This window comes from Choloepus didactylus, chromosome 26, assembly GCF_015220235.1.
Source record: "Choloepus didactylus isolate mChoDid1 chromosome 26, mChoDid1.pri, whole genome shotgun sequence".
NCBI lineage: Eukaryota > Metazoa > Chordata > Mammalia > Pilosa > Megalonychidae > Choloepus > Choloepus didactylus.
This window is the reverse complement of record NC_051332.1, coordinates 2837700-2981878: the sequence shown is the minus strand read 5'-3', so window position 1 is coordinate 2981878 and position 144179 is coordinate 2837700. Positions and strand designations below refer to the sequence as shown.

Here is a 144179-nt window from a genome sequence, read left to right as displayed (position 1 = left end):
TGGTCCCCTACTAACTAACAAACATCCCTACTACTAGTTAACAAACACTAGTATGTATAGGAGCCAAATGTACTCTGGTTTATGGAAATGTAGCCTGATTCAACAGATCTGTGCTGTCCATGGATGGCTATGGGAAGAAAAACAGTCAGAGCTAAATGGCATAATTTGATTTTTGCCTAAAGAACTTAATTTGATGTATGTAAACTGATTTATAGATTCAACACAGTGCCAATTGAAATTGAAGATGGGTCACTTTCCAAATATGTGTTTGTTGCTTGGTGCAACTAATAGAAGTCACACTGAACCAAGCTGAAGAGGAAAAGATGGTTTAGTTTATGCCAGTGAGAAGACATGGGGAATTTTCCCAAATATACCTCCCTTAAGTGTTTCTCCAACTGAGTTTTATACCCAGGTTCAGAGATAAAGAGAGATAATCATTCAGTCAACATGCAACAAAAGTGATATACAAAAGGCCCATTTCTCTGGGAGGTTTGAGGCAGTCTCCCAGTGATTCTTTAATTGGCTAAACCCATTAGGGACAAAGGGAGTCAATTATTTTAGTTAACATGTAACAGGTTTGGAGAACTTCAGTAATATATTATTTCCTCTTTTCTAGGTGACACCCAGGGAAGGTGCAAACTTTACAATTATATATGTTTGCACACTTTACATTTACAAATTGCTCCTTTGTGAGAACAGGTGCTTCCATTATATGCTGTCTTCAGCTTTGAAGGTTATATTTTACAATTTCTTGCTTGCTTACAGTTTAAGATTATCTTTTAAAAGTAACCATTATAACTTCCCCCTTAAAATAATATTCATTTCCAGTCTTGGGTATTGGCCATTGGTTGGTCTGGCTGCTTTGTGCTGACAATTGGAGTGAAGTAATTAAAGTGTTATCTGGTGAAATCTTTGACTTATAACTTATAGATTTCAATTTCCTTTGGGGTAGAATGGATTATTCTTAGCCAGAGCTCTGGAAGATGAAAAGTATTACATTATGTGAATTATTAGGCACATACATACTACAGCATTGAACATTAATTAGGGCACAAGTACCACCTTTTGTGGCAGCCAGAATATTTATTGACATTTTGTTTTGAAAAACCAACTCTTTTAAGTTGTGAGGTTTTAGCATTAAGTAGTGATATGACTAGTCATTATCATTTTCCTACCTTGACCACAGAAATAATCTCCCCTTTCTGTGAACTTTCTTCCTCCATTCAGGTTTTTGTCCCACATTCTGAAACAACCAGACATTTAGGACAAAACTACTTTCTTTTCCCCTCTAATAAAAACATTCCTTATATCCCCTATATTCAATTCATCATGGATCATTCTTAGCCAGAATTTTGGATGATGAAGTGTTTCATACATACTTGAGTTATTATTTGAGTACATAGAGATAAGAGGTATTTGACTAGGACAACAGTAGACATAACAATTAGGAAGATTGTAAGCATGCTTTGAAAAGAGTCCATAACCATGACTCTATTGCTGGAGGATTTACTGTTACCACAGTTTTGTTTAACAGGAGGTGTGTCTTCACCCATGAACAGTTGCAACTTGACTATGGTATGGTGAATTCCAGGGCATTATTTCCTGCAACTTAAGAAAAAAATGAATAACAAGTAACACTAAATAAGGCCTAGCCCATGTAGGATTTAGTTGAACCTGGAGATACTGGTTGTTTTAGATACAGACACAGATTTAATTTTTAGGCTGGTAATGGTGTAAGGGGGTACACCTGTGGGAAATTTAAAAGCATTAGAGTCATAATTATTAATTTCAGTACTTAAGAACTTTGCATATTGAATTGTAATTAATTCTGAACTGGGATGCAGGTTACCTACTTATTTAACCTTTAGAAATGGCCTTCTAAATGTTAATTTAAAGGGTTCAAACCCAGCCCACTTCAGGGTGCTACTCTTATTCTCAAGACGGTAGTAGGTAGAGCTTTGTCCCATTTCTCAAGCAGATTTTGGTGAGGCTGTCTTTTAAAATTTAATTCATACATTCTATTTTTTCCTGTAGATTGTGGCTGGTAATTAGAATGCAGGCACCAGTTGATGCTGAAGAGTCTTGAAACACTTTTAACAATTTTGCTATGAAAGCTGGTCTATTGCTTTGAACAGAAATCAGAACTCCAAATTAAGGAATTTTTTTGAAGTAACCATTTTACAACTTGAGCTTTTTACTTTAACAAGGAAAAGGCTTTTAACTATTTATTAAAAGTATACACAAATACTAGCAAATACTTGAAGATTCCAAGGAGTTTTGGCAGGACTGTAAATGTATTTGCTAGTTTTCTTCATCTCAACCTTTTATTATTCATGGATAGATGTCCTTTGCAGGGGATGACAAATTTATTGGGATGCATTACTGCATTTAATAATTTTAAAAATTAGATTTATAAGCTTTATGTTTTTGCTGGCTACAGTTATTTGACTATGCTCATTTCAAATTGTTTTGTGAGCATGCAAATCAGCAAAGATATATGCTAGTTTGTGCAGGTGGGTGACTCTGCCTTGTTTTTAGCTGGAGGGCCCTTATGAGGGCAATTAATCCCACCTTTGTGCTGATGTTCCTGGCAGAAGAGGCAGTATTTGCTACTGAATATCTTGCTTTTTGTGGAATGATTCACACTCAAGATTGTCCAGCAGCACTGCCTGATAGTGACCTAGCTTCTCCATTGTGAGACACTGTCCCCCTTTTGCTCCAATACAGTAAGGACAAGTTGGGAGCTCAAAGTAAACTTTTATTCCTCATAAGTGTTCACAGGTGGTTGCTACTGTCATAAGCCAGTGAGCCATCCTTGGGCCACAGCATCAAATTCTTTTGACAAATAAGCCATGTTTACATACTTTTCCAAAGACTTATGCAAGTACTTTGAATGTCATGCCCTGTTTTTCATGGACAGATAAGTTCATTTTTGATGGCATTAGGGAGCCCAAGGCTGGTGCTGATATTAATTTGCCTTTAAAATTTGAAAGGCAATTGTATATTCTGGTATCCATTTTAATGTTTCTTTTTTCTTTATGGCCAGATATAGAGGGTTGGCTATCAATTCAAAATTTGGTATTGGCAGTTAACAATAGCTCACTATACAAAAGAATCCTGAGTTCCTTTTTGTTCTTTGGCATGGCTACTTGCCAAAGGGTCTAGTCTGCAAAAAGTCTCTTGTGGAGCTTTACTGCCTGAAGATTTCTGGATAAAACTTGCACTTTTTGACACAATCCAATTACACTGCTGTTTTATACCTAACTCAAGTCCTTTTCATTTGCATGCAAGGAGTTTTTTGCAAGTCTTTATTTATTGGGATGTAATAAATGGCATTTTTAAAAGTTAAACCAAGTATATGCATCAGGAATATTGATGAGGGAGTATATAGATTAGGTACTATAGGATGTATACCTTTTACCATTGGATTAATAACTCAAATTCTGAACAAATCTGTAACCTTGAGATCCTGGTGTCTTCATTTTAAAATCTTTTAATTGGTGGGAAAAAGGCTCTCTCTTCTCTTCACGTAAGTGGACACTGTTTAAACATGTTGGAATCCTGTGAGGCCACAATCTTACCTTGACTTTTTGTATATCTCTGGCTCACATCAAGGATATTTCATGGCTTTTCTTTGTTAGGAAGTTGTGGCTTGCTTGGCTCTTTTAATGCAGTTTTTAGGCCTGCTCCTAGAACCAGAACTTCTAAATTATTTTGCCAGGTAAGAGAGAGAGGAGACTTGCAAAGAAATTTGTAAGTCAATTGACCCTTTATAATTTGGCATTGCTGATGCTGTGGGAAGTCATTAGAAACTTCAGACATGTCCCTAACAAGCACTGATTTGAGTGCAATTAAATCTCATGTTTACCAGAAAAATTACTGTTTTAACCCAATTGGAATGATACCCAAGCTTCTTTGTGGGTGATCAGGATGGTTTCTGTTAGCTCCCAGAAGAAACTAACATGTAGAAGGAGTTTCTAACCCAGAGAACCCACAGCTTATCTCACAGAAAGCAGGTGCCCCATAAACTAAAGAATGAAGGCTGTTCAAAGCTGTTCAAGGCTGTTCCAACCACAGTGGCATCTCAAATGCAGGTAAGGCAAGGTCAGATATGTCCATAAGATGAAAAACCAAAAAGGCCTGCTCTCCCTAGTTAGATAATGTAGCTACTTTCCTAAAAAGAATATTGTCTCAGAATTCTACCAAGCAATCAGCCCCAAACTAGATAAGCACTTACCCAATTGAGGCACAGAACACCACAGCAGACACCCTTCCCAATGTGGGTTCCTAAAAAAATGCTGCTCTCAGATAAAGAGCTGAGCCATTATCTTTCATTCTTTCTTTTCACTGGCTCCCACCTGCTTTCTTCATCTAATAAATCTTAAAATTTATACTTAAACTTTAACTCACTGCATTGTGTGGATTCCTGAATGACTCTGACCTAACAGTTTCTTGATGGGTGGAAAGTGCCCCTGGTCCACATTACTACAGGTCCCTGTCCTAGTCTTCTGTCAGCTGTGGATGCTGTATTGCTGGAATCCCTTGTTTCCCTTTGCATCAAGCTAGAACATTCCCATTTTCAATGTCCCTCCCCCTGCAATGTGCACATTGCTGGGAGGACAGCAGTTTCCTTGGGACCCTGGGAGTCTTAACTTTTATAGACTTCCTTTGCTGCTGAAAAATTTTGCTCAGGACTGCTCCAAAGACATTAGCATTTCAATTAGCTTTATAGGTGATAGCTTTCTTTTGTTCCCTTCCTTGAGCTGCACAGAACACTTTAAATGCAATTCCAACATTGTTGAGATTGTTAACTTAATTTCACCTTCAACTCTGTAATTTTTGATGAATGTCAGGAGCACCGACAAATATTTCAGCTGGCCCTCATTGGAGAGGTTACTATCCTTGCTTTTGCCCTCCAGAGGTAGAGACACCCTGTCTAAAATTAATATCATTCATGATATGAGGCAAAAAGGTCATTTCAGGGTAAGTTCAAAGGCACCCCATACTCATCTGCATTTCCCCAATAACATGGGGAAGAAGAGGCTGCCCAAAGTAGTGGACTCTGACAGAAAATGTTGTGGGGTGATAGACACAACCACCACAACTCTGGCTGAAAGGCCTAGAGAAATGTGGAGTTTACAGTCCCCACAAAAACCATAGACCCTGGCTGCAGAGTTGGGGAAATGCAGGAGCAGTGGGCATCTGAACTGAGGAGAAAGGGTACCACCCTCTCAACCCTGGGTGACTAAAGCATCTATAAGTTTATTAGGCTGAGAAGAATTGGGGAGGGGTTCTCACAACACTCATAGCTTTGATCAATTCCCTGTTTAGTTTCTAATTGTACCCTTTTAAACTATATCTTGCATTAAGTTAAGCTCTACAATGGTTATCCAATTATTTTACATACTGTTAGGAAGTTGCTTTCAGATTTCCACTGAAAAATCAGGCTGCCATTGTACTAACAAAGAACAGCAAACCATTTACTTTATATTAAATAAAAACATACATTTTTCTTATGAGAAGGAGATTTAATGGAATTGACAATAAACTACAAAACCACTGAAAACATTCCAAAGCTTTATGGAGGGATGGGACATTTGTATTGTGTAGCATGAGCAATTCTCTCCAGATTTAGTGATACATGAAAGGGAAACTATGAAAAAGATTAACAAATTTACAAAGATTGCTTTCTTGCAAACCTATTTGTTATTTCCAGTTAACCACTAGTTCTTAGAAAAGAGAACTAATAGATTTTAATAGGTCCTACAGATTTTCCCCAACCATAGTAGCACAAGGAGATATAAAAGTTAGAGTACAAATATATAGATGAGCTAAGCTTGCTTTACAGTTACTAAACCTTCCTTTCAAGTGGACTTTTTCAGACTAAATCCCATTTTTATAAATCACTTAAAGTAATACATGAAAAGTTTTCATGTTTAATAACTTAGAATTAAAACATAAAAGTTTAATATAAGCCATTTGTAGGGATTTATTCTTTTAGTCTTTTAAAAACAAGGATGAGGGAAATGCAACAGAATGATCATTGTTTTTCTAGGGTAAGTTGCACTAAGTGTCCCACAGCCTGGGGCACAGAGGCCTTGACTACTTCATTAGCCTGGACCCTGGAAGCTTCAGTCTGTTTATCTTTTACCTGGAAGCTAGGAATCTCTTTTATTTCTCCTGGAGCAATAACCTCTGGAGCATTTGAAGAGAGGCAAGGTAAAATGCCATGCCCAAATATCTTCTCTCTAGCTTTTTATTCTGAGATAGAGCCATAAAACACTGTACATTCAGAATTTTATTCCATTTGTTTATTCTCTTACAAAATAAATTTAGCTGTAAAATGGCATTTTATTTTATTGATCCCTGATTTGGCCATTTGTGGCCATTCTCTAATTTATACTGAGGCCAAATTACTTTGCATGCAGCTTCTCTTTGTCACAGGCTTATACCCAAATTGTTTTTCTTTTTTAATTTTGAAAATTTAATGCCTTAAAACAAAGTAATGTCCCATGCATTAGGAAATAACAGAAATAATTCTTAGAAAATAGAAGAAAATACAAATATATGTATGACACTAATGTAAATATTTGTAACAAACACAAAACTCAAAAGCCATGCAACATAGTTATATTTGAATACACAAGTTCTGCACAACCAAAAATGAAACAGTAGAATCAATTAAATGGGAAGAAAACATGATATTTCTTGTGCAATGCATGAAAATCAGAAGACTGACATTGCTCATCATAAATGAGCCCTTAGAAATCAGTACAAAGTAACTGTTATTTCAATAGAAATGAAAACATTCCAAGAAAAATGAGAACATGGAAGTGAAATACAAACGACTATTAAAGTGATGATGAACAAGCTTGACTGCCTTACATTCAGAAGGAATTTTCACTCAAAATGCATATTTCCTTTTCTTTTGCCACAGCAGTATCAATTCACAGGAATTACTCCAATAAAGTAGTGGGACAGATTCAAAATAATTTACACAGAATAGGAGAATATTTGTTGCAGAGAAAATCTGTAGTAAACATAATGATCTGTTAAAGAAGAACATGTCATCAACAAATTTACGTCTCATTCACCAAGAGATGTAAAGCTATAAAACCAAATTACAAGGGGCTCAAGAAAGGGTTAAAAGGGAAAATAAATTATGATCTCCCAAAACACTACTTGCATATTGTTTATTAACATACCCCAAAAGAATATGCAGAAAATCCCATCAATAGCAGATAAAACTGGGGAGTATAATCAGGAGGAGAAAAGATGCTTCAGAAGTAAAAATATTTTAATTAAAAAATTACTGTCTTCTAAATTTATTGGAAAATAATTTTTATGACTAAGCTTTCAAAATTTATCCAGTGATAAGTGAGAATTAGAAACATATGCACTTTGCACTTATGGGACCACTGAGATGGAGCTGTCCATTCCATCACCCTGAGCTTCTCTGGGTACTAATGTCTCTGTCATTCAGGCTCCAGGGATTTAGTCTAATGGCAACAATGAAAGCAGTCAACATGCCTGGTTAGAATTCTTTATGATGATACATGTTGGGTCACTTTATAAATATGAGTTTTTCATTTTTCAGTCCAGTTTTCCTCATCTTCATGGAGTCCCTACTGCCACACACATAAAGGAAGAGGAGTCTGCAAGCCCTGGGAAGATTGTATTTTAGTTTTGGTGAAAGTAGTGGTAGAAGCAATGTTATCATTTTCTCCTATGGTGAACACAATCATATTTCCAAAGGTTATTCCAGGAAGTGAAGAATCTTCAGTGAGGAGTATAGCAAAAGATCATTCACTGATGGTGTCATTCTTGGCATTAAAAAAGGATGGCAAAAGTATACCTTCTGGAAACTGTCATCCCCTGTGGTTTGCAATTAAGACATGAATTGAAAGTCTCCATTGAAGGGTGAATGTTTCTGATGATGTCAGCTGTACTTAGGTTATCTGCAAATATATTTCTTGCCTCATGATCCCCTCCAATCCCATCATCTAGCTTCTTCTTTCCTCAGATGAGGAAAGATGTCTTGTTTTAATGTTTTAAGACTCTGTTGCACTAGTCTCTAGATTGCATGTTCTTTGTATGATAATTCCCAAAAAACATTTGTAACAGCCACTGGGAAAACAAAGCTGAATAAAACAGTCAGAACCCCCAAGACATTGCAAGGCAAGGATTAAGGGACATACAAACAGACTGTCTCTTTAAAATTCCCTCTTTTGTTTAAGTGTTCATTTTGAAATAACATTTAAAATTCAAATGCAGAACATAGAAGTAGTTCTTGTTTTTCCACCTCTCTGCCACATATACTTCCAGGCAATTTTCTGTTCACATATAATCACATATTCACTTTGAATTTTCTCAAGTAGCAGTATGCCAACATATAAAGCATGCAATGCTTTACTTTGCAAATTTAGACATGTACAAAAATTCAAAATACAGTAAAATAATCACCATTTTAACAATGATCATGAATGACTCAATGTTCCACATGCTGTGTGGATTAATTACCATAAAGAGTTTGTTAGAGTAACTAGAGGAAACATGCACACATCTTTGCAAACATAGAAAACTAGCTGATGCTTCTTCAAAAATAACATTTTAAACTTGAACTTAAGACACTAACAACACTTTTATATTCCAGAATGTTTTTTTCAGAGTTTGTATTTATTGGTTAAACAGTCTACAATAATTTCTCCCTTTTATACTTATTGATGGGTATTTTCAGATGGCCAAGTTACTGTTTATTGTTATAATCTATAATATTCTTTCTTCTCCGTAAATTTTCTAGAATTGGAGGATAGGCCCCCAGCAGGAAATTATATCATTTCATAAATTACACATGCTAACTGATTGTCATTGCTAAAATTCTCTTTGAAAAGATATACTGATTTATATTTTAATCACTACTGAATAATACCTTTAGAAGAAATTTTCCAAAATTATTTTACATACAACAGAGGTATAAAACAACTTTTGGCACTTGTGTCTGATTATTACATAACATAACTACCTCAAGGAAAAAAAAAAAAAACAAAAAACTGTTCATAACCACAGAAGTTATCTATCTATCTATCTATCTATCTATCTATCTATATATGTATATACACACAGACACACATATACACACATACATACACGAACTAGAGAGGAGATTGGTATGACTGGTTTATTTATTTAATATAAATATCAGTGTAGACTTGGCTATAACATAAATGTTTGAAAGCTTAGAAAATACTGTTAAATTTCAAATAATAAAATCTAAATCATATGACTAAGGTAATACCCTTCTTAAAATGCAGTGTCATCTCTTATTTCTAATTTTATGTGTGTTTATGCATATACACACATAAAATTATACACAGATCTGTCAAGACCACATATATGTACTCTTTCAACATGTGTACATGCAAACATATATACTGTAACAAAATAACAATGATTTTTAACAATTTGAATGTTTTCTAAATCTGAATATAACTTGATTAAAAATGATAATTGCCTTCTCATTGTTTCTTTGTTTTTTCAAGTATACCAATGCCCAAGGGTTAAAATCTAAAGCCTTCTTCTTTATGAGAAAATATTCTGTAGACATAGCAACAATCTCTTATTCCTCTCCCCCAAACCCCACTGTACAAATACTAAAATGTTTTATAGTCTTAACAGGTCAATCATTAATTATCTATTGCACTGCCAAAACATTTACAGATGCCAGTGAATGTAACTATGATATTTTACAATGAAATATTTACAAATTTATACCCTGTGAGACTCCAAGTTATTTAGAAATACTAGATTTCTTAAAATGGCATATTTATCTGCTTTTACAAAGTTGTCTTGAATGTTTTCATGCAGTGCAAATACAAAACTGTATAGTTCAGAGTCATAGAATAAAATTTTCTTTATACAAAGACTTTTCCCATAATTGTTAAAAAAATATATTTAAAGAATGACCTATCAGAAACTCAATACAACTACAAAAGTATGATTTAGTTACAGCAGTTTTTTAAGGTACACAGGCACTAAAACTGCAATGATGAAAGCACAAAACCTTTCTCCTTCCCCTAACAATGTAATAAACACATACTGAAATATACATAGCTCAAAACCCCCACAATTTTATCAATTACACTGCTAAGACATTCACATGAAAGAATGAAACCATGAAATTTTACAATGAAGTATTTATAACATACTTTGTGATACTGTATACATCTACAAATACTAGGTGTTAATAATTAAAAACTAACTGCATATTATTTACAAAGTTGTCTTGAATATTGTCATGCAATCAAGGGAACACATACAGAAGAAGTGTGTATAGTTCCAAGAGGTAGCATAAAATCTCTTTAACAAAGTAATTTATATTTTGAATGTTAACAGCAAAAAATCAGGATGCTCAGTTTGTCCACAATAAATTTACCAAATGAATTTGTATGGTTCTTTAGGTATGGTTTAACAAATGAAATATACTTACAATGGCAGCTTTCTATATGAGAATGGCATAAAGGCCTTAAATCTTGTCTCCTCAAAAAATATATGATACACTTTTTGTAGCAACAGAGCCCTGTTTTTCAGCAACTTCACTGCCAAGTCAATTGCAAAGAATAATAGAACTACAAATTTACAGTGATATATTAGAAAATTATACTTTGTGAGACTCCATATATCTAGAAATAGATGTTTACAAATTAAATCTTAATTATCCATCACTTACAAAGTTGTCTTGAATATCACTATACAACAAATGAACCCAGAACTGTATAGTTTAGAGATTCTATAAAATGTTTTCTGTGAAAGTGAATCACATCCTGAACCTAAGTATGTTCTGGAAAATAATATGTACTTACATGTCCCTTAAATAGACAAAGGTATTTTTATATAAAGTGGAAATGAACATCTAATGATTCCAATTATACTTTTTCTTCTAAATGAAAATATGGTAAAACATATTTGAATCACTCTATCTCTCTCCCTAACATGACAACATATATAAAGATAACAAAAATAACTCCAAGAGGTCAAATCATTCTTGAAGTTAATTTGTCTATAACAGCTAGAGCAATCCAATGAAGATTACACAAAGGTGAAACAATAATTCACCATCTTTATATATTTACATAGTTGAAATGGTATAAAGTACTATAAAACACAGCTGTTTAACAATAAACCCAAAAAGCCATGTGCAGGTCTTAAACATAAATATTTGCATAAATTAAATATTTCAAACATTTTGTGTAACATAATGTTTACAGAACATATGCATATCTGCAATCTCTATAAACCAAGAAAGAATATAAAGCAAAAGCACTGGATATTAATAGACATAAAAATCACAAAATACCCAATATGTCCATATCTCTCCTGAGAACCCAGTAAAAACAGAAGGAAACCAATGAAAATACATCAGTAATGTCACTCAACAGTCTACAGTGGTCTACATTTCCACAAGAAAAAAGAAAGAAAAAAAATCTTATGACCTATAATTTTAAGTAAAACATATTTACAATATAAGGCAGCAATTTCTACAAATCTACAATGACTCATGGAATAGAAAACAGAAAATCTGACTTCTACACACAAAATTATCTAACCCTTCCCACACAGACACCAAGTAAACACACATAGGGGTTTTTTCACCACAATTTACAATTAAGATATTTACAATGTGTGTATATGTGTGGGGAGGGAGAGCAGTTATTTCTATATACTTAGAAAGCACAGATGGTGTACAAGAAACTTACCTATTATAAGTACAATGGTCAAATGCTTTCTGCTTGGTTCTACCCTCCAACAACATACTGAAGACAGGGAGAGACAAACCAACAATTACAATAAGAAACATTTTACACATTATAGTTAGTCCATATTAGTGATGCATTATGTTTGTCTTCTTGTTTCTGGAGAAGTGAACAACTGATTCCACACTTTGAATGACTGTGTGTTATGTGATCATGTCTCAATAAAAGTGCATTAAAAAAGAAACATTTTACAAATCTATATACTTATAAATATGAATGGTTGTGATTTCTTTACAATGAAAAATAATATGTAACTTAAAATCCTCAAGACACCAAAAAGAAAAATCAAAATGCCTCAAAACCTTCCAACTTACCAATATACTCCAGTAATACAATCCAGCAAATAAATCCAAATATGTGTGGTCTACCAATTTGACTGGCCACACTAAATGATACTATTTGATACATGAATATTTATGTATGCAGGTATGTACTTACACATACACACACATTCAAATCTGAAATGCTTTTAATGCTTAAGACTGCAATTTAAAAGTTAATTCTCTTTAATTTCCTTAGATTTTTCACTTATGTTGTTCCAATTTTTTAAACATCATTTAGATAACTTGAGGCAAGGCAGGACAAAAGAAAATGCAGAACAAAACTTAACCAAACGACAAACAAAAACAAGACCAAGATTTAAAGCCAAGTACTAGGCAACCAAGTCTCAATGGCTATTCCTCAATGGCTGGGGCTGCATCCTCCAAAAACAGCTTTGGCATAAATTTATCTGCCACTGAGCCCCCAAACAACCAAAACCTAGGCACCAAAAATCAGTGACTTCCCTTAATGCTAGGGGCTGCTTCCTCCCTTTCAAACCAAGTCTTAATGGCTCTTTATATGTGCCATTGAGTTCCCAACTGTAAGAAAGGGATAAGTTTAGCTTTCACATAGAGACAGCATGGAATAAGGGAAATGGAGGCAAAACCAGTTTAAACAAGCCCTGTGGCAAAGAGAAGAAAGAGAGAATCTGCCAGCTCCTTATATGGAAAAGTAACCATGGTTACTGGAATGTAAAGAGATATGAGGTAAAATCAGAGGCAGGAACTCCCAGCAAAAAAAAAAAAAAAAAATTTAAACTAAATGAACTCTCTCGGATAGGCTGATCAGTTCAAAATCTCAGTAATGAGATAGTTGGCTCTCTTGGATAGGCTGTACAAATTAAAATCTCAAAAGATGAATTAGTGTTCTCAAATAGGCTGTAACCTCTGTAGTACCCAGTCAATGGGGAAACACGGGAGGACTTGCGAATTAGGAGTAGGAGATTTAAAGATCGCCATTCTCTTCCTCTGGCACGCCACCCTACCACGTGTTTGGCTGTGTGCCCTATCTTGCAAGATAGTAAATAAATTCTTTTCTCCTCCAGAACCGAGTGAGCATTTATTCCCTTACAGGTACCATTTTATTTCCAACACCAACCAAGTGTAGTTTCCCACTTACAGCTTCAGCAGGAGTTTGTGAGTCACTGAAAAAGAAACCAAATGGAACCACTATATAAAAAGAATACAAGACCAAGAAAATAAAGCCAAGTCCTAGGTGACCAACTCCCAAAGGATATTCCTCTGTACCAGGGGCTGTACCCTCCAAAAACAGCTTTGGCATAAATTTATGTCACTGAGCACTCAAATAAACCTAGGCACAAAATTCAGTGACCTCCCTTAATGCCAGGGGCTCCTTCATTCCAAACCAAGTCTCAATGGCTATTCCTCTATGTGGGTGTCTGTGCCCTCCAGAAACAGCTTTGGCATGAACTTGTGGCCAACTAGTGCCCAACCAATTGGTTTCTCACTTACAGCTCCAGCAGGAGTTTGTTTCACTGAAGAAGAAACAAACAGGCCCACAAACAAAAGAAAACAAGGTCTGTGCATGCTCACAAGACATCCACACTCATTCACCAACCACACTCACTCACCAAACCTGTTTTCCTCCATGGCCAGCCACCATTGGGATCCTGGATGCTGAAGCGAGAAGCTCTCTCATCCAGCTTTCAGAGAAAAGTGTCTCTGTTGACAATACAACTGAGGATCATGAATGTCTTACCTCAGGGATCTAGGAGCCCACTGAGCAGCATGTCATTCAGATATTTTCTTCCCTTCATGATCACCAAACTGAAGAAGGGGCAGTTCCCAAATATGGTTCTGTTGCTTGATGCAGCTAATAGAAGTCCCACTGAACCAAGCTGAGAGGAAAGATGGTTTTTTATGATGGAAGAAAGCAGGGGAAATTTTCCCAAATCTGCTTCCCTGAAGTGTTTCTCCAATTTGGTTTTATACACAGGTGCAGAGAAAAAGAGAGATAACTATTCAGCTAACAGGCAACAAGAATGATAGACAAAAGGCCCATCTATTTGGGAGGTTTGGGGCAGTCTCCTGGTGATTCTTTAATTGGCTAAAACCATTAGGGGCAAAGGGAGCCAACTATTTTAGTTAACATGTAACAGTTTTGGAGAACTTCAGTAACTTGTTATCTCCTGTTTCCTAGGTGACACCTGGGAAATGAGCAGATTTTACATTTACATATGCTTGCACACTTTACATTTAGAAATTACTCTTTTGTGAGAACAGGTGCTTCCATTGTTTCCTGTTTGCAGCTTAGAAGTTTACATTTCACAATTTTCTGTTTGCTTACAGTTTTAAAGTTATATTTAAAAAGTTACTCTTGCACTGGGAATAATGCAAGGGTGTTTTGGGGACTGTGAATACAAGGGGCAGGATTTAAGGCAGTGGGAGAGGAAAAACAATCACCCTCACATTATAGGCAGCTCCCCTGCCAGACTTATGAGACCGCTGCTTCTCACTAAGCCATGATCTGGGAAACTGGGTGGGGTCTGCCCTGATTTGAGATGGCAGTTTGATCCTGTATGAGTCACTGTCCCTGAACCTCAATAAATTCACTAATAAACTGGGCATCTTATGCTGGACAGGGGCAGAGTGTGTGTGGCATGGAGGAAGGGAGGACCCTCAGTAGTTTGGTCTCTGCAGAGGGAGTAAGTCAACTTCTGTGTGGTGGTTGTCACCAGGATGTCACAGACATCCCAGTGATAGGCACCTGGAGCCTCAGCCAGGGATTGGCCAATGGTCAGGGCCCTGCTGTGGACAGAGGGGTCTGGAAGCAGGGATAAGTCTCCCTGGCTCCTGTTCTTTCTGCTGGTCCCTTCTTCCTGTTTTCTTTGATGTTAGCTCTGCTTAGGATTCCCCTTCTCCTGGGCTCATTCTCTTGGAATTGAATGATATGAACAAAATTACAGTGATTGTTACTCATGTCCAGGAGGGACCACAGCCACCAATACTCAGTGAACATCAAGCCTCCCACATTGAGCTCTGCCACACAGGAGGGTGTTTTCTTTATGAAGAGGCCTCTAGTAATCTGGATAAAGTCCAAACCTCAGTGCATTGGGCCACCCCTTAAGAAAATCAAAGTTCCTATTTACAATTGGTTCTACACCCACAGCAATGACTGACACATCTAAAACTGGGGTACATAATTTGATTTACCACACAAGGCAATCCCCACCTCTATTCCCACAAAGACACCAATGTCCAAATGTTTTTATCCACTCTGGATAAGTTTTGTCTGTTCTAGAATTTCATATTAATTGAAGCAAACAACATGTGCTCTGTTAAGAAAGGCTTCTTTCATTCAGAAAAAGGATGTTGTTTCTATAAGTAAAGTATATTTATTTCTTAGTAATCCTCTAATATATGAATTAGTATAAATTGCTTATCTAATTTCCTATTGATGGGATATTAGTTAATGGTGTATTAATCAGGGTTCTCCAGAGAAACAGATCCAACAAAACATATATTTCAGGATTGTAAGAAAAGGTTAAGTTTAGCTTTCACATAGAGGCAGCATGGAATAGGGAAAATCATGGCAGAATTGGCTTAAACAAGCCTGTGGTAAAGGGAAGAGAGAGAGAGAGCCATGATGTAAGCCTAGAATCTGCACCAGCTCCTTATATGGAAAAGTAACCAAGGTTATTGGAATGTAAAGGGATATGAGGTATAATCAGAGGTGGGAACCCCCAGCAGGAAATTTAAACTGAATGAACTCTGTCAGATAGGCTGTACAATTCAAAAATCTCAAAGATGGGCTAGTTAGCTCTCTTGAATAGGCTGTAACCTCTGTAGTACCCAGCCAATGGGGAAACAGGGGAGGGACTTGCACATCAGGAATAGGACATTAAAAGATCACCATGTTCTTCCTCCCACATGTCAGCCCACCACATTTCTGGCTGTGCATCAATCTTGCAAGATCCTAAATAAATTGTTTTCTCCTCTAGAATTGAGTGAGCATTTATTCCTTTACAGGTACTGCTTTATTTCTGACAACTTGGGAGCTCATCCAAGATCTGGAGCTTCTGAAGGGGACCCCAAGGTGGACAAAGGGAAGGCACACCCTGCTTATTGAGCAAACTCAGGCTCTGCTATTGGGGGCCCATCTCTGGCAGCTGAAGACCCTGAGACAAGATGCTTGGATATGCCAGTTGTGGATGAGAAAAAGAGGAAAAGGGAAAACCTGCCTCTGGTTGACCAGGCAACTCCATGCATTGACCAAGTAAGGAAAGAGGACTATTAAATATTATATTACCTTAGTGGTCAGGAATTTGTGATGAGTCTCATACTGATTGTGTGTGACTGAGACATGTGACATACTCTGTGAAGTGATTGCAGAGTCCCAATTTGCTGCTCCCTTCTCCTGTGAGGGAAAGGGCCAGAGATAGACAAAGCAAAAGGAACTGAGAGAAAGAAGCCCAGACAAGACACATAATGGGGAATAGAGGTAATTGGCTGGCCAGGGAAGAAGAAAAGGGGGCACCTATAGAGTCCCTCAGGGACATCCCTTCAGATAGTCCACTAGGTAGAATGTTAAAATTTTGGACTGATAGCAATTGGACCAAGGGAAAGGACAAAAAGAAAATGGTTAAATATTGTTGTTACATTTGGATCAAAGAAAGCATTTCACCACAGGATATATTGTGGCCAAAGTATGGGACAGAGGAGGATTGGCTCTGTGCCAACCTTGTAATTTATGTTAATGAGAAGAAACCCTTTTCTAAGGAGGAGTCTGATTATGCCACATGCTGACAAAAGAACAAAAAAAAACTTCCCTTTACACTGTGAAAGATAAAAATCCAAACTCAGAAGCTGAGTTGGTAGAATATAAACCCTGGGACCTCTTATTAAGCCTTCCTCCTCCCTACTAGTCCCCTTCTCTCCCAGGGCAGAAATTTTGAGTCTAGGACCTAATGAAGTCCACACAGGTTCCAGGGGAAACAAAAGGCACATTGGCACCAAATGCCCTGCCAGATATGACCCATCAATTGTTGAGGAAAGAATTATAGTGCAAAAAGGATACATAGAATTTTCCATTTCCAAAAACTCTTCAAGGAAAGAGAGAAAGGGAACATCACCCCATTGAATCCCTTTACCCCTTGAGGGAGGTGCCTATGGGGCCAAAAGTAGTTGGGTATGTAGATGCCCCATTAATGAGTGCAGAAGTAAGAATTTTAAGAAGGAGATGAAATCACTAATAGAAGATCCAATGGGGCTGGCTGAGCAGATAGATCAATTCCTAGGCTCTAGCCTATACATGTGGCCCAAACTTATGTCCATGCTAAACATCCTCTTTATATAAGAGGACAAAGGTATAGTGAGGTGGACAGCTATGAAAGAATGGGAAAGGCAACACCTGCCAGGGCAAGGGGTGATGGCAGCAGAGCAAACATTTCCAAGTACTGGCCCCAACTGGGATAATAACAATAAGGAGGATAGGGCACAAATGAAGGATCTCAGAGACCTCATTACAGAGGGGATAAAATTGGCCATACCCAAATCTCAAAATTTGGATAAGGCTTTTGAGGTGAATCAAGAGAAAGATGAGTCTCCCTCTGCTTATCTGCAAAGATAGAGAGATCAAGTGAGCAGATATTCAGGTATGGACCCTGATGACCCTGTGGCCCAGGGAATGTTAAAGGTCAGCTATATGAATGGGTCTTGGCCTGATATTTGGAAAAAGATCCAGAAAATAGATGGGTGGATGAATAAGCCATTGCAGGAGTTATTAAGGGAAGCACAGAAAGTATTTGTAAGAAAGGAGGATGAAAAGCAAAAGCAACAGGCTAAAATGATGAACACTGTTAACCACTTCATCAAGAAAAGATTAGAAGCAGGGAATGGAGGAAGCAGACAGGTGAGATAAAGTGAGTGGGCCAGAATAACTTAAATAAAGGAGGAAGGGGAATGCAGAACTCTGCAGGGTGTTATCACTATGCAAAGTCTGGCCATTTCAAATGGGAGTGCCCAGACTTACAGAAGGAGAGCTGAGTTATACCGACTAGGAGAGTCAGAGGCTCCTCATCTCAGAATTCCACTGGTAGCCTTTAGTAAATTTAAAGGTGGGCTCATATCAAGAGGAAATTACATTCTTGGTAAACACTGGAGCAGCTCAATCCCCTGTAAATCATCTTCCAAAGAGGGCCAGGCTCTCTGGCAGTTCCCTCACCATATCAGGGGGAAAAGAGGAGGGATTTAAAGTTCCCATTCTTGAGCCTACTAACATTTGTTGGGAAAATAATCAAATTATAGCCCCCTTGTTGCACATCCCAGAAGCTGGGAGTAATTTATTAGGAAGAGACCTAATAATACCTATGGGAATGGATTTAGAGTTGAGGAATGAACAAATTGAGGTTTTGGCCCTGCTCACTGTAGAAGATGAAAAAGAAATTAAGGAGGAGGTATGAGTAAAAGAAGGAAACAGGGGAGGGTTGCAAATTCCCCCAATTAATATCAAGTTAAAGAAGGAAGGGGAGGTCATGTGCCAGGAACAATATCCTATTTCCCTTAAAGGAAGACAGGGACTCCAACCCATCATTGAGTGTCTCCTTCAAGATGAGCTCTTAGAGAACTGTATGTTCCCTTTTAATACTCCCATTCTCCCCATCCAGAAACCAGAAGGTAGATGGAGAATAGTGCAGGACCTTAGGACCATTAATCAAATTGTCCAGGTTCAAAAACCTGTAGTTCCTAATCCTTACACTCTCCTGAGTAAAATCCCCTACCATCATAAGTGGTTTAGTGTAGTAGATTTAAAGGATGCCTTCTGGGCCTGTCCCCTTGATCCAGAAAGTAGAGACCAGTTTGCCTTTGAATGGGAAGATCCTTCAATGGCAAAAGCAGCAATACAGATGGATGATCTTACCTCAGAGTTTTACAGAGTCCCCCAGTCTCTTTGGGCAAGAGTTAGAAAGGGTACTGGAAAATTTTCCAATCCCACCTGAGATCACCCTTCTGCAATAAGAAGATGATCTATTAATATTGGGTAAAGAAAGGCAAGTTGTGGCTCAAGCTGCAAAGAATCTACTGAACTTTTTAGGGGATCAAGGATTAAGGGTATCTAAAAGTAAACTGCAATTTGTAGCAATGGAAGTTAAGTACCTAGGCCACCTCATAAGTGAAAGAAAAAGAAAAATCCATCCAGAAAGGATCCAGGCCATAGTCGAGTTGCCTCTTCCTCAAACAAAAAGGGAACTAAGGAAATTCCTGGGATTGGTAGGGTATGGTAGATTGTGGATAGATTCTTTTGCATCTTGAACTAAGGGGCTACACCAAAAATTACTAGAGGGAAAGCCTGACAACATAGAATGGGAGAAAGTGGAAATAGAGGCTTTAAATGAGCTCAAGCAGGCACTGGTGCAAGCTCCTGTTCAAGCTCTTCCTTCCCTTGAGAAACGATTTCAACTCTTTGTTACAGTAGATAAGGGAATGGCCTTCAGGGTCCTAACCCAAATCTGGGGAGATGAAAGAAGGCCCCTAGCTTTCCTTTCAAAGGTTTTAGATCCAGTCTCTAGGGGGTGGCCTGGGTGTGTTCAAGCCATTGCAGCAACTACCTTTTTAGTAGAAGAAAGCAGGAAGTTGACCTTTAGAAGGGCATTAGTAGTTAGTACCCCTCATCAAGTGAGGACTACTCTGTCTCAAAGGGCAGGGAGATTGTTGACTGATTCCCAAATCCTGAAACATGAGGCAATCCTAATGGAAATAGATGATTTGTTCTTGATAACAGATCATAGCCTAAATCTGGCCTCCTTCCTCTGGAAGGAACCTGAACAAGCAGAGAACACTGAGCATGACTGTTGAGACCTAACTGAATACCAAACCTGAGTCTGACCTGACCTAAGGGATCTTCCCCTGCACACAGGGGATAGATTGTTCATAGATGGATCCTCTAAAGTCCTAGAAGGAGAAAGTCACAATGACTGTGCAGTTGTAGATAGGGTAACTTGTGAAGTGAAAGAAGCTAGCCAATTGCCCAATAAGTGGTCAGCTTAAACTTGTGAGTTGTATGCACTAAATCAAGCCCTCAAATTATCAGAGAGAAAGGATGGTACAATCTACACTAACTAAGTATGCCTTTGGGGTAGTCCACACATTTGGAAAGATCTGGGAAGAAAGAGGATTAATTGAGAGCAAAGGAAAAGAACTGATTCATGGGGAATTGGTGAAATAAGTATTAACCAATCTTCTCTTACCTAGAGAAATATCAGTGGTGCATATAACTGGACATCAGAAGGGCCCTACTTTTGAGGCAAAAGACAATAGGTTAGCTGATGAGAAGGATAAGGAGGACTCTCTCTGTCCCCCTTTAAAACTATTGGCCCTGATACCCTCTATCCCTGAAGAGTTTCGGCCCCCTACCTTCTCTGCCAAAGAAGTAAAAGAGCTGGAACAGTTAGGAGAAACCTTAAATGATCAGGGGAAATGGTTTCTCCTAGATGGCAGACAAATGTTGAATAAACAAATAATGAGGGAGGTATTAGCAGTCTTAAACCAGGGGAGTCATTGGGGGGTACAAGCAATGTGTGATTTAGTACTTAGACAATTTGGATGTGTAGGCCTTTATACAGTTGCTAAACAAATAAGTGAATGGTGCATAATTTGTCAGAAGATTAATAAAAACATCTTGAGAAAACAGGTACAAGGGGGAAGAGAGCTGGACCTCAGACCATTCCAGAGCATTCAGGATGGTTGCACTGAAATGCTAATATGTCATTGAATGTATATTTTGGTAATTGTAGAACACCTCACCAGATGGGTGGAAGCCTACCCTCTATCCTCAGCTACAGCATTGGGAAATTCTGAAGTTATCCTTGAACAAATCGTTCTCCATTATGGGTTAGTGGAAAATATACACTCTGACAATGACAGTCACTTTACCTCCTGTGTGTTGCGGAATGTCATGGGAAGCCTGGGTGTCACTTGGGACTTCTGCACTCCCTGGCATCTGCCATCCATTTTAGGAGAGTGGAAATAATGAATCAAACCATAAAGAAACATCTTTCTAAATTGGTTTTGGAAACAAAGTTACCCTGGATCAAGTGCTTACCTATAGCTCTACTAAGAATCAGGACTGCCCCTAGAAAAGAACTGGGAATTTCTCCTTATGAAATGCTTTTTGGTTTGCCTTTCCCCAGGAGAACTGGAGAGCTCCCCTCCCTAGACACAAAGAATCATTTCCTTAAGTTATATACTGTCCTTGTCTTCTACTCTATCATCTCTCAGGCACTGTGGATTGCTGGCTCACACCCTGCCTCTCAAATTTGCTGCCCATCAACATCAGCCTGGCAGCTGGGTTCTGATCCTGTCATGAGAGAATCCAAACTTCAACCAATTTGGGAGGGACTTTATCAAGTCTTGCTGATGACTCGGGTGGCAGTCCAAACAGCAGAAAGGGGCTGGACTCATTACACATGAGTAAAGGGACCAGTGCCTGAACCAGATGATGTGTCCAGCAACTCAACCCAAATCCTGGAGAGTGACTCCCACCTCAGATCCCCTAAGGATCACTCTAAAAAGACAACAGTTGAAAGAACATACTAGGAGGGAGGAAAGACTGGATTAAATCCTGTGTTTGCATTGTGCTCTGTGTAGAGTTTAATCATGAAATTGCTTGTACTGAACATAATGTTCCATATTCAAGGAATAACAGGTTCTGCTAAACTGATTATAAGTATAGTCAAAGGCATAGAGTCCCAAACTGTACAATTTGATATTTGTCAAGTAATTAGCTGTAGAAATCTAAAACATCAGTGACAACTGAGGGAGGGATATAAGTATTTATGTAAGCAGACTGTTCAAATAGAGAGCAAGATTGTTGGGAGAGCAAACATTTGAGAGTACAACTTATGAGTCACCTGACCCCTGTTATTCTTGGAACACTGTTTGGTGGACAACACAGTATAAGGGATAGGTCTCATCCAGGTTGGAGGGAAAACCATTAAGGGAAATTTTGCTGGAGTTGAACTCTCCAGTTTAAATTGACCCCAAGTTCATTAGAATACTTAAGGCCAGAGACTTAAAGGAGAACATAAAAATAGAGACAGTTTATGGAAATACAAATGCCTGGGTAGAATGGGTCAAATATACTAACCAGAGTCTAAACAGAAGTGACTGTTATGCTTGTGCAACCAAAGAACCCACTGTTCAGATTGTGCCCTTCTTGGGGATGAAAATGTATGAAAAGGAGTTTAAATGTATAACACTCCTCTTTCAAAACACTACTCCTGGTGAAATTTGTAGTATGTTGTCCTCCCTTTTACCTCCAGTCCAGAAAGGAAGTGTCAAGGCCATACCAGCTTCTCACCTTGGTCCCAGAAGTCACTCTACCTGTCTCTCCAGATGTGAAGAAGGGCTCCAGGATCTTGATACCATGGTTTTGTGTACTCAAGTGTGGAATGTGAAAAAGGATAGTACTGGCAACTTCTCCAGCCTAACTATACCCTGAGCAAACCTCTGGTGGTACTGCAGGAATGGTGTCCTCCAGCCAATGCTACTTGAGAAGTGGGAAGGAAACTGTGCTCTGGTTCAATTGGCTATCTTATTCACCCTGGCATATGAAAGTAAAGAAAAAGTGCCAAATCAAGGCAAAGGAGAAAAGAGAAATGTACAAAATTTTCCTGGTTCCTTCAATGGAAGAATTTATGTAGATAGCATAGAGGTTCCCTGGGAATTTCCTAATGAGTTTAAAGCTAGAAATCAAGTAACTACAGGATTTGAATCATTCTTATTCTGGTGGGTCACCATCGATAAAAATGTGGATCATCAGCTAAGATTTATCAACTTTACCAGGGATGTCATTAAGGAAATAGAACAGTTAGATGCCACTAGCCAAATGGCATGGGAACATAGAATGGCCCTAGACATGATGCTAGCTGAAAAAAGGAGATGTCTGTGCTATAGTTGGGGGAAGTTGTTGCACATTCATCCCCAATAACATGGCACCCAATGGAACTATCACCAAAGCTCTACAAGGCTTAAAAGCCTTATTTCAGGAACTAGCAAAAAAAATTCTTGCATTAACAATCCACTCACAGAATGGTTGAAAAATTGGTTTGGTAAATGGAAAGGAATTGCAATGTCTATTTTAACTTTCCTTATCATTTCTGCTGGAATATTTGCAGCAGCTGGGTGCTACATCATTATGTGTGCCCAGAGGCTGGTTCAGAGACCCATCAAAAACACTGTAATCAAGGACATCAGCAAAACAATCCATACCCCCATTAAGAAGAAAGATTCCTATGATGAGGAATGTGAAAAAGCTCTTAAGCAAATTTGAGAAACTAAAATGTGAAAACTAAAAAGGTTTTTAAAAAAAGAGGACGGAATCTGCAAGAAAGGGTTAAGTTTAGTTTTTCACATAAAGGCAGCATGGAATAGGGGAAATGGCAACAGAACTGGCTTAAAAAGTCCTTGTGGTAAAGGGAAGAGAGAGAGAGCCATGATGTAAGCCTAGAATCTGTGCTAGCTCCTTATATGGAAAAATAACCAGGGTTACAGGAATGTAAAGGGATATGGGGTATAATCAGAGGTGGGAACTCCCAGCACAAAACTTAAACTGAATGAACTCTCTCAGATAGGCTGTACAATTCAAAATCTCATAGATGGGCTAGTTAGCTCTCTTGGATAAGCTGTAACATCTATATTACCCAGCCAATGGGGAAACAGGGGAGGGACTCACACAGCAGGAATAGGAGATTAAAAATTTGCCAAGTTCTTTTTCCCATGCACCAGCCCACCACGTTTCTGGCTGTGCACCCATTCTTTCAAGATCATGAACAAATTCTCTTCTCCTCCAGAACTGAGTGAGCATTTATTCCCTTACAGGTACCACTTTATTTCTGACACTTCCTAAACACCACATATACTATTTATTCCTTATGGGAAGGAGATTGTGGATATTTTCAAAAGAATGTAAGCAGCATATTACCTAAATGTGTTAACTTTATTAAAACTAAGAATATTCATCCTTATACATGTCAATTTTGGAGACAATTCCCTGTCCCATACAATATATAAGAAGAAGAAGTTAAATGTCAATATGAATCACAGTCTTCTCCTGGTGAATTCTGCCTTTATTATGCAAAATAGACTGTCTCTGGAATTAAAAGGGATTGGAGACAATTAGCATACTCTAAAAAGTTCCCTGAATAAATATGTAAATAGGAAAGGAAAATCGTAGTGCCTAAATATAAGGTAAAATCACTATATCAGAAATGCATAGCAAAAGCTAAAAAACATCATGTAGAGTGTGTAGCTAATTAAATGAACTTTTGATAACTCAATAGAGTAACACTATTAATATTAAAGAACTTCCAACTGAAGATAAGTTAATGAAGTCAATATGTCTAATATATAAATTAAGAGTAAACAAAAGGAAGTAAATCCTTGTCCCTTAAAATGAGGATGAAAAAGCCCAACACTCAAAGACTTGAGAAAGTAAGCCTTATGGCTAATTCAACAGCAACAATATCTAAACTTTCTGACTTAAATGAGTATCTGTTTTATGATCTGTTTTAACATATATTAAAAGGCCATGTGGTGACTCTCTTGGAAGCCAACATGAAGGACACTCTGAATATAGATGAATTAACTATAGCCATGTTGATACTATCTTATATACAAAATTTCAGAATACCCTCCACAGAAGGGAGAATTGACTGAAGAATATTAAATAGAAAATGGATTAATGGAGGTCTTAATATTCCTTATCACGGCATGCAAATAGCTAAGTTAATGTCATGAAGCAATATATATGATATAAAGGAAACTTACACATCTCCAATTAAAAGTATCTGGGAAATAGGGATTTTATTGTCAAATAATTCTACCTAACAAAGTGTTGTATACTAACTGGCAAATATTAAACATTGGACATTTAGTAAAAACAGCTTTAGTAAAAAAAAAAAGCTTACTTTAACTTACTAAAGTAAAACAGCTTTAGTAAAAAAAAGCTTACTTTAACAAAGATACATCAACCTTATACACATATTAGTCAATAATGTTCTGTTATGTTCTTTAAAGCCTAAAAGATGTGAACAAAGAGATTAGCTTATTTGTGAAGAAATTAATCTACATCAATGTTGTGGTAATAAAACTGGAAGTAAATGTCCAGTAACTGGAAAAGTAGTTTCATCTCCTTACTTAGAATTTATTCCTTTAAAGAATGGCAGTCATGTAGTTATGTCATATGCTATAGACAGTAATATACCTCCATATCAATCCTCAATTGTCACTATCAATGATACAGTAACATGCTTGGAAAGAATATTAAAGAAACATTTGCCTAAAGAGCAAACTGTTGTTTAGGGTAACTTTCATATACCAAAAATACAACTGAGGTTACCACACCTGGTTGGAATCTTAGCTAAACTGAAGAAGATTGAAGTCAAGGCCACTGATACATGGGCTAGCACTGAAGAGCAGATAGAAGATACAAAGTCTGACCTTCTCAGACTCAAATTACATAAAGGGGACACTCCAGAGTGGATCAAGAAATGAGGAGAAGCATTGGAGGATGTCTGGTCTGCTGCTGTCTCAGCTACTAAAATTGCCAGCTTTGTGAGTTCTGCTACCAAAGGCATCTTTGGTGGAATAATTTTATATTAACTTATGCTAAGCCCATAGTCATCATAATAATTATTACCATACTTATAGTATTGATTTTCAGGATTCTGAAATGGCTTCCAAATTCTGAGGAAAAGAAGGAACAGTAAGCATCAATGGAGAAAGAAAAGACAATACTGCTGTTTTACAGCATCTTCATAAAATCTTACAACAAGGCATTTGTAGTGAAGAATGTAAGTGGAAACTTCAATCTGCTCTATTAACTCTACACTCTCATACTGTTAGGAATGTAATGCATAATTTTTACATTATCTTTTTGTAGCTAAGACTAACAAACTTAGCCTGAAATATATGTGTAAAATATGTGCAGAAAAGTTCCTGGATAGAAAATATTTGTTTTATGATGCTGATCCAAATTCTGAGTGCTTCCCTCCAATAAAAACAGAATATAGCACCCATATAACAATTCAAGAGTTAATGTACACTTTGCCTTACCATCACCTATTCCTTCTAGTAAGAGCTATAGGAGATACAAGAACAGCCAACCAAGCACAGAGCTTTGCAAATGAGCATGACTGGCACCTGATATCAAGAATGTATATCCCAGCAACAACTCTGTTTCCACTGATGAGCAAGGTACCATGTCTGCTGAGCATTCTGATCTGCCAGAACACCCATGCAACCAGGAAGGAGATCCTGTATCCATCACCATGGAGAAGATCTTCCAGGATGACAGCCTCAATAACCTTCAACTCACCAGGACTTGGTGATGTGGTTATGATTTTGAGTCCACATGGAACTCTGATTTATCTTTGCTGTAAAAACACCACTTGGTGTGATGGAATGTTTAAATGTAATCCTAAACAATGTTTTGCTGTATACTATAATTACTGGTTTTGGAACTTCCCCAAAGAGGGGAACAAATGGACTTTAATCACTGAATTAAATAAACCAGTAACAGAATACTGTAAATATCCCTTAGATTTTAATCCAGGTACAAGAATTCTACTGTCAGAACATATGGATAATGCATGCAAGTCTATATTTTTAATAAATGGGCTACTGACACTAAGTGAATATATCCTAACCATGGTATGGCCAATTTCTGAAAGGGCAAGAATTTCAGAGAGCATCGTTGATTGGCCCTTATGGAATGACATTGGAGAACAAGGAGAGCCAGATATTAATGAAAATAATGATGGAATGAGTTATATAGAATTTGGAGAGAGAAATCAGTGGGAGAGGGTATCACAGGATCTAAGAAATCTGATAATGAGAATGCTGATTCCTTCTATCCATGCTGCTCTCGTATACCACCTGATATTTTCTGTCTTGATAGTAAAGAACCAGTTATTACTCATGATATAGAAACAAATTTAACAGAACTATTACCTAAAAACACTCAAGTACAATTTCCAAATGAAAAAACATGGAAAGGTCTTCCCACATTAACAGGGACAGAAGATTCATATCCTTCAATTCCCATATTAGAACTTGAAGGAGAAGATAAACAGTTAAAAAACCTGTGAATATTTTCAAGAAAGCAGAAAGGCCCTCTCAACCTTTTTACATATAGATAACATGTAATCACCTAGTCCTCTGTGAAAACAAGATGGAACTGGAGCTGTTACTTTAACCATAAATAAGTCATAAAGAATGTAGCAATGTTAAGTACAGTCCTAATCAAATATATGTTCATCAGTATGATGAAATGGCTAAATAATTTTAGAATGAAATGAAAAAACTATATTAAGTTAGAAACAAGTAACAGTAATCTTTTCCAATTTTCAGTCTTTATGCAAGTAAAAGTATATTATATTGCTCTTTCAGAAATCATAGCTTAATTAGTAAAAGTATTATCAATAGAGTTTTATAGGTATTCAAGGCTGTCTCTGATAATGTGGATACCCTCCTTTGATCTTGACACTCATGGATCAAGATGCTTCAAATGAGATATTCATGTTCATGAAGCATCATTTAATGTAAAAATAGAATATAACTTAAAGTTACTCCAAATCAAGATGCTATAAATTGTCTGTAACTCAAATAAAAAGGATTTTTCTCTAGTCTCAAAACCAGCTGTGTCTGGAGGAGTGGGGGCTCCCTCTCTTGGTAATGTATTAACTAATTTTTACATTGTAAATTTGTTTCTTTTAGCTTAAATGCTCCTTTAGTAAAAATGTGTTAAAGGTGAATTCTTTTAAGTACTCTTTACATTTTTTAAAATTCAGTTTTATTGAAATAAATTCACACACCATACAATCATCCATGGTATACAATCAACTGTCCACAGTATAATCACATATTTCTGCATTCATTGCCACAATCTATCTCTGAACATTTTCTTTACATCAGAAAGAACCAGAACAAGAATAAAAAATAAAAGTGAAAACCGAACACCCCAACCATCCCCCCATCCCACCCCATTTGTCCTTTAGTTTTTATCCCCATTTTTCTATTCATCCATACACTAGATAAAGGGGGTGTGATCCACAAGGTTTTCACAATCACACTGTCACCCCTTGTAATCTACATTGTTATATAATCATCTTCAGGAGTCCAGACTGCTGGGTTGGAGTTTGGTAGTTTCAGGTATTTACTTCTAGTTATTCCAATACATTAAAACCTAAGAGGTGTTATCTATATAGTGCATAAGAAATGTCCACCAGAGTGACCTCTCGACTCCATTTGAAATGTCTCAGCCACTGAAACTATTTCATCTCATTTTGCATCTCCCTTTTGGTGAAGAAGATACTCTCAGTCCCATGATGCCAGGTCCAGATTAATCCCTGGGAGTCGTATTCTGCATTGCCAGGGAGATTTACACCCCTGGGAGTCAGGTCTCATGTAGGGGGAGGAGTGCTCTTTACTTTTAAACTATTGCCTGTCCCTATACACTTAATTGAGTGGGACATAACTTGAAGCCCAAACCTATTAAATCAGGACCTGATTAGGCTCAGACCTTTTCTAATGGAGATCATAGGCATGAGGTGTAAAGATATGAACCCCTGACACTAGACAGAGACACAGATGACTGAGAAGGAGAATTAGAAGCCAGAGGTAGATAGAGGAGGACAGATTTCCATGTGAATGTGACATGATTCAGGGGCTGAATTATGTCTGTGAGTCACCACCAGGACTCTATAGACATCAGAGAAGGCAGGGGCTGCCAATACCTTGCTTTTGGACTGCTAGCCTCCCAAACTGCAAACAATAAATTGTTGGTGAAGCCAACCAGTCTGTGGTATTTATTATAGCACCTGCCAAACTAACACAGTATTTATTACTCTGTATGGTAGCATTTTTATATGAACTCAACTCCTTCAATGGATTAATGATTTTAGGGACCCTTGTTCAGTGAGGCACTGTCCTCAGAGTATAAGGTATAAAGAAGAGTACTGTGCAGTGAATAAAATAGGCAATGAAATACTTCTGAAGAAATGTCTGAAATCTAATCATAAGATTCTTTCTAAAACAGTGATAGATAGGGAATTAGTGAGATTTTAGATGCATTAATATCCCAGTGTCAAATTTTTACCTGAGCTTCTTCTCTGACTAGAAATCCCTTCTTTACATGTCAGAAATTCCAAAGTTGTAGACATATATTTTCTAGAGTCCCATATACTTATTATGTGGTTTGATGCACATCAGTATCATACTTATGGGAAAAACAGTCAAAGCTAGCTGAGCCTAAAACACAGAAGTGTGAGATATTACAACCTTATATTTTTTCTCCTATTTCCAGTTATTCCCCAAACATTGAAACATTGAATCCACAACCTGTGTCTATTTTCCCATCTTCAGCCAATCCAGGGTGGAATATGACTGCATTGGATTCTTCCTTCCCTTTTAGCAAATTAATGAAACTCCTTTAACATCAGTTTCCTCATCTATCTAATAAGATTACTATAAAGATTAAGTTATATTTTCTATGTAAACACAGCACAGTGACTGGAATATAAAAAGAATCCAAGAAACATAAGCTAAACCACAAAATAGGACCACTTAGCTGTGGATACACAATAATTATTTTCTCCTATTTATTCTCTAAATCATCCCCTTAAATATTTTTCTTCCTTTTTTATCTGAATCCTATCATTTTTTTCATTTGTTTTATTAGAGAAGTAGTAGGTTTACAGAAAAGCTGAAGCATAAAGTACAGTTGTTCCCACATACCACCCTATTATTTAACTGATACATTACTGAGGTAATTACAATTCATGAAAGAACATTTTATAATTATACTATTAACTATTGTCTATCATTTGTATTAAGGTTCACTGTGTTGTACTGCCCTATTTCTATTTTTAAATTTTTGTTCTAGGAACATATAAACCTAAACATCTCCCTTTTAACCATTGAACTATAACATTCATTGCTGTTGATTGTATTCACAATGTTGTGCTATCACAACCACCATCCATTACTAAATCTTTCCATCAACCCAAATAGAGACTAGTTCCAAAAAGCCACCTCCTATCTCTTCCTCCCAATCTCTCTCTCTTTCTCTCTCTGTCTCTAGTTTTCTCTCTCTACTTTTAATAAATAGACTTGCCTGATTTACTCTACAGCTAAATTTTCATAAACTCTGGGAAAATGGCTGGAGTTTGGGAGGAACCTGGGCTTTACATCTATAAAAACAAAACTGATGATGCTTTAGTACTTGGAGCTTCATAAAACTGTTAAATGCTATAAATATTCTAGTTTGCATTTATCTGTTAAATGGACAAATAAATGAAAACTAAAAATTGATATTCGTAATATTTATAATGACATGCAGAAACTACAAAATCAGTACCCTATTTCCCAAAATCTAACTTAAAGATCAAAAATTATAAAAACAAGAGGGAAAATCAGTTTATGCACACATGGAAAAATATTTAAAGATTGAATTGAAGATATAATATTGAAAGAACTGGATTAAGTGAGAGTTGCAGCACATGTGGAGGAAAAGACAGTAAAATAACAAGAAAAATCCAAGAAAACAATAGCAAGGAAATAATGAGATCATGATATTAGGATATTGTTTAGAAATGACATATAATCAATAAATCTATGTAAAATAAGATTCCTTAAATAGAACAAAGATTTAGATCCATTTAATTTCTTTAAATAACCAATGTACCCCAATGTACATCAAGAGAGAAAGAGAAGAAATAAACACATATGTAGTATATTGTGAATGATGCACAACCTCAGATTCAGAAGAGATTAAAAATGTACAATGAATGTGAGACCAATAAACTAAATGAATGTTAGATGTACAGGAAAACAGACAATTTGTAAGCAAAATGTCTGGTGAGACAAAAGGTTAATGCTGCTTCTTCTTTCTGGTTAACTGTTCTTTTTATTCTATTTTATTATTCCACAATGAGTAAATTTTGATTGAATACCAAAAAGATAAAACAAAACATTCTAATTGAGTATAAAACCTTGATATTCTCAGAGTTTTGTAAATGCACATCCTTGGAAACCTCATCCAAACATATATGAAGATACTTATCTCCTCCTTGGAGGGAGTTTATGATATTTGCATGAACTCAAAAAATTTCGTGTATTTTGGACTGGCCTATTTGTATTTAATAAAATTATACCATGAAATTGTTTGCATATTGAAGATTAAATTAGATTTTCTATGTGAGTATGAATGTGTATATATGTGTGTAATATGTTTATAAATACTGGAACTATATACTTGTATATATACATTTCTATATATATATATAAACTATATATTTTTATATATACTAAACTATCCAGATATATTTCTGAATTGATAAATCCCCAGGAAGGTGAAACTTATGCATATATGAAATGATAAAAAATAAAGGTAAGTATCTTATACTCCATAGTCATCGATGCATTGTATGATGTTTACTTCCATTATAGTGTCTATGCTAGATGATCAGATGGAATAGGATAGCTATAACAAATCCAAATGTTTGGGGCATGTTCAAGATTGCATCCCTAAAATTTGGAGTTCAAAATTTAATTATATCTTATTGTAGCCAACAAGGAATATTAGAAGAGAATGCTTTAGAACAAAGTTATTTTTTTCTTAATTTTCCAACATAGATTCAAATTCTCTATAAATATTTTGGAATGACTTGATATTATAAATCCAAGTCCTTTCTGCTTAAACAAGAAAGGTGCTTAAAACAGTTTTAATTACATGGTTAATTAACTTTTTTCATCTCAGGAATATTTTAAAAGCAGTCTTCCTTCCAACACTATGGGTTGTTGATATTTTGAGAACTAATTAAAATATGGTGCATTCTGGAAAATTGCTGAAATATGTTTTCTCAGCTCACTAAATCATAGCAACATCAGTCTTTGCATCCAATGTTTCAAAGGGTCATTTCAGAGTAGAGAGTAGGGAGACCAGGTTTAAAGCCTTCATGAGTCGTCCAGGGCCTAGGCCTTCTCAAGTTGGAGAGTAGAATTGTAAAGTGGTAATCAGCATTCTTGGGACTAATCCAAGGTGTAGGGCCCCATTCCCAGCAAAGAAATGAGAGCAAATCAGGAAATTATGGCTGTCATCCACCATGATCCTCAAGAGATATCTTTTCAAAATCCCTTTTACATACAAAGCTTGATTTGCTTCATGTTTTTAATTTCTCTTTTCTTTGATAGAAAGCATGCTATTTTTGTATGTTCTCAAGTACACTAAATTTGTGAATGTTTCTAAGCAATGTTTCTAATAAGCACTTCCAGTATGCTTTTAAAAGAGCATAATGTACTTTAAATAAATATTTTTAAATGTATAAGAATATATTTTGTGTCATCTTAATATTATTTTCCATAATAAAATTCAATATTTCACAACTAAATTATAAGTAAGGGAATGTTTCCTGGTTAAAACATTTAAAAACTTCAAAATTTTGAGAATCAACTTTCAAATAAAGATATCAAAACCTTTTACAATGCATATCTTTCTTTGTATGCCTGGTTATCATTCAGAGTATGCTGATTACTGACCTCTAAAAAATTATTTAGGGTTTAGAATGAAGGTACTCTCCTGGAAAGAGGATTTCCAATTGTTTCTACCTTTAGGAAGGTATCTGGCCCTCTTTGAAGGGCTTTTACCTGATTAACTCTGGTTAACCCAGTGCAATCTCACTTTTGAGAAAAGCAAAATTACTGATCTGGGACCTTAATTCCATCTGCAAAATTACTTCACCTTTGCCATCTTCTGTGGGCTACAAGTAAATCACAGGTCCCACCCACACTCTAGGGGAGGGAATAAAATGGTCATGAACAGCATCAGGAGGGAATCATTCCAGCCTCCTGAATTCCATCCACCATACTAGCTCACCCAGCCTCCTCATTTCCACACTGCAAATGTGCACAGAATACATATGCCTGGGTTCTCAATGGTAGACTATTTTTCTTTTTCTCCCTTCTGCTATTCTCACAGCCAAAACAGCTTTTACTTGAGTCTGCTGGTGTTGATGTGAGGGGAGATGGACTTACTAAATGACTACTGAATCATTATACAGATATTTCTTTTTAGCTTTAGAACAGCCAGAAGGAAATACATGAAATTGTGAAAATGTAACCCATACTATACTTTGAAATTTGCTCTATAACTACCTGTTAAACTATATTTTGAAATTCATCACTTTTCTTGTATATATATCTCACAATAAAATGTGTTTAAAAAAAGATTTGAGGAAGGTATACAAGGCATACACCATATGACATGCACCATCCCAGCATCACCTGGGCCAGTATCCCTTAGTCAATCCCACACTTATTTATGTCACAAATCATCAGATAAGTGGATAGAGACCATCAATAGCATCACACCAGCACAGGTCAAGTTTGCTGCCAAGTGAAGACAGGGCCTTGGGACCTGGGATGAGCTACTTAGACACATTGTGGACCCTTTGGCCTGCACTCAGGGCACTGCTGCTCTCCTCTGCCCTCCCCATCCACCCCAGGCCTACCTCTTGGAGACTGCAAGCAGCCTGGGGCTTCTTCTGCCAGGCCAGCATGCATGTGCATACTGGGAAAACATCCACACTGTCCCCCAGGTGCAGACAGTTTTGGCTCTCCAGCAGAGCCTCCACCAAGGGCTCCACCTTGACTAGATCATCCTGCAGATCCAAGCACAACCTTCCCACAAGTGCCACCAGCTCCAGGGCTGGTGGGCAGGTATCTCTGCTGTCCCACAGCAGTGCCAGGAAGCTCTGCATCATGTCTCAGGTCAGGGTCCCATGCTGCCAATATGGGGACAGTCTTGGCAGCACCAGCCATATCACCACACCATGCACATGGCACCAGCCACACCCTCCCCATCCTCAGACCATTTCCACATGTTGCCTCAGAGTCACAGGAGTCCCTCTGAGAAAAGGTAGGGTTGAGGGGTGTCAGATGTCCTGGAGAATTTCCTCCCAATCCTCTAAAGAATGCAGTCCTCTAGGAACTCTTTCTGAGAACACAGGTGACAAGGGCCACCTTCCACAGCTCACCTCTGTCTCTGAACCTCTCCTCTGCCCCTGTTGGCCATGCTGACCCTGGTGCCCTAAACACACAGCTCCACCTGGACACCCTTTGCACTTCATGTCCTCCACCCTCATCCTACAGTTTGCAATTGGGTTTCTCTCTGACTCCTTCTCTGGGCTCTCAGTTCGATGGGGGCTGCTGTCTGTCTCACCAGGATTTTCCCAGCATCTGCCACAGAAATCACATACCTTCCCATGTACATAGGTAGCACCCTGGCTAGGGTTTGCAGATGTGATTTCCATTTCAGCAAAGAAATAACTAAATCTGCAAGACTACTGTCACCATCTGCATATAAGCATTTTGATTTTGAAAAAAGAAACAACAAAATTTTACTTGACAAATACTGGAAAACACAAAGAAGTAAAGGCTGCCCTGGTCCAACCACTGAAAAAGGCCAAGAAAGGAAAGCCCCAGTTAGTTTCCATCACAGGAGCATATGAGGTCACTCCTAGAGCCTCCCCACTTGTCAGGTGAGGACATACAGCTCAGAGAGTTATGGAAATATCCAAAGGTTGCAAGATGGTGACACCAGTAGGCTGGTCTCCATGCCCAAGCACAGACCTCACCTAAGCCCAGAAGGCTACACTGCCACCTGGGGAGTCATGTGTTCTTCACCACGTGCCCTCTACTTGGCTCCTTCAGAGCTAAGCCCTAGTTGGTTGGATTCCCAGGATTTCTGAATTCTTCCTCAGTTTATACAAATCTATGTGCACACACATTTTAACCTCAGAGACAGGCCATTTCTGTGCCACCCTCAGACTGCCTAAACAATGGCACATGAGTCTGCCCATAAACACAGTGCCACCATGTTTTCCTTCAATGAAGGACTAGAGGTGTTTGAAGAGTGTCCCCCCCCCCCCCATGGACACATAAGTGGCATCTGGTGCATGCCTTTTCAAACATAACACCTCTGTTTACAACTAAACTATTTCCACAGAAGACCTGTAGAACTGGAATTAAAGTGGAGAATTAACAAAATTCATATGGACATCAAGAGTTTTCATTGATAGTGCCAAACTGCATTCCAAAAGGCAGCAAGAACCTGCATGTTCAAAGAGGGCAGGTGGCAGGCCCTGTCTGTCCTGCTGCCATGGGTGGTCTGCTCTTTCTCTTTCTCTCCAAACTGGCTGTCTCTGCACACTGCCCTTTGAATTCCTGGGCTGGTTCTTTCCAGGCCCTGCTGCTGCTCCTCCTTCCCTCTCCATCTCACCCCCACAAGGGACACTCACTAGTCTCCAGATGCCCTGCTTCCCAGACTTTACTGGCCCAACAATTCCCAGACCCTGACTAGGGTTTTTAGCAGCAACCCTTGGGCAGCCATGCAGGTCTACACATTGTAACTGAGAGGTTAAGATTTAAGGACTAATGATGATTATTGAATCATTACATAGATATTGCTTTTTGCTTTCTGGTATATTAGAGTAGACAGAGGGAAAAGTAATCCAGCTGCCTTGACCTCTGATAATGAATGTATAGCCTTTATCTTGTGCCCTTATTATTGTAAAAGACTTGTGACTAACTTTCACTTGCACCCATTTATTTTTTTAACTCCAAATTCTTATGACCACAAAAGACAGCCCCTAGTATTTATTAATGAAGGGTCTAGGGTCAGCAAGAACTAACCCATCACAAGTTTAAAGTTCTCTTGGTAATGGAAGCTGGATCTAACCAAAATGGGCCCACCTGACATGCACAGTAGCTTACACTTTAACCTACAAGTCACCTATATCTCCTAATAATACTAAAAATCACACCCATCATCATATTAAGGGTGCCATTTTCTTATACATGTTCTGTGACTAAGTATGTAATCAATTATATACAAGCTCAATAATTAAATAACCTCTAATTACACAATCTGGGGGCCACTGTACTCATTATCCTAAAACCTGCCCATCTTTTCATGCTTTAAAACTATCAGAATTACTGCAGTTTGGGGAGACAGATTTTGGACCAACAGGCCATCTGTTCTGCTTCCTGCCTAGCAATAAAAGTCTTCATCTCTTTGAAACCCCAGTGTCTCAGGAATTGGTCATTTGAGCACATAGGGTAAAAGAATCCATTGCCTTGGTCTGGTAACAGCATTCCACTGACTACGGAAGTCTCTGGACTTCAAGAAAAGTTTGGAAGACCCCAGGCCCCCTCCTCAAAGGAACAATTTCCAGGGCCTCCCACTGCAGGGAGGGCTCCTCAGGACCCTGTTTCCTTCAGCACAGACTCCTCCCCACCAGACACTTGGGAGCTGCTAGAGGGAGGGATGAGGAGACAAAGCTGGAGGCCAGACCTACACTGCAGGTGGGCAGTCTCACCAGGAACCCGGAATTTAAGACCAGAAATGGATTAATCTGGGGCCGCCCTGGTTTTGACTTGGGTATTTATGGGGGGGATAGAGTAGGGGAAACTTCCTGGGAGCATTCGCAGAGAGGACCTCCACCCGCCCGGCACCCCAATACTTGGGGCTCGCCGGTGGCTCAGCAGGCCCGTGCACTCCCTGCTGCACCCGGCCTGGGCGCTCCCATCTCTGGGTGCTAAGTCGGCCGCCCCGCCCCGGCAACACACAGACACACACACACACACAGACACACACACACACACACTGCTGCCTGTGTCCATACTCACCAGGGTCTCCCGGTCTTGGCTACTCCCCGCCGCCATTTCCGCCGCCTACGAGCCTTTGCGCCGTCGGTGGAGGCCTGGGTGCCAAAGTAGTTCCACCAGCAGGGTCGCGGGGTCGCAGGTGCTACCGTGTGGGCCACGCCTGTGCTCCAGTCAGGCGCGAGAAGAGGGCCGACCCCGCCCCTCGGCTCGGGTCCTAGGGCTTCCGGTGCTGGGAGGGGCTTTGGCGCTGGGGATGCACTTGGCAGTTTGCCGAGCTGGTGGAGTTGGGTTTCCCTCTGGAAGGGGTCGGCCGCTTCAAACCGGGGCCCCTGGACATGGCGCCCTCTCTGCGTCCCCACCCTGCGAACCCTTGGAGTCCTCCTAGTTAAGGATCCTGCAGCTGGAAGCTGCTTCCTTAGCACCCTGAGTTGAACGGAAGTGCCGACATCCTCAACCGCGGTAAGGAGGGCGGGGAGCACCAGAACCCTCATCTCAGCAGCAGGTGCCTGGAGGAAGTGATGAGCCTTGGACAATACCCACTCCCTTGGCCCCAAGTTACTCTGGGAGCCAAGGCTGGCTCTGGAGACGCTAGTTGCAGAGGGGCCTGGGGTAGGTAATCCTCTATCCTTAGCCCCTGGCACCCACTGCTCTCTACCCCAGGCCCCACCTCCAGATGGGGGAGGCGACACCTCGTAAACCCAGACCCCAAGGATGGGGCCGGATGGGTCTGAGCAGAGGCTCTTCTGGGGATACTTGTTCTTCCACCCGATATCCCTGATCAAGGAGTTGGAGGGCGCCAAGTGGCAGTGACTTCCTGATCTGGGGAACTGCAGGGAAGTCCTTAGCGCTTTTGACTTTTGCCCTGACCCCCTGCAGGCCCGACCTCACCGTGACCCTGGGCCTGCTGGCAAACTGCACAGTGGAGAGGAAGAGAGTGAGACTTGGGGATCCCGAGGGTGCATTGGCAGTTCTCCATGACCGGGGTTAAATAATTTTTGGAGAATTACCAAACTGCTCAAATCCTGGAAGGATTTGAAGCGCTGAAAACGTGAATGGTTTCTAGTGAATGGTTTCTAGTGAAAACGTGAATGGTAAGCCTTATAGTGAATTCCAGCGTCTCCTCTTGTGGAGCTTGCAGTTTTGGAGAGCAAATCAAAGGCTGTTTGTTAGCCACAGGAAGCAGGGAAGAAGTTCTAACGTTGAGAGATGGAGACTTTGCATTGGCTTCTAAAGTGTGGAAGAAAGACTTCTGACTTCATGGCTTAATTTATTCCACAGAATTAGGTAGGAAGATAAACATTTCAGCAGTAGTTCAAGGAAAATCTGAAAATACTCCATGGGGCCCATGGAAGATTTGCCAAGTAAACCAGGACTGTGGGAGGGGTGGGTCCATGCACATGTCCCCACCATGTACTGTAGGGGTCCCTCAGTGGCTGGTGACACCCTGAATCTGTGGGCCCGGGCATCCTCTGGCCCCTATCTACTTTCCTTCAAGGAGGAGAAGCCCACTCTGACTCACCCACTCTCCCATTTTCTCAGAAGTCAAATTATAAGTATGTTAAAGCAGGACAATGCTTTATAACCTTCATATCTAATGGAGCTTGGTATACCAACAAAAGGTATTGCCCACATGTGTTTAACCAGCACCCAGTGTAAGCATAGGCTCTTTCTCCTCTGCAAGCTCTCTAAGGTGAAATGCCATTGTTAGCACATCTTAAACATATTTGCACCTACTTCTGAATTTTCTATTTTCACCTGAATTCAGACTAGATCTGGGGTTGACTCTCTGCTCAATTACTTATCAGCTCTGTGTCCTTGGACAATTTACTGATCCTCTCTGTACCTTCTGTCTTCTGAAAACAGGGGATAATGATGGGATCTGTCTCACTGGTTTGAGTCATTTGAGGTGATGGTGGTCATTATCACTTTGTTAACACATTCAAATCTGGTAGGGGGAGTTCCCTTGCTTTCCTTTTTCTCTGTAGAAACTATAGGCCTATTCCTGCACTTTCCCCCACACTTAGTGGGACACAGTTTTTTAGACTCCTGATCTGTTGGAGACTCAAAGACTATCTAGACTTGCCTCCTAATGGATCCAACTCTCTACTGCATGGAATTAAGTTCATGGGGTTTCCCTTGAGGAAGCCCCTTACCCAGCTGCCCACCATGAGGCCTTCTCAATAGCCTCTGGAGTGGTGCCTCTTGGGGAGATTTTTCCAATATGTATTTGCATATTAGTTGGGCACCAGTCCTTCTGGACCATTTGCTGGAACATAGAAAGAAGAGAGAGTTTCTTATTTCTTTGGTAGTGGTCCATGAAGGACAGAGAGGACAAAAACAGGAGCTTGAGAGAGTGGTTTAGTCAGTCCTTTCTTCAGGACCAGAGAGTGTCCATAGAAGGCAGAGAGGGGTGGGAGCAGGGATTAGAAAAAATAGCCCCAACACACTGGAAGTGAGGTAGTTAGGAATGGCCCTTTTTCTTGATGTAACAGGAGCTATTCAGACTTACAAACCTGCTCAGAGTGTCAGATGAGCCTGTGCCTCCAGTTGAAGGCAGATTATTCAAGGGATACCAAGGCCCACAATGCCTGTCCCTTGGGTTAGGGTCCAGTCTCCCCTAGGAAATTCCTCCTTCAAAACCCTGGGCTCCAGCCTCACCCCTCAGAGCAATGACAGCAGGTGGGAGCCCACGCTCCCTGCAGCCTGGATCCACAGGGCTCAGATCAGGTTTGCCTGAATGCTTTTTCTCCCCAACAGGGCTGGGACTAGGGTGAGATGAGAGAGGCATTGAAAACTCAGTAATCAAGATAAGTAACATTTTGATGCAGTATTTTAAAAAACTGAACTTAATGCTAGAAAATCCGTGATGAAAAAAATATCAAAATGTTAACTATAAACAATATCGGCATTATTGATTTTTCTTTTTTGTTCAGGCTCCAAGGAGGCAGAGCAGCAGGGCTGTACCCAAAAAAGGCCTTCACTTGCTATAATCCTTTCCCTCTTATCCTAAGATGGATAGGGGGTAATCAAGCAGCTTAGAGTCCAAGTTCTGTTTATTGGGCATTTGTGGCAGATGCTATGTTCAGGGAACCCAATCTGCATAATGACTCTGTCAGTTTACCAATATTTATTTTTTTTATTTTCTAGTGGTTACCCAAGGGTTTGCAATACACATCTACTCTGTCTTCAAAGAACATTGTACCAAGCCATGTGTAGTGTAAGAGCCATACAAACAGTATGTGGCCAAGTCCTCACTCCCATCCTTTGTGCTCTTATTGTCATACTTTTGACTTTCACTTATGCCATAATGCACTATGCACTGCCATGGTTTTCTTTAGACAACTGATAATCTTTTAGAGTGGTTAAAAAGGAATAAGTGGGAGTTTTATTTTCCACCTCATTTTCCTCATTTCCTGTGCTCTTCATTTCTTTGGTGGATCCAATTTTTGGAATGGTATAATTCCTTTGCCTGTAGAACTAGTTTAACTTAACTTGTGTGAATCTGCTGGGTTTTTTCTAACCTTTCTTTATTAAAAGGTTTTGTTTTTCTGAAAAGTCTTCATTTTTCCTATATTCTTGAAAGAATTTTTCTAGATTAGAGTGGTTTTCCTTTAATCTCTTGAAAGATTATCTTCTAATTTGCATAGTTTCTCACAAGAGTCTACTGTAATCCTGATCCTTATTTATCTATATGTCATGTCAGCAGTTTGAAGGTATGTTTAGGTGTGTGTGTGTGTGTGCGCGCACATTTGATGTTTATCCTGCTTGGTGGGTCTGAGTTTCTTTAATCTGTAGTTTAATGTATTTTATTACTTTTGGAAATTTCTAAGCCATCTCCAAATATTGATTCTGTTCTGTTCTTGCTCTTCTCCTTCTGGGATCCCAATTACACATTTGCTAGGACATTTGATCTGTCTCACAGCACTTGGAAGTCCTGTTCTGTTTCATTTTACTTTTTCTCTTTGTATTTCAGTGTGGATAACTTCTATTGACCTATCTTTGCTGATTCTTTCCATGGCTGAATTGAGGTTCCAGATGGGACCATAGAAGGCATTTTTCATCTCTGTCATGTTGAAGGAGAGAGAAGGAGTTGTCTTTTCCTACATTTCTACTTTCTTGTTGCTGTTTCCACCTTTCCCACTAAAGCCTTTAACATAATTTATACTTAATTTAATTTCCTTGCTGGATAGTCCTAAAATTTGGGTTTGGTATCTGAGTTTAGTTTTGTTGACCATTTCTTTCTTGATGATGTTTTTTTTATTCTCTTGTGTGTTTTTTTTGTTTTTTTTTTTTTGGGGGGGTGGTAATATTTGGCCAAAAGCCAGACATATTCTGTAGGATGGTAAAATGTGAGAAGAATAGATTTATGTTTCACAAATGGCACTCTTCTTCTAGGCTTTTGATGTGGGAGATGGAGTCTATCTTAGTCTGTAGTTGAGTTTGGTTTGGATTTTATTATTTAGTTTCAAAATTTCTAAAATTTACAAAAACTCTACCTACCAAACAAAAACTGCAACTTCTTCCCCTCCTCATCTCTGGGTAGCCTCTAATCTACTTTTTGTCCCTAAAAACTTGCTACTTCTGGATATATAACTGGAATCATATATTATGTTTCCTTATGTGCCATGCTTATTTCACACAATAATGATTTCAAGCTTCATCCATGTTGTAGCTTACATAAGAACTTGCAGCTTCCTTGTGGCTGAATGATATTCCATGGGACGTATATACAACACCTCAATTATCTATTCACTCTTGATGGACACTTGGGTTGTTTTCATCTTTGGCTACTGTGAATAATTCAACTGTGAACACTAGTGCACAAGTATCTGTTTGAGTCCCTGTTTTCAATTCCTCTGGGTATATACCTGGGAATGGAATTGCTGGGTCATATGATCATTCTATGTTTAACTTTTTGTGGGCACACCATTTCACATTCCCATCAACAATGTATGTGGATTCTAATTTCTCCACATTCTCACCAACACACTATTTTCCATTAAAGAAATACTTATCCTAGTGAGTATGAAGTGGTATCTCATTTTTGTTTTCATTTGCATTTCCCTCATAGCTGATGGTGTTGAACATCTTTTCATGAGCATTTTGGCCATTTATGTGCCTTCTCTGGAGAAATGCCTGTTCAAGCCCTTTATGCATTTTTTTTCCCAATTCAATTTTATTGAGATATATTCACATACCCTACAATCATCCACAGTGTACAATCAGTTGTTCACAGTATCATCCTGTAGTTGTTCATGCATCACCAAAATCAATTTTTGAACATTTTCAGTACTCCAAACAAATAAAAATAAGAAAAAAATACAAGTAAAGGAGAATACCCAAAACATCCCACCCCCACCCCCTCTATTATTCATTTACTTTTTGTTCCCATTTTTCTACTCATCTTTCCATACACTGGATAAAGGTAGTGTAAACTACAAGATTTTTATAATCACACAGTCACACTGTGTAAGCTACAAAGTTATACAATAACCCTCAAGAATCAAGGTTACTGGGTTGCAGTCCAATGGTTTCAGTTATTTCCTCTTAGCTATTCCAATACACTAAAAACTAAAAAGGGGTATCTATATAATGCATAAGAATACCATCCAGAATGACCTCTTGGCTCCATTTGAAATCTCTCAGCCATTGAAAGTTTATAGTGTTTCATTACTCTTCTCCCTTTCATTTCTCTTCCCCCTTTTGCTCAAGAAGACTTTCTCAATCCCATGATGCTGGGTCCAGGCTCATCCCTGGGATTCATGTCCCATGTTGCCAGGGATATTTATAGCCCTGGGAGTCATTGGCCACATGGGGGGGAGGCTGTAAGTCTACCTGCTGAGTGTTTGTCCAGCATTTACTTAGTTTTTCTTTATGTTACTGAATTGTAGGATGTTACTGAATTGTAGGAGTTATTTATATATTCCAGATGTTAAGCCCTTATAAGATATATGATTTGTAACTATTTTCTCCCATTTTTGGGGTTGTCTTTTTGCTTTCTTGATAATGTCTGATGCACAAAAGTTTTTATTTTGATAATGGCCCATTTAACTATTTTTACTTTTATTTCTTGGGCTTTTAGTGTCATCTCTAAGAATCCATTCCAAATATAGTGTATGTAGGTTTCCACCTATGCTATCTTCTAAGAGTTTGTGGTTTCAGCTCATATTTAGGGCTTGATCCATTTTGAATTAATTTTTGTGTATGGTAAGAGATAGGGGTCCAATTTCATTCTTTTGCATGTGTATATCTAGTTATCACAGCACCATTTCTTGAAGTGATTATTCTTTCCAGATCGCATGTACATGGAATCCTTGTTGAAAATCAATTGGCCATATGTGTGTGGGACTATTTCTGGCTCTCAATTCTATTCCATTGGTCTATATGCATATCCCCATACCAGTACTACACTGTTTTGATAACTGTAGCTTTGTAGTGTGTTTTGAAATTGGGGGTGTAAAGCTTCCAATTTCATTCTTCTTTTAAAAAATATTTTGGCTATTTGGAGCCACTTGCAATACTGTATGAACCTGAAGATTGCCTATTTTTCTGCAAAATAAGACTGCTGGAATTTTGATAGGGATTGCATTTAATCTGCAGATAACTTTGGGTAGTATTGATATCTTAGTAATGTATTAAGTCTTCCAATCCACAAATAAAGGATATCTTGTCATTTATTTTGGTCTTTGATTTCTTTCTGCTATGTTTTGTAATTTTCAGTGTACAAGTTTTTTTTGTCTGGGTTAAATTCATTTTTAGATATTTTATTCTTTTAGATGCTATCATATATGGAATTATTTTCTAACTTTCCATTTTGGATTGTTCATTGCTAGAGTACAGAGACACAATAGAGTCTTATGTTGATCTTTTACCCTGAAACTTTACTAAATTCGTTTGTTACCCCTAGTAGCTTTCTTTGAATGCCTTGGGATTTCCATATATAGGATCATGTTATCTGGGAATAGAGATGGTTTTACTTCTCCCTTTTCAACTTGGATGCCTTTTCTTTTTCTTCCCTAATTGCTCTGGGTAGAATTTCTGGTACAGTGTTAAATAACAGTAAGGAAAGTAGGCACCTTTGTCTTGTTTGTGTTCTTATGGGGAAAGCTTTCAGTCTTTCACCATTGATTATGATAGCTGTGAGCATTTCATAAATGGCCTTTATCATGTTGAGGGTGTTTCCTTCTCTTCCTAGTATTAGAAGGGTTTTCCCCATGAAGGTGTTTTGAATTTTGAAAAATCCTTTTCTGTTTATTGAGATGATATGAGTTCTGGGTTTTTTTGTTATTGTGTTAATGTGATGGAGATGATCATGTATTGTTTGCATTTGTTGTTGTTATTCTATTAATGTGTATTACATTTATTTTCTTATGTTGAAACCCTGTAGCATCCCTAGGATAAATCCTACTTAGTCTTTGTATATAATCCTTTTAATATGCTTTTGGATATGGCTTGCTAATATTTTCCTGAGGAATTTTGGGTCTCTTGTCCATGAGAGAAATTGGTAGATAATTTTCTTCTATTGTGCTGTCTTTGTCTGGTTTAGTTTGAGGGAGATGCTGTCCACATAGAATGAGTTAGTGAGTGTTCCCTCCTCTTCAATTTTTTGGAAGAGTTTGAGAAGATTTTGTGTTAATTCTTCTTTAACTGCTTGGTAGAATTCAACAGTGAAATCATCTGGTGCATAAATTTTCTCTCTTGTGAGGTCTTTTGGTTACTGATTCAATCTCTATAATTGTTACAGGAGTTTAATTACTTTTTAGGTCAGTTTAGGTAATTTGTGTTTCTAGGAATTTGTCCATTTCATCTTGATTATCTACTTTCTTGGCATACAGTTGTTCATTTTATTCTTTTTTGTATTTTTGTATTTTGTATTTTTTAATTTTTTTATTGTGAGCTTTAACATATATACATAACAGTGATAACTTTCAAAGTATGATTTCACAAGTAGTTGGAGAACAAATTTGAAAGAATGTCATGTGTCATAGTTCCACAACTTCAGCCATTTCTATTATTGTAAAATATAACACACATATATGCAGAAAGGTATCAACTCTTGATGTACAGCTCAACATGCAATTATATAAGTAATTTTCAAAATTGTTATGGATTACAGTTCCACAATCTCAGTCCCATCCCTTCCCTATTATGCAATAGAACATATATGCAGAAAGGTGAAGACCTTCGAGGCAAATTTCAATGAGCAGACTAACAAAAGCCACCTTGGCAGGTGATCTCACTGCCCTCCCTCCTCCATGGGACCTGACTCCCAAGGGTGTAAATCTCCCTGGCAATGCAGTATATGACTCCCAGGGATGAATCTGGACCCAGCATCATGGGATTGAGAACATCTTCTTGACCAAAAGGAGGGTGTGAAAAGAAACAAAATAAAGCTTCAGTGGCTGAGAGGTTTCAAATAGAGTTGAGAGGTCACTCTAGTAGACATTCTTATGCACTATATAGACAACACTTTTTAGGTTTTATTGTATTGAAATAGCTAGAAGTAAATACCTGAAACTACCAAACTCCAAACCAGTAGACTTGACCCTTGAAGACAACTGTATAACAATGTAGATTACAAGGGGTCACAGTGTGATTGTGAAAACCTTGTGGATTGCACTCCCTTTATCCAGCATATGGGTGGATGAGTAGAAAAATGGGGACAAAACCTAAATTAAAAATAGGGTGGTAGGGGGTGGATTTGGGTGTTCTTTTTTCTTTTTATTTTTTTATTCTTATTCTAATTCTTTCTGGTATAAGGAAAATGTTCAAAAATAGATGATGGATGCACAACTATATGATGGTACTCTGAACCGTTGATTGTACACCATGGATGATTGTATGGTATGTAAATATAGCTCAATAAAACTGAATTTAAAATTAAAAAAGGACATTATTGGGACAAGAAAAAAATTGTAATATAGAATAAAGCTTTATATATGTTAAAATTATTGAACTTGATACCTGCACTTAAGATGATTACATAACTGAATATCCTTGTTTGTGGGAAATGTACATCAAAGTATTATGTGTTCAAGGAGTATGATGTGTGCAACTGGCTCTCTGTCAGAAAATAGATGGGGGATGGAGAGATGGAGAGGGAGAAAAGGGGGAGATAGAGTGATACAGGAGAATAGATATATAGAAAGTTAAAATTTGTGGATCTGGGGGAAGGGGGGATTTTGGGGTTCTCTGAATGGGGTTTGTATTATTTTTGCAACTGTCCTGTATGTTTGAAATTATTTCAAAATAAAAAGTTAACAAAAAAAAGGCTGGTAATTCAGTAGGATGGACTTGTGCTGTATGTTGTGAAAAATGAAATGGGAAACACTGTTACCTTGCTCTTACATTAGAATTGCACTGAGTCTCTCCTGAAGGTTTATAATTATAAATCCAAAGGATCATTCTAATGCATTAGGTTGGATAATTACTGACCTAATTTAGATCAAGGTGAATTCACTTTCTTTTCATCAAAGTGTAATTATTCTTTATCAAAGCCCTTTTGAGATCTACATTCCCTTTGATAAAAGGGGAAATAATGCATTTTTCTAAAATAGCATGTACATTTATTAAGTACCACAGATTCTTAATTGTAAACTGAATTTTCACTTTCCTGGCACCACTGGAGTTCTGCACTCTGTAATTGAACAATGCCTTAATGAATGTAATTTGGTGGCTCCACTTGCTAATGTAACTAGTTCCTACTGTTTATTTCATTTCAAAATTGGACAGCATCAGATATGGAAACATAATTACACTGTGTAGAAATAAACCCACAAGATTTCCAGACCTGACAGAAGAAAGCTTGTGGGCATGTAATTAAGAGAGAGGGGAAAAGTTGATGACCTACATTTTTTGAGTTTCAGGTATCAACCTGTATATCTGACTATGGATCAATTCATCTCCTTGTGTTCTAGTTTGCTAATGCTGCCAGAATGCAAAACACCAGAAATGGATTGGCTCCTATAAAAGGGATTTACTTGGTTATAAATTTACAGTCTTAAGGCCTTAAAGTGTCCAAGATAAGTCATCAATAATCAGGTATCCCCACTGGAGGATTGCCAATGATGTCTGGAAAACCTCCATCAGCTGGGAAGGCTGGTGTCCGCTCCAGAGCTCTGGCCCCAAAATGGCTTTCTTCCAGGACATTCCTCTCTGGGCTGCAGTTCCTCAAAAAGTCACTCTTACTTACTCTTGGGGTATGTTTCCTCTCAGCTTCTCTGGAGCAGAAGTCTGCTTTCAATGGCCATCTTCAAACTGTCTCTCATCTGCAGCTACTCTCGGCTTCTGTGCATTCTTCAAAGTGTCCCTCTTGGCTGTAGCTCCTCTTCAAAATGTCACTCTCAATTGCTCTCCAAAATGTCACTCTCAATTGCTCTCCAAAATGTCACTCACAGCTACACTGAGTTCCTTCCATTTGTCAGCTCATTTATATGCCTCCAGTGATTTAAATTAGACCCACCCTGAATGGGTGGGGCAACACCTCCATGGAAACCATCCAACCAGAATCACCACCCACAGCTGGGTGGAACACATATCCATGGAAACACCCAAAGGATTCCAATCCAATCAGCACTAAAATGTCTGCCCCACAAGACTGCATCAAATAGAGTGGCTTTTTCTGAGGGATGTAATACATTCAAATTGGCACACCTTGTCTATTCTTCTCCTAATAATCCTGACCTCATTTTCCACTGTTTACACTAATGAATTAATTTGTAGTCTAATTCTGTTGATTTACAACTCCAAATGAATGAGAGATTTGGAAGGGTCAGTTAAAAAAATACAGATTCAAGAAGTGCAGCGTACCTCAAACAGAATAGATCTGAATAGGCCTATGCCAAGACACCTAATAATCAGATTATCAAACATCAAAGACAAAGAATTCTGAAAGCAGCAAGAGAAAAGCAATCCATCACATACAAAGGAAGCTTAATAACACTGTGCAGATTTCTCAGCAGAAACCATGGAGGCAAGAAGGAAGTGGTATCATATATTTAAGATACTGAAAGAGAAAAACTGCCAACCAAGAATCCTGTATCTGGCAAAACTGTCCTTCATATATGAGGGAGAGTCCAAAATATTCTCTGACAATGAGAGAGTTTGTGAACAAGATAACTTCTCTAAGGAAATACTGAAGGGAGCACTGCAGACAGATAGGAAAATACAGGAGGGAGAGTTTTGGAACACAATTTTGGGTGATGGTAGCATAGCAATTTAAGTACACTGAACAAAGACAACTATGAATATGGTTGAATCAGGAAGGTTAGGAGCATGTGGGACATCAGATGGAAAGAAGAAACATAAAGACTGGACCATATAACTTAGTGAAACCTAGGGTGCTCAACAATTGTAATAAAATGTAGAAATATGTTTTTTCATGAGGGAGAACAAATGAATGTCAACTTTGCAAGGTGTTAAACATAGGGAGGTATTGAGGAAAAATGCAATCAATGTAAACTGGAGACTATAATTAACAGAAGCATTGTATTATACTTCCTTTAATGTAACAAAGACACTATATCAAGGTAAATGCATGTAAGAGGGAGCCTAAAGGAGGGGTATGTGACTTGGCATTGGCAATGTTATCTGACTCTTTATTCTACTTTAGTTTAATGCTATCTTTCCATTTGCTGCTTCCTAGCTGTCATGTTTTTTTTCTCTTTCTTTTTTCTGTTTCTTTTGCCTCTCTACCTTCTTTGACTCTTCTTCCTGCTTTGTGGAAGAAATGGAGATGTCCTTATATAGATAGTGGTGAGGGTGGTGAATACATAAATAAGTGACTATACAGGAAACCATCAATTGTTTAGTTAGGATAGAAGATGTGGTGTGTGAACAAAACCATCTTAAAAACATGTGTTGAGAAGAAACCTTGAGGGCAATATACTGAGTGAAATAAGTCAGACACATAAGGACAAATATTGCAGGGTCTCACTGACAGGGACTAATTATAATATGTAAACTAATAGGTATGAAATATAAGTTACCAGGATATAGAATGAGGCCAAAGAATGGGGTGCAGTTGCTTATTATGAGCAGAATTTTCTACTGGGTTGAACTTAAATGTTTGGAAATGAACAGAGGTGAGAGTAGCACATTGTAAGAATAATTAACAGTGCAGAATGGTGTGTGAATGTGGTGGAAAGGGGAAGCTCAAAGTCATGTGTGCCACCAGAAGTAAAGTTGGAGGTTAAAAGGTGGGAATGTATAAAACAGTGAACCTTGTGGTGGGCAATGTCTGTGATTAACTGTACAAATATTAGAAATCTCTTTCATGAACTAGAACAAATGTAAGACACTATAACTAGAAGTTAATAATAGAGGGTCATATAGGGAAAAATATACCTATTGCAAACCGTATACTGCAGCTCATAGTATTTTAACATTCTTTCATAAATAGTGACAAATGTACTATGCCAATACTATGAGTCACCAATCAAGAGAGGTGGTTAGGGATATGGAAGGATTTGAGTTTCCTTTCCTTTTTTTGTCTTTATTTAGTTTCACAAACTTTTGATGGTACCAGGGGCGATTTACACTTTGGATCTTTGGATAATTGTATGGTATGTGAACAACCATAATAAAAAATGTGATTAAAAAATTCAATGAGCAGGTATAGAGCAAATCCCAAAGGATGCTATAGGTTACAGTTCCACCTTGTGATTTATCTCCTTCCAGCCTGTTTTCTTTTATAATCCTTTCATTTTTGAAAGGTCATAATGTAAGTCACTGTTTTCATTTTTTATTTTAGTTGTTGGGGTCTTTTCTCATTTTTGGGGGTGGGGGCTGTGTAACTGATGTCTTCTTAATTTTAATGTTCTTTTGAAAAACTAAATTCTAATTTCACACATTGTCTTAATTGCTTTTCTATTCTGTATTTCCTTTATCTATGTTCTAATCTTGTATACTTCCTCCTGGTAACCTTGGATTTAGTCTTCTTTTCTTGATAAACCTCCTCAAATTGTGAAGCTACATTATTGTTTTGAGATCTTCGAACTTTATTAACTTATCTAGCTGTGATGTGTGCCCTTCTGTGACATGCTTGGGCCATGAGGACACACCTCCTTGGCCTGCACAAGGCTGTGCACAGTGAGGACTCAGAGGGGGACAGGAGGTTGCATGGTGCAGTGGGGAGTGGCTGCCCAGTGTGCTTTCACCTTAGAATCGGGAATCCCATGGGAATGGCCCAACCACTTCCAGTTAGAAACCCAACTCCACCAGGCCTGGCAAACTGCCAGATGCCTCCCTCCAACATCACCACCACTACCACCTGCCCACACCTCTGCACAGGAAGCTCTGGAGATCTGGACCAAAGGTCAGAGGTGGTGCTCCAGGGCAGGGTTGGAGCATGGGCATGGCCCTGACACTGGTGCCTGGGCCTCTCCAACTGTTAACTGTGAGGGTAGATGTGCCTGGAGCATGTGCTCAAGTCCAGAAATGGCAGCAGGGAGTGGCAAGTGCAGGAGCCCAGAGGGAGTCCCTGTGGAGCTGTGAGTATGAGCTGACTGACATTGTGGTGCTGGACAAGTGTGTGCATGCCCAGCAGGTTTCCTCCACTCTGTTCCCCTCCCTAAACACAGACCTGGAAAAGCCAGGGTCCAAATCAAAGCCAGGGGATCCTAGATGAATCTGTTTCAGATCTTATGTTCTGGGTTCCAGGCCAGACCCATGTGCATTGTTGGTCTCCAATTTTGCCTCCACAGCCCCCGTCAGCCTCTCCCTAGTCTGGTAAGTAGTTATCTCTGCTGGAGGAAACAAGCATCCTGAGGAGCCATCCTCACAGTGGAAGTTCTGGAAGCTTCATTCCTTCAGTCAGTGGGATGCAGGGACCAGCATGGTGGTCCTGGACCTGCACTGAAGGACAAGAGTCAGGGTCTGGGGAAAGATAGACCAGTAAAATCTGGGAGGTGGGAGTCTGGAGATTAGATTGAGCCTCCCTGGTGAGGGCAGCTTGGAAAGGGAAAGAAAAGCAGCAACTGGGCCTGGCAAGAAACATCTTGGGGTTTCCAAGGGCAATGTGCAGGGACAGCCAGGATGGAAAGTCAGAGCAGACCTTTGGAAAAGCAGGACAGACAGGGTCATCCATTTGCCTTCTTTGGAAACATACATTCTTGCAGAACTTTGGAATGCAATTTGGTGGTGTGGATGAAAAATTTTATGTCCATGTCCCACACCAATTTAATTACAGTTCTAGAAGACCATCCTGTGGAAGTAGTTCAATTGTGAACAGAGGTGTTCTTTTTGAAAAGACAGGTGCTAGGATGCCACCTAAGTGTCTGGTGGGACCCACTTCAAACACCTCTAGTCTTCTTTTGATGCAACATGTGGCAGGACTGAGTTCATGGGCAAGGACTCATGTGTAATGACAGGCAGATGGGATGTGGCCCAGGCAATGGGCCTGTATGTCTCTGATGTTAAAATGGGTGTATGTGCACAGAGTTAGATTTGTATAAACTGAGGAAAAATTCAGAAATCCTGGGAGTCCAACTGGCTGGGACTTAGCTGTGAAAGAACCAAGTAGAGGGACTTGTGTGGCATAATTCACAGGTGGTGGAGTGGCCTGCATGTAGTTGAGGTTGGTGCTTGGGCACAGAGGCCATCCTGCTGGGGTCACAATCCTGCAACTTCTGGGAGTTGTGCAACTCTCTGAGCTGATGTCTCACTTGGCAATTGGGGAAGCCCTAGGGCTGCTTCACACATTCCTGTGAAGGAAAGTGAGTCAAGGTGCAAGTACAGGTCCTGTCCATGCCAGGGCCCACAGACAGAGCTCCTAACTGAGGCTTTTTTCCCTTGACCTAGTTTTTTGTTGGTTGGATCAGGGCAGGTTTTATTTCTTTGTGTTTCCCAGTATTTGTCAAGTAAAAGTTTATTTCTTTTTCCAAAATCAAAGTGCTTAAAATAGGCACTGACATTAGTCCTGCTGCTTTAGTTGTTTTTTGCTGAAATAGAAAGAGCATCTGCCACCACTGGTCAGGGCACATCCTAAGTGCTCTGGAAGGCATGTGACTTCTGTGGCAGATGCTGGGGAAGTCCTGATGAGGCAGATAGTGGCCCCCATTGAGATGAGAGCCCAGAGAAGGAGTCAGACCAAAGCCCAATTGCAAACTGGAGGACAAGTGGAATGATGTGAAGTGCTAGGAGAGAGTGACTTGGTGAGGGCATGTGGACAGGGTGCCCAGGATGGGCCCTAAGTCACTGGGGCTATTGTGGCCAAAGGGGGCAGAGGAGAGGTTCAGAGATGGAGGCAAGCTGTGGAAGGTGGCCCTGGACACCTGCATAGTACCAGCCAGAGTTCCTGGAAGACAGCATTCTTTGGGTATTGGGAAGAATTTCTCTAGGACATCTGATGCCCCCTGCCCTCATCTTTCCTCTGGTGGGCTCCTTTCACTCCTAGACACAATGTAGAGCTGGTCTGAGGATGGGAATAGTGTGGGCAGTGCCATGCACACTGTGTGGTGACCTGACAGCTGCTGTTGTGACTGTTCTCTGTATTGTAGTGTGGGTCCCTGGCCCAAAACATGATGCAGAGCTTCCTAGCACTGCTGCAGGAGAGCAGGGATGCCTGCCCACTAGTGCTGGGGCTGGTGGCCCTCAAGGGAAGGCTGTGCCAGGACCTGCAGGATGACCTTATCCAGGCAGACCCCTTGGTGGAGGCCCTTCTGGAGAGTGGGCTCTGCCTGCATCTGCTGGAGGGCTAGGACATGTTGTTGGTGTGTGTGAATGTGCTGTTCCAGCAGGAGCATCCCCAGGATGCCCACTGGCTCCTGGAGGTAGACTTGGGGTGGAGGGGTGGGATGGTAGAGAAAGCAGCAGTGCCTGAACACAGGTGGAAGAGCCCAGCAGATTTAGGACATCTGGGGCCCAAGACCCTGTCCTCATATGGCAGCAAACCCAACTATGTTGATGTGAGACTACTGATTACCTTTATTTACCCACTGTTCTGTGGATTTGTGACAAAAACAAGCACATATTTGACTAAGGGATGCTGGGCCAGGTGATGCTGGGGTGTTAAGGTTATATGGTACATCCCTTGTACATGTTCTTAAAGTCTTAAAATTCTGAATTCCAAAGTACACCTGGCCCAACAGATTTTTTTAATTCATTTTTATTAAGATATATTCACATACCATGAAGTCATACAAAGCATACATGCAATTGTTCACACTATCATTATATCCTGGAAGATCTGAAAGCAGTGACATGTACAGATACCTGCACACCAATGTTCATAGCAGCATTATTCACAATTGCCAAAAGATGGAAACAGTTCAAATGTCCTTCAACAGATGAGTGGATAAATAAAACGTGGTATTCCTGTAAGAAGGAATGAAGTCATGAAACATAAGACAAAATGGACGAACCTTGAAGACATAATGCTGAGTGAAATAAGCCAGGCACAAAAAGACAAATATTATATGCTACCACTAATGTGAACATTGAAAAATGTAAAACAAATCATTCATAATATAGAATGTAGGGGAACTAGCAATAGAGAGCAATTAAGGAAGGGGGAATGATAACCCAATAAGAACAGTTAAGAACAGTTAAGGTAAATTTAATTTTCTAGGATTTCCCAGGAATGCCTATGATCTGTTAATTTCTGATGGGTATGGTAGGAACAAGTTCACAGGAATGTTGCTATATTAGGTTATTTTCTTGGGGTAGAGTAGGACATGTTGGATGTAAAGTAGTTATCTTAGGCTAGTTGTCTTTTTCTTACTCTCTTGTTATGATTTGTTTGAAATGTTTTTTTATTGTATGTTTTTTTAAATTATTTTTGATATAGTTGATTTAAAAAAAGAGTTAATTAAAAAAATGAAAAAAATATGCAGAGCCCCCTTGTGGAGCTGGTGGAGAATGCAGGGGTGTTGGGCATCCCCACCTCAATGGTTGCTGATGTGCTCACAGACATAGGGGCTGGTGGTTTGATGGCCTGGTGTTTTGGTGGGCTGAGCCCACAGGACTTGTCCTTGGGAAGAATTTTGCTGCAAAGGAGAGGCTAGGCGTCCCTATAATTGTGTCTAAGAGCCTCCTCCTGAATGCCTTTTTGTTGCTCAGATATGGCCCTCTCTCACTAGCTAAGCCAGCTTAGCAGGTGAAATCACTGCCTTCCCCTCTACATAGGATCTGACACCCAGGAGAGTGAATCTCCCTGGCAACTTGGAACATGACACCTGTGGAGGGATCTAGACCCAGTATCATGGGATTGAGAACATCTTCTTGACCAAAAGGGGGATGTGAAAGGAAATAAAATAAGCTTCAGTGGCAGAGAGATTCCAAAAGGAGCTGAGAGGTCATTCTGGTGGGCACTCTTATGCACAATATAGACAACCCTTTTTAGGTTCTAATGAATTGGAATAGCTAACAGTACATACCTGAAACTATCAAACTACAACCCAGAACCCATGAATCTTGGAGACAATTATATAATAATGTAGCTTATGAGGGATGACAATGTCACTGAGAAAGCCATATGGACCATACTCCCGCTTGTCCAGTTTATGAATGAATAAGTAGAAAAATGGGGGAAGAAAAAAAGGCACACAGTATTCTTTTTTACTTTAATTGTTCTTTTCCACTTTAATTTTTATTCTTATTATTTTGTGTGTGTGGTAATGAAATTGTCAAAAATTAATTTTGGTGATGAATGCCCAACTATATAATGGTAATGTAAACAATTGAATGTACACTTTGTTTTGTATGACTTCATGGTATGTGAGTATATCTCAATAAAAATGAATTACAAAGAATAATATAATTAACTTATCAAATTCTCCCTTTAAACTTTAAGTACTATTTTACCATTTCATGTGTAATATAATAGTGTTCCAATGGTCTGTTTTCTTTTCTGCCTTAATGGACATTATGTTAATGTTATCATACATTTTATTTTATATATAACTATATATGTGTGTGTTATTAAATCCCACAATATATTATTTTTGTTTAAGCAATCAATTATCCTTTTAAATTCAGTTTTATTGAGATATATTCACATACCATGCAGTCATACAAAGCATCACTCAGCTGTAGATATTTAAATTATAAGAAAAATCTTTTTTTATTTACCCATGTTTTTATCATTTCTTGTGTTCATTTCTTTGTGGGGATGAATGTTTTCATCTGGTGCCATTTTCCTGCCTGAAGGACTTCTTTTAACATTTCTTACAGTGTGCATCTATTGGTGATGGATTACTTCCACTTCTGTACAACTGCAAAATGTCATGTTTCATTTTAGTTTTTGAAATATATTTTTGCTGTGTATTGTGTCTTAGGTTGATAGATTTCTTTCCCCTCAGTATTTAAATATGTAGCTGCAATATCTTCTCACTTGTATTGTTTCTGAAAAAATAAACCATCATCCTTATTTTTGTTCCTCTCAAAATAAAATGTATCTTTTCCTCTGGCTACTCTTTAGATTTTCTTTTATCACCAGTTTTCAGCAATTTGATTATGATGATTTTGTGTGGTTGTTTTTTTTTTTTTTTTAATATTTCCTGTGTTTAGGGTTGTTTGCATTTGTTGTTTCTGTAAACTTATGGTTTTCATCAAATTTAGAAAATACGTGCCTTCTATTGTCTCCTCTCCTCATGCACTTTAATTACATGCATATTAAGCAGCTTGAAGCTGTGCCACAGCCCACTAATATTTCTTTTTAATTTTGTCTTTTTCTCAGTATTCCATTTTGGATAGTTTCTATTGCTATATTTTCAAGTTTGCTAAACTTTTCTCCTGTAATTTCTAATCTGCTGATAATCCTATCCAGTGAATTTTTCATCTCAGAATTATAGTTTTCATCTCTAGATATTTGAGTCTTTTATTATCTTCCACATCTCTGCTTATCTGTTTGAATATCTAGAATACACTTAGGATAATTGTTTTTATGTCCTTTCTGATTAATTCTGACATCTGTGTCAGTTTTGATTCTTCTCTTCAGTATAAGTCATATTTTCTGGCTTCATTGCAAAGTTGTAATCTATTAATGAATGCCAGACATTGTGAGTTTTACCCTATTGGATATTAAATGGTTTTGCATTCTTATGAATATTCTTAGGTTTTTTTCCTATGATGCAATTAATTTACTTGGTAACAGTTTGATCTGTTGGTTCTTCCTTTTACAAATTGTGGTGTCTATTCTAAGGTTAATTTTTCCCCCACTACTAAGGCAAGAACCTTCTGATTACTCTACCCAAGGCCTATGAATCATGAGTTACTTTTTTACCCTGGTTGGTGAGAAGAGGTACTATTCCAAGCCCTGTGTGATTATTGGAATCTATTTCTCTTAATCTTTTCAGATGCTTCTTCCCTGATTTCAGGCAGTTTCCTAACATGTTTCCATCAGTAATCTGCTGAATGCTCAAGGGAAGACCCTCCAAAAGTCTCACACTTTCTTTCTGTGCATCTGTTTCCTCTTTAATAGTTTGCCTTTGAACTCTGGCTGCCTTGGTTTCCCAGGACTCTCAGTTTCATCTCCTCAATTTAAGGAGTCCACTGGGCTCATCCTTGGTTCCCCGTCTCTAGGCCACATACAGGAAACTCAAGGTAGTATGCAGGGGCATGCACAGGCTTAGTGCAGTGGCTTGAAGCTGTATGTATCTAAGAAAAACATGTTCTTAAGTCTAATCCCCTCCTGTGGTTGTGAAACCATTGTAAGTAGAACATTCTGATGAGGTTACTTTAGTTAAGTTGTGTCCCACCTCAACCAGGATGGGTCTTAATCCTATTACAGGAGTCTTTTATAAATGGAATGAACACAGGAAAATAGGCCACAGAAGCAAGCAGAAAACAATAAAACCAGGAGAAGGGAAAAACCAGCCAACAACACCGTGAGCCTTGCCATGTGGCAGAGTAGCCAAGGGTCACTGGCAGCCAGTCTTTGGGAAGAAAGCATTGCCATGATGATGCCTTGATTTTGACATTTTCCTAGCCTCAACCATGAGTGAATAAATTCCCATTTTTTAACTCAACCCATTTCCTGGTATTTGCTTTGAGTAGCCTAGGAAACTATGTAACAAAGAAGTTAGGAAATAACAAAGGATTAAGATTATTAAATCATTATATAGATATTTCTTTTTACTTTCTATGTGTATTAGAATAGCCAGATGGAAATACCTGAAATTGTCAAACAGTAATCTAGTTGCATTGATCTTTGATGATTGTAACCTTTATCATGTGATTGCAAAAAGCTTGTGACTGACCCTCATTTGTACCCATTATATCCAGTCTTGTGGCTTTGGAGTCTTGTCATCATTAAAGACAGCCCTAATGTTTATTATTGAAGTGTCTTGGGTCAGCCCAGAATTAACCCACCCCAAGTCCATAGTTATCAGGATAACTGAAGCTGGATCTAGACAAAATGGGCCTGTCTGACACATACAGTAGCTTAACCTTTAATCTAGAAGTGCCCTAGACCTCATTATAACACTAAAAATCCCACTCATCATCATATTGATGCTGCCATTTACTTACAAACATTCCATGACTAAACATGTAATCAATCTGCACATAGTCAATAATTAAATCACCTCTAATTACAACATCTGGGGCCATTGTGCTAATTATCCTTAAAATCTGCCCATCTTTTGATACTATAAATCCACCAGAATTACTAGGGTTTGAGTAGACAGTTTTTAGGCTGAAAGGCAATCCGATCTCTTGCTTTTTGCCTACAAATAATCTCATTCTCTCTTTGAAACTGTGGTGTCTCAGGAATTGGTCATTTGAGTGCAACAGACAGAGAATCCACAGCCTTTGTCTGTTATTAACACACTTACCTTGTTTCCTGTTTCTTAGGGATCATCATTGTTCATTTCCTGATATCATGTCTTACAACAATTGTTTCATATCTTTTGTCTAATTCCTTGGTTGTTTCAGGTAAGAGGGTAAATCTAGTCCCTGTTCCCCCACTTGGTCAGAAATGGAAGTCCCTGGTTTGGATCCTGAATCAGAAAAATAAAGGTGATAAATGTCTTAATTGAGATAACCAGCAAAATTTGGACATGGGTTGAAGATTACACAAACATTTTATTCACATTAAATTTTCTGTTTCTGAAAATTGTACTGTGGTTTTTTAAGAGATTTATCCTTTCTCATAGGAAATATATAAAGTATTTAGAAGTAAAGGGAATGAGGTCTGCAACTTATTCTCAAGTGATTCAGAAATAGAAATATAAAATATACAAATAGAGACTGATGAAATAAATGTGGTAAAATATTAAGATTGAAGATTCTGGGTGAAAGATATATGAAAATTCTTTGTCCTATTTTTGCAACTTTAAGATAAAAATTATTTCAAAATAAGTGGGATAACAAATTCATTGATAAATGGCAAAACTAGTATTTGGTGTTAGAAGTCAGGAACAATGAATTTAGAGGAGAATGAGGCAGCCCTGTGTTTGAAATGCCTCTTCATTAGGGACAAGGGTGGAGCCTTGAGCACACAGCAACTCCCATGACCAGGGCACAGACTTTAAGGTCATTTAGCCTAGTCATTCTTGGTAATCAATCTTCACAAGGCTCAGCTGAGGTTTCTTGTATCCAACTCTTATGAGGCTCTGCTGAAATAAACATTCATGAGACTCAGTTGAGGTTTCCAAATCTAGCAAGGCTCTGCTGAGCTATATAAGGCACTCCTCTTCCTCTTGTTTCCCTGGATCATTGACTTCCATTTCCTAACCAGGGGTCATTGGGAAAAATCCTCCTGTAAGTCCTTAATTAAACTCATGGATAACTTTTTTGCCTGGTGTGTTCTTTTGTCTTGGGGTTGAGTCAGGCTGCAGCATGGAGTAATAATAGAGAATGGGGGCTTCAGGTGCTGATAGTGTTTGAACTCTTAGTGAGTACATGGTTGTGTTAACTGCTTTTGTAATTCACTTATCTGTAAAGTCATGACATGCATTTTTGTAATTTCTTTTTATTCAATAAACATTTTTTTTATTTTGTTTCTTTTTTCAAGGAGGAAAAAATAGATTTGCATATAACAACTCTAGGATCTCTTCCTCTCTGGGAATTCTTTCCTGGATATTTGGTGAGAGGTCTCAGATAAGGTTGATGGTCCCCTAGGAGGTCCTCCTCCTTACTTCAAAATAGCAGTTTTATTTCTGTGGTGAGGAGTTTGTGCCTAAACCCAAAGTAAAAATTCACTTTAACCTTTAATCTTAACCAATAGCTCCAAATTGCCACATCTCTTGGAGGTTGGATCTTCAGTAAACTTGAACCAATTCTTCTGAACAGACAGGAAGGATAGTGTAGAGAGATCCAGAAGCTGGAAAAATGCATCAGACTCAAATGCTCTGAACAGATGCCAAAATCTCTGACAATGAAAGGGGCCCCATGAGTAACATCATTCCAAAAATTTATTCCAACCTCATTTCCTAGGTCAACTTCCTACCCACTTCCTAGGACCACTGTGCTAAATGGTGTGAAGTAAATGAAGGTGGGCAAAACTCTATTTGGTGTTTTTAGCTAATGCAGTACATTTGAAAGGGAATGAAATTTGAAATAGAATGAAATGGCTTCATGTTTCATTCAGCATTTCTTTCTTGGTTTCTAGTGATGCTACAAGTTTTTCATGTATTTATTGGCTTTATTGGCTTAATTTTTTTCCTATAACCACATTTCAAAACTTGTTTCATTTTTTCATATTTCAGAGCTCTGAAATTATATCTTATGATGTATCTTATAGTCAATACCATGTGTTAGTTTAGTTAGCCATATATTTCCTTTTGCAGTAGTTAAAGAAAAATAATGATGCATCTGGCAATCCATGGCTTCTAGATTGGATGAGAAGCAGCAAAGGGATATTCTTAGTCTATTTTTATTGAATGTTGGATGTTCATATTTTCCCACTGACTTGTAAGAGCAACTTATTAGGAGTGTGAAATCTGAGCCTCATAATTTTTAAATATATTTTCTTAGTTTATATGTATTTTAACTTTGTGTATATATGTTTTTGAAATTGGATTTTTAAATGTTTCATAGTAAAATTTACTAGTTTATATCCTTTATGGTTTCTGTTTTTGTTTCAGGCTATCTCAAATTATGTAATATTTAAAATCCTTTATTTACATTTAATTGATGGCTTAGTTTTCAAATACTGAATTCATGTAACATTTATTTATTGTAATGTGCAAAATAAAGATCTAATCTTATTTTTTCAACACCATTTGCTGAATGAAATGAAATTTAACATATGCTCAATTTGTATGTATATTTGGATGTTTCTGTTCTTTTCTGAAGTCAGCACCAAGATTTCCATGTGTTTATAATAACTTATCTTTCCAAAACAAACAAAAAAAATCCTGGCTCTTCTAAGGGCTTCTATATTTCCTAAGGAAGTTAGAAATTGTTCTGTCAAGTTAAAAAAACAAAAACAAACCTCCAAACCAAGCTCTCCAACAAAGCATTTTATTAAGGTTTTCATTGAAATTATGTTAAGTTTTACAGGGTCCTCTGTAAGGGTAAATACAAATCTGAAACTGCATTGAATTTTCTTTCATGCTAAAAGGAAAAGAGAACTTTTTCCACATCACTTTTCTTAGAGCATTTCCTTGAGAAAACTTGTAATTGCAAATCCTTTCCCTGTTCCTTTAAGAGTTCTGTGAATCATTTGTAAAGGTAAAAAAAGAAACCTCCTCTTCACAATCCAGGAAATGTCTTTCTTAATAGCCTCAGTACCATGTCTTTGAAATGCAAACATCAAGGAAGCTAGAACACCCCCCATCTCCTTGTCTGTGTGTGAGTTTAGCATACATGCATGGCTACAAGTTGTGACTACATTCATGTCTTGAAACATACACAAAGTTTTATTTTTCATTTGAATAGAGACAATTAACTAACACATTTGGATGCTCCAATTTGGTGAATTTAGGATGAACTATATGTAGAAAATGTTGCTGTCAAGCCCTCTTAGTTGAGGAAAAGTTATCTTTCATCTTGTGAATCTGTCTGACTATAAGAAAGAGGGAAATTTCTGTGTGGAAGCTCATTAGCAGATTGCCTGTGATATGCATGGCAGTCTGGTTTAATCCTTATTCAATAATAAAACTTCTTCACTCTTTTCTACATTTGTGGAGAGGATTTTCTAGGTTGGCAAGAGACAAGTCCCCCAACACCTCCCATAATGAAAACTGATGTGTGTGCATGTGTTTACATATATGTATTTTATATGTATGCATATATATTTACATATCCCTATATGGATCCTGCACATTTTAAAATTAATTTTATTGTAAAAAATATTTTTAACAATTTTGCACAAAAACTCATTTCTCTTGTTGGAACAAGAGTCAATTTGTATCATAGAGTTACTGACCAGGACAGAGAATCACTATGTATTCCAAGGTGAAATGACAGTTAGAAAATTTTATGCCATTAGGATAACAATCATGTAAAAATTTTTAGAAGGGTGTGCATCTAACATCAAGAGTTTTCATTTTCTTTTGGGAGGTGGTGTGTATGGTACCCGTCTTTTCACTCTAGTTTATACATATTTTCTATTTTACTACATGCTTCATGTATCATTTGCACAATTTGGAAAGCTAGCATTCCAAAGTTTATTGAGTGTAACTCAAGATTATTCCCAGGTACTTTACTTAAATTTCTCACCAATATTCATCGCAACACTTCACAGTAGCCCTCTGTCTTCAAGGCGCCAGGGGGTGGTGGTGCCGGTTGGGATCAGCCATCACTGTGGGTGTGGAAAGGACCAGACCTCTTGGAATCCCCAGCAGCTGGAGCCCACCCGGGCATCCTTGACCTCCTCAAAATGGTGCACCACCCCCTCTCATCCCCCCACCACAGGCGATTTCTGCACATGCGCCGCTGCTGCGCTCTCCCGTTGTCACCGCCTCTGTTTTAGGCAGCAGCACCCTGAGGGCTCAGGAGCCTCCCGGGTTCTGCAGGGGCTCAGAGGGCAGGGCCAGATACTGAGGCTCAGTAGCCAGAGCAGAAGCTGAGCCCCTGCAAGTGGGAAGGGGCAGAGAGTTCTCCATGACTGGGAAGTTGCAGGGACCTTGGGTGCTGCAGCAGCCTCCAAGAGGCCGAGGAGGGATCATCAAAGGGTCAGGGCATGGCCTGGTGAAGGGCTGCTGCAGAGGTCAGGGGAGGGTTGGGAAAGGGGGCCTTTCAGGCATTGGGAGAGAACTTGGGAGGGGCCCGGGGCAGGCAGCGCCTGCTTCTCCTTCCTCATCTGGCAGGACAGCCCTCAAAGGCCTGAGGTGGTGGCGAGCAGAGTGGACTCCAAGTCTTGGGCCTGGCTGCAAGTGACCTGGACCATTCATCCACCCAGTGTGGGTGGTGGTGTCTGCGGTGCTGGCTCCTCATCCCTCTCATTCTGGGAGAGTGTAAAGAATGAATCAAACCATAAAAAACATTTTTCTAAATTAGTTTTGGAGACAAAGTTACCTTGGATCAAGTGCTTACCTATAGCTCTACTAAGAATCAGGACTGCCCCTAGAAAAGAACTGGGAATTTCCCCTTATGAAATGCTTTTTTTTGCTAGTTCCTGAAATAAGGCTGTTAAGCCTTGTAGAACTTTGGTGATAGTTCCAACAGGTGCTGTATTATTGGGGATGAATGTGCAACAATTTCCCCCAACTATAGCACAGACACCTCCTTTTTCAGCTAGCATAATGTCTAGGGCCATTCTGTTTTCCCATGCCATTTGGCTAGTGGCATCTAACTGTTCTATATTCCCTTAATAACATCCCTGGTATAGTTAATAAATCTTAGCTGATGATGTACATTTTTATTGATGGTGACCCACCAGAATAAGGATGATTCAAATCCTGCAACTGCTTGATTTTTAGCTTTAAACTCATTAGGAACTACCTGGGGAACCCCTATACTATCTACATAAGTTTTTTTATTGAAGGAACCAGGTACATTTTGTACATTTTTCCTTTCTCCTTTGCCTTGGGTTGGTACCTTCTCGTTACTTTCAAATGCCAGGGTAAATGAGATAGCCAGTTGAACCAGAGCACAGGTTCGTCCCCACTTTTCAGGCAGTGTTGGCCAGAGGACACCCTTCCCACAGTACCACCAGAGGTCTGCTCGAGGTATAGTTAAGCTGGAGAAATTGCCAGAACTATCTTTGCTCACATTCCACACTTGTGTACACTGAGCCATGGTACAAAGTTCCTGGAGCCCTTCTTCCCATCTGGAGAGACAGGCAGAGTGGTTTCTGGGACCAAGGTGAGATGCTGGTATGGCTTTGGCACTTCCCTTCTGGACTGGGAGAAAAGGGAGGACAACATACTACAATTTTCACCAGTAGTAGCATTTTGAAAGAGGAGTGTTATACATTTAACATCCCCAAGGGGAAGGGCACAATCTGAACAGTGGGTTGTTTAGTTCCACAAGCATAACAGTCACTTCTGTTTAGACTCTGCATGGTATATTTGACCCATTCTACCCAGGCATTTGTACTTCCATAACCTGTCTCTATTTCTATGGTCTGCTTTAAGTCTTTGGCCTTAGGTATTTTAATGACCTTAGGGTCAATTTGAACTGGAGAGTTAAATTTCAGCCAAGTTTCCCTTAATGGTTTTTCCTCCAACCTGGGTAAGACCCATTCCTCATACTGTGTGGTCCACCAAACAGTGTTCCAAGAATAACGGGTCAGGTGACTCATAAGTTATACTCTCAAATGTTCACCCCCCAACAATCTTGCTATTTGAACAGTCTGCTTACATAAATGCTTATATCCCTCCCTCAGTTGTCACTGATGTTTTAGATTTCTACAGCTAATTACTTGACAAATGTCAAATTGTACAGTTTGGGACTCTATGCCTTTGACTATACTTATAATCAGTTTAGCAGAACCTGTTACTCCTTGAATATGGAACATTATGTTCAGTACAAGCAATTTCATGATGAAACTCTACACAGAGCACAATGCAAACACAGGGTTTAATCCAGTCCTTCCTCCCTCCTAGTATGTTCTTTCAACTGTTGTCTATTCAGAGTAATCCTTAGGGGATCTGAGGTGGGAGTCACCTTCCAGGATTCAGGTTGGGTTGCTGGATATTTATTGTCTGGTTCAGACACTGGTCTCTTTACTCGTGTGTAATGAGTCCAGCCTCTTTATGCTGTTCGGACTGCCATCTCAGTCATCAGCAAGACTTGATAGGGTCCCTCCCAGATTGGTTGAAGTTTGGATTCTCTCCACTACTGGATCAGAATGCAGCTGCCAGGCTGATGTCAATGGGCAGCAAATTCAAGTGGCAGGGTCTGAGCCAGCAGTCCACAGTGCCTGAGAGATGATAAAGTAGAAGACAAGGCCAGTGTATAATTCTTAAAGAAAAGATCCTTTGTGTCTAGGGAGGGGAGCTCTCCAGTCCTCCTGGGGAAAGGCAAACCAAAAAGTATTTCATGAGGGGAAATTCCCAGTTCTTTTCTAGGGGCAGTCCTGATTCTTAGTAAAGCTATAGGTAAGCACTTGGTCCAAGGTAACTTTTTCTCCAAAACTAATTTACAAAAAAAAATTTTATGGTTTGATTCATTCTTTCCACTCTCCCAGAGGATGGTGGATGCCAGGGAGTGTGGAAGTCCCAAGTGACACCCAGGCTTCCCATGACATTCTGCAACACACAGGAGGTAAAGTGACTGCCATTGTCAGAGTCTATATTTTCCACTAACCCATAACAGAGAATGATTTGTTCAAGGATAACTTTAGAAGTTCCCAATGCTGTAGCTGAGGATAGAGGGTTGGCTTCCACCCATCTGGTGAGGTGGTCTACAATTACCAAAATATACGTTAAATGACTGATTGGGGCATTTCAGTGTAATCAACTTGAATGCTCTGGAATGGTCTGAGGCCCAGCTCTCTTCCCCCATGTAACTGTTTTCTTAAAACCTTTTTACTAATCTTCTGACAAATTATGCACCATTCACATATTTGTTTAGCAACTGTATAAAGGCCTACACATCCAAATTGTCTAAGTACTATATCACACATGGCTTGTACCCCCCAATAACTCCCCTGGGTTAAGACTGCTAATATCTCCCTCATTATTTGTTTATTTAACATTTGTCTGCCATCTGGGAGAAACCATTTCCCCTGATCATTTAAGGTTGCCCCTAACTGTTTCAGCTCCTTTACTTCTTTGGCAAAGAATGTAAGGACCCCAAACTCTTTAGGGATACAGGGTATTAGGACCATTATTTTTAAAGGGGGACAGAGAGAGTCCTCCTTAGCCTTTTCATCAGCTAATCTATTGCCTTTTGCCTCAAAAGTAGAGCCCTTCTAATGTCCATTTATATGCACCACTGATATTTCTCTAGGTAAGAGTAGATTGGTTAATACTTGTTTCACCAATTCCCCATGAACTAGTTCTTTTCCTTTGCTATTGATTAATCCCCTTTCTTCCCAGATCTTTCCAAAGGTGTGGACTACCCCAAAGGCATACTTAGAGTCAGTGTATATTGTACCATCCTTTCCTTCTAATAATTTGAGGGCTTGATTTAGTGCATACAACTCACAGGTTTGAGCTGACCACTTATTGGGCAATTGGCTAGCTTCTCTTACTTCACAAGTTACCCCATCTACAACTGCATAGCCATTGTGTCTTTCTCCTTCTAGGACTTTAGAGGTTCCATCTATGAACAATCTTGCTCCCGAGTGTAGGGGTAGATCCCTTAGGTCAGGTCAGACTCGGGTTTGTTATTCAATTAGGTCTCAACAGTCAAGCTCAGGGGTCTCTATTTGTTCAGGCCCCTTCCAGAGGAAGTAGGCTGGGTTTAGGCTATGATCTGTTGTCAAGACCAAATCATCTTTTTCCATTAGGATTGTCTCATATTTCAGGATTTGGGATCAGTTAACCATCTCCCTGCCCTTTGAGACAGAATAGTCCTCACTTGATGAGGGGTACTAACTACTAATGCCCCTCCAAAGGTCAACTTTCTTCTTTCTTCCATTAAATGGGTGGTTGCTGCAATGGCTTGAACACACCCAGGCCACCCCCTAGAGACTGGATCTAAAACCTTTGAAAGGAAAGCTACCAGCTTTCTTTGGCCTCCCCAGATTTGGGTTAGGACCCTTAAAGCCATTCCCTTATCCACTGTAACAAACGGGTGAAAGGGTTTTTCAAGGGAAGGAAGTGCTAGAGCAGGAGATTGCACCAGTGCCTGCTTGAGTTCATTTAAAGCCTCTATTTCCCCTTCCTCCCATTCTATATTGTCTGGCTCTTCCTCTAGTAATTTTTGGTATAGCCCTTTAGTACAAGATGCAAAAGTATCCATCCACAATCTACAGTAGCCTACCAATCCCAGGAATTTTCTTAGCTCTCTTTTTGTTTGAGGAAGGGGCAACTCTACTATGGCCTGGATTCTTTCTGGATGGATTTTTCTTTTTCCTTCACTTATGAGGTGGCCTAGGTACTGAACTTCCCTTGCTACATATTGCAGAATGCCGATTTCAGGTGGGACTGGAAATTTTTCCAGTACCCTTTCTAACTCTTGCCCAAAGAGATTGGGGGACTCTGTAAAACCTGAGGTAAGACCATCCATCTGTATTGCTGCTTTCACCATTGAAGGGATCTTCCCACTCAAATGCAAACAGGTCTGTACTTTCTGGATCAAGGGGACAGGCCCAGAAGTCATCCATTAAATCTACTACACTAAACCACTTATGATGGAAGGGAATTTTACTCAGGAATGTGTAAGGATTAGGAGCTACAGGGTGTCAAACCTGGACAATTTGATTAATGGCCCTTAGAACCTGCACCATTTTCCAGCTACCATCAGGTTTCTGAATGGGGAGAATGGAAGTATTAAAAGAGAACATACAGGTTTCCAAGAGTCCATCTCAAAGGAGACCCTCAATGATGGCTTGGAGTACCTGTCTTCCTTTAAGGGAAATAGGATATTGTTTCTGGCACATGACCTCCCCTTCCTTTTTTAACTTGATTTTAATTGGGGGAATTTGCAACCCTCCTCTGTTTCCTTCTTTTACCCATACCTCCTCCTTAATGTCCTTTTCTTTTCATCTTCTTCAGTAAGCAGGGCCAAAATCTCAATCCATCCATTCCTTACCTCTAAATCCAGTCCCATAGGTATTCTTATGTCTCTTCCTAATAAATTACTCCCAGCTTCTGGGATGTGCAACAAGAGAGCTATGATTTGATTATTTTCCCAACAAATGTTAGTAGACTCAAGAATGGGAACTTTAAATCCCTCCATTTTTACACTTGAGATGGTGAGGGATCTGCCAGAGAGCCTAGCCCCCTTTGGAAGATGATTTACAGAAGATTGAGCTGCTCCAGTGTCTACCAAGAATGTAATTTCCTCTTGATATGGGCCCACCTTTACATTTACTAAAGGCTCCTGGTGGGCTTCTGAGATGAGGAGCCTCTGACTCTCCTAGTCTTCAAAATTCATTAGGGGTATTACTCGACCCTCCTTCTGTAAGTCTGGGCTCTCCCTTTTGAAATGGCCAGGTTTTCCACAGTGATAACACCCTTCAGAGTTCTGCATTCTCCTTGCTCCTTTATTTAATTTGGCCCAGCCCACTCCCTTATCTCACCTCTGTCTGCTTCCTCCATTCCCTGCTTCTAATCTTTTCTTGACCAAGTGGTCAATAGTGGTCATCATGACTTTAGCCTGTTGCTTTTGTTTTTCATCCTCCCTTCTTACAAATACTTTCTGTGCATCCCTTAATAACTCCTCCAATGACATTCATCCATCCATCCATTTTCTGTATCTTTTTCTGAATATCAGGCCAAGACCCATTCAAATAGCTGACTTTTAACATTCCCTGGGCCACAGGATCATCAGGGTCCATACCTGAATATTTCCTCACTTGATCTCTCAATCTTTGCAGATAAGCAGAGGGAGACTCATCTTTCTCTTGATTCACTTCAAAGACCTTATCCAAATTTTGAGATTTTGGTAAGGCTAATTTTATCCCTTCTATAATAAGGTCTCTGAAATCCTTCATTTGTGCCCTATCCTCTTTATCATTATTATCCCAATTGGGGTCAGTACTTGGAAATTTTTGCTCTGCTGCCATCACCCCTTGCCCTGGTAGGTGTTGCCTTTCCCATTCTTTCATAGCAGCCCCTCTTATCATTCCTCTCTCCTCTTTCATAAAGAGGATGTTTAATATGGACATAAGTTCAGACCACATGTATAGGCTAGAGCCTAGGAATAGATCTATTTGCTCAGCCAGCCCCATTGGGTCCTCTATTAGCAATTTCATCTCCTTAAAATTTCTTACTTCTGCACCCGTTCATGAGGCACCTACATACCTGACTTCTTTTGGCCCCATAGGTGCCTCCCTCAAGGAGTAAAAGGATTCAATGGGGTGATGTTCCCTTACTCTCTTTCCTTCAAGAGTTTTTGGAAATGGAAAATTCTGTACATCCTTTTTGCACTGTGCTAATTCTGTCCTCAACCATTGATGGGTCATATCTGGTGGGGCAGTTGGTGTTGATGGGCCTCCTGGTTCCCCTGGAACCTGTGTGGACTTTATTAGGTCCTCAGACTCTAACAATCTCTGCCTCAGGAGAGGAGGGGAATAGTAGGGAGGAGGAAGGCTTAATAAGGGGTCCCAGGGTTTAGATTCTACCAACTCAGCTTCTGAGTTTAGATTTTTATCTTTCACAGGGTGGAGGGGAGTTTTTTTGTCCTTTAGCCAGCATGTGGCATAATCAGACTCCTCCTTAGAAAGGAGTTACTCCTCATTAACATAAATTACAAGGTTGGCACAGAGCCAGTCCTCCTCTGTCCCGTACTTTGTCCAGAATACATCTGGCCATGAAATGCTTTCTTCAGTTCAAATGTAACAATAAAATTTAATCATTTTCTTTTTGTCCTTTCCCTTGGTCTGATTGCTATCAGTCCAATATTTTAACATCCTAACTAGTGGACTGTCTGGGGGGATGACCCCAAGGGACTCTATAGGTGCCCCCTTTTCTTCTTCCCCAGATGGCCAACTGCCTTGATTCCCCATTCTGAGTCTTGTCTGGGCTTCTTTCACTCAGTTCCTTTTGCTTCATCTGTCTCTGGCACTTTCCCTCGTGGGAGAAGGGAACCACAAATCGGGACTGTGTACTCTCTTTGCACAGTATGTCATGTGTCTCAATCACACACAATCAGCTCCAGACTCATCATGAATTCCCAACCACCAAGGTAATATAATATTTCTTTCCTTACCTTGGTCCATGTATGGAGTTGCCTGGTCAACCAGAGACAGGCTTTCCCTTTTCCCCTTTTCTCATCCACAACTGGCAGATCCAAGCATCTGGTCTTGGGCCCTTTAGCTGTTGGAGATGGGCCCCCAATGGCAGAGTCTGAGACCACTCAATCAGTGGGGTGTGCCTTCCCTTTGTCCACCTCAGGGGTCCCCCCCTGAAGCTTCAGATCCTGGATGAGCCCTCAAGTTGTCAGAAATAAAGTGGTAAGTGTAAGGGAATAAATGCTCACTCAGTTCTGGAGGAGAAAAGAACTTATTTATGATCTTGCAAGAAAGGGCACACAGCCAAAAATGTGGTAGGCTGGCACATGAGAGGAAGAGAATGGTGATCTTTTAATCTCCTATTCCTGATGTGCAAGTCCCTCCCCTGTTTCCCCATTGGCTGTGTACGACAGAGGTTACAGCCTATCTGAGAGAACTAACTAGCCCATCTTTGAGATTTTAATTTCTACAGCCTATCCGAGAGAGCCAACTAGCTCATTATTGAGATTTTGAATTTATCAGCCTATCCAAGAGAGTTCATTCAGTTTAAATTTCCTGCTGGGATTTCCCACCTCTGATTTTACCTCATATCTCTTTACATTCCAGTAACCATGGTTACTTTTTCATATAAGGAGCTGGTGCAGATTCTCTCTTCCCTTTACCACAGGGCTTCTTTTATTATTATTATTATTATTATTATTTATTTATTTATTTTTTTGGTTTGGTCCAGTTTGGTTTGATTTTTTTTTAATCTTCATTTTATTGAGATATATTCACATACCACGCAGTCATACAAAACAAATTGTACTTTCGATTGTTCACAGTACCATTACATAGTTGTACATTCATTACCTAAATCAATCCCTGACACCTTCATTAGCATACACACAAAAATAACAAGAATAATAATTAGAGTGAAAAAGAGCAATTGAAGTAAAAAAGAACACTGGGCACCTTTGTCTGTTTGTTTCCTTCCCCTATTTTTCTACTCATCCATCCATAAACTAGACAAAGGGGAGTGTGGTCCTTATGCCTTTCCCAATCCCATTGTCACCCTCATAAGCTAAATTTTTATACAACTGTCTTCGAGATTCATGGGTTCTGGGTTGTAGTTTGATAGTTTCAGGTATCCACCACCAGCTACCCCAATTCTTTGGAACCTAAAAAGGGTTGTCTAAAGTGTGCGTAAGAGTGCCCACCAGAGTGACCTCTTGGCTCCTTTTGGAATGTCTCTGCTACTGAAGCTTATTTCATTTCCTTTCACATCCCCCTTTTGGTCAAGAAGATGTTCTCCATCCCACAATGCCAGGTCTACATTCCTCCCCGGGAGTCATGTTCCACGTTGCCAGGGAGATTCACTACCCTGGGTGTCTGATCCCACGTAGTGGGGAGAGCAGTGATTTCACCTTTCAAGTTGGCTTAGCCAGAGAGCGAGGGCCACATCTGAGCAACAAAGAGGCATTTGGGAGGAGGCTCTTAGGCACAACCATAGGGAAGCCTAGCCTCTCCTTTGCAGCAACCGTCTTTCCAAGGGTAAAACCTATGGTAGAGTGCTCAGCCCATCAAACCACCAGTCCCCTATGTGTGGTCATGTTAGCAACCATCGAGATGGGGTAGGCAAATACCCCTGCATTCTCCACAGGCTCCTCAAGGGGGCACTACATCTTTTTCTCCTTGTTTTTCTTTTCTTTTTTCTTTTTTTTTTTTTTGAACTCTCCCTTCTTTTTTAAATCAACTGTATGAAAAAAAAGTTAAAAAGAAAACAAACATACAATAAAAGAACATTTCAAAGAGACCATAACAAGGGAGTAAGAAAAAGACAACTAACTTAAGATAACTGCTTAACTTCCAACATGTTCCTACTTTACCTCAAGAAAGTTACCTAATATAGAAACAATTCTGTGAACTTGTTCCTACTATATCCATCAGAAATTAACAGACCATAGTCATTCCTGGGCATCCCCAGAACGTTAAATAGCTTATCTGTTCTTATTGGATTATCATTCCCCCTTCCTTAATTGCTCTCTGTTGGTAGTTCCCTTACATTCTACATTATAAACCATGTGTTTTACATTTTTCAAAGTTCACATTAGTGGTAGCATATAATATTTCTCTTTTTGTGCCTGGCTTATTTTGCTCAGCATTATGTCTTCAAGGTTCATCCATGTTGTCACATGTTTCACGAGATCGTTCCTTCTTACTGCCGCGTAGTATTCCATCGTGTGTATATACCACATTTTATTTATCCACTCATCTGTTGAAGGACATTTGGGTTGTTTCCATCTCTTGGCAATTGTGAATAATGCTGCTATGAACATTGGCGTGCAGATATCTGTTCGTGTCACTGCTTTCTGATCTTCCGGGTATATACCAAGAAGTGCAATCGCTGGATCAAATGGTAACTCTATATCTAGTTTTCTAAGGAACTGCCAGACTGACTTCCAGAGTGGCTGAACCATTATACAGTCCCACCAACAATGAATAAGAGTTCCAATTTCTCCACATCCCCTCCAGCATTTGTAGTTTCCTGTTTGTTTAATGGCAGCCATTCTAATCGGTGTTAGATGGTATCTCTTTTTTTTATTATTTTTTTTTAAATTTTTTTATCTTCATTTTATTGAGATATATTCACATACCATGCAGTCATACAAAACAAATTGCACTTTCGATTGTTCACAGTACCATTACATAGTTGTACATTCATCACCTAAATCAATCCCTGACACCTTCATTAGCACACACACAAAAATAACAAGAATAATATTTAGAGTGAAAAAGAGCAATTGAAGTAAAAAAGAACACTGGGTACCTTTGTCTGTTTTTTTCCTTCCCCTATTTTTCTACTCATCCATCCATAAACTAGACAAAGTGGAGTGTGGTCCTTATGGCTTTCCCACTCCCATTGTCACCCCTCATAAGCTACATTTTTATACAACTGTCTTCAAGATTCATGGGTTCTGGGTTGTAGTTTGATAGTTTCAGGTATCCACCACCAGCTACCCCAATTCTTTAGAACCTAAAAAGGGTTGTCTAAAGTGTGCGTAAGAGTGCCCACCAGAGTGAACTCTTGGCTCCTTTTGGAATGTCTCTGCTACTGAAGCTTATTTCATTTCCTTTCACATCCCCCTTTTGGTCAAGAAGATGTTCTCCGTCCCACGATGCCAGGTCTACATTCCTCCCCAGCAGTCATCTTCCACGTTGCCAGGGAGATTCACTCCCCTGGGCGTCTGATCCTACGTAGGGGGGAAGGCAGTGATTTCACCTTTCAAGTTGGCTTAGGTAGAGAGAGAGGGCCACATCTGAGCAACAAAGAGGCATTCGGGAGGAGGCTCTTAGGCACAATTATACGGAGGCCTAGCCTCTCCTTTGCAGCAACCCTCTTCCCAAGGGTAAAACCTATGGTAGAGGGCTCAACCCATCAAACCACCAGTCCCCTATATCTGTGGTCATGTTAGCAACCATCGAGGTGGGGTCGGCAAATACCCCTGCATTCTCCACAGGCTCCTCAAGGGGGCACTACATCTTTTTTCCTTCTTTTTCTTTTTTTTTTTTAACTTTCCCTTATTTTTTAAATCAACTGTATGAAAAAAAAAGTTAAAAAGAAAACAAACATACAATAAAAGAACATTTCAAAGAGACCATAACAAGGGAGTAAGAAAACGACAACTAACTTAAGATAACTGCTTAACTTCCAACATGTTCCTACTTTACCCCTATAAAGTTACCTAATATAGCAACATTTCTGTGAACTTCTTCCTACTATATCCATCAGAAATTAACAGACCATAGTCATTCCTGGGCAATCCCAGAACGTTAAATAGCTTATCTGTTCTTCTTCGATTATTGTTACCCCTTCCTTAATTGCTCTCTATTGCTAGTTCCCCTAGATTCTACATTATAAACCATTTGTTTTATATTTTTCAAAGTTCACATTAGCAGTAGCATATAATATTTCTCTTTTTGTGCCTAGCTTATTTCGCTCAGCATTATGTCTTCAAGGTTCATCCATGTTGTCACATGTTTCACGAGATCGTTCCTTCTTACTGCCGTGTAGTATTCCATCATGTGTATATACCACATTTTATTTATCCACTCATCTGTTGAAGGACATTTGGGTTGTTTCCATCTCTTGGCAATTGTGAATAATGCTGCTATGAACATTGGCGTGCAGATATCTGTTCGTGTCACTGCTTTCTGACCTTCCGGGTATATACCGAGAAGTGCAATTGCTGGATCAAATGGTAACTCTATATCTTGTTTTCTAAGGAACTGCCAGACTGACTTCCAGAGTGGCTGAACCATTATACAGTCCCACCAACAATGAATAAGAGTTCCAATTTCTCCACATCCCCTCCAGCATTTGTAGTTTCCTGTTTGTTTAATAGCCGCCACTCTAATGGGTGTGAGATGGTATCTCATCGTGGTCTTAATTTGCATCTCTCTAATAGCTAGTGAAGCTGAACATTTTTTCATGTGTTTCTTGGCCATCTGTATTTCCTCTTCAGAGAACTGTCTTTTCATATCTTTTGCCCATTTTATAATTGGGCTGTCTGTACTATTGTCATTGAGTTGTAGGATTTCTTTATATATGCAAGATATCAGTCTTTTGTGAGATACATGGTTTCCAAAAATTTTTTCCCATTGAGTTGGCTGCCTCTTTACCTTTTTGAGAAATTCCTTTGAGGTGCAGAAACTTCTAAGCTTGAGGAGTTCCCATTTATCTATTTTCTCCTTTGTTGCTTGTGCTTTGGGTGTAAAGTCTAGGAAGTGGCCGCCTAATACAAGGTCTTGAAGATGTTTTCCTACATTATCTTCTAGGAGTTTTATGGTACTTCCTTTTATATTGAGATCTTTGGTCCATTTTGAGTTAATTTTTGTGTAGGGGGTGAGGTAGGGGTCCTCTTTCATTCTTTTGGATATGGATATCCAACTCTCCCAGCCCCATTTGTTGAAAAGGCCATTATGACTCAGTTCAGTGACTTTGGGGGCCTTATCAAAGATCAGTCGGCCATAGATCTGAGGGTCTATCTCTGAATTCTGAATTCCATTCCATTGATCTATATGTCTATCTTTGTGCCAGTACCATGCTGTTTTGGCAACTGTGGCTTTATAATAAGCTTTAAAGTCAGGCAGTGTAAGTCCTCCCACTTCGTTTTTCTTTTTTAGAGTGTCTTTAGCAATTCGAAGCATCTTCCCTTTCCAAACAAATTTGATAACTAACTTTTCCAAGTCTGCACCATAGGTTGTTGGAATTTTGATTGGGATTGCATTGAATCTGTAGATGACTTTGGGTAGAATTGACATCTTAATGACATTTAGTCTTCCTATCCATGAACATGGAATATTTTTCCATCTTTTAAGGTCCCCTTCTATTTCTTTTAGTAGAGTTATGTAGTTTTCTTTATATAGGTCTTTTACATCTTTGGTTAAGTTTATTCCTAGGTACTTGATTTTTTTAGTTGCTATTGAAAATGGTATCTTTTTCTTGAGTGTCTCTTCAGTTTGTTCATTTCTAGCATATAGAAACATTACTGACTTATGTGTATTAATCTTGTATCCCACTACTTTGCTAAATTTGTTTATTAGCTCTAGTAGCTGTATCGTCGATTTCTCAGGGTTTTCTAGATATAAGATCATATCATCTGCAAACAATGACAGTTTTACTTCTTCTTTCCCAATTTGGATGCCTTTTATTTCTTTGTCTTGCTGGATTGCCCTGGCTAGCACTTCCAGCACAATGTTGAATAACAGTGGAGACGGCAGGCATCCTTGTCTTGTTCCTGATCTTAGAGGGAAGGCTTTCAGTCTCTCACCATTGAGTACTATGCTGGCTGTGGGTTTTTCATATATGCTCTTTATCATGTTGAGGAAGTTTCCTTCAATTCCTACCTTTTGAAGTGTTTTTATCAAAAAGGGATGTTGGATTTTGTCAAATGCTTTTTCAGCATCTATTGAGATGATCAATTGATTTTTCCCTTTTGACTTGTTAATGTGTTGTAATACATTGATTGATTTTCTTATGTTGAACCATCCTTGCATGCCTGGAATGAACCCCACTTGATCATGGTGTATGATTTTTTTAATGTGTCTTTGGATTCATTTTGCAAGTATTTTGTTGAGGATTTTTGCATCTATATTCATTAGGGAGATTGGCCGGTAGTTTTCCTTTTTTGTAGCATCTTTGCCTGGTTTTGGTATTAGCTTGATGTTAGCTTCATAAAATGAGTTAGGTAGTGTTCCATTTTCTTCAATGTTTTGAAAGAGTTTGAGTAAGATTGGTGTCAGTTCTTTCTGGAAAGTTTGGTAGAATTCCCCTTTGAAGCCATCTGGCCCTGGGCATTTATTTGTGGGAAGATTTTTGATGACTGATTGGATCTCTTTGCTTGTGATGGGTTGGTTGAGGTCTTCTATTTCTTCTCTGGTCAGTCTAGGTTGTTCATATGTTTCCAGGAAATTGTCCATTTCTTCTACATTATCCAGTTTGTTGCCATGCAGTTGTTCATAATATCCTCTTATAATTTTTTTTAATTTCTTCAGGATCTGCAGTTATGTCACCTTTTTCATTCATTATTTTGTTATAGGGGTCTTCTCTCTTTTTGATTTTGTCAGTCTAGCTAGGGGCTTGTCAATCTTGTTGATCTTCTCAAAGAACCAACTTTTGGTGATATTTATCCTCTATTGTTCTTTTTGTTCTCTATGTCATTTATTTCTGCTTTAATCCTTGTTATTTCTTTTCTTGTACTTGGTTTAGGATTGGTTTGCTGTTCATTTTCTAGCTTCTTCAGTTGATCCATTAGTTCTTTGATTTTAGCTCTTTCTTCCTTTTTAATATATGTGTTTAGTGCTATAAATTTCCCCCTTAGCACTGCTTTTGCTGCATCCCATAGGTTTTGGTATGTTGTGTTCTCATTTTCATTCATCTCTATATATTTAGCAATTTCTCTTGCTATTTTGTCGTTAACCCACTGATTGTTTAGGAGTGTGTTGTTTAACCTCCAGGTATTTGTGAATTTTCTAAGTCTCTGATGGTTATTGACTTCTTATTGTATTCCATTGTGGTCAGAGAATGTGCTTTGAATAATTTCAATCTTTTTAAATTTATTGAGGCTTGTTTTATGTCCCAGCATATGATCTATTCTGGAGAAAGTTCCGTGAGCACTAGAAAAGTATGTGTATCCTGGTGATTTGGGATGTAATGTCCTGTATATGTCTGTTAAATCTAATTCATTTATCGGATTGTTTAGGTTTTCAATTTCCTTATTGGTCTTCTGTCTGGTTGATCTATCTATAGCAGAGAGTGATGTGTTGAAGTCTCCCACAATTATTGTGGAAACATCAATTGCTTCCTTTAGTTTTGCCAGTGTTTCTCTCATGTATTTTGTGGCACCTTGATTGGGTGCATAGACATTTAAGATTGTTATTTCTTCTTGTTGAATTGCCCCTTTTATTAATATGTAGTGGCCTTCTTTGTCTCTCAAAACATCCCTGCATTTGAAGTCTATTTTATCTGAGATTAATATTGCTACACCTGCTTTCTTTTGGCTGTAGCTTGCATGAAATATTTTTTTTCCATCCTTTCACTTTCAGTTTCTTTGTGTCCCTGTGTCTAAGATGAGTCTCTTGTATGCAACATATTGATGGTTCATTTTTTTTTGATCCATTCTGCGAATCTATATCTTTTAATTGGGGAGTTTAATCCATTTACATTCAATGTTATAACCATGAAGGCATTTCTTGAATCAGCCATCTTATCCTTTGGTTTATGTTTGTCATATTTTCCCCCTCTGTCTATTAATATCCTTTATTGTACCCATACTGAATCTCTTTAGTACTGAACCTTTCTCCAAGTCTCTCTGTCCTTTCTTTGTTTCTCTGTCTGTAGGGCTCCCTTTAGTATCTCCAGTAGGGCAGGTCTCTTGTTAGCAAATTCTCTCAGCATTTGTTTGTCTGTGAAAAATTTAAGCTCTCCCTCAAATTTGAATGAGAGCTTTGCTGGATAAAGTATTCTTGGCTGGAAATTTTTCTCACTCAGAATTTTAAATATATCGTGCCACTGCCTTCTTGCCTCCATGGTGGCTACTGAGTAGTCACTACTCAGTCTTATGCTGTTTCCTTTGTATATGGTGAATTGCTTTTCTCTTGCTGCTTTCAGAACTTGCTCCTTCTCTTCCATGTTTGACAGTGTGATCAGAATATATCTTGGAGTGGGTTTATTTGGATTTATTCTATTTGGAGTTTGCTGAGCATTTATGATTTGTGTATTTATGTTGTTTAGAAGATTTGGGAAGTTTTCCCCAACAATTTATTTGAATACTCTTCCTAGACCTTTACCCTTTTCTTCCCCTTCTGGAACACCAATGAGTCTTATATTCGGACGTTTCATTTTATCTATCATATCCCTGAGGTCCATTTCGATTTTTTCAATTTTTTTCCCCATTCTTTCTTTTATGCTTTCATTTTCCATTCTGTCATCTTCCAGGTCACTGATTCGTTGTTCAACTTCTTCTAGTCTTGTACTATGAGTGTCCAGAATCTTTTTAATTTGGTCAACAGTTTCTTTAATTTCCATAAGATCATCCATTTTTTTATTTGCTCTTGCAATGTCTTCTTTATGCTCTTCTAGGGTCTTCTTGATATCCTTTGTATCCCATACTATGGTCTCATTGTTCATCTTTAGTTCTTTGACTAGCTGCTCTAGGTGCTGTGTCTCTTCTGGTCTTTTGATTTGGGTGCTTGGGCTTGGGTTATCCATATCGTCTGTTTTTTTCATATGCTTTATAATTTTCTGTTGTTTTTGGCCTCTTGGCATTTGCTGAACTTGATAGGGTTCTTTTAGGATTTGTAGACCAATTGAAGTCCTTATCTCTAATTTATCAGATCTACAGCTTCGTGGAGTACACTTTCTCTAACTAACCAGCAGGTGGCGTCCACGAGCCACCTGTTCTCCACAAGCCAGTTCTCCCTGCTTAGCCTTTTTGGTGAGTGGGGGAGTGAGTCTTGTGGGGTCCAATTGGTGTACCAAGCTTGTGTGTGTAGTTGGTGTTGCCTGCCCTGTATATGGGGCGTGTTTCTGGGCAGTCAGGGAAGGGGGGTGGCTCTAACAATCAAATCTCCCTGGTGATCCTGAGTTTTAAAGCTGCTGCAATAGTCTAATCCTTCAGTTCAGTCCTGCCACAGTTTGTCTCTGCCACTGACCCACAAGTCCTTGGTATTGGCGTATGGCTCCTGAGGCTTGCAAGTGGGCCCCTGTTCCAGGCTGTGCACCCTGGGTCCTTTGTTGAGGGATGACTGTGCTATGTCACAGATGAGTGCCGTCCCCCCAGGGCAGTTCTGAGCTGCTGGGATGTGTAGGGAGGCTCCCAGTCTGCTGAAATGATGACTGAATGGGTCTTTGTTAATTCACACTGCTCCACCTTCCCAACTCTGGGACAATCAGCTGAGGTTGCAGGGAAGGCTAATGTCCACGCCCAGTTTTGTGGTGTGTGCCTGTTATTTGAAGCACTTCTGTCACACTGGGTTGTCTGAGGCAGCTCTGGGCTATGGGGCTGGTGATGGGCAGGAGTGTTGCCTGTCCACCCGGATGATGGCTGTGAACAGACACCCCCCTTTTCTTGGGAAGTTGTGGTGTTTAGTGAATTTTCTCAGCCACTGGATTATTGCCTTTTGTCTCAGAGCTCTCTTAGTTCTGCTCTTGTCTTGACCTGCCCAAATTGCAAGTCTTCGAAGCTTTCTGTATTGGGCTTCTTAGGGTTATTGTTTTAGAAAAAGAAAAAAGGATTAAAAAAAAGGGCCCTCCTCAGAGGTCTAATGTGCTATTGAAATGCTAAGAGACAAAGCAATTAGGGCCATTAAGGAAGGTCCACAGGGCAGAGAGATCAGCTTTTCTTTGGGATTTGCATGTGAGCCTCAGGGCCTGAGCTCTGCCCTTCCCCTTTCTATGTTCACCAGAACTCCAAAAAGCCTCCGCTTTTATTTTGGAGTTTTTTGTGTTGTTTTTTCTATGCCTGTCTCCTCTCTGCTGGGCTGGCTGCTCTCAGATTCTCTGTTGTCTGGTCTCAGTCTATCTATGGTTGGAGTTTGGATTAGTAGAATGAGTTTCTGATAAGGGCTGCCACTGCAGTTCTCCCTTCTCCTTCCCGGAGCTGACAGCCCCTCCTCCCACGGGACTGAGCCTGGCAGGGAGGGGTGCGGGTCCCCTGGCCACAAAAACTTACAGATTTTGCTGATCTCAGCAGTTCCACGTTTTCATGAGTGTTGTATGAAATATGCCCAAAGTCAGATTGCTCTGTGGTGTCCAGTCCACGCAGTTCCTGGCTTTCTACCTACTTTCCTGGAGGAGTAACTAAAACATACAGCTCACCAATCTGCCATCTTGCCCTGCCTCCACCACAGGGCTTCTTTAAGCTGGTTCTGCCTCCATTTTCCCTATTCCATGCTGTCTCTATGTGAAAGCTAAACTTATCCCTTTCTTACAGCAATAAATATTTCTCCTTAACATCACTTTTAATACAAGCATAGGATTTCATCATAGACATATTATTCAACTTAACTAATCTGCTATTATTAGATGGTTAAGTTTTTGGTTCTTCTGTTGAAATACTATAAAGAGACACATAATTTTCAAAGTGACCAATGGGAAAGAAATGTTTATATTTACTCAAAAATATCCCAGGTTCATCAAGATATATTAGTCACTCATGGACAGGTGGACAACCATCATGGCCCTTCTTATTGCTTTGGACATCTCAAGGAGATTTTTCCAAAGGTTTATTGTTTACTAAAATTTGTATGGAAATTTCTCACAGATGATTCCTGGAGCTGCAAGATAAGGTTTCCTATGACCTCTGTCTTTCAACTTCCTCTGCTCTGGTTTCATAGTTTCTACTTTTTCCCAAAAGCAGCAGAAAATGAATATATTCCAGGTAATTTGTTTAGCCCTCACTTTGTATCACATTGTGTATGCATGTGTTTTTTTTAAATAAGTTTTATGGAAGAGAGCTGATTAAAGTGAAAATCATTAAAAATCACCTTCAGGGAAAATATACTTAGAATAACCAATAAATATCAAAGTGTAGTCTTTAGTCCCGAGGATACTTTTCAGAGTGCTGTGAAGTCAAAATTATTTTTGTAATACTAAGATGCTAATGTTATCATTAGAAAACAGGGTCCCAGATAGTCAGGCCCACCTGATCCTGAATCAAACAGAAGGAAGTCTCTGCTTTGGTGAGAAGATGAGTTTATTTAAGATGCATCAACGAGGAACTGGAGGAAAGAAAAATCTTTCAAGCCTAGTTCAGAGTGAGAAGAATTGTTTCGGCTTTTATAACCCCAGAAAAAAGAAATGGCCAGAAGCCAGAAGAAAGCAGAAAGGAGAAAGAAGTAGAAGAGAGAAAGCTGTTTTTTCAGCATCTCCTTGTAATCTTGAAATCCTCCCCTCATTCAGGTTGGTTTTTCAAAAAACCAGTTCTTTATCAAACCATATGGTGGTTTCCTCCTGTGAGCAATGCTAGGAAAGTTTCTGGGAGCAGAGAGCAAGTTTTTATTGTTGTTGAGGTTAGAGTAACAGCAAGTTATTTTAACAAGGGATTTCATGGTCAGAATAACTCAAGGCTGCTTGAATGAAGTGATCTTCATAAACAGTTTTTTTTCCTATTGGTTATTGAACACTATACTAAGCATTTTCCAGCTAAAGAATTATATTGAGAATTTTCTATTTTTTCAGCTATCAAATCCCCCCTTTTATGAGGCATTTTCTTCTTAAGAAGGAGTATCTTATAAACATCTCTTATAAGAGGGAAAGTGGGTAAAGATCTAACTTATGTAACTGCTTCCTGCTGAGCATGGGCAAAGAGGTTCTTATATTAATCTGGAGGATGTTTTGGATATAAACCCACAGATACAATACAGACAACAAGAAAAGCATAAGGCAAGCAGAATGAAAGTCATGCTAATAAGGACTACTCTCCAATTCATAGGTAAGTTTATTAACCATTCAGAAAATGAGTCCAGTTTACTATAATCTTTAACCTTATCAATATCATCTTGCATATGATTTAATATTGAGGAAATATTATCATATTCATCTGATATATAGGTGCAACACTTAATGCCAATGAGAGTACAGGTCCCTCCTTGAGCTGCTGTCAGTAGATTTAAAGCCATTTTATTTGGAAGAGCAACTTTTCTCATTTGACCAACTTCTTTATTTAAGAGACTGAGGCCTTGCTTGGTGTTTTGCATAAACTGAGCTGTGACCTTAGCCAGGGCAGCAACTTGTGAAAAGGCATCTAATGCACCTCTTCCTGAGAGGAAGATAGCTAAAGGCCATTCCCACCACCACAAGGCTCTCTTGGTCCTGCCAGAGTATAAGGCTTTCTTATGCAAACTTAAACAGGCTTCTAAGGCCTTTACATTACTTTGTGTTTCAGGTAGACTTTTAAATATTTGCCCAGGCAGAAAGGGGTATCCATAGTGCATCTCTGTATCCAATTATGTGGCAAATATGGCCAGGAGTTAGACCTGCAGAGCCACCCAGCTCCAGCTGGGGCAAACAGGTGGGTAATTCTTTTCCTACAGAGGCTAACTGTGGGATTAGTTTCCATGGCTTTAATGGCTTCACATCAAGCCATTCATCTTTCCAAGGAGAGATGATTTTATCACACTTTGAATAGGTGATATCTCCTACAAAGCTAGGTTGGTCAGAGGTGTTTCATTGTTCTACACAAAGGGGGGCATTATCATGAAGCACCCCATTTTCTGCTATTAGCCACCCCTTCCCATCCCAAGCTGAGGTATACAGGAGGCTGATGAGAAATAGTTTTTAAACTTAGACTGGATGTACTTTTCCTGGGCTGTCATGAAATTAAACTGAGGATTTCTCCAAGTGCTTATTTTAGTACACAGTCTGGGTGTTAGAAGGTTCCACCATTATGGGAAAGTGGGATAATAGGATAAACTAGGATTAAACAATAAGACCAATTTTGTGTTGAGAAAGGTAAGATGGCCCAGGGCAAATGTGAACTTTCAGCAGTAGGCAAATAGGTACAAACACAGCAATCATTCATCTGGTGGATATCTGCTACTGTTGCAGTCTGTTTTGGGAAAATATTACCTTGCACAAAATAGAATAGGAGAAAAAGGCAAAGGGTATAATACTAAACCCTAATCATTATACTGTTTTAGGCAATTTATGAAAGAGTAATTTTAAATCAGCAGTGGGGGCACACGAGTAGGTGGTTCTTCTACTACTTTCTCCTCTGGGGCTGGCTTAACTTGTGAAAGGTGAATCCAATGCTTAATATCCTGCAGTTTGAGAGAAGAGTGAGTAATTTGCAACACTGTGTAAGGTCCCTCTGACTTGGGGGTAAATTGATCTTCAGGGTTTTTATTCTTCCATATTTTCAACAACACTTGGTCTCCTGGCTGGTAAGGGTGCAAGGCTATATCTGTAGGGAATTTTCTGATTATCAGCAAACTCAGAAATCATCTTTATAGTACTCTCCAAGGAGATGACTGCATTCCTTTGCAATTTATCATACAGGTTTGCATAGACATATTCTCAACTGTCTTTTTGAGGAGGGGCCTCCCATAGAGCATTTCAAAAGGACTCAAATCTAGTCCAATTCTAGGGGCAACCTAGATTCTGAAGAGGGCAATGGGCAGTACCTTGTCCCAGTGACATATATTAGCAATAGTCTTTCTCAGAGTATGATTCATTTTTTCAGTTTTTCCAATTGATTGAGGTCTCCAAGATGCATGTAATTTCTGCTTTGTCCCAAGGTCCTGTGAAACTTCTTGAGTTATTTTTGAAACAGTCACTGCCATTATCATTCTAAACAGCTAGTGGTATCCCAAATCTAGGTATAATTTCTTTTAACAATACTTTTGTGACCTCAGTTGCTCTTTCAATGTGAGTGGGGAAGGCTTCTACCCACCCTGAAAATGTGTCAATTAACACTAGGAGATAGAAATTTCTAGCTTCTTGGGGCATCACCATAAAGCCTATTTGCCAATCTTCTCCAGATGAGAACCCATGAGCCTACACTCCTACAATCAAAGGGGGACTGCTAGTTTGTGTGTTATTTTTATAACAGAGGACACATTTGCTCATCACTTTATGGATTGCTGCTTGGATTTTTGGTCCTGCAATGTACCCTCTGACCCAGGTTGCAAAAGCCACTTTTCCAAAGTGAGTCCCCTGCTGCAAATATGACAGCACAGATTCTACTAGTTTTTCTTGTAGCAAGACTTGGCCTAACTCCACTTGCAACCATCCTTTTTCTGTTTTTAGCTCTAAGTCTTTTGTTTCATAAAGTGGGGTGAATGATGAGAAGTCTTCAGTCAATATAAGAGCTAATTCCTTGGTGCTTTTGGGCTCAAAAAGTATCCTAGCAGCTCCCTTTGCAGCCAAATCTGCTTTAGGATTCTCTTTTGCTATATTGCTGTTTGATTTCTGATGTCCCAAACAATGCATCATGGCAACTTCTGTTAGAAGTACAGCTTCTGATAAAGCTAATATTGTCTCTGGATGCATAATTTCTTTATTTGTGAATAAAAGTCATCTTTCCTTCCAAACTGCACCATAAACATGCACTACAGAAAAGGCATACTGAGAGTCTGTATAAATATTTATTTTCTTACCTTGTCTGATGATTGAGGCTTGGGTCTGGGCAATGAGTTCAGCTTTCTGGGGTGATGTACCTGATGGCAGGGGTTTGGCTTCTAGCACCTCTATCAGGGATACTATGGCATATCCTGAATGTCAATGTCCATGGTCCATAAAACTGCTCCCATCCATGACAGACCACAAGAGTCCAGAAGGCAGAGACCAGCCCATGGCTCTCCATTGCCCCACTGGGGTCTTGCAAGCCCAGCCCACTCTGTTTTACCCAAGCTTCTCTCATGGACCCCACCCCATGTCCCATTGCAGCCCTCACCTTGCAGAGAAAGTGGGGATGTATCTGATGGTCCAGGCAACTTTGGGGCAGGGGACTAATGTTCACTCATACAGGGAAGCCCAGATCAGAGCTTGCAGGGGAGGGGATGAAAGAGGAGATTAAGTTGGAAAAAAAACCGCTCCCATCCAAGAACATTTCCAGATCAGATTCCTTTAGAGGGGTGTCCCCCAAATCTGGTCACTAGAGAACACTTTATCAGTCACCTGAATGCAGTCATGCAAAGCAGTTCCCTCCAATTCAGGTAACAATGTAGCCAGATTTAAACTCTGGAACTCAAGAGGTATCTAATAATATAACTTGGTATTTTCCCAGTCTGCCAGCAATTAGCCAGTAACTTCCTTTCTGCTCAAGCAGAGAGAGCGCACTATGTGGAGAGTGTACAATAACCTCCTGGCTGAAGGTAAATTATGTAGCTTCTTGTAAAATGTCACAAATGGCAGCCACAGCTATTGCTGACAGGGTGGCAAAGGAATGAAGCACGGACACAAAATATAAAGTTCTGGGAGCAGGGGACTCAGAGCCTTGAAGGCAAAAAGCACCTCTGCTTGCTCCACAGCATATTTATTAGCTTCACTTTCTCACAGAAAATAGGGGAGTTACTAACAGGCTAGAGAAAGCAAGATAGGGAAGTTAGCAAAACGGAAGTCAAGGACAGACCATCCAAGACTTGCATGCTTCTTGTATCAACAGTGTGGGTGCTATGGAAGTCAAGGATGCATTCCCAGCTCAGGCTATTTTCCCACATATCCCCCTTTTAATTTTGTATAGAGAAAAAAACTGAGTGAGTTGTTGCTTTTTGCATTGCCAATGTTTACATCTTGTCACACATCAGAAGGAGCAATCTAGGTACAGGACAGTAGCAAAGGTTATCGTCATGTTCCAAGACACATATCTTTATGAGACATGCCTGCACAGCATTCCATGCAGACAAGTGGCTTAACATTCCAAGCCACCACCCCAGATATGGTTTAAGCAACATGGAAGACTTGGTTTCCCACGTCTCCCTTTTTGCCTCTTCAATGCTGACAAGATGGACCAAGCAGCTTCTTTCTGCTTTAGGTCTGAGAGGGTTTTTCTTGTGCATTTGAGGACCAAGGAAAGATATACTAGAATTAGTAAAATTACAAATAGACTTCCCAAGAATCCATCACCTAAAGATTTAACCCATATAATAGGATTCAATCATTCAAGGCCATTAGCAATGCCTTGCATAGTTTCTGATTCTGAAAGGATATTGAAATTTGCATTTTGTATATCATCCACAGTTTCTTGCAATTTTAAAATGTCTGGTGTAAGATTATTATAATGTCCAAGTAAATGTTTCTTAACTTTATCCCAATTAAAAGCCATGTGATTATATTTGTGAGGAGTGACACAAAATGTTGATGTATTCCAATCACATTTTAATTTAAATTGATATTGCAAATTTTCCACCTCTTCTCCCAGAAGGAGAGCAGCATTTTCTAAATCAACAAGGTGAGCATTAGTCTCTATCAATTTGTAGCTGCTCACCCCAAGCTTTGCTTGCATTCTTATGCCACTCTTGGACAAATTCTGTAGTTTGAATTGATTGATGTAAGGCTGTCCCAGCAACAGTGGCTGTTGTTGCTATAGCTATTAAGCCTACAAGAAAAGTGATTAACAATCCAAGAAATCTTTTTGTTCTTTTATATATTTTCTCTAATACTTGTAATAACATATGCATATCAGGTGATGACTCCCAAGGTCTGCATTGTGAAACAGGGAGCCATAGACCTTTTTGTCATCTGAGAATAACAACAGTAGTGTTAGTAGAGACTATAGTATTATTTAAGCAAGTATATAATGAACAACTTCTATTTTTCATACAACTAATTTCTTTAGTATTAGTATTAATGGCTAGGTTTCCTATCCAAAACACATAAGGATCTCTAACACAGGCTTGTATTCCAAAAGTATCTATCTCTGTAAAATTTAAAGTATCATTTGTCTTATCCATATAATTTTCATCCCATTGGGAGATGGGGATGCCTCCAAAGTGTATCTTGAATGTAGGAATTATTTAATGTAGGTTTGAGTGGGGACCAGCCAATGCCATGCCAAATAATAGGATATTTAGCCTGGTTTTGAATACTAACAGAATGGTTATAGTTACAGACCTTCCATCTCAACTTCTTGTGATCAGAGCAATTTGCATTGGTACAATTCTGAACCTCATACCCCTTAGGGGACCAGTCAGTTACAATTCCATAGGAACCATTCTACACCAACACTCCACTAGTTGCTCTACAATCATCCCAATATGCCCTTTGCATCTCCAGCAACCAATATTGTGGTGTGTGACAAATAGGCCATTGGGGAGCATGATCAGTAATAGTAATATTTTCATTATAGGCAAAACTATATCCAGATATTAAAAATAAGGATGACTTTGAAATATTATTTTGTTTGGGTATGACTGACAACCATGCCTGCTACGTTAAGGTTAAACACCATTCACCCTGACCTACACACAAAGGTAAATGTGTGAAGGCCAATGATTGAGAATAATTTTTCCTTCATCCTCAGGAAACTGGGGTAGTCTCTCATCAATTGGAGGTGACAGTCAAGTACTGTTGCTAAAGTATACTGTGGGGGAGGGATGATCCCACTCTACAGGTTGCAGCAATGAGGGGTTAGGAATGTAAGCTTAATAGGTATGATTTCCAGAATGAGCACATGCCAGAGATATACTCACAGCAATAGCAATAACAGCCAACATTGCTGCCATCAGGTTAGAACTTGTCATAGGCAGCTTGTCTCATTGGACTTGTTTTTCAGCATCCTGACATAATTTCTTTATCTGCCCCCAGGTGGGATGCCGAGCTTCTCTAGTTCGGGGTGTCGGCCCGATCACTGGTGTCTTCAGAGTCAGCCCCTGCATCTGCATCATTGGTGGCTCGATGTCCCACAGCCATTTTCTTTTCTTCCTTGGAGTCATGATATGGCTTGAGTCATCAAGACAGGACCCAAATTGGTGCCAATCCATCACCTGGGGAAACACAAGCATAACCTCATCCCCATGTTAGCAATGTACCCATTGTCCACTCATTAGTCAATGCATCTTTCCACCATATAGGGGGTGCCTTGTGAAAGTAATATTTTAACATTGTTTTTTCTGCTGTGAAATGACGTTCTGCTGCAGTTCCACCCAGCTTTTCATAAAAATTAAGAAAATTAAGAGTAAAGAGGGCTTTGAACAAGTGCTCATGGGGAGAGCCTTCATCTCCCCCTTTTTTGTTTAGTTAACATGGATTTTACAGAAGAATTGGGCAAAAATAACCATTTCACAAGATTATTGTCTTGTAGAAGTAAACCTGTAGGGGATATTGGGGTGGAAGAAATCAGCAAGGACAATGGCTTTTGTGGGTTAACACGGGACAGCTCGGTTTGCTGGATTTTTGCTTCCACTAATTGCAATTCCTTTTCTGCTGCTGGAGTTAAAGATCTTGGGCTGGTTAATATAGAGTTCCCACAGAGCAAGGAAAATAAGTTTGTAAGTTCATAATTAGCTATACCCACTTTAGGGCAAAGCCAATTAATATCCTCTAGTAATTTTTGTAAATCTTTTAAAGTGGTAATAACATCCCTATGAAGCTGTACTTCCTGGGGACAAATTGTTAGTCTGTCAATGCTTGAACCTAAATACTGTACTGGCAAAGCGTGTTGTACCTTGTCAGTGGCAACATTTAAACCTACATTTTGTAAAGCCTTTTGAACAGCAATGAATAAAGCTTCTACTTCAGCTTCCTGAGGTGCAGAACATAAGATATCATCCATATAGTGGATTATATAAGCATTAGGAAATTTGGAATAGACCAGCTACAAAGCACGGTCCATATAATATTGACAAATTGTAGGGCTATTTAACATGTCTTGTGGCAAAACTTTCCACTGATGCTGTTTGGAAGGAGTTTTATTGTTAGGAGACAAAATAGTGAATGCAAATTTTTCTTTATCTTGATTCACCAAAGGGATAGAGAAGAAGCAATCTTTAATACCAATAGCTACTAAGGCCCAATTTTCAGGGATCATGCTGGGGTTTGGGAGTCTTGGCTGTAATGGTCCCATAGGCTGAATGACAGCATTATCACCTCTTAAATCAGTTAACAGTCTCCATTTCCCTGTCTTTTTCTTTATATGAAACAGGAGAATTCCAAGGGCTAAAAGATGCCTCAATATGTTGCAATGTTAACTGCTCTTGAACAAGTTCATGTAAAGCCTCCAATTTTTCTTTTGTAAGAGGCCACTGCTCTACCCATATTGGTTTTGTAGTAGACTATACCAGTGGAACAGGCTGTGGAGGCAAATGAACAGTGGCCACTACAAAAAAGGTTTGTAGCCTAAACCAAAGTGATTGCATTTTGGAGAAATTTGTACAGGTAAAGAAGCACCTTGCAGATGTACACCTAGCCCACAGCGAGGTACGTACCCCATGTCTGCCATCATATTTTGACTCTGAATACTATATACCTGTGCCAGTTTGAATGTATTGTGTCTCACAAATGCCATTGTCTTTGTAGTTTTGTGGGGCAGACGTTTGGTGATGGTTGGATTTGCTTGGAATGTGCCCCACTCAGCTGTGTGGGTAATGATTCTGATGAGATGTTCCCATGGAGGCATGGCCCTGCCCATTCAGGGTGGGCCTTGATTGGTGGAGCTATATAAATGAGCTGACTCAGGGGGGAGGGAAGTGAGTGCAGCTGTGAGTGATGTTTTGAAGAGGAGCAAGCTTGCTGGAGAGGAGCATCCTGGGAGAAAGCCATTTTGAGGCCAGAGCTTTGGAGTGCATGCCGGCTGCCTTCCTAGCTAGCAGAGGTTTTCCGGATGCCATTGGCCATCCTCCAGTGAAGGTACCCAATTGCTGATGTGTTACCTTGGACACTTTGTGGCCTTAAGACTGTAACTGTGTAGTGAAATAAACCCCCATTTTATAAAAGCCTACCCATCTCTGGTGTTTTGCATTCTGCAGCATTAGCAAACTAATACAGATTTTGGTACCAGAGAAGTGGGGTGCTTTTGCTGCTGAGTTTGCAAATACCAAACATGTTGGAATGGCTTTTTAAATGGATAAGGGGAAGTTTCTGGAAGAGTTGTGAGGAGCTTGATAGAAAAGGCCAAAACTGCTTTAAAGAGACTGTTTGTGGAAATATGGACTCTAAAGATACTCTGACAAGGACTTGAACAGAGATGATCAATGTGTTGTGAACTGGAAGAAAGGAGATCCTTGTTTTAAAGTGGCAGAGAATTTGGCAAAATTGAGTCCTGGTGTCAGATGGAAGGAAGAATCTGGAAGCAACAACCTGGAATACTTAGCTGAGGAGATCTCCAGACTACATGTGGAGGATGTATCCTGGCTTCTCCTTGCAGCTTATAGTAAAATGCGAGCAGAGAGAGATAAATTTAGAACTGAACTCTGGGTTCAAAGAAACCAGAAGCTGATGGCTTGGAAAATTATGAGCTTCCAGGGGTTGGAATCCCAGAAGCTACAGCCCAACATGAGGATGTAACCAAACACGGAACCCAGCCACCATTTCAGTACAAGCCAAGATCAGAGATGGAATTATCCAGAAAGGATTTGTGGAAAGTCCTATTGTCTAATGGCTTTGATCCCTGTGTGCTTCATGCAAAGCCAACAGAATTTTTGTGAGATCTTTATAGACAGAGCCATTACCAGTCTGGACTGGAGGAGACAGACAAGGAAAAAATTAAAGGAAAAATCTCTTCAAAGATAGAGCCATGGAGGTTGAGGTCTGGAGTCAGGAGGTCTTGGGCTGGGAGAGCAAAGCAGCCCACATGCATGGAAAGGGTGAGTTTGCCCTGGAGGTCGAGGACAGGCTTTCTGCCTTGATGTTCTGGAAGAGTTTTGCCATCTGAGGTCCCAAAGAGGGCGGAGCACATTCCCAGGGAATTGGGGAGAGCCTGGCTGCCACACACTGTTCTGAAGGGGTTGAGCGTGTGCCCCGGAGATGGAAGGGAATCCAGGAGCTGCCCCGATGTTTGAGGAGGGTGGGGCCAAGAAGGTGGTCTCCCCAATGTTTGGATATGTTGGAGCACTCACCCAAGCATTTGGAGAGAAAAGGGCTGCCACAAAGTCCCTTAGGAAGGTATAGACTCCCACTCTCTCAAGCCCCAAGGATGCAAGATTGTTCTGTAAATGACTCTCAGACTTTGAAATCTAATGGAGTTTGTTCTGCGGGTTTTAGGAACTGTTTTGCCCTTGTTAACCCTGTTTTCCTTATGCTTTCTCCTTAAGGCAATGGAAATGTTTATCCTATGAATGTCTCTCCTTTGTATATTGGGAGCACATAACTTGTTCTAAGTTCACAGATCCACAGCTAAAGAAGAATTATGCCTTAGGACTGACCATGCCTAAATTGATTTTGCTGGGATTTTGTACTTGACTATTGTTACTGAGATGATGTAAGTTTCTGTGATGTTGTTGTGGGATGGATGTATTTTGTATTTGGAAAGATAATGTCATTTTGGGGTCCAGGGGGTGGAATGTGCCAGTTTGAATGTATTGTGTCCCCCAAATGCCATTGTCTTTGTAGTTTTGTGGGGCAAGCATTTTGGTGATAGTTGGATTTGCTTGGAATGTGCCCCACCCAGCTGTGGGTAATGATTCTGATGAGATGTTCCCATGGAGGCATGGCCTCACCCATTCAGGGTGGGTGTTGATCAGTGGAGCTATATAAATAAGCTGACTCGGGGGGAGGAAAAGGAGTGCAGCTGGGAGTGATATTTTGAAGAAGAGCAAGCTTGCTAGAGAGGAACGTCCTGGGAGAAAGCCGTTTTGAGGTCGGAGCTTTGGAGCAGACGCTGGCTGCCTTCCCAGCTAACAGAGGTTTTCCAGACACCATTGGCCATCCTCCGGTGAAGGTGCCCGGTTGCTGATGTGTTGCCTTGGACTCTTTGTGGCCTTAAGACTGTAACTGTGTAGTGAAATAAACCCCCGTTTAATAAAAGCCTATCCATCTCTGGTGTTTTGCATTCTGCAGCATTAGCAAACTAGAACAATACCCCATTCGGGGGGAATAGGCACAGTTGCCCCCCATTGTTCAAGCAAGTCCCTTCTCCAATGGTTTAGAGGCAGAGCAGCTACATATGGCTGAAACGTAGCTTTCTGTCCCTCAGCGCGAGGACAAGGTAAGATGTTAACACTTTGCATTAATCCTTATGCAGAACCGAGGCCCACAACACTAATCTGTGCCTCTTGCAATGGCCAATGCTGTTGGCTGATGACAGAGACGTCTGCACCTGTGTCTATAAAGCCAGTGAATTTATGTCCATGAATAGTGAGCGTGCACATAGGGTGCAGCTCCTGAAGAGCCTCTGTAAGAAAAATTCCAGCTTTGCCAGTGCTGCCAAAACCCCCATTGCCCTGTTGCTTTCAAGAGGAACCAACAGGGATATATGGCAACAACAAAGCTGGGCAGTCCTTTCACCTTTATGAGCAGTCCATGGAATTGTGGAAGACATAACCACTTGAATTTCTCCAGTATAATCAGAGTCAATAACTCCAGTATGTACATGAACACCCTTAAGATTAAGAGAACTACATCCAAGCAAAAGACCCACCATCCCTGTAGGTAAAGGCCCATAATATCCAGTGGGAACCTTAACAGGAGAATTGTCAGGGAGAAGACATATCTCAGCATTAGCAGTAAGATCTACTGCTGCACCCCCTGCAGTGGCTGGGGAAAGTTCCAAGATGGAAGGCTTGGAGATGGTGGAGGACTGCCTGCAGATCCTGATGATGGATCAGGAATGCTCCCTTTCAGTGAGGGGCTAGGAGCTTGCCCCAATTGCCATTTCCCGAGAAGGAATTTCCATCTTTATGAAAGGCAGACCAGCATTGGCTAGCCCAATGCCATACCTTTTGACATTTTGGACACATACCAGGCTGCTTTTGAGAAGGCTTATTTTTAGAATGATTGCATTCCTTCCAGGTGTGACCAATTTTGCCGCAGGAAAAGCAGTTTCCTGGGAATCGAGATCCAACCCGCAAATTAGCCATAGCTTGAGCCATCATTTCAGCTTTATAACCCTCAGTTCCAATATCTTGGCATAAACAAATATATCCAATGATAACAGTTTTTCCTTTAAAAGGAGCAATAGCTTGTGGGCAGTCTTTATTAGCATTCTCATAAGCCAGCAATTGTAAGATTGTATCTGCAGCTTCTAAGTTCATTACCTGGCATTTTATGGCCTTATGAAGCTGTGCAATAAAATCTGGATAAGATTCCTTTGGTCCTTGTAAAACCTTTAGAAAGGACTGAGCAGCTTTCCCTTTGGCCTCAATTTTATCCCAGGCCTATAAACAATGCTGAATTTGCTGAATGGCCTGGTCATTGTAAAGAGACTGATTTTCAATAGTAGAATGAGCCCCATTTCCCATTAACTGATTAATAGATATATTTACATTATTTTACCGATTATCTGCAGCTTGTATCTCTGCATGCTCCATCCACCAGGTCCTAAACTGCAGGTATTCCCCTGAACTAAGGACTCTCTGAGCTAAGGCTATTCAATCAATAGGAATTAAGCAAAAGCCTTCAGCCAAACCCTGAAAAATGCCAAATGTAAAAGGAGAGTGGAGCCCATAAGTTTGAATAGATTTTTTCAATTCTTTAACAATCTCAAAAGGGATGGCCTCATGAGAAAACCTGTATATCCCATTAGGATGATTAGGATCTTGGCCAGGAGGCATCTCCTCAGTTACTGTAACTGGGAAAGCAACAGGATAACACATAGCTTCTAAATCCCCATAGCACCTGGCCTCTGCAAGACCTTGCTGTATGTCAGAGAGACTAGCAGGCTTAACCAGTGGAGTGCTGCCAGGGATGGGAAGAGATGGTGGGGGAGGCAGGGGCCATTCTTCCCAGCAAGGGGCCATGGAGGGTTTAGAGCAAGAATAAAAGACTTTAGTACTCTTAATCTGATCTTTATCATCATCGGAAAGGGGATCAGGATCAACATCATCTTCAAGCTCATCCCCCTCCTCATCATCATCAGTTTTTAAGGGCTGAAGAACAGATTTAATTAAAGTCCAGGTGGACCAAATAGTAATAGGCAGGTTAACTCCCTGCAAATGTTTTTGCTTTAACTCTTTACCTACCCGTTCCCAGCAATTCAAGAGAGCCAAGGGTAGGAAACCAGGAACAATATTTTTCAATAACTTGCAATAATTCCAAAATCTGTGATTTCCCCACTTTAACACCACTGGCCTGCAGCAGCTGTTGCAGAAGGGAAATATATGACATATTTAACGTGTCCTTCAGCATTACCCATTACCCTGCTACAAGGAACACATAAAAACACGGCCATTACCTCCACCCGAGTTCCAGCACCTCTATACCTCAGTCGTTCAAGTGATTCTTCTGTCAGGAACCAGGTGCAGTTCTTAAGGCCCCAATGTGGGTCACCAGTTATTGCTGACAGGGCAGTGAAGGAATGAAACATGGACACAAAATATATAGTTCTGGGAGCAGGGACTCAGAGCCTTGAAGACAAAAAGCACCTCTGCTTGCTCCACAACATATTTATTAGCTTCACTTTCTCACAGAAAATAGGGGAGTTACTAACAGGCTATAGAAAGCAGGATAGGGAAGTTAGCAAAACAGGGAAGTCAAGGACAGACCATCCAAGACTTGCATGCTTCTTGTATCAACATTGCGAGTGCTAGTGAAGTCAAGGACACATTCCCAGCTCAGGCTATTTTCCCACACACAGCCAGAAGGCAAGGTCACCATCCCTGTGAAACTAAGTCCAATTTCTTTGAAAAGTATGCTAAAGTTTTGTGTGAGAACACCAAGCCCTATTCCCTGTCTTTCATGTAAAACAGATCAAAATGTTTGCACACATCAGGCATTTCCATGGTTGGAGTGGTGTTCAGCTTTTCTTTAATTTGATGAAAGGCCTGGTTACATCCTGCAGTCTATTCCAGGGCTTTTCTGTCTGAGCCCTGCACAGTGATGTGCAATGGTTTGGCAATAAGCCTAAAATTGGAGATCCAGATGCAGCAGAAACTGGATATTCCTAGAAATCACTCTAAATACCTCTTTGTCTTAGGGGATGAAACATTCATCAGGGCTTGGAGCTTATCAGGCAGGAGAGCTCTCTGATCATGGGAGAACAAATACCCTAAATACTTTACACAGGGCCTAGTGAATTGAGATTTCCTCTGAAACACCTTATATTCCTGTACTAGTTTGAATGTATTATGTCCCCCAGAAAAAAGCCATATTCTTTGATGCAATCTTGTGGGGCAGACATATTAGTGGGAATTAAGTTGGAATATTTGGATTAGGTTGTTTGCATGGAAATGTGCCCCACCCAACTGTAGCTGATAACTCTGATGAGATATTTCCATGGAGGCATGGCCCCACCCATTCAGGGTGGGCCTTGATCACTGGAGCTATATAAATGAGCTGACAAATGGAAGGAACTCAGTGCAGCTGTGAGTGACACTTTGAGGAGGAGCTACAGCCAAGAGGGACACTTGGAAGAAAGCACAGGAGCTGCAGATGAGAGACAGTTTGAAGACAACCTTTGAAAGCAGACTCTTGCTCCAGAGAAGCTAAGAGAGGACAAATACTCCTAGGACAACTAAGAGTGACATTTTTGAGGGACTGCAGCCTAGAGAGGAATATCCTGGGAGACAGCCATTTTGAAACCAGAACTTTGGAGCAGACACCAGCCATGTGACTTCCCAGCTAACAGAGGTTTTCCAGACACCACTGGCCATCCTCCAGTGAAGGTACCCAATTGTTGATGTGTTACCTTGGACACTTTATGGCCTTAAGACTGTAACTGTGTAACCAAACAAACCCCCTTTATAAAAGCCAATCCATCTCTGGTGTTTTGCATTCTGTTAGCATTAGCAAACTAGAACAATACCCTAGAATTTAGAATGTTCAGAGTCTTAGTATTTGCATCTGAATATACATCAGTTTTGCTGGCTATTAAAATATCATCTACATATTGCAAAACAACCCCTTGATGCAGTTGTAAATCACACAAATCTTTTGCTAAGAATTCTCCAAAGAGTGGGGAAGAATTCTTAAATCCTTGTGGTAAAACAGTCCATGTAAGTTGCTCCTTAACTTTAGTGTCTGGATCTTTCCATTCAAAAGCAAATAGTTCTTGGGATTCAAGGGCCACAGGCATGCAAAACAAAGCATCCTTCAAGTCTAATAAAGAAAACCATTTGAAGTTCCCAGTCAGAGTTGTCAATTGAGTGTAAGGATTAGGCATAACTGGATAAATGTCTTTCACAATTTTGTTTATAGCCTTTAAATCTTGGAAAATCTATTTTCTCCATTAGTGCCAGGTGTTAAGACTGGTAGTATAGACATGTCATAGGGAGACTGGCAAGGATGAATGATGCCACTTTCTTTCGAGGTTTCTATTACTGATTTAATGCTTTTCTTTGTGTAAGATATCGGCATACCTTGGGCTGATTTGATCCTCCTTTGAGCTCAAATTTTACTGGATGGTCAATTACAGCTCTTCCTAGAGTGTCAGATGACCATGCCTCAGAGGCAACATGCTCTAGTATGTGAGCTGGTACTGATTCCTTTTCAGGTTCTTCAGCTTGTAAAAGGGCAGCCAGCAGATGCAGTCCTTTGTCTGGAGGCAATTGGGTCACTATTTTCCTTTTGAGAACACAACTTGAGCATTTAATTTAATTAGCAAATCACTTCCCAGCAACAATACAGGGCATTCAGGCACATACAGAAATTGAGGCTGCAAATACTCTTTTCCAATTTTACAATCTACAGGTTGTAGGAGAACCTTAGGTGTATTTTGACCATTTATTCCCATGATCATAATTTGCTCATTTGTCTCAGTGGCTAATTGCTGGTTTATCACAGAATGTTGCCCCTGTATCATGAGAAAGTCCACTAATTTGCTTCTCACCTTTATCTTTACCTGAGGTTCCTGGTGGGATATAGGTATGGCAGAAGAAAATGCTGCCAATACCCTTGGGCACCCCTAATCAGAAACTTTTAGTCTGGATCCATGGACCACTAATGTCATTTAATTCTTTTCTTTTTTTCTTATTTGTCAGTTTGGGACAGGTTTTCTTCCAATGTTTTGCTCCCTGCAGTAACCATGCTGATCTTTATTAGGTTTCTCTTTTTGTCTCCACCATGACCTTCAGGTGTCTGGCTCTCACTTAGAACAGCTGCTAGAAGGGCAGTCTGTTGCTTCAGCTGCTGTTTTTGGTGAGCTTCTTCCTGATACTTGAATACCACAAAAGCAACATCTATGAGAATTGTCATGGGCATTCCAAGCCCACCCTCTAGCTTCTGTAATTTGCACCAAATTTCTGGAGCACTCTAAGAAAAGGCAAGTGAATTACTCTAGTATTTTCTGGACTTTCTGGATCTATTTTAGAATATCTGCAGTTCTCTCTAAGAAAGCAGAGGAATTCTTATTAGGCTCCTGCTGCAACTCCCATATTTTGTTCATAGATTTTTGTTTAGGGGCCCCATTCTTAAGGTCAGCCAAAATGCATGTTTTGTAGTGCTCTGAATGAGCATGCTCCCCAGGGTCATTAGGATCCCAGTGGGGATCTGCCTCAGGGAGAGTGGCACTTGGGACAGCATAAATGGGGTTCTGGGGAGACACCTCTCATAAGCATTCTGCCTCCTGGTTTGCTTTATATACACCATTCCTCTTTCCTCCAATGTTAGCAACATATTCATCAATGACTGAATATCAGCCCAATTTGGGGCATGTGTGGCAAACATAGACACAGTGTTTTCATTTGGTCCAGATCAGCCATGTAACCAGTTGTGTTATTTCTCCAGCTTAATAAGTCAGATGTTGAAAATGGCATGTGGACCAACATAGTTCCCAAGAGTGTCCCTCCTCATCAACTCCTAAAGGGACCTGATGCATTGAAAATTGCCCTAACCCAGAAGTGGTTGCATGCTATCAAAACTGCACACCATTATGCATATGAAATGGGGAGGTCATTCCTCCAACAGGATCATATGGGGTATCAGAGGAGTGATAGCGAGCTCAGCCAGGCTCACAGGTGATGAAGGGGGTGGGAATGGCACTGCAGTCAGACTTGCATTGGCTGAGCTTGCAGGCATGGATGGCACTGCTGCCATACCTGCACTGGGAGGTGTCACTGCTCCCCCAGATGTCAGAAAGGGTGAATGCAGTATTCTTTCAACACCAACAGGTGGAGGAGGTGGAAGGAATGGAGAGGAAAGTCATCGAATGGGTCTTGCTCACAAGTGAGGATTTCATGCAAGGCTTTTAATATTCATCTCTTCTCCACTTGGACCTCATCAAGGGGCTTCTTTTTAAATAACTCACAATATTTTAAGGCCTCATCTATAGTTTCCTCCTCTGTTGCAAAAGGCTCCTCCCATATAGCTCCATCTGAATCCTCAAGGTACAGTAAATTAAACCTCTTTACAATGTCTTTATCTTTACACAACCCCACAAATAGTTGAATATAAGGCACATCATCTAACCTCTTGTTTTTCTTGCAGTATATCTCTAATTGGATAATAACCTGGAGGTCAAGAGTCCCATTCTTTAGCAACTCCAACTCTTTACTTAATTTATATTGTGGCCACACAGATTTGCAATAATGTATTAACAGTTCCTCCTTTAAATGACATTCTCCAAATTTAGATCAATCATTAAGAATAGTTCCCAAGGGAGATGTAGCCAGCACACTTGGAGAGTTTCCCATGGCTGGGCAATACCAACAGAATTCACAAAGACAGAACATCAGAGTAGAAGCTCCTCAAATACAACTGGTTCCCTACACAAATGCAAACTGCAAACTGCACAAAATTCTATAGGAGAACCACAAATCCAGGGTCTTGGATAGTGGGGCTCAAACCCACCAAGTATGCATGCATGACCCTGGGATCAACTCAGTTAGTCTTATTACACAATAGACTAATTGAAACAAAAGGAAGCAAATTGGACACAACAAACAAAAGATCATACCCTTATGCAGCACAGGGAGAGTCTTGATTGCAAAGTCACTTTCACGCAGATATGCTTGGTGTCTGTCTGCAGCAGGCACTTTCACCTGGACCCTCCAGTCCCAGCACTCCAGGAAAATTCCTGGGCAGCTGGTAGGCACAGAGCCAAGGGGTCCAGGAGAGCCTTGCATCCAAGGAGACAAGGATCAGGGCTGCACTAAAGGCAGTGGGGGGTTCCCTTTGTGATCGCTGAGATTGAAGCTGCAGCCACTGAGTGGAACCCGGGCCAGGGCAGACAGGCAGCCTAGAGGGTTGGAGGCAGAGGGTGCCAAACTGGCAAGCCAGCTGTTTCTGGCCAGGACCCCTGTGGCCAGCTCAGCTCCCACAGGCTCTCTCTGCTGTAGGTCAATGACACTCGGGACTGTGAGCTGAGGTTGCCCTCACGCAGGTGGGATAGTGAGTACTGGAAGTGGCTCTTCCTACCTGTATGCCAGCTAGGGAGGGGCTGGAGGAGGCTTTTCAGGCCACGTGGTGCCGGTGAGGCCAGGAGGCTAGGGCTGCTGCAGCTACTGCTGCTGCTTGAGCTCGAGGCCAATGTCCAGAGGCCATGACGGCCCAGGACCCAGGGGCATGAAGAGGCGCTGCTTCTCCTCCTGCAGGATCTGCTCGTGCTCATTCCACTTTGCTGCAGCTTGGCATGCCTCTCCTCCTCGTCTGCCTGGTACAGTCCAGTGACCACTCCCATGGAGCGGCCTAGGGCCTCCTGCACCTGGTACGCCAGTGGAGGGCTCTACGGGGTTGATGGCAGCAGCTCCATGGTTTTGAAGGTGCAGTGGACGCAAGCTTCTGGTGAGGGGGTGGGGAAGGGGCTGGTCAGCACTTAGAGACTGCCCTCCACCTCTGGACACTCACAGTTGAAGAGATGGTCAAGGTGCAGTAGAGCGGAATGCTCCCGCCTCACATTTTCTATTGCCGCACACGGAACTTCCCCTTGCGGGGCAAAGCCGCGGAAGCCGACGCCAATGAGGTCGCTGGCTGCTGGGCAACGTGGGCAACATGGTGCTCAAATGTGGCTGCCCTTTCCTCTTCAGAGCTGACAGTCTCCCGCCTTCTCCTCTTCAAGCACCCGGTCCACCATGGCTGGGGCCTCGCCCTTTTGAGGAGTTGCAGGACCCGGACTCAGTCCCACAACAGGGGATTTTGTTCAGAGCTGGCTGTTCTCCCTTGCATCACTTCAGTCCAGGTGCTGCCAAGTGTCCGTTATTCCGGGCTACAGCAGCAATCGGAGCCCCAGGTGCAGCCAGCGCCTCTCCATGGGACCAATGGGTGAGGCGCAAACACACCAGAAGCTACCTACATGTGGGAGGGGCAGTGTGGTAAGGCCTCCCTAAAATAACGTGGTTCTTCTCCCTTCCATCACACTGATTCCTTAAAAAGGAAGACCTGCACCATGGCTGCTGCATCCATCTCAGCCTTTCTAACCGTGACCATACAACAGGTCGCTCACTGCAGCCACTGGCGCCTCCTGGTGGATACTCAAGGGTATTTGTTTGTTTGCTTAGAGAGGGAAGAAAATAAATTTAAATATATATAAATCACCAACAAACCTTATGTTAAGTTTTTTTGACCGGCAAGAGAAGAGATCAAAGCTCAATTGGAGAACCCTTTATTGTAGCCATGTGCAGGCGGGCTGAAGCCTAAGAGTGGCAAAAGCCCCCAACAAAGGTGGGAGTACAGTTTTATAGATTTTTGTGAGGGTGCTTGGGGGAATAACTGTTGGTGGGTACAGAGAGAAGTAAGGAGTTGAGTCAGGGGATTGGTTTGTTCAGGGTAGGATAAGGAGTTGATTTCAGGGTAAATACAGAGCTGGCATTAAGGGTGTTCAGGGTTAAGGTAAGGAACTGACATCAGGGAGATTATTACATTGTGGAAAATTTTTGTTCTTGCTCAGACCGTTATGTTAGGTAAGAGTGGGTTTTATGTAAACAGTTATGTGTGTTGTGGGAGAGCTTCTAAGGGTGTGTTTTGTATGTGTCAGGGGTAGGGAGTTTTGCCTAACACCTTAGTCTTGGTAGAAGGTTGGAAGGAAGGAATTGCTCAGATTGTTTCTCAAAGGGACTCTCCTGCCCTTTATTTTTAATTACACCCTTCCTCCAGGGAGTTTCAGGGTTTTGTCCATAAAACTCCAGTGTGTCTGATTATCTGCTGTATCTGAGGTTCCAGAAATTACCTGGTAGAAAGAATTCAGTCAAAAGTATTTATTGAGTGAATAAAGGAAAAATATGTTCAACATTTTATGAGGCTTACAGTTTTAATTGATAAATCCTATCAAAGGAACAGGGTGTGTCCCACAGAATGAAGACTTGCATAGATTTAATATCTGTGTAATTAGGGTGTGTCCCCTCCAATGTAGCACAGATTAGGTTTACTGGCTGTTTCCTCCTATATAAAAGGAAGACACAACAGAGGTGGCATTTCACCAGAGAAGAAGATGAAAACAGGACTTTGTGAGAAGAGCAAAGTGCTGTTTTCCTGATGAACCCACTTCAGAATCTAGTTGACCTCACTGGCTCCTACAGTTTGGTTTCTGGTGAGTTCACCATTTAATTTAACTAGATGTCAACCAGCCTCACTAATTCCTATTTTGTAAATCCTGTCAATCTTCAAACATTTTTTCCTCAAAAGCTATACCTCAAAATCTTTAAATTGTACTGTTTTCTGTTCTTATTTCTCTACTTCATCTCTATCCCCAGTGTTGACTTCAAACATATGTTCATTTGTGCATTATCATATATTCACTTATGATAAAAGGGGGCCATCACTTGCCTAAAGCAATTTGCAGAATAACTACACTTAGAAAACAGAGAAACATATAGAGAACCATGGAAATTTAATATTTGATGACCTAAAATCCTTGTTAGTAAAATAATCATACTACTTTTTGTTAATTTCAGGAGAATGCATTTAAAAAATAAAATAACAAATTATTCATTTCAGTACCAAATGCCAGTGGCTAAAATGAAAATATATTTTTTGACTTTTTCTTAAGAAATGAAACATTCTTTATATCCAGAGACCCTAATTTTTCAATTGTGTGATTTTTAAAAAATTTGTTCATACACATCCTATTTGTATGAAAATCAATAATGAAGCTCTCATTTACCCCAGGAATCCCTAATATTTTGAAGCTTGTTGTCATTGCAGTCCTTAGGACCTCAGCTAAATTTTATTTGAAAAGACCTACACTGAATGTTCTTTCTTTTTCTTGGTGGTAAAATATGTACATTCTAGAATTGTGTAATATACTTTTTTGTTGAATATAATCTTTCAGCACAAATATATTTCTCTTTATGGAGAGTCACACTGATGCCCACATCCTGAGAGAAAGTTGGTAGAATGTGAGTCTTCTAAGAGGAAGAAAAACAAACTGGAAGGATTCTCTTTCTGCAGATTGTCTGTATTACTGCTCAGAATCACCCAAATCCACAAAACAATGAGGCTGCAGAGAAATCACATAAGGGTTGTGTGATGGTTAGGTTCATGTGTCAACTTGGCCAGATGATGGCACCAAGGTGTCTACACTTGGCCTAACCATTACTGCAAGGACAGTTGTGGCTGGTTGATAAACCAGAAGGCTGGTTTATTAAATCAGCAGTCAGTTGGCTGCAGCTGTGACTGATTAAATCAACAAAGGGTGAATCTTCCACAATGAGAGAATGCAGTCAGCTGGATTTAATCCAATCAGTTGAAGACTTTTAAGCAAGACAGATAGAGGGCCTTCACTTCTTCTTCAGCAGACCAGTGAAGCATTTCCTGAGGAGTTCATAGATGTTATCAGTTCATTGCCTGAGGAGCTCATTGAACACATTTATCAGCGTTGCCAGTTTGCTGCCTAAGGAATTCATCAAACATATTCATTGGAGTTGCCAGTCTGCTGTCTGATGCATGGAATTTGGACTCATGCATATCCACCATTGCATGAGACACTTTCATAAATCTTATATTTATAGATATCTCTTATTGATTCTCTTTCCCTAGAGAACCCTAATACAGGTTGCCTTTGGGACATTAGAAGAATGGTGTAATTAATCTGTTTTCCCTTATTTCATCTACACAATTTACCTAATTAGAGGGTAAATATTTTATAAAATAGACATAAATTCATTAGACTTATCATGATTGTCATTCCAGTTAACCAAGGAGGGTTTTCAGATTTTATGTTTCCTGAAGTTGTCAATGGCATAAAAAGTTTGTCTTCAAAACAGTGTTTTTGCTAGAGAAAGAAAGAAGCTCTGAGTTCCACAGTTTATATGCAGTATACTCCATAAAGAGTTTGCTTCATTGTCTTTCCCAATGTATTTGAGTTCTGGTGAGTGTCAGAAAGAATTTTTACCAGGAGGAACAGACCTCCTTCTAACATAAATAAAAATATAACTAGAAGGTAATTGTTTAATCTGACTTAGACATTTGATGTAGGTAGGTTCTGAGGGTAGGTTAGAGGGTTGTAACATGATATTTCACTGTATTCAAAATATATCAGTAGTGGTCAAATGGAAACTTGCCTGACTTTACCATTCAGAGGTAGATTTTTCTTCATTTAGAACAGTGGAACTGTTTTCTGCCTTTAGAACAGAAGAGCATAAATAAATAGTTGGATGGAGGGATAGATAAATAGATAGATAGATAGATAGATAGATAGATAGATAGACAGACAGACTTATAAATGGGAAATTTGACAAGTTGCCTGAAGGAGTAATAGGATAGTGATTAAGTGGAAGTGGAAGAGAAAGGTTAACTTTGGAATTTGGTGAAGTGATCTCTGAGGAACTGACATTTAAAACATGATTGAAAGTGCATATGGGATGGGGACATATGTTTGTGGATTGGGGTGGAAATAAGAATGAAAATATTACTCAGTAGAGAGAATAGCAATGTTTAATTTTTCTTGATGGTTTGGGGAAGACATGTGCAAATCAAACTCTGAATGCCAGATGGAGACGTTAACTAAGTTTAGAGACTAGGGAGGAGTATTATTTATATTTTGGGGGGAAAAGAGTTAATGTGTTGCATTATATTTCATTTTAGGTACATGTAATTAAGCAAGTAGCCATGATAGTTCAGAAATGGTATCCAGATAAGTGTTTTGACACTTTCAATTTAGAGACAGCAATGGAAGATTTAATGAAATTGAATAAATGTGTGAACAGAAAAGTGCAGTGCATAAAATAAGGAGAGAAAAGGGGCTAGGATTTAGTTTCAAGATGTTCCAATACTGTTGTTTGAGGAGTTCTTTGCAATGGACATGGGGAAGGAGGGTCTAGAGTGGTTTGAATATAATCAGGAGACTGTGATGTCAGAGAAAGTGAGGAGGAGGAAAGTTCCGAAATGGAGATCATGGTCCAATTCTTTGATTCCAAGTAACTATTTATGAATGAGGACATCAGTTTTGGTTTTTGTGAGTCAAAGGGTGAGAAGCATGTGAGGATATGGTTGGTGTGCTCTCAGTTCATTAAGAGAGGATCTGGAGAGCAAGAACTTGAAAGAAAATACATATAGAGGAGTTTTGCTATTTTTTTTAACATGGGAGAGTAAAAATGAGCTTAAATGGTGAGCTGGAAAGTGAAGAAAGGACAGGTTTCTGTTAAAGGAGGTTTAATTTATAATCAATAATATAGTTTACAACAAAACATGAGATTGATATCAATTGGAGACATTAGACTTAGCCAGAGGTATCATGCTTTTCTATTTAATAGGAGAGAAGGAGCAACCAGTGTGTATGCATTTGGGGATATTGAATATATTATAATATTATCATGTAATTTGGTAAGTTATGTAATCCATATGCTTAGGAGGAGGTAAACTCATCTTTTGAAAATGAAAGGAAATGATAACATTACATGAGATAAAAAAGGTATGGAGATTGGGATTACTTATGGAGTATGCAGGAATGATTTAATTAGCAAGTGATAGTATGGATTCTGGGTAAAATTGAAAACCTCTAGGAGTTGTGAATCTGTGTTTAGACCTGGATCAATATCTTACTCAAGTACTGTGCCAGATGTAGTCATGGATATTTGGATGTATTTGGAGTTACTGAGTATTGAAGGTTGGATTGAAAGGTGTGGTAAAAACAAGGGCATAATGTTGATCTTGATAAGTATCCACTGAAATTACAAACTGTGGACTGAATTGTATAGTAAAAATTGAGAGATAGAGGATAATGTTTGTTGACAGGGGTCAATGCACTGTAGGCCCCATGCAGAAGGAGAATCTGAGTATAGGGAATATTTTGTGGAAAAACTAGGAGAGAAGTTTGTGGCCATAGGGTGGGACCTCTGATGTTGGATGTGAAAGGGACATTCCATGTAAAATCCTTTGAGTGGTGTGTAACAATCTAGGAATTTAAGGTTGGCAGACAGGCAGAGCAAAATTCTAATTCTAGCTGTATAATTTTCTAGCCATGTAATTTTGTAATTATACTAAAATTTTCTTAACTGATCATGTCATTTGTTAACTTGGTAAATAAACCATAAATGGCAGGATTATTGTGAGGATTAAATAAGCAAATGCAGTTAATCACCAAGCAGAGTTACACCTAATACACCTAACGTTTTCTTTTTTTCTGGGCCTCACATAAAAATTGGTGAGTTAAATCTATTGTTTATGAAAAATTATCATCATTTGTTTTTGAAATACATTTAATCATTGCTCTAGTTTGCTAATGCTGCCAGAATTGATTGATTTTTATAAAGGAGGTTTATTGGGTTACAAATTTACAGTCTTAATGACATAAAAGTGCCCAAGCTAAGTTGTCAGCCATAGGGTACCTTCACAGAAGAATGGCCAATGGCACCCAGAAAACCTCTGTTGGCTCAGAAGGCACATGGCTGTTGTGTGCATGCTCCCAGGTTGCATTTCAGAGTGGCATTCTCCAAAATGTTGCTCTTGAGGTGTTTTGTCCTCTCTTAGCTGCAACTCCTCTTCAAAATGTCATTCTCAGTTGCTCTCCAAAATGTCACTTTTAGCTGTTCTGAGTTCCTTCTGCCTGTGAATTCCTTTATACGACTTTAGTGATCCAATTAACACTCACCCTGAATGGGCAGGGTAACATCTCCATGGAAATTATCCAAATGTTTCACTCACAGTTGATTGAACATGGAATTTTGGTGGACATAATGCATCCAAACTGGCACAATCATTAGCAGTGTTTTAGGGGATAATTTACTGGTTATAAATGATTAATGCTTTCACTCACACACACACCTACACACACACCACATTTACAGAGAGACAGAGAAATACAGGGATGCTCCCACAAATGATGATTAATATGGGACAGAACTATAGCAACCACTTTACCGGTGACAGTTGGGTCTGGAAATTGTGGACAAGTTTTGAGACTCATGGCTTCTTTCTCCATCCTCAGCTTTGGATGCTTATTGCTTGGACTGCCTGAGAATGAAAAACTGAAGGAAGACTGCTGCTGATGAAACTATTGACAATGCACCACTGGTGAGTAGGAATTTCTAATTCTACTGAAATGAAATCCCCCTACAGGAATATGCAGAATTCCCCTACTGGCCTGGCAATTTCTAAGTACACTCATGAGATATTCATGTATTTGAGGTCCACTTAAGTATACCCAGGACCCTGGTATAATTATGGTGGATCAGGAAGTAAGTAAGAAACAATCTCACTGCCATTTACGTGAACTTCTAGCCTCTGTCTATTAAGGCTGTATATTCACAGAAGGGGTGTGAAAGGATTTATTTTCTTTATGCAGCCTATGACCTCCGTGGGGAAGTAATTCACTCATTCACTATGTTAGTGGTAGTAATGTGCTTAGCATTGTGGTGAATATAAGGGATAGAGAGAGTAATTGCACAACATGACAGTCTAATAAGGAGGCAATTTGTTTATCAGTTGAGTTTGATCAGTCTAGTTTTATGAGTGCTGGGGGATATGGCATGTTAAGGAGAGCACAAGAAAAGGCAATGAAAATTAATGTATTTATTTTATCCAATAGTAAACTTACAGTTTTCATAGTTTGAAAAGATGTTTGAAATTCCCATTACCATCTTGTCCCCAGTTAACCATTTTCTTTCTTTTAAACAATATTTGTATGACTTTGGTGAATGGAAGCAATGAACAGGTAATAATGTTTCCTTCCTTACTTTAAGCTGTGCACACAGGAGAAGTATTGTAGGTAGAGGATCTAGTGATAGAGAGCCTATTTATCCTTGAACAGGCAGTCAAGATGAATATACAAGGGACACAATGAAAATTAGTTTGGATGTCCAGGAGGATATTGAGTATGGGAGGCCTCCTAACACAGGAAGGGTCAGCCTGGGACTGCTCTTTAGTAGATCAGTCACAGAGGGCCCTGAATTTTGCTGCTGAAGAGCCTACCATCATATCATAATAAAAACCTGAGTTTTCTAGAGTCGAAAGAGGAAGAACCTACTGATCCCAAGTTCTGTATAAAGTCTGTACAGTTCTGCAGAAGTATGTACATTGCTTCAAGTCTTGGAAAATTACAGGCTTCCAGGGGGTGGAATCCCAGAAGCTACAGCCCAATGTGAAAATGTAACCAAATGTGGAACCCAGCCACCATTTCAGTACAAGCCAAGATTGGAAAAGGAGTTAAGCAGAAAGGATTTGTGGAAAGTCCTATTGTCTGATGGCTTTGACCTCTGCATGCTTCATGCAAAGCCGACAGACTTTTTGTGAGATCTTTATAGACAGAGACATTGCCAGTCTGGACTGGAGGAGACAGACAAGGAACAAATTGAAGGAAAAATTTATTCAAAGACAGAGCCATGGAGGTTGATGTCTGGACTCAAGAGGTCTCAGGCTGGGAGAGTGGAGCAACCCTCATGCATGGAAAGGGTGAGTTTGCCCTTGAGGTCAAGGGCAGGCCTTCTGCCTTGATGCTCAGGACATGTCCTGCCACCCCAAGCCCCAAAGAGGGTGGAGCACATTCCCAGGGAATTGGGGAGAGCCTGGCTGCCACCACACTGTTCTGAAGGGGTTGAGTGTGTGCCCCGGAGATGGAAGGGAATCCGGGTGCAGCCCCAATGTTTGAGGAGGGTGGGGCCAAGAAAGTGGCCTCCCCAATGTGTGGATATGTTGGAGCACTCACTGAAGCATTTGGAGAGAAAAGGGCTGCCAAAAATGCCCTTAGGAAGGGTTAGACTCCTGCTCTGTCAAGGCCCAAGGATGCAACGTTGTTCTGTTAATGACTCTCAGACTTTGAAATCTAATGGAATTTGTCCCGTGGGTTTTAGGAACTGTTTTGGTTCTGTTAACCCTGTTTTCCTTTATTTTGCTCCTTATGGCAATGAGAATGTTTATTCTATGAATGTCCCTCCTTTGTATATTGGAAGCACATAACTTCTTCTAAGTTCACAGATCCACAGCTAGAGGGGAATTATGCTTTAGGACTGACCACCTCTATAATTGATTTTGATGGGATTTTGTACTAAGCTATTGTTACTGAAATGATTTACGTTTCTGTGATATTGTGGGATGAATGTATGTTGTATATGGAAAGATAATGTCATTTTGGGGTCCAGGGGGTGGAATGCGCCAGTTTGAATGTATTATGTCCCCCCAAATGCCATTATCTTTGATGTAATCTTGTGTGGGCAGAAGTTATCAGAGTTGATTAGATTGTTATTCTTTGGGTGTTTCCTTGGAATGTGCCCCACCCAGCTGTGGGCGATGACTCTGATTGGATAATTTCCATGGAGGTGTTGCTCTGCCCATTCAGGGTGGGTCTAAGTTGATAAGTAGAGCCATATAAATGAGCTGACATAACAGAAGCAGCTCAATGCAGCTGTGAGTGATGTTTTGAAGAGGAGCTACAATCAAGAGGGACAATTTGAAGAAAGCACAGGAGCTGCAGATGAAAGATATTTTGAAGGCAGCCGTTGAAAGCAGACTCTTGCTCCAGAGAAGCTAAGAGAGGACAAATACCCCAAGTGCAACTAAGAGTGACATTTTTGAGGAACTGCAGCCTAGAGAGGAATGTTCTGAGAGAAAGCCATTTTGAAACCAGAACTTTGGAGCAGATGCCAGCCATGTGCCTTCTCAGCTAACAGAGGTTTTCTGGACACCATCGGCCATCCTCCAGTGAAGGTACCCAATTGTTGATGTGTTACCTCAGACACTTTATGGCCTTAAGACTGTAACTGTGTAACCAAATAAACCCCCTTTTATAAAAGCCAATCCATCTCTGGTGTTTTGCATTCCAGTGGCATTTGCAAACTAGAACAAAGTCTTTCTGACATTTTAATGAATAATAGATTTATCACTTGTACTTAACAAGTCTTGGTTAGACAGGAATCACCAGCTCATTGGATTTTTCAAAACTTGTAACATTTTGTTAAACCATTTCATAGACAAGGAAACTGACAGCATTGCATGTGCCTCAATTTGGTTAAGTTGGATTTTCAATTTTTGTCCAGTTGAAGATCAGATATCACATAATGGGAGAATGAGACAAAAATACAAGAGAAAAGTAGTTTATTACTCCCAAGTGCTAGGGTGAGATGGGTGCCATGTGGAGTTGGTGGAAAGTGTGATCAGCCATGGTTGTGTGTGGGCAGGACACAAGCAGAGCAAAAGGAAACCATGGGTTTGTGCTTTTATTGTGGGTTGGAAGTGTAGGTTAGTGTGTTTTCCAGAGAAGTCAGTGACTGGTTAGTTTAAAGCAAACACCTGTGAAAAGGGAAGGGACTTGGGGTCTCAGGATTGTGGGGATGGTTACCTTACTATTTGTGACCACCTGTGGGTTTGCAGTGAAGCATGCAAGTGATGGAGATGGTGAGAAAATATGTCAGTTTTATTTCTGGGGAGTTTAGGCTGCAGAGATGGAAAACTGTGAACTATGCCACAGATCAGTGTTGAGGCAAGTGGCTTGGTGAACTAACATGGATGTTAAGGCAGAACACAAAAGGGGGATAAGTGAACAATCATGTTTGAAAGTGACAGATGATGAATAATGCTTCCCTTATGATGGATCTGTGGATTTACTTCAAATTTGTGGAGGAGATTTAGTTATGGATGCTCAAGAGCAAATTGCATGAACACCATATGGATGTTATTATTATCAGTTTCTTGGCAAACTTTCAGTTTATATCACACCATGTTATGCAATATTGTCTTACAGTGAAGATTTATGTATTCAGAGTGTGTATGTCTCTATGAATGTATCTGAAGGATAGATGCCAGGTTAGCAGTAAGAATGATCTAACTGGAATCCCAAACACAGTTTAACACTTTTATATATACAAACCCCTCTCTTTCTCAGTGTTGCTATTTCAACCAGTCTACTGTGGATATTTGTAAGGATAGAATTGTCTGAACCCAAATGCCTTTATGTTTAGGAATCAGTGATCTTCAGTGATGTAGCTATAGACTTTTCCAGGGAAGAGTGGGCCTTGCTGGACACAACCCAGAGAAAGCTGTTCAGAGATGTTATACTGGAGAATATCAATTTTCTTGTGACTGTGGGTGAGTTTCTCAATATTTTCTCTGTCATTTATACATCTATGTATCTAGATATCTGTCTTTCCATTCACCCACCCATCAATCTATTTAATCTATCAACAATTTATTCAAGTATCTAAACCACTTCCCCATATGCCACTCTGAGATCTGTTCTGAATCTTTCATAAATGTTATGACTACTTGAAAGAAACTTTGCCTTTTCACTTTTTCCTTACATCTCATTTGTTACACCAGAGATGTGTGATCTTCCTGACTAAAATTTCATGTCTTTCTTGATGCTCAATCTCCAAAATTCAGAACAGCATGAGAACTCAATGGATATTATTTCTACTGATAATATACATATTATCTAGATAATTATTATCCTCTAGGAGCTGTGGAACACACAGTAGAAAAACAGGAGTCATACTCTTTTTCCACATAGAGCATAGATTGTTTTGGTTGACCTTATGTTTCTCAGATTCTTTTATAAAATACTCTTCAACTACTGTGGAGTCATAATTTCTCCTTGTATAAAAAGACTGAGAATGCTTTAGTCCAAGAATTTAACCATAGGCATCAACATGTTCCTAATGTCTTTGTCTGAAGGTCAAGGGTCATCTTTTCCTGGAAAAGGATTAACAGTATACTGTGTTTAAATTACACTTCCTTGAGCTGCTCTTCAGAGCTTACCTTATTGTTCCTCATAGTCTGCCCTGGATTTGATGGTCATGATCTTGTATCAGTACAAAAAAAATATATGCTTCTGTTTCTCATACATAGGGTATAAGCTCTGCAAATTAGTAGTTTCCCAGTTGGAACAAGGAGAGAAACTGTGGAAAGAAAGATTAGGATATCTCCAAGGACAGAGTCCTCTGGGACCTCATGCTTCAATATGAGGAGGGGCCTGGTTAATGAATGAGAAACTCCTTAGAAATATCTACAGAAGATTTTCTTAATTGAATGATATTCTCTGAAATGTGAGCTATGACTTTGGGGAAAAACTCCACAAATGTGTAATTATTCCATACATATATCAATCTCTAGTCAACAATCCATCTGTGATTGTCCTTGTTTTAGGGAAAGTGATACTTCTATACTTTTAAAAGTTAAATTTTCACATTTGGCTCTTGTTCTGGTCTTCCTTTTTGAGTATTTTCCCTCTCTTTACTACCTAAAATCACATCTCTTAATTTTCCCTTACTTTAATGCAGAAAAAATTTTAGCTGTCAATTTCTAGAAAAGTGTTGCTTCTTTCTAGAGTACACTTCAATATTACATTCTTTCCCCATCTAAGTGACAATATTTGGACTATACTCACATGAACACTGGGGGTTTGTTTTCAAATATTTCATTCTGCTAATGCCACTCTTTGTTTTTAAAATTATTTCAGGCAGGGAAAGTGACCATAAAAAGGAAGAAATGATAACCATGCAACATATCTGCAAGGAGACATCTACCATCCGGTCAAAGGTAAGTTTCATGAGTATGAGCACTGGTCTTCCAGAGAGAGAGCTGGGGTGAATAATTTAGGAGTTCACACAATCATCTGACTGTAATTAAAGACAGGATTAAACACTGCCCCATCAAAAACTTTTGGATAGTTGCAATTATGGAAAAAATTAAACTGAGCTGAAAACCATAACCTGAAGTCTTATAAAAGGACAATTGTATAAACAAGTTTCATAGACCTATTCTTTGAAATATAATGAAGTTTTCAAAATTAATTAGATAGCTCTGCTATTGAGATTCTACAAAAGAGAAAATCTCTGCACACAAAAATGTAGTGAGGGTGGGGCAAGATGCTGGAGTGGTGAGGTGTATGTTTTAGTTACTCCTACAGGACAGTACATAGAAAGCCAGGAACTGTGTGGACCAGACACTGCAGAGCAATTTGACTTTGGGCATACTTCATACAACACTCATGAACATGTGGAACTGCTGAGATCAGCAAAATCTGCAAGTTTTCACTGCCAGGGGACCTGTGCCCCTCCCTGATAGGCTCAGTCACATGGGAGGAGGGGCTATCAGTGCTGGGAATGGGGAGGGAGAACTGCAGTTGTGATTCTTATTGGAAACTCATTCTACAGATCCAAAATCCAATCATAGACAGACTGAGGCCAGACACCAGAGAATCTGGGAGCAGCTAGGCTGGTGGAGAGGAGATAGGGGTAGCAAACACAGCAAGAAAAACCCAAAAATAAAAGTGGAGGCTTTTTGGAGCTCTGATGAACATAGAACAGGGAAGGGCAGAGCTCAGGCAGAGTCAGGCTCATATGCAAATCCAGAAGAAAAACCAGTTTCTCTGCCCCCTGGACCATTACTTAATGGCCATAATTGCCTTGTCTCTTAGCATTTCAATAACCCATTAGATCTGCAAGGAGGGCCTTTCATTTTTTTTTTTTTTTGTCTTTTTCTCCTTTTTAAAAACAATTGCTCTAACAGGCCCAATACAGATAGCCTCAAAGACTTGAAATTTGGGCAAGTCAAGACAAGAGCAGAACTAAAAGAGCTCTGAGACACAAGGCAATAAGTCCAGTGGATGAGAAAATTCCCTAAACACCACAACTTCCCAAGAAAATGGGAGCATCTTCTCACAGCAATCTTCCCAGGGGACAGGGGACACTCCTGCCCATCACTGGCCTCACAGCCAAGAGCTCTCCCAGACAACCCAATGTGATGGGTAGTGCTTCCAATAACATATGCATACACCACAAAAATCAGGCATGGACATTAGCCTTCCCTGCACCCTCAGATGGTTGTCCCAGAGCTGGGAAGGCAGAGCAGTGTGAATTAAAATGCCACATACAGCCATCCTTTCAGCAAACTGGGAGCCTCCCTACAGAGCCCTGCAGCCCAGAACCACCCTGTGGGGACAGCACTCTGCTGTGACATAGCACAGTCTTCCTTCAGCAGAGGACCTGGGGGGGGGGCATGGCCTGGAAGAGGGACCCAATTACAAGTCTCAGGGGCAATATACCAATACCAAGGACTTGTGGGTCAGTGGCAGAGACAAACTGTAGCAGGACTGAACTGAAGGATTAGACTATTGCAGCAGCTTTAAATCTCCAGGAACATCAGGGAGATTAGATTGTTAGAGCTGCCCCCACTCCCTGACCACCCTGACATATGCCCCATATACAGGGCAGGCAACACCAACTACACATGCAAGCTTGGTACACTGATTGGACCCATGAGACTCACACCCACAGTCACCAAACAGACAAAGTGGGGGAGAACTGGTTTGAGGGGAATAGGTGGCTTGGAGACACCACCTGCTCTTTAGTTAAAGTATACTCCATGAAGCTGTAGATCTGGCAAATTAGAGATAAGGGTTTTAAATGGCCTACAATCCTAAAGAACCCTATCAAGTTAAGCAAATGCCAAGAGGCCAAAAACAACAGAAAATTTTAAAGCATATGAAAAAATCAGATGATATGGATAACCCAAGTCCAAGAACCCAAATCAAAAGATCAGAGGAGACACAGTACTTGGAGCAATTAATAAAAGAACTAAAGATGAACAATGAGACCATGGCATGGATATAAAGGATATGAAGAAGAGCATGGCCCAGGATATAAAGGACATCAAGAAGACCCTAGAAGAGCATAAAGAAGAAATTGCAAGGGTAAATAAAAAAATAGATGATCTTATGGAAATTAAAGAAACTGTTGACAAAATTAAAAAGATTCTGGATACTCATAGTACAAGACTAGAGGAAGTCAAACAATGAATCAGTGACCTGGAAAATGACAGAACAGAAAATGAAAGTACAAAAGAAAGAATGGGGAAAAAAATTAAAAAAAATTGAAATGGACCTCAGGGATATGACAGATAATATAAAATGTCCAAATATAAGACTCATTTGTGTTTCAGAATGGGAAAAGAAGGGTAAAGGTTTATGAAGAGTATTCAAAGAAACTGTTGGGGAAAACTTCCCAAATCTTGTAAACACCATAAATATGCAAATCATAAATGCCCAGTGAACTCCAAATAGAATAAATCCAAATAAACCCATTTTGAGACATATTCTGATCAATTCAAATATGTAAGAGAAGGAGCAAGTTCTGAAAGCAGCAAGAGAAAAACAATTCACAACATACAAAGGAAAAAGCATAAGACTAAGTAGTGACTACTCAGCGGCCACCATAGAGCAAGAAAAATTGAAAACCAAGAATTCTTTATCCAGCAAAGTTCTCCTTCAAATTTGAGGGAGAGCTTAAATTTTTCACAGACAAACAAATGCTGAGAGAATTTACTGACAAGAGACCTGATGTACTGGAGATACTAAAGGGAGCCCTACTGACAGAGAAACAAAGAAAAGAGAGAGAGACACAGAGAAAGGTTCAGTGCTAAAGAGAATCAGTATGGGTATGTTAAAGGACATTAAAAGAGAGAGGGAAAAATATATATGACAAACATAAACCAAAGGATAAGATGGCTGATTCAAGAAGTGCCTTCACAGGTGTAATGTTGAATGTCAATGGATTAAATTCCCCAATTAAAAGAAATATATTCATAGAATGGATCAAAAAAAGAACCATCAACATGTTGCATACAAGAGACTCATCTTAGACACAGGGAGACAAAGAAAGTGAAAGTGAAAGGATGGAAAAAATTATTTCATGCAAGCTACAGCCAAAAGAAAGCAGGTGTAGCAATATTAATCTCAGATAAAATAGACTTTAAAGAAAGGCTACTACATGCTAATAAAAGGAGCAATTCCACAAGAAGAAATAAGAATCATAAATGCTTATGCACCCAACCAAGATGCCACAAAATACATGAGAGAAACACTTGCAAAACTAAAGGAAGTAATTGATGTTTCAACAATAGTTGTGGGAGAATTCAACATATCACTCTCTCCTATAGATAGATCAACCAGACAGCAGACCAATAAGGAAATTGAAAAACTAAAGAATATGATAAATGAATTGGATTTAACAGACATATATAGAACATTACATCCCAAATTACCAGGTTACACATTCTTCTCTAGTGCGCACAAAACTTTCTCCAGAATAGATCATATGCTGGGACATAAAACAAACCTCAATAAATTTAAAAAATTGAAATTATTCAAAGCATATTCTCTGACCACAATGGAATACAATTAGAAGTCAATAACCATTACAGACTTAGAAAATTCACAAACACCTGGAAGTTAAACAACACACTCCTAAACAATCAGTGGGTTGAAGAAGAAATAACAAGAGAAATTACTAAGTATATAGAGATAAATGAAAAAGAACACAACATACCAAAACCTATGGGATGCAGCAAAAGTGGTACTGAGGGGGAAATTTATAGTACTCAATGGTGACAGACTGAAAACCTTTCCTCTCAGATCAGGAACAAGACAATGATGCCCACTATCTCCATTGTTATTCAACATTTTGCTGGAAGTGCTAGCCAGGGCAATCAGGCAAGACAAAGAAATAAAATGCATCCAAATTGGGAAGGAAGAAGTAAAACTGTCATTGTTTGCAAATGATATGATCTTATATCTGGAAAACCCTGAGAAATTGACCATACAGCTCCTAGAGCTAATAAACAAATTTAGCAAAGTAGCCGGATACAAGATTAATGCACATAAGTCAGTAATGTTTCTATATGTGAGAAATGAACAAACTGAAGAGACACTCAAGAAAAAGATACCATTTTCAATAGCAACTAAGAAAATCAAGTACCTAGGAATAAACTTAACCAAAAATGTAAAAGACCTATACAAAGAAAACTACATAACTCTATTAAAAGAAATAGAAGGGACCTTAAAAGATGGAAAAAATATTCCATGTTCATGTATAGGGATGCTAAATGACATAAAGATGTCAATTCTACCCAAACTCATCTATAAATTCAGTGCAATCCCAATCAACATTCTAACAATCCAATTTGCAGACTGGGAAAAGCTAGTAATCAAATTTATTTAGAAAGGGAAGATGCCTTGAATTGCTAAAGACACTCTAAAAAAAAAATGAAGTGAGAGGACATACACTCCCTGACTTTGAAGATTATTATAAAGCCACAGTTGTCATGGTACTTGTACAAAGATGGACATATTGATTAATGGAAATGAATTCAGAATTTGAGGATAGACCCCCAGATCTATGGCTGACTGATCTTTGATAAATCCCCCAAGTCACTGAACTGGGTCATAACAGTCTCTTCAACCAGTGGGGCTGGGAGAGTTGGATATCCATATCCAAAAGAATGAAAGAGGCCCCCTACCTCCCACCCTACATAAAAAATTAAATCAAAATGGATCAAAGATCTCAATATAAAAGATAGTACCATAAACTCCTAGAAGATAATGTAGGGAAACATCTTAAAAACCTTGTATTAGGCGACCACTTCCTATACTTTACACCCAAAGTGCAAGCAACAAAAGAAAAAAATATATAAATGGGATCTCCTGAAGCTTAAAATTTTCTATACCTCAAAGGAATTTGTCAAAATGGTAAAGAGGCAGCCAGGTCAATGGAAAAAATTTTTGGAAACCATGTATCTGACAAAAGACTGATATCTTGCATACATAAAGAAATCCTAAACTCAATGAGAATAGTAGAGACAGCCCAATTGTAAAATGGGCAAAAGTTATGAAAAGACAGTTCTCTGAAGAGGAAATACAAATGGCCAAGAAACATATGGAAAAATGTTTAGCTTCACTCACTGTTAGATGCAAACTATAACCACAATGAGATACCATCTCACACCAATTACAAGGGCTGCCATTAAACAAACAGGAAACTACAAGTGCTGGAGAGGATGTGGAAAAATTGGAACTCTTATTCATTGTTTGTGGGACTGTATAATAGTTCAGCCACTCTGGAAGTCAGTCTGGTAGTTTCTTAGAAAACTAGATACAGAGTTACCCTTTGATCCAGTGATTGCATTTCTCAGTATATACCTGTAAGATCTGAAGGCAGTGACATAAACAGATATCTTCATGCCAATGTTCATAGCAGCATTATTCACAATTGCCAAGAGATGGAAACAACCCAAATGTCCTTCAATAGATGAGTGGATAAATAAAATGTGGTATATACACATGATGGACTACTACTTGGCAGTAAGAAGGAATGATGCCATGAAACATATGACAACATGGATGAACCTTGAAGACATAATGCTAAGCAAAATAAGCCAGGCACAAAAAGAGAAATGTTATATGCTACCACTAATGTGAACATTGAAAAATGTAAAACAAATGGTTTATAATGTAGAATGTAGGGGAACAGTGATAGCAATTAAGGAAGGGAGAATGATAATCCAATAAGAACAGATAAGCTATCATGGGTAAACTTAATATTCTGGGAATGTCCAGGAATGGCTATGGTCTGCTAATTTCTGATACATATAGTAGGAACAAGTTCACAGAAATGTTGCTATATTAGGTTACTTTCTTTGGGTAAAGTAGGAACATGTTGGAAGTAAAGTAGTTATCTTAGGTTAGTTGTCTTTTTCTTACTCCCTTGTTATGGTCTTTTTGAAATGTTTTTTATATATGTTTTTTAATTTTTAATTTTTTATACAGTTGATTTAAAAAAAAGTTAATAAAAAAAAAAAGAAAAAATATGCAGAGCCCCCTTGAGGAGCTGGTGGAGAATGCAGGAGTATTGGGCTTCCCCACCTCGATGGTTGCTAATGTGCTCACAGGCATACAAGACTGGTGGTTTGATGGGTTGATCCCTCTACCACAGGACTTGCCCTTGTGAAGACTGTTGCTGCAAAGGAGAGGCTAGGCCTCCCTATAATTGTGCCTAAGGGCCTCCTCCCAAATGCCTCTTTGTTGCTCAGATGTGGCCCTCTCTCTTTAGCTAAGCCAATTTGGCAGGTGAAATCACTGCCCTCTCCCCTATGTGAGATCAGACACCTAGGGGAGTGAATCTGCCTGGCAATGTGGAATATGACTCCCAGGGAGGAATCTAGTCCCAGCATCATGGGATGGAGAACATCTTCTTAACCAAAAGTGGAAAGGGAAAGAAATAAAATAAGCTTCAGTGACAGAGAGATTCCAAAAGGAGATGAGAGGTCACTCTGCAATCTTATGCACAATATAGACAACCATTTTTAGGTTCTAATGAATTGGGGTAGCTGGTGGTAGATACCTGAAACTATCAAACTACAACCAAGAACCCATGAAACTTGAAGATGATTCTATAAACTGTAGCTTATGAGGGGTGACAATATGATTGGGGAAAGCATATGGACCACACTCCCCTTTGTCTAGCTTATGAATGGATGAGTAGAAAAATGGGGGAAGGAAAAAAACAAACATACAAAGGCACCCAGTGTTCTTTTTTACTTTAATTACTCTTTTTCACTTTAATTATTATTCTTGTTATTTTTGTGTGTGTGGTAACAAAGTTGATTTTGCTGATGAATGTACAACTATGTAATGGTATGGTGAACAATTGAATGTACAATTTGTTTTGTATGACTTCATGGTATGTGAATATATCTCAATAAAATGAATTTTAAAAAATGAAGCACAGCAAGTGCGTGTAACTAACATGAATTTTAACTGGAGACTCAATGATTAGACTAGAGAATTGACTTAATTCATATATGTGATCATACCTTTAACATTCTCTCTTCTCATTTGTCACATCAGATTTCTTACACTGGAGGGGATCACTTTGAAAATAATGATTTGGGAGATTTCATTCACTCTACATTGACTTACAAGGGAAAGAAACCCTATGGGGACAAATGATTTCAAAAAAATTCAATTACCATTCATTCATTAGTCAACATAAGCAAATTCATACTGGACATAAGTCATATGTCTGTCATCTATGTGGGAAAGTCTTCAGAGGTAATTTTGTACTTAGAGAAAATGAGAAAACACACATGGAGAGAAGCCATATGGCTGCCATCTATGAGGAAAAGACTTCACTGATGGTTCTTTCCACAGACAACATAAGAAAACTCACACTGGGGAGAAACAATATGTCTGTAATGTATGTGGGAAAGACTTCTCTCATAGGTCTACACTCATGCAACATGAGAGAACACATACTGGAGAGAAACCATATGTCTGCCATCTATGTGGGAAATCCTTCAGTCAACATGCTCACCTTAGGCAACATGAGAGAACTCACACTGGGGTGGAACCATATGTCTGCCATCTATGTGTGGTACATTTCACTAATAGTTCTATCCTCAGATAACATGAAGGAACTCACACTGGAGAGAAACCATATGTGTGCCATGTATGTGGGAAATTCTTCAGTCAACATAATCACCTTAGGCAACATGAGAGAGATCACACTGGTGAGAAACCATATGTCTGCCATCTATGTGAAAAATATTTCACTGATATTTCTACCCTCAAAAGACATACAAGAACTCATGCTGGAGAGAAACCACATGTGTGCCTTCTATGTGGGAAATCCTTCAGTCATTGTGGTAACCTTAGGGAACATGAGAGAACTCACACTTTGGAGAAACCATTTGTGATGTTTGTGGAAAATCCTTCAGTCAATGTATTCACCTTACACAACATGAGAGATCTCACACTGGGGAGGAACCATATGTTTGCCATCAATGTGGGAAAGTCTTCACTGATAGTTCTGTCCTCAGACAACATGGGAGAATTCACACTGGAGAAAAACCATATGCCTGCCCTCTGTGTGGGAAGTCATTCAGTACATGTGGTAGCCTTAGGCAACATGAAAGAACTCACACTGGTGAGAAGCCAGATGTCTGTAATGTTTATGGAAAATCCTTCAGTCAACATATTCACCTTACACAACATGAGAGAACTCACACTGGGGAGAAACCATATGTCTGCCACCTATGTGAGAAAACCTTTAGATATAATTCTTCCATTAGGAAACATCAGAGAACTCATTTAAAAATGTGCATTTGGAAGAGTCTTTAGCTACAGGTATGATCTTTTAAAATAGGAAAGTGCTTACACATGAGTGTACTTCTCTGTCAAAGTAATCAATGTGTAAATAACTTTATTTACAATCTATCCTTAAATAACATGATTACACTATCCTGGGAGGAGCGCTATGTCTGTAATTACCTATAATAGATTTCAGCTGAGCTCCAGCCTTCATGTATAGAAGCACAGCTCAGAGTAAGAATAGCTTCTAAACCAGGAAACTAGATAGAAAGGTCTTTACCAGGAGGAGGGAACACTAGGAGGACAAGAGATCATTTTTTTATGGAGTATTCAATTAAAAATATGAAAATCCTTTACTTAGAGAGCTACATGTTATTGGTCTTGTTCTTCCTCTGTTTTAATTCATCTGAATATATATTTCTTTTGACCTCAGACATTGAATACCATGAATACTCAACCTTCTTTAAAACTGAATCATATAGTACATATTCTTTTGTAGCTGAGTTTTTTGATCACCATCTGTAAATCAAGCTATTCAGTGTGTGTTTATGGAAAATGTTTAGGAGTGTTCCATTGGATGTATCATTCTTATTTTAGATATTCATTCTCCTAATAATTAACTTTTTGTTTGTTACCATGTTTTAGCTACTATGAAAAATATACTTCCTTTAAAATTGTATGCTTGAGTTTAGTGGACCTAGACACTCATTATTTTCAAGCATGCAAAAGATAAATTGTTGGATCAAAAATAGGTGCATGTGAAAAGAAGACTGTGTGAGGATGGCAGAATAGGGAGTCCCAAGACTCAATCCTTCCACTATAAAATCTGTTAAACAGGCAGGAACTATCTAAAAGAGCTATTCTGGATCTACAGAAGCCAAAACACTGTACAGCATCCAGGAAGAGCAGAAGGAAGTGACTGACTAATTTTAGTAAAGAACAGAAAATTTCTCTCCCCTAAAAGTGGCTACTGGCACCCGTATCCCACTCTTGCTGTATTCCACCATGGGGCCCAACCCCTAGCTATATTGCTGGTGCCAGAAAGGGACACAAATATCCTCTCCCCAAAGACCAAGGAAATGCATGGCAAAGAACTGATTGCAGCTTTTGATTGATGACTTTTGATTGCTGGAGCACAGTACTAAGGTTTGCCACACTCACAAACCACACTTACAAAGGCAATGGTGGCAGCCATTATTTCAACACACTCTGGGAGGCAGAGGTGAGATTGAAGAAACTACCCTTCATCAGGGCTGCAGGAGACAGATAAAGGGATGCATTTTCTGGGCAGATCAAATGAGCTCAGCTTTCAGGACAGTGAAGGAAGCTTTTGATACCCTTCCTGATTCTCTAACCAGGGAATTTTGCATCTGGTCTGCATACCCGACATGGGTCACAGGCCAAGTTTTATCAGAAAAGATTGACAAGAAAGTCCTCCTCAATGTGCCTCTCAACCCAGCTGCAATAGTAGCTTGAGGCAGTGAAAGGCATGTAAGAGCTATAGAGCCAGATATCATGAAGCAATAGCTTGTGGACTTCAAATACCTAGGAGCAGGATGTCTGCCTTCTGGGAAACAAGAGGGTACAAGCTCCTGAAAACAGGGTAACTACAAAAGAACTAACAAGTAAAGAACAGGACAAGACACAATTACAGAAAGACAAGGAAAACCATGCACACTGCATTCACTCTCTGCAGACATTCCTGATAAGAGGACCAATGCTCAAGAAAATCTGTCTTATTACCAGCTGGTTACAAAATCAAGAAACAGACACCTCAGGGAATAAATACCTGAATTAACATATTAAAATATAAAGTGTGCAACAAGAGTACAAGACAAACAAATACAAAATGATGTTCCATCCAAAGGAAAAGGATAAAATTTCAGAAGCCAACAATGAAGAAGGCCAGAATATGAACATACCAAATGAAACCTTTAAAATGATCTTAAAATACTGAAGGAGATGAAGGAAAATACAGAGAGAGAATGAAAGGTTGCAGGAAAACAATGATTAGGCAAAATGAGAATCTTAGTAAAGATACAGATTTTGAAAGGAACCAACCAAACCAAAGGACTGAAGCTGAAGATGATAATAACTGAAATATTTTCCAGAAGGGTTTCAAGGGAAGATTAGCACTGGAAGAAGAAAGAATCAGCAAACACAAAGACAAGGTAATCGAAATAAATCAGACAGAGGAACAAACATCAGAAAAGAATTGTAAAATGTGACAATTGCTTAATAGATCATGGAGACAACTTTAAGGGTACCAATGTATGAATCATAGGAGTCCCAAAAGGAGAAAAAAGAAAGGGACAGAATTAATAGTCAAAGAAATAATGAGAGAAAACTTCCCAAGTTGATCAAAAGATGTGAATATATACATCCAAGACTCTCAGAGGACACCAATCACGAGACTCATGATGAGAAATACACACTCATTTACTGATCAATATATTGTTGAATGCAAAGGACAAGAAGAAACTTCTAAAAGCTTCCAGAAAAAGACAATGAGTTATGACTGAGGGAATCCAAATAAGATTGCTTGATGATTTCTCATCAGGAAACATGAAAGAATGAAGACAGTGAGCTGAAATTCTTAATGTGCTGAAAGAAAACAGTTGCCAACAAAGAACTATGTCAGGAGAAACTTTATTTCAAAAATGAGGAAGAGATTAAGACATTTCCAAATAAACTAAAGCTGAAGGTTTTCCTCACCAGTAGAGGTGTCCCACAAGCAGTGCTAAAGGGAGTTCTTCACATGAGAAGGATAGAATACTAAGCAGTGGTATGAATTGCCATAAAGAAATGAATACCTGTGATAAATTGAACATTTGGGTAAGAATAATGCCAGAATTGCGGTGCCAGTGCATTTTTTTTTTTTTTTTTTGGTTTGTAACTCCATTTCTTCCTACATGTGCTAAAATACAAATACCTGACAAGTAATAATAAATCTATGGGTTGGAATATACAAATTACAAAGGTATATATGATAACATGCACAAAGGAAATGGTGTGAATAGAGAAGGGTATAGGTAAATTATATGTGTATGCCATTGAAGTTAAGGGGGTATCAAAATAAATATGATTGTTATATACCTGGATGTTAAATTTCATCCACTTAGAACCCACAAAGGAAATAGATATTAAAATGTATCCATATAGAAAAAGAAACAACTCAATATGGTTGTGACAGGTTCATATGTCAACTTGGCCAGTTGATGGTGACCAGGTATCTGGTCAAGCAAGTACTGGCCTAACATTATTGCAAGGCCTTTTGTGTCTGATTAATAAACCAGAAGGCTGGTGTGCCAGTTTGGATTATTATGTTCCCTAAAATGCCATTACTTTGTGCAATCCTGTGGAAGCAGACATAGTGTTGATTAGGTTGGAACATATCAATTGAGTATTTCCATGGAGATGTGACTCAATCAATTCTGGGCAAGACTTTAATTGGATAACTTCAATGGAGGTGTTACCCTACCCATACAGGGTGGGTCTGAATTAAATCACTGGAACCACATAAAAAGCTGATGAACAGAAAGAACTTGGAGCAGCTGAGTGACATTTTGGAGAGCAACTGAGAATGTCATTTTGAAGAGCAGCTGCAGCTAAGAGAGGAGAAAATGCCCCAAGAGCAACACTTTGGAGAATGTCATTTTGTAACACAAACTGAGAGCAAGCAGATGGCAGCTACCTGCTTTCCCAGCTAACAGATGTTTTCAGGGCAACATTGGCTATCCTCCATACTGAAGGTACCCAACAGTTGATGCCTTGCCTTGGAAAACTTATGGCCTTAAGACTGTAACTGTGTAACCAAATAAACCCTCTTTATAAAAGCCAATCTATTTCTGGTATTTGGCAAAAAGGCAGCATTAGCAAACCAGAAGAGATTTTGGTATCAGAGAAGTGGGTGTGCTGCTGAGTTTGCAAATACCAAACATATTGGGACAGCATTTAAATGGATTAGGAGAAGATTCTGGAAGAATTGTGAGGAGCATGATAGAAAAGGCCTAGATGACTTTGAAGAGATGGTGGAAATATGGACTCTAAAGATACTTCTGAAGAGGTCTCAAACAGCAATGATGAATGTATCATTGCAAACTGGAAGAAAGGTGATCCTTATTTCAAAGTGGCAGATAATTTTGCAAAATTGAATCCTGGTCTTAGAAGGAAGGCAGATTTGAAAATGACAACCTTGGGTACTTAGTTGAAGAGATTTCAACCTAAATATCAAGAGTGTGTCCTGGCTTCTCCTTGTGGCTTATAGTAAAATGGGAGTGGAGAGAGATATGTTAAGAACTGAACACTTGGGTACAATTAAACCAGAAACTGGTGGTTTGGAATATTCTGGGCTTCCACAAAGTGAGAACCAAGAAGCTACAAGTTTAACCAAACATGGAACCCAACCATTATTTCAGTACAAGCCAGGATTGGAGATGGCAGTATCTAGACAGGATTTTTGGAAAGTCCTTTTATCAGATGCTTTTGACACTTGTAAACTGCATGCCAAGTCTACAGAATTTTTGTGAAATCTGTATAAATGGAACTATTGCTGGTCTGGACTGGAGGTAATGCATAAGGAGAAAATTGAAGGAACATTTTCTTCAAAGACAGAGCCATGGAGGTTGAGGTCTGGAGGTAAGAGTTCCCTGGCTGGGAGAGTAGAGGAGTGCACATGCGCAAGGAAAGGGTATTTGCCCCAGAGGCAGAGGGCAGGCCTTCCACCTTGGTGGCCAGGAAGAATGCTGCCACCCCAGGCCTCAGAGTGCATGAAGAACATTCCCTGAGGATTGGGGAGAGCCTGACTGCCACCCCACTGTTCAGAATCAATGAGAGATGTCTCTTATTATCAAATTGTAAAAGTGACTCACGCAACTGCGGGAGCGCACGAGTCCAAATTCTGCAGAGCCGTCAACAAGCTGTCAACTCCAAGGAAGACGTCCGACAAACTCCTCGGGAAACGAACCAACAACTTTGACGAACTCCTCAGGAAACGAACCGGCAACTTTGAAGAACTCCTCAGGAAATGAACCGACAACTTTGACGAACTCCTCAGGAAACGAACTGGCAACTTCGACGAGCTCCCCAGGAAAAGCTTCACTGAGCAGCTGAAGAAGTGAAGGTTTCTCTAACTGTCCGGCTTATAAGCCTCCAACTGATCACCCGGACCAAATCCAGCCAATTGCATTCTCTCACTGTGGAAGCATGCCCCTTGATGAGTCATCAGTCAGCTGCAGTCAATTGACTGATGATCCGACAAACCAACCAGCCTCAAATAGCCTCACAGGAATTGTCAGGCCAGTGCCCGCTTGACCAGACAGCTAGGCCACCTAGCCAAGTTGACACATGAACCCAACCATCACAGTCCACCCCTTGTCAACTTGGCAGTTGTACACATCACCCAAAACCATATCTTCAAAATGAACGTTACAGCTTATGCCATATGATAAGGGGACAAGACAGAGAAGAAAGCAAAAATATTCTCTTCACAGACAAATACAAACATAATCATCACAAAATGAGGAAATATTCATATCATCATAGTCCTTGTTTCTGTAACTGGTCACATGGCCGTAGTTCATATTTATCATGACCTTCTTCCACTACCCATTCCATGTTCCCTTTACCCTCAGCAAGCACTTCAGCTGGCCGTGGTTCTTTGCCTGGTGGTGTGACCCAAACCTTCATTCCTGAAGTTTCTTGGCCATTGTTAGCCCTGCCTGGATTGGCTTGTTGCAGTTTTCCATTGACTTGAATCATGGGGCATGGTAGTACTAAGAGACGCCCCAGGGGATCTCCTGTATACCAGGAAAACTCTTCTTTACTTCCATTGTGTAGTTGCAGTGCTATTTCCCCTTGATAGTCAGGAACAATCACCCCAGCCAGTACAGTAATCCCCTTACTTGCCTGTTGATTCAGAGGCATAAGAAGCCCAAAGTGGCCAGGTGGCAGCCTTAACTTCTAGTTCAATGGGATTATTGTTGTGTTTCCTGGTGGAAGCACTCCTCCTTTTGGAACCAAGACCTTTAGACCAGCAGAGCTTAAACTTGCAGTGACAGGAAGCAAAAATTTCCCTAGTGGATCACTAGGAGTGATGGTGAGTGGTGCTACTCCTGTTTCCACCCCTTGATTCCTGGACCCATGAATCCTGGCTATGGGAGAAACAGCACCATAGAGTGGATGCTGATTCAGAGCATACACAGCCTCCTGGAGAACACTGCGCCAGCCCTGCAAGGTATTGCCACCTAGTTGGTGCCATAATTGAGTCTTCAATAGGCCATTCCACCGTTCTATCAACCCAGCTGCTTCTGGATGATGGGGAACATGGTAAGACCACAGAATTCCATGAGCATGTGCCCATCCCCTCACTTCATTTCCTGTGAAGTGGGTTCCTTGGTCCGAAGCAATGCTGTGTGGAATACCATGATGGTGGATGAGGCATTCTGTAAGTCCACGTATTGTAGTTTTGGCAGAAGCATGTCGTGCAGGGAAGGCAAACCCATATCCAGAGTATGTGTCTATTCCAGTAAGAACAAATCGCGGCCCTTTCCATGATGGAAGTGGTCTGATGTAATCAACCTGCCACCAGGTAGCAGGCTGATCACCCCGAGGAATGGTGCCATATCGGGGACTGAGTGTGGGTCTCTGCTGCTGGCAAATTGGACACTCAGCAGTGGCTGTGGCCAGGTCAGCCTTGGTGAGTGGAAGTCCATGTTGCTGAGCCCATGCATAACCTCCATCCCTACCACCATGACCACTTTGTTCATTAGCCCATTGGGCAATGACAGGAGTTGCTGGGGAAAGAGGCTGATTGGTATCCACCAAACGGGTCATTTTATCCACTTGGTTATTAAAACCTTCTTCTGCTGAAGTCACCCTCTGGTGAGCATTCACATGGGACACAAATATCTTCATGTTGTTTGCCCACTCAGAAAGGTCTATCCACATACCCCTTCCCCAGAATTCTTTGTCACCAATCTTCCAATCATGTTCCTTCCAAGTCCCTGACCATCCAGCCAAACCATTAGCAACAGCCCAGGAATCAGTATACAGACACACCTCTGGCCAGTTCTCCTTCCAAGCAAAGTGAACAACCAGGTGCACTGCTCGAAGTTCTGCCCACTGGGAGGATTTCCCCTCACCACTGTCCTTCAGGGATATCCCAGAAAGGGGCTGCAGTGCTGCAGCTGTCCACTTTCGGTTGGTACCTGCATATCATGCAGAACCATATGTAAACCAGGCCCGAGTCTTCTCTTCCTCAGTCAACTGACTGTAAGGAACTCCCCAAGATGCCATAGCTGTGGGCTGGGCAAGAGAAGGTAAGGTGGAAGGAGTGGGGGCCATGGGCATTTGGGCCACTTCCTCATGTAACTTACTTGTACCTTCAGGACCTGCTTGAGCTCTATCTCGTATATACCATTTCCATTTTATGATGGAGTGCTGCTGTGCACGCCCAACTTTATGGCTTGGTGGGTAAGATAACACCCAGATCATGATAGGTAACTCAGGTCTCATGGTAACTTGGTGGCCCATGGTTAAGCGTTCTGTCTCTACTAAGGCCCAGTAGCAGGCCAACAGTTGTTTCTCAAATGGAGAGTAGTTATCTGCAGAGGATGGTAAAGCTTTACTCCAAAATCCTAAGGGCCTGCATTGTGATTCTCCTATAGGAGCCTGCCAAAGGCTCCAAACAGCATCTCTATTTGCCACTGACACTTCCAGCACCATTGGATCAGCTGGATCATATGGTCCAAGTGGCAGAGCAGCTTGCACAGCAGCCTGGACCTGTTGCAGAGCCTCATCTTGCTCCGGTCCCCACTCAAAATGAGAAGCTTTTCTGGTCACTCAGTAAATGGGCCGGAGTAGCACACCTAAATGAGGAATATGTTGTTTCCAAAACCCAAAGAGGCCAACTAAATGTTGTGCCTCTTTTTTGGTTGTAGGAGGGGCCAGATGCAGCAGCTTATCCTTCACCTTAGAAAGAATATCTCGACAGGCCCCACACCACTGAACACCTAGAAATTTTACTGAGGTGGAAGGGCCTTGTATTTTTGTTGGATTTATCTCCCATCCTCTGCCACGCAAATACCTTACCAACAAATCTAGAGTAGTTGCTACTTCTTGCTCACTAGGTCCAATCAACATGATATCATCAATATAATGGAACAGTGTGATATCTTGTGGGAGGGAGAAATGATCAAGATCCCTGCGGACAATATTATGACATAGGGCTGGAGAGTTGATATAACCCTGAGGTAGCATGGTGAATGTAAACTGCTGGCCTTGCCAGCTAAATGCAAACTGTTTCTGGTGGTCCTTGCTGACAGCAATTGAGAAAAAAGCATTTGCCAGATCAATAGCTGCATACCAGGTACCAGGGGATGTGTTGATTTGCTCAAGCAATGATACCACATCTGGGACAGCAGCTGCAATTGGAGTCACCACCTGGTTAAGCTTACGATAATCCACAGTCATCCTCCAAGACCCATCTGTTTTCTGCACAGGCCAAATAGGAGAGTTGAATGGGGATGTGGTGGGAATCACCACCCCTGCATCCTTCAAGTCCTTAAGAGTGGCACTAATCTCTGCAATCCCTCCAAGAATCTGGTATTGCTTCTGGTTCACTACTTTGCTAGGCAGGGGCAGCTCTAGTGGCTTCCACTTGGCCTTTCCCACCATAATAGCCCTCACTCCAGGAGTCAGGGAACCAATGTGAGGATTCTGCCAGTTGCTGAGTATGTCTATTCCAATTATGCATTCCGGCACTGGGGAAATAACCACAGAATGGGTCCGGGGACCCACTGGACCCACTGTGAGATGGACCTGGGCTAAAAGTCCATCAATCATCTGACCTCCATAAGCCCCAACTCTGACTGGTGGACCAGAGTGACTTTTTGGGTCTCTGGGAATTAATGTCACTTCTGACCCAGTGTCTAATAATCCACGAAATATCTGATCATTTCCTTTTCCCCAATGCACAGTCACCCTGGTAAAAGGCCGTAGGTCCCCCTGGGGAAGGCTGGGAGGAAGATTAACTGTAAATTTTTGGCAGTGTGACAGGGTCCTTCTCCAAGGGTACCCGGCCTTCCCTTCATTCAAGAGGCTCTGGATCTGTAAACTGTCTCAAGTCTGGGAATTGATTAAGGGGCCGTGACTCTCTGTTTTTGTAATTCAAGGGAGATTTTTGTTCACGTGGCCTAGAATTCTTCTGCTTATATAGTTCAAACAAGAATTTAGTCGATTGCCCATCTATTTTACTACTTGGTACTCCAGGATCCACTAGCCAACGCCATAAGTCTCTGCGAGTCATATTATTTTGATTGCTGCTTTGAGCCTGTTTTCCATTATGGTAGCCCTGTCCACCTTGTCTGTGGTGATTAACTGCAGCCACTTGGCTTCTGCTGACTCGGGACCCGATTATCCCCATTGTGTTTAAGGATTCCAGTTCAGTGACAGCAGTTCCTACAGTAATATCTGACCTACAGAGAAGGGCGACTACAGAGCTCTTCAGGGATGATGGAGCTAGTTTCACAAATTTATTCCTTACAGTCCTGGTAAAAGGTGTGTCCTCTGGACATTCCAGGGCTGTGTGAGCAGGTTTTTCATGATAAATCCACTCTAACATTCCAATCTCTCTAAGCCTTTGAATCCCCTCCTCCACATTATACCAGGGCAGTTCTGGCATTTCAACTTCTGGTAATGCCGGCCACCTTTTGATCCATGTTTCAGCCAGCCACCCAAACAAACTGTTAACACCCTTTCTAACCCCTCAAGCTACAACATTGAATGCAGAATCTCTGCTTAGTGGGCCCATGTCAGTAAATTCAGCCTGATCCAACCTTATATTCCTTCCCCCATTATCCCACACTCTCAATATCCATTCCCATGCATATTCCCCTGGTTTCTGTCTGTATAAGTTGGAAAACTCAAACAGTTCTTTTGGAGTATAGCATACTTCCTCATGGGTCACACTTTGTACCGCACCCTTTGGGGCTTGTTGGGACTTGAGCCTACTTATAGGTCTTGAAGCAAAAACTGGTTCTGGGGGTGGGTCATGAAAAGAGTTAGAATTATCTCTCAAGCCATTCACCTCAGGGCACTCTGTTGCATTTTCATCTCTTAAAACAGGATTAATCTCTCCAGACAAAAGAGTGAGGGCTGCTTCCTCAGGGGAGGTGATTACAAGATTAGCAGGCATTGAAGGGTTAATCTCCTTAGGTGGGAGTTGTGTGGCAGGCTCCTTAGGGCAGACTAGAGGCAGAGAAGCTGTTTCCCCAGGACAGCCCTCTACAGGTAAATCTAACAATGACCCAGCAGAATCCAGGGTTCCAATGTCCTCACTGTCATTATTATCAATCCATATGTCCCCATCCCAAGTTTCTGGGTCCCATTCTTTTCCAATCAATGCCTTTACTTTAACAGCAGACACCCTGAGAGGTTGAGATTTTAGTTTATGCTGTAAATGTGCTACTCGCACAATAAGAGACTGCGTCTGATTTTCAGAAACCTCCAGTCTGCGGGCACAGGAAATAAGATTTTCTTTCCGGGCACAGATGGAACCCTTTACATCTGTCATGCGGCATTCAAGTTTTGAATTTGAAGCCTTTAGCTCATCCCTTTCTCTTACAACTGTATCCAAAGTATCTAAGAGCAGGCAGCCAACATCATTATACTTCTTAATACTGCAAAACTCTGTGAAAGTGTCAAAAATGCTGTCAACCAGAGCCTCGCTTCGTACTAGAGCACAATTAGGAGAATCAAATGGTGCTATTTTGTGTATTTCCTTTGCCAACTCCTGCCATGGACTATTAGTACCCTCTTGATTATTGGAAATAGAGTCATTAGTGCCTCTGAATCTAATCAGAGTAGAAAACAAGTTGTAAAAGCCCATTTTAAGAGTCCGTTTTTCAAGAACCAGTCTCGGTACCAAGTTGTATTAGTTAGGGTTCTCCTTGGAAACAGAATCAATGAGAGATGTCTCTTATTATCAAATTGTAAAAGTGACTCACGCAACTGCGGGAGCGCACGAGTCCAAATTCTGCAGAGCCGTCAACAAGCTGTCAACTCCAAGGAAGACGTCCGACGAACTCCTCGGGAAACGAGCCAACAACTTTGACAAACTCCTCAGGAAATGAACCGGCAACTTTGAAGAACTCCTCAGGAAATGAACCGACAACTTTGACGAACTCCTCAGGAAATGAACTGGCAACTTCGACGAACTCCTCAGGAAACGAACTGGCAACTTCGACGAGCTCCCCAGGAAAAGCTTCACTGAGCAGCTAAAGAAGAAGTGAAGGTTTCTCTAACTGTCCGGCTTATAAGCCTCCAACTGATCACCCGGACCAAATCCAGCCAATTGCATTCTCTCACTGTGGAAGCACGCCCCTTGATGAGTCATTAGTCAGCTGCAGCCAATTGACTGATGATCCGACAAACCAACCAGCCTCAAATAGCCTCACAGGAATCGTCAGGCCAATGCCCGCTTGACCAGACAGCTAGGCCACCTAGCCAAGTTGACACATGAACTCAACCATCACAGAAAAGAATGGGATCCTGAAACTTGGGATTGGGACATATGGATTTATAATAATGTCACTGAGGACATTGGAACCCTGGATTCTGCTGAGTCTGTTACATATATCTGTAGTGGTCTGCCCTGAGGAAACAGACCCCCACCTCCAGTCTGCCATGAGGCGACAGCTACCCAGCCTCCAGCCTGCTTTGAGGAAACAGCTTCCCAACATCCAGTCTGACCTGAGGAGCCTGCCATACAATCACTATCTAAAGAGATTAACCCTTCAGTTTCTGATAAACCTGTAATTTCCTCCCCTCAAGAAGCAGCCCTCACTCTTCTGTCTGGAGAGCTTAATCTTGTTTCATGAGATGAAACTGCCATGGAATATCCTGAACTAAATGGCTTAAGGGATTCTTCTAATCCTTTTAATGACCCACCCCACCACCAGTATTTTCTTCAAGACCTATAACTAAAGTTCAACAGGCCCTGTAGGGTGAGGTACAAAGTGTGACCAATGAGGAAGTATGATACACTCCAAAAGAACTGTATGAGTTTTCTAATTTATACAGACATAAATCAGGAGAATATGCATGGGAATGGGTATTAAGGGTGTAGAATAATGGTTGAAGGAATATGAAGTTGGATCAGGCTGAATTTATTGATATGGGCCCGCTAAGCAGAGATTCTGCATTCAGTGTTGTAACTTGAGGTGTTAGAAAGGGCATTAATAGTTTGGGTGGTTGGCTGAAGCATGGATCAAAAGTTGGCTGCTGTTACCTGAGGTTGAAATGCCAGGACTACCCTGGTATAATGTAGAGGAGGGAATTCAAAGGCTTAGAGATATTGCAATGTTAAAGTGGATTTATCATGGAAGACCTTCTCACACAACTGTGGAATGTTCAGAGGACAAACCTTTTACTGAGTATGTGAGGAATAAGTTTGTCAGACTAGCTCCATCATCTCTGAAGAACTCTGTAGTCACCATTCTCTGTAGGCCAGATATTACTGTGGGAACTACTGGCACTGAGCTGGAATCCTTAAACATAATGTGGGTAATTGGATCCTGAGTCAGCAGAAGCCAAGTGGCAGCAGTTAATCATCAAAGACAAGGTGGGCATGGCTACCATAATGGAAAACAGGCTCAAGACAGCAGTCAAAATAATCTGACTCTGAGACTTATGACATTGTCTAGTAGATCATGGAGTGCCTAGCAGTAAAATAGTTGGACAGTCAACTAGATTCTTGTTTGAGTGTATAATCAGCAGCATGCTAGGTCAACTGAACAAAAGTCTACCTTGACTTACAAAAACAGAGAGTCATGGCCCCTTAATCAATTTCCAGACTAGAGACACTTTACAGTTCCAGAGTCCCTGGTATGAGGGGAAGGCCAGGTACCCTTGGGGAAAGACCTTGTTACACTTCCCAAAATTTATACTGTTAATCTTCCTCCAGCCTTCTGCAGGGGGACCTATAGACTTTTACCAGTATAACTGTGCATTGGGAAAAAGGAAACGGTCAGATATTTGGGGGATTATTAGACACTCAGAAGTGACATTAATTCCAGGGACCCAAAATATCACTCTGGTCCACCAGAGTTGGGGATTATGGAGGTCAGATGATCAACAGAGTTTTAGCTCAGATCCTTTTCATAGTGGGTCCAAAGGTTCCCCAGACCCATTCTGTGATTGTTTCCCCAGTGTCAGAATGCATCATTGGAATGGACATACTCAGCAACTGGGAGAATCCTCACATTGGTTCTCTGACTCATGGATTGAGGGCTATTATGGTGGGAAAGGCCAAGTGGAAGCCACTAGAGCTGTCCCTGCCTAGCAAAATAGTAAACCAGAAGCAATACTAGATTCCTGGAGGGATTACAGAGATTAATGCCACTCTTAAGTAACTGAAGGATGCAGGGGTGGTGATTCCCACCATATCCCATTCAACTTTCCTAGTTGGGCTGTGAAGAAAACAGATGGGTCTAGAAGGATGACAGTGGATTATCATAAGCTTAAATAGGTGGTGACTCCAATTGCAGCTGCTGTTCCAGATGTGGTATCATTGCTTGGGCAAATCAACCAAACCCTTGCTACCCCATATGCAGGTATTGATCTGGCAAATGCTTGTTTCTCAATAGCTGTTAGTAAGGGCCATGAGAAAGAGTTTGCATTCAGCTGTCAAGGCCAGCAGTACACATTCACTGTGCTAACTCTGAGGTATATCAACTCTCCAGCCCTGTGTCATAACATTGTTTGCAGAGTTATTGATCATTTCTCCCTCCCAAGACATCATACTGGGCCACTATATTGATGACATCATGTTGATTGGACCTAGTGAGCAAGTAGCAACTACTCTAGATTTGTTGATAAGGTATTTGTGTGTCAGAGGATGGGAAATAAATAAAAAGAAATACAGGGGCCTTTCACCTCAGTAAAATTTCTAGGTGTCCATTGGTATGAGGCATGTCTAGATATTCCTTCTAAGGTGAAGGATAAGCTGCTGCATCTGGCCCCTCCTACAACCAAAAAAGAGGCACAATGCTTAATTGGCCTGTTTGGATTTTGAAGACAACATGTTCCTCATTTGGGTGTGCTACTCCAGCCCATTTACCAAGTGACCAGAAAAATTTCTAGTTTTCAGTGGGGACCAGAAGAAGTTGAGGCTCTGTAACAGGTCCAGGCTGCTGTGCAAGCTGCTCTACTGCTTTGAGTATATGATCCAGCTGATCCAATTTTGCTGGAAGCATCAGTAGCAAATAGAGATGCTGTTTGGAGACTTTGGCAAGCTTCTACAGAGAATTGCTACAGTTCAATAGGATTTTGGAGTAAAGCCTTACCATCCTTTGTAGATAACTACTCTCCTTTTGAGAAAAATCTTTCGGCCTGCTATTTTGCCTTAGAAGAAACAGAACACTTAACCATGGGCCACCAAGTTGAGACCTAAGTTACCTATCATGAGCTGGCTGTTTTCCACCCCACCAAGCCATAAAGTTGGTCATGCACAGTAGCACTGCATCATAAAATGGAAATGGAATATATGAGATAGAGCTGAAGTGGATCCTGAGGGCACAAGTAAGTTACATGAGGAAGTGGCCCAAATGCCATGGCCCCCACTCCTGCCACATTACCTTCTCTTTCCCAGCCCACAGCTATGGAATCTTGGGGTGTTCATTACCATCAGTTGACTGAGGAAGAGAAAACACTGGCCTGGTTTACAGACTGTTCTTCATGATATGCAAGCACCATCCAAATGTGGAGATTTGCATCACTGCAGCCCCTTTCTGGGATGTCCTGGAATGGCAGTGGTGAGAGAAAATCCTTCCAGTGGGCAGATCTCTGAGTAGTGAGCCTGGTTGTTTTCTGTGCTTTGAAGAATTGGTCAGATGTGTGCTTGTATACTGATTCATGGGCTCTTGCTTAATGGTTTAGCTGGATCATCAGGGACTTGGAAGTAACATGATTGGAAATTTGGTGACAAAGAAATCTGGGGAAGAGATATGTGGGTAGAAATTTCTGAATGGGCAAAAAAGTGAAGATATCTGTGTCCTATGTGAGTGCTCACCAGAGAATGACTTCAGCAGAAGATTTTAGTAATCAAGTGGATATGATGACCTGTTTGGTGAATAGCAATCAGCCTCTTTCTTCAACCACTCCTATCATTGCCCATTTGGCTTATGACAAAATGGTCCTGGTGGTAGTGATGGAGGTTATGCATGGGCTCAGCAGGTACAGCCCCTGCTGAGTGTCCAATCTGCCAGTAGCAGAGACCCACACTCAGTCCCTGATATGGCACCATTTCCAGAGGTGATCAGCCTGCTACCTTGGGGCTGGTTGATTACATTGGGCCATTTCCATCATGGACTGAGCAGTGATTTGTTCTTACTGGAATAGGCACACCAAATATTGGTTTGCCCTTCCTGCATGAAATGCTTCTGTCAAAACTACCATCCTTGGACTTAGAGAATGCCTTATCCTCCAAAATGGTATCCCACACAACATTGCTTCTGAATAAGGAAACCACTTCACAACAAATGAAGTCAGGTTATGGGCACATGTTAATAGAATTCTTGGGTCTTACCAGGTTCCTCATCTTCCAGAGACAGCTTGGTTGATAGAATGGTGGAATGGCCTATTGAAGACTCAATTACAATTCCAACTAGGTGGCCATACTTGCAGGGCTGGGTCAGTGTTCTCCAGGAGACTGTGTATTCTCTGAATTAAAATCTGGTCTATGGTGTTGTTTCTCTTATATCCAGGTTTCATGGTCCAGAAATCAAGGGGTGGAAACAGGAGTGACACTACTCACTATCACTCCTAGTGATCCACTAGGAAATATTTTGCATCCTGTCCCTGCAAGCTTAATATCTGCTTGTCTACAAGTCTTAGTTCCAAAAGGACAAGTGCTTCCACCAGGAAACACAACAATAATTCCATTGAACTGGAAGTTAAGACTGCCACCTGGCCACTTTTGTCTTATTGGACCCCTGAATCAACAGGCAAGGAAAGGGATTACTGCACTGGCTGGGGTGATTGATCCTGACTATCAAGGGGAAATAGCACTGCAACTATACAATGATGGTAAAGAAGAGATTTCCTGGAACACCGGAGATTCCCTAGGGCATCTGTTAGTATTACCATGCCCTGTGATTAATGTCAATGGAAAACTGAAACAACCCAATCCAAGCAGGAATACCTATGGCCAAGAAATTTCAGGAATGAAGGTTTGGGTCACTCCACCAGGCAAAGAACCACAGGCAACGGAAGTGCTTGCTGATGGTAAAGGGAACATTGAATGGATAGTGGAAGAAGGTAGTGATAAATATGAACTAGGAACATGTAACCAGTTACAGAAATGAAGACAAAGATGGCATGAATATTTCCTACTTGTTTGGTTATGTGTATGCTTTTATTTGTCTGTAAAGCAAATATCTTTGCTTTGTTGTCTATATTATCCCCATAAACTGTATTGTTCATTTTGCAGTGTTTATGTTAAAGGAAATCAATTTTAATAGTTAATATCACCTAAGGACTTGCACCCTATTCTGGAGAGATTTAGTACATTTCCAGTTGTATGTAGAACAGTGTAGTATTGTTAGGTGAAATATATGTCTGTTATTGTTCTCTAGTTAGAGATAAAGTATGGCTTAAGTTGATGTGTATAACTGTCAAGTTGACAATGGGAGGACTGTGCTGGTCAGGTTCATGTGTCAACTTGCCCAGGTGATGGTGCCCAGGTGTCTGGTCACAAAAACACTGGCCTAACCATTACTATAAGGACATTTGTGGCTGGTTAATAAATGAAAAGGCTGGTTTATTAAATCATCAGATAGTTGGCTGCAGCTGTGACTAATTACATCAATGTGTGACACACCTTCCACAATGAAAGAATTCAATCAGATGGATTTAATCCAATCAGTTGAGGACTTTTAAGCAAGATAGAGGACCTTCACTTCTTCTTTGGCTAGCCAGCAAATTGTTTCCTGAGGAGATCACTGAAGGCCTTCATCAGAGTTGCCATTTTGTTGCCTGTCCTATGGAATTTGGACTCCTGCATCCCCATAGTTGTGTGAGACACTTTTATAAAATTGTATATTTAGATATCTCTTGTTGATTCTATTTCCCTAGAGAACCCTAACTATACAATTGTAAATCACAGAAAATAAATAAATAAAAATATAGGCATTAATGGAAGAATTGGGTGACACAAATGTTCTAAGACACAAATATGCTAAGTATTAATATGGCAGAAGAGAATCTGGCATTATCAATAGTGGCTTTAAATTTAAATGTATTAAACTATCTAGTCAAAAGACAGAGATTGGTAGAATGGATGAAAACAAGGACCCAATTATATACTGGATTTAAGAGATTTACTTATATTCAAAGACACAAGTAGATTGGAAGAGTATTGTTGGAAAAATATATGCCATACCATAAGTAACAAAAAAGGGAGCTGGGATGGCTGCAGTAATCTCAGATAAAATACACTTTAAGTCATCAAGAATTATGAGGGTCAAAGAAAATTATTACAAAGTAATAAAGGGGTCAATTCAAGAAGAAGATGCAGCAATTATAAATATAAATGCACCTAACAGCAGAGCCCCAAAACATATCAAGAAAACACTAATAGATTTGAAGGGAGAAATTGACAGTTCTATATTAATAGTAGAGGATTTTAAATCACCACTGTCCATATTGTATAGAGTATTCAGACAATCAATAATGAAATACAAACTTGGATGATACTCTAAACAAACTGGAATTAACAGACATACAGAACACTTTGCCAAAAAAAAAAAAAAAAAAAAAAAAACAAGGAAAATAATATATACTATTCTCAAGTGTGCATGAGTCATTCTCCTAGATAGACCATTTTTTAGGTCACAAAACATGTCTCAATATATTAATAAAATATTGAAACCATAAAAAGTATATTTTCTGACAACAATGGAATGAAGTTAGAAATCAATAACAGAAACAGAAATGCTAAATTCACAAATATGTGGAAATTAAATAACATGAACTTAAACAATCACAAGGTAAAAAAAGGAATTCACAAATGATATAAGGAAATTTTTTGAGGCAAACTAACCCCAAAGTGAGAAGAAGGATGGCAATAACAAAGATTACAGAGGAGAAAAATGAAATAGAAAATAGAATCAAAACATAAAAAACAATAGAATCAACAAAATGAAATGCTGGTTCTTTGTAAAGATGAAAAAAATTGTCAAAACTTTACCTAGACTGAGAAAGAAAAAAAATAGAAAAGATACAAATAAGGAAAATCAGAAATTAAAAGAGAAACAATACCACCTACCATGCTGAAGATAAAAGACTATAAGATGAAAGTATGAGCAAAGGTACACTAATAAGTTAGACAACCTCAATGAATTGGATAAATTATTCAAAATGGCCAAAGTAAATAGATTGACTCAAAAAGAAATAGAAGAACTCAAGAAACCAGTTATTGGTAAAGGGATTGAATCAATAATCAAAAACCTTCTATGCCAGTTTGAATGTATTATGTCCCCCAGAAAAAGCCATGTTCTTTGATGCAACCTTGTGGGTGGGGCAGACATTTAAGTGCTGATTAGAATGGAATCCTTTGAGTGTTTCCATGGAGATGTGACTCACCCATCTGTTGGTGACAACTCTGATGAGATAATTTCCATGGAGGTGTGGCCCCAACCATTCAGTGTGGGCCTTGATAACTCGAGAAGTATATAAGTTCAGGCAGAAGGATTGAGTTCACTACAGCCAAGTGGGACACTTTGAAGAATGTACTGGAACTGAGAGAATCTTCAGCTTACAGAGACATTTTGGAGATGGACTTTGAAAGCAGACTTTTACTCTGAAGGAACTAAGAGAGGACAAATGCCCCAAGAGCAACTGAGAGTGACATTTTTGAGGAACTGCAGCCTAGAGAGGAATGTCCTGGGAGAAAGTGATTTTGAAACCAGAACTTTGGAGCAGATGCCAGCCACATGCATTCCCAGCTACAGAGGTTTTCCAGACACCATTGGCCATCCTCCATGAAGGTACCCAATTGTTGATGACTTACCTTGGACACTTTATAGCCTTGAGACTGTAACTTTGTAACCAAATAAACCACCTTTTGTAAAAGCCAATCCACTTCTGGTGTTTTTCATTCCAGCAGCATTAGCAAACTAGAATACCTGCCAACAAAGAAAAGCCCAGAACCAAATTGATTCACAGGCAAATTCTACCAAAAATTCCAAGAAGACAACTCTCTTTCTACTCAAACTTTTCAAAAAAATTTTGCAAAGTATTGAAGACTCCATAATTTATTCTACAAGGTCAACATTACATTCATAACAAAACTAGATAAAGATACCAGAAGAAAAGAAAAATTCTAGAACAATATCCTATGAGTATAGATGCAATAATCCTCAACAAAATACTAGGAAACTAAATCTAACAGCATATTAAAAAATGTCATACACCATTATCAAGTGATATTTATCCCTGGTAGGCAAGGTTGGTTCAACATAAAAACTCAATTAATATGATCCACCACATTAATACAATGAAGAGAAAAGAAATGACCATCTTGACAGATGTAGAAAAGTCATCTGACAAAATTCAGCATTCTTTCTTGAAAAAAGCACTTAGAATACTAGGAATAGAAGGACTCTTCCTTATCATAATAAAGGGCATATATGAAAATTCTACAGATAATTTTCTACTTAATGATTTTGCCAGTTTGAATGTATTATGTCCCCCAGAAAAAGCTGTATTTTTTGATGCAAACTTGTGGGGCAGACACATTGGTGAGGATTGAGTTGGAACATTTGGGTTGGGTTGTTTGCATGGAAATGTGCTCCATCAAATTGTAGGTGATAACTCTGATGAGATGGTTTCCATGGAGGTGTGGCCCCACCGACTTAGGGTGGGCCTTGATCAGTGGAGCCATATAAATGAGCTGACAAGCAGAAGGAACTCAGTGCAGCTGAGTTCAACATTTTGAAGAGGAGCTACAGCCAAGAGGGACACTTTGAAGAATGCACTGGAACTGAGAGAGTAGCTTCAGCTTACAGAGACAGTTTGGAGACAGCTTTGAAAGCAGACTTTTGCTTTGGAGAAGCTAAGAAAGGACAAATGCTCCAAGAGCAACTGAGTGACATTTTTGAGGAACTGCAGCCTAGAGAGGAGTGTCCTGGGAGAAAGCCATTTTGAAACCAGAACTTGGAGCAGATGCTAGCCATGTGCCTTTCCAGCTGACAGAGGTTTTTCAGACACCATTGGCCATCCTCCAGTGAAGGTACCCAATTGTTGATGAATTACCTTGGACACTTTATGGCCTTAAGACTGTAACTTTGTAACCAAATAAACCCACTTTTATAAGAGCCAATCCACCTCTGGTATTTTGCATCCCAGTAGCATTAGCAAACTAGAACAATGAAAGACTGAAAACTTTCCATCTAATATTAGGAACAAACAAGGATGTCTACTCTCATTACTATAGTTCAACATTGCATTGGAATTCTTGCTAAAGCAACTAAGCAAGAAAAAGTAATAAAAGGCATCCAAATGAAAATGAAGTGATCCTATGTACAGAAAATCCTGAAAACTCCACAGCAAAAACTTGAGAGCTAATAAATGAATTCAGCAAAGTGGCAGGGTACAAGATCTACAACCCAAAGTCCATAGTGTTTATATAAACAAGGAATGGACAATCATAAGAGAAATCAACAAAAAATTCCATTCAAAATAGCCACCCAAAGAATCAAATATCTAGGATAAATCTAACCAAGTGTGTAAATTACTTGTACATGGACAACTACAGAACACTGTTAAATGAAATCAAAGAAGTAATAAATAAATGGAAGCATATTCAATGTTCATGAATTTGGAAGATGAACTATTGTTTTGGTAGCTTGAAGTTGAATGGCCCCAGAAAATCATGTTGATAAAGCTAATCCATTACTTGTGTGTAAACCTATTGTGGATGGGCCCTTTTGGTTAGATTATTTCAGATGAGACATGATCCAGGTGGTTTTTTATTCTCTTACTGGAGTCCTTTATAAAAGGATGTAACAAAAAGAAAAAAGACACAACACTGGGAAATAAAGCCACAGAAACAGAGGAAGCCACTGTAGCCAGAAGCTAGAAGGAATGAAACATGGAAGAGAAGGAAGAGACCAGAAGATATCACCAGGTGCCTTGCCATCTGACAGAGCAGTCCAGGACAGCTGGCAGCCTGCTTTCAGAAAGAAGGTATTAACTTTATGACATCTTGATTGGGACATTTTTCTTATACATAGAATTGTAAACTTGCAAGTTAAAAAATCCCCATAGTAAATGTTAACCTATTTATGATATAATGCATTTCAGCAGCTTTTACAATCTAAAACAGTCATTAAGATGTCAATTTTACTTGAAGCAATTTATGAATTCAATCTCAATCAAAATTCCCACAATCTCCTTTTCAGAAATGGAAAAGCCAATCATAAATATTATTTGGAAGGTTAAGGAGTACCAAATAAATAATTCCTATCTTGAAAAATAGGAATAAACTTGGAGAACTCACACTTCTTGATCTTAAATCATGTTACAAAGCCACAAAAATCCAAATACAATGGAAGCAGGTGAGGCAAGATGGCAGAGTGGTGAGGTGTAGGTTTTAATTACTCCTCCAGGGCAGTTGGTAGAAAGTCAGTAACTATGTGGACTGGACATTGCAAAGGAAATTGAGTTGGAAATACTTCATACAACACTCACAAATATGTGGAGCAGCTGAGATCAGTGACATCTGTAAGTTCTCCCAGCCAGGGGGCCCATGCCCCTCCCTGCAAGATACAGTCCCAAGGAAGGAGGGGCCATTGGTGCTGGGAACCATAAGGGAGAAAAGCAGTTGCAGTACTGAATAACAAACTCAGACACCTTAACAAAAACTCCAACCATAGATAAACTGAGAGCAGACACCAGAGAATCTGGGAGCAGTCAGCCTGGCAGAGAGGAGACAGGGCTAGCAAAAACAGAAAAAAAAAACCCACAAAAATAAAAACAGAGACTTTTTGGAGTTTCAGTGAACATAATACTGAGATGGGCAGGGCTCAAACAGAACCAGGCACATATGGAAATCCAGGGGGTGAGAGCCCTTGCCTGAAAAGCTGGTTTCTCTGCTTTTGTGATTGTTTCTTAATTGTACAACTCAACATCTGTTTCCTTATTGATTCTCTGTCTAGATATTCTGACCATTGATAAGAGAAGTGTATTGAAGTCTCCAACTATTATTGTAGAGGTATCTACTCCTGCTTTCAGTGTTCTCATGCATTTTGGGGTATTCTGGCTAGGTGTATAAATATTTATGATTGCTGTGTTTTCTTGATAAATTGACCCTTTTATTAATATAGTGTGTTCTTTTGGTCACTTTTAATTGTTTTACTTTTGAAGTCAAATTTGTCTGATTTTAATATAGCTACTCCTGCTTTTTTTCTGGTTGTTGTTTGCATGAAATGTCTTCTTCTTCAAACCTTTCACTTTCATCCTATTTTTGTTCTTGTGTCTAAAGTGAGTTTCTTATAGACAGCAGGTAGATTGGGCCTGCTTTTTAATCCATTCTGCCACTGCATATGTTTTTATTGGGTAGTTTAATCCATTAACATTTAATGTTATTACTGAAAGGGCAGTACCTTCTACTATTTTGTGTTTTGGATTTTATATGTCATAACTTTTTTTCTCCCTGTCCTTTTACTCTTCCTGGTAGCATTCATTTCTTCACTCTTCTGCATATCTCTCTTTTGTACTTTCCTATCAGACTGTAGCAATCACTTTAGAATTTCTTGTAAAGCAAGTCTCTTTTTTCACAAACTCTCTGAGTGTCTGTTTGAGTGAAAATATTTTCAACTCTTACTTTTGAAGGACAGTTTTGCCAGATATGGAATTCTTGGTTGGCAGTGTTTCTCTTTCAGTATCTTAAATATATCATATCACTGCTTCTCACCTCCATGGTTTCTGCTTAGAAATCTGTACATAACCTTATCAAGCTTCCCTTGAATGTGATAGATTGCTTTTCTCTTGCTGTTTTAGAATCTCTGGGTCTTTGTCATTTGACAATCTGATTAGTGTCTTGGAGTAGTTCTATTAATTTCTATTCTCTTTGGGGCATTCTGCAGTGTTTCTTGGATCTGTGATTTTATGTCTTTCAAAAAGCATTAGAAATGTTCAGTGAATATTGACTCCATTACTCTTTCTGCTCCTTTTCTCTTCTCCTCTCCTTCTGGGACACCCATGACACATATATATTCATGCACTTCATGTTTTTATTCAATTCCCTGAGACCCTGCTCATATTTTTCCATTCTTTTCCCTCTCAGTTCCTTTATGGATAGGATTTCAGATGACATGTCCTCTGGTTTACTGATTTTTTCTTCTGCCTCTTGAAATCTGCTGTTATATGTCTCCATTGTGTTTTTCATCTCTTCCATTGTGCATTTCATTACCAAAATTCTCCCTTTGTTTTTACAAGCTTCCAATTTCTTCATGTTTTCCCAATATTATCTTTTCATTATTACTTTTTAATCCTTCTTTATTGTGGAATTTACAACTTTCCAAGTGCATTTCAACAAGCAGTTAGAAAGCAAAGTTAGGTGAATGGAATGGGTTACAGTTCCAGTTTCAGCTACCTCCTCACTGCATAACACAACATGCATGCAAAAGGTTACAACTTTCAAAGCATGCATCAACAAATAGTCACACTGGTAACCTCCAAGAAAGTTATGGTCCACAGTACCACAGTTTCAGTCACCAATGTCTTCTTTATTTCCTTCGTCTCTTTTGCCATGTCTTCCCTCTACTCATTGATTTGTTTTGAATTGATTTATCATGTGCATTTGAACATCTTTCATTAGTTGTTTCAACTCCTGTATCTCATTTGAAGTTTTAGTTTGTTCTTTTACTGCCATAGCTACATTTTTCTTAGTGTGACTCGCAATATTTTTTCCAGGCATCTGGTTTCCTTAATTAGTTTATTCTGGAAGTTGTTTCCACACTTTTATTGAGGGTTTTCTGGTTGATTGTTGTTGTTTTTTTTTCTTTATCTGTTCTTTGGCATACTGTTTAACTTATTCTAGACCTCTAACATAGCTTCTGATTAACTGATCAGAAATTTTGGCTCTTGTTATTCTGGGTCTTGCCCTGCCTATATGTCTCTCTTGCTGTCCACATGTCATATTTGCTCTGCCCTGCAGTCTCTCCACAAAAGTTGTGCCCAAAGCAGCCTGTCTCTGGGGGTTAGGCACTGGGTACCACAGTAAGGTCTGTGTGTTCATGTAAAACAGGTCTTCTGGCTCCAAGCGGTGTTCCATTTTTCACTTGCCAGCAAAACCTTTGTTGGTCTTAGAGCACTACTTTAAACATTGGGTTATTCATATTTCTCAACTTAAACAGGGCTGGTTCCCCTTGTAGCAGATGTAGACCAGCTCTGTTTGGCCTGGAATAAGGTTAGCAGAGGTTCTGAGAAGTCTTAAAATTCCCTTCCATTGTGCATTTCCCTATACACACAGGGAACAATGTAAGTGTTCCCTGTGTGTATAGGAGATGAATTTGGCTTGCCTGCTACTGAGAGAGTTACCTGAAGTTTTGCATGAGAGATCATTGTAGGGCCTTGTGGGGTCCCCTGTTCCCTTCAGTCTTCTGCTGCTAGTCCTAAGAGCTCTGAAAGAATGAAACCAGGGGTTTATTTGAGTAGGTAACTGATATTCTTACACCTTGAGGGGCCCAGGGGCAGTAAGATTTCCAATGACCCTCATGCTTATAGAGAGGGCATGGTCCTGGGAGGGGGGTTGGGGATTTGGGCATTACTTGGCCACTGCTCTGGCTGTCTGCATTTAAAACAGGCTCCCAGTGGTATTTTCCTTTGGAAA

The 144179-nt window shown here is 39.9% G+C and overlaps 1 long non-coding RNA gene across 1 annotated transcript; it reads left to right on the top strand.

The window, feature by feature from the left end:
* The first annotated feature begins 37122 nt into the window (after positions 1–37122).
* LOC119520838 lies at positions 37123–109424 on the top strand. The gene is made up of 3 exons (XR_005214223.1): positions 37123–37273; positions 105359–105444; positions 109323–109424. It is a non-coding gene; the product is annotated as an uncharacterized LOC119520838 (long non-coding RNA).
* The last annotated feature ends 34755 nt before the right edge of the window (positions 109425–144179 follow it).